Below are 144,179 nucleotides of genomic sequence, written 5' to 3'. Positions count from 1 at the left end.
GCCCAAATACATTATAGTAAAAAAACTCCTTAAAATGAACAAAACAATACGATTAGAAACAGACACATGTGGTGATAGTACTACAATACAAATTCAATGACACTTCACAAAAAATTTACTAACCATATTAAGTGGTTCATTGTTGGGAAACATCACTGTCTGGTCTACACACCACATGTATTCCTCATCTGTTTCCCCCTTCCATGCATACACAGCAGTGCCAGTGGCAGCGATGGCAGCTGCAGCATGATCTTGGGTGGAAAAGATATTGCAGGATGACCACTGAACCTGCATAGATACGATCAAGCATGCATTAACTAGTAACTTTGGTACTGTTTAATAAAATATATTCGATCTTAACTATGTATTGGTTAACTTTCAAATAAACTAATCAATCTTGGAAAAGCAAGCAATGACAACTTGTCATGTGTGCCACAAAACTTCTGTTTACAATTTATAACCTGGATCAAATTTAAGATAAGTCATAATGTGCTTCTCATTAACTAGTTAAATGTACTGCTGTTTTAAACGGATGCGTTCAAATAACTAACTCAGGGTTCCCACACATTTTTTATAAACAAATCCCCTACTTTTTCAATACTAAACTCTAAAAATTCCCTACTTTTTCAATACTAAATTAAAAAAATTCCCAACCTGATTTTGATCTAAATTGCGCATTAACAGTGCTTAATCATTGAAAATTTCTGTGCTGTATTATTTCCAAACACGATCATGAACAGGAATCAGTATGAAAAATAATAATAATAATAGAGTAGAAGATTCCTGTCTGAAGAAAAAACTCTTTTTTTCAAACGACCCGAACTGAAATCAGTTTGGATAAACTGTCACATTTATACTAAAATTGCAATTCAAAGCCTCGTTCCATCGGACATGGCAACCTGCCATAAGCCAAACCAAAGCAATTAAAAATCACACTACTGACAAAATGAAGTAAGTGAAAAGAACACTGAACACTGTCTTTGTGATTCTGAACAATGAATCACAAAGACATTGTACAGTAAATTAGATTTATTAATGATATTGTCTTTGTTGTTGTGTCATAATAGTAGGTTTTAGTAATGAAAGGCCACCGTGATACTGATTGAGGACTGATGTATTGGTCGCAGATATTGCCTGATTAACGATGTCTCTTACCGCTATTATCACCTAGCCAACCCGACATCATTGTTTTATGCGGCCGCTAATCGACTTCAACGATCATGGAATCAGGGGCGCGGGAAGCGGGGGAGCAGGGGGGCGTGATACCCTTAATTCCGTGCAATTGTTCTTTGTATACCGGACATTTGTACCATTACTCGATAATGAGCTAATAGATGAGCATTATCGTTATAGGTTATCTTACAACTTTAAAAAAACATTGGCCTTTCAGCAACAAAAGTGCCCTTTTTTTCATAATCCTGCCCCCCAGTCAAAAATGGTTCCGGCGCCCCTGCATGGAATGTTACGTATTAAGAACGATTATACACGCAAAAAAAAAATCGATTGCTTAAATCAGCTCTTTGGTATCGTGAGCTTTGCGTATTGCTCAACAAGTGTATATGTACAGTTTAGAATTGACAAGAAATCATTAAATTTGAAACTTAAGTTTGAATCACGGCAAATAAACGTATTCAAAACATTTACTTCGGCCGACGCTGTTTCACACTCAGTAATCTAGTTCGGCAATAATTTTGTCGCAGCAAAAATGCGTTGATTTTGAAGGCTGCCTAGCTGGAAACAGCTTGTCCCGTGTATAAGTCGAACCTGGCTTTTTGAGGTGAAAACCACTTGCGAAAATCTCGAACTACACTCGAGTACATACAGTAGGCTAATATAAGCAAAATTTTGAATGTTAGGCTACAGAACAAAAATCGCCCGAGGCTAAATTTTCATGTCAAGTTAAATATTTCTGCTTCTGGAGAGCCCCACAATTAAATAAGTCACGCCATGGTTACGCTACGCCACTGTCTGTACAGTATAACTCCTGTTGCAAGTAGGCTAATCACAGTTCACCTAAACTGCTTAGTGGATAAACAACGGAGAATGACTGGTATTTAAAGCGCAGATGAACAAGAAAAAAACAGTTCCCGAAATTCATTAAAAAGCTGCATGTTGCGCCACAACATTGTTCTTTGTGGTACCCTTTGAAGGAGGATTACGAGGATGAACGAAAGAATAACTTTAAAACTTCATTTTGAATTCGTCGTCGTCGTCGTGTGAGCCTCTGGGGCCGAGGGTTTATCTTTTCACCACCCCAGATTCACGATGTTCCCGGACTACACTGGAAGGTTACTAGAGAGCAGCCAGTCTTTGGTTTCATCATCCATGACACGCAGACCTTCCACTCCGTTAGGTGGCTTGAAGATGGAACAGTCATTGATGATGTGGTCTGCGGTGGTCTTCCATCGGTAGTTATCATATATTTTTTCATTACATAATGTCTTGTGGGAATAAATTTAAAATCAGTATGATCACTCAAAATGAATGCAATGGGACTATGAATCCTTACTAAACCAATCAATCAATAGTCTTGTTGCACCTAAGATGATTGATAACCTTATATTTTACTGATCTCCGGAGCTGACGTAAACCTTAAAAGTCATGTCAATTTATTCTTGATGCTCCCCTTATCGAAAATTGTTCTTTGTAGTACCGCTTTGAAGGTGGATTACGACTATGAATAAAAGAATAAATTTTAAACTTCAATTTGTATTGAAAATACATGACGTAATGTCTTCCAATCTTATCACATATTTTTTCATTACGTAATGTCTTATAAGAATGAATTGAAAACGAGTCTATTCACTAAAAATGAGAGCAACGGGACCACGAATCCTCACTGAACCAATCAGTAAAAGGTCTTGTTGTGCCTACTGATCTCTGGAGCTGACATAAACCTGAAAAAATATGGACTTATTCTTGATATGGAAGTTGAGTACATATATTACATATCGATTAATGGATATTTTGTTCCACTGAACTTCAAAGTCAAAACGTATTCGTTTACCACAACCAAACCACTTGTGACGATCGAATTTGTTAATTTATTATTCGATAAAATGTTTAGGTGATGTCACGTCATTACGCCGATTTGAGATATAATTTCATTCATGACGTCGTATGGATGAAAAACTTTTACAAGTTTTATACTCTGCTGAGATAAAAAAAGAAACACAAATGATAAAGATTGGAGAAATTGAGTCTCCTTTACAACTTAAGAATTATCAAACAACGCAAAACTGCTGAAACAAAACGTTTTGTTTGAGTGAAAGAATCACTGCAAGCAACCAATGCCAAAATGCGCGCTCAAGAAGTCATGGGAGTGTGAGATATCAAAAATTTAACAGGTCGTTATTTTTCTACATCAATGTGACGTTAGTTACTACTTTAAAAAATCTATATCTTTGTTTCTGTAGAAAATCCGCAGCAAGCGCCTTTTTTACATGTTTAGTATCGGCCAAAGTTTGCCGATACCGATACTCAAACAATGGCCGATATCACCGATACCGACATATCAGATTTTTTATCTACAATTTAGTCATCAAGGTTTTCCATACTTTTTCAATACCACGAGGGAGGTTCCACAAAATTCCCGACCTTTTCCCGGTCTGGAAAACGGATTTTCAAATTCCCTACTTTTTCCCTACTTTCCCGACTGCGTGGGAACCCTGCTAACTAGTTTGTTTAAGCTTAGAGTGAAACAAATCCTGTAAAGGTTTTTAGAGACTAATAACTGCATTTGATACAACATAATTAATGTACAATTGTACATCTAACTGTAATAATAATGACTAGGCCTATTAATGCTATAAAAAGTGCTTTACACCAAGCAGAACAAACTGCATTAAATGAAGTTACTACTCACTAAAAATCTCTACAGCATGTTTCACCCTTACTTGGGAACATCAGAAAGTTATTATTAGAATATAATAAATATTGTTAAATTTAGAATAATTAAATAAATATTCTGTTAAGGATCTTAGGGTGGCTGCTTGACTCGAAGACCTCCCAGGTCACTGTACACAGGCCTCATTTTAGTAACCATGCATTCTACAGGACGGTTCATTTTACTTAATGCTATTTTGTGATTGTGATTTTTTTTATTATGTACTGTTTTCTTTTTTTAACCTTTGTGTGATTATACCCGCAACATAATAAACCAATCAATCCATTTACTGATAAAACTGAATTTGATCTAAATCTAATATATTGTTTCAAATAAAATAAAAAAATCCGATACATTTAATTGAAGCTGAGATGCTAGATTCAACATCAAAAGATGGTTTAAACACACAAAAATAACAAAAAAATTGGTCTTGTATAATTAATTCAAGCTATTTAAGCACAGCAAAAATATAGAGATATTTGATGAGCTGCAAGCTTTTTCAGTACTTACTTTTGCCCCCAAAGCTTGTAGCGTCTCAATAAGCACAGCAGTTTGAATAGTCATGTGAAGACAACCAGCAATTCTAGCACCCTTCAATGGTTTGGATTCTCCATATTGACGCCTTAATGCCATCAAACCGGGCATTTCATTTTCTGCCAGTTCAATTTCTTTTCTTCCAAATTCAGCAAGGCTGATATCAGCTGTAAAAAAAATGCAATGGTAAATCTAATTAATTTGAACCATTCTGTTTAGTTCTCTTCAGATGGGTTTAAACAAGTTGAAACATGAGAAGTATTAAGTTTTACAAATCATGTACCGGTAGGTTCAATCTGATTAAAATTGCTGTAGTGATATAAATGTGTTTTGTCTGCACCTATTAGATTGAATGCTTTTCTAAAGTTTTGCTCCACTATACAATTTTGATTTGAAACTTTGGTAATAGAAACAACAAGTAACTTACAAAACGTGATGAAGAGACTATGAACACCCTACATCAGGTTGCATATGCAACATAAACTTAATATCAATAATGCTAGAACCAAATTTGACTCATTGAACTGAAGCCAACACAGTAGCAAAAATTCCAAGCAAAGGAATTATGCTTGCAGACATTAAAGATGAATTGCCTAAGTTAATGCATAAAACGACAAGTGATTTATTAAAGGCAGTGGCTATTTGACCGGCTCCGGTCTTTGACTCTGAAACACTATTTGACCGGTCATGACGTCACTACATAAGCACTTTTTTCTTTCAAAGCAAAAGACGATAAGCGCCTTAAGTTTTAAATTCAACACATTTACTTCAACTGAGTCCGTGGCGCATACGTAACGTCTCGGGCTGCCATTCTAGAGTGAATGAGTTCGAAACTATCCGGAAGCGTTCTTTTTTTTTTTTTTTTAACTAAATTTTGACCCAAAGTGCATTTTTGTGGTCAATTTTTAATTTGAGTAGCCTACAGCCCATTTTTTTAAATCTTTCCAAATGTGAGTAATAAAGTTAAGTTTTTTTAATTTGTGAATAAAAGAATAACAGTTAACCTCTCAAGTACATGTAGCTCCACACAGAGTGAAATTTACATGCCTTTTGACTCCTTTTTATTTCTTTAAAAGTAATATCTAAAAAGACAGTATTGACCCAAAAAGAATGTCTAAAAAGACATTATGAAAAGCAACTACGGACAAAGGCCAGTGTTTCGATCTCCCGACCTCTTCAGCGTAGCGTAGTAAAGTGAAAGTGGAAAGTTGTCTTGAAGGGTTGGTTGAGATGATGATTTGAAACTTGACTGATTGTTGTGCGACAATGAGACTGGATTTAATTTTTAACTTCGGACTTCAGCGAAACGTAATCTTACAGCCTATTAGAAGGTGTGATTTTTTCAGAGAATTTGTGCTAAGAAATGAAAGGAATTTGTTAAAAATAAAGACTAGAAAAAACTTTTTTAATTCGTTTTGAAACTTTTTTATTCACTTGTTGATTCATTCATATCAGTTTGTATCCTTTTGTAGTTAAAAAAAAAAGAAAAAAGAATGCTTCCGGATAGTATCGAACTCATTCCCTCTAGAATGGCAGCCCGAGACGTTACGTATGCGCCACGGACTCAGTTGAAGTAAAAGTGTTGAATTTAAAAGTTAAGGCGCTTATCGTCTTTTGCTTTGAAAGAAAAAAGTGCTTATGTAGTGACGTCATGACCGGTCAAATAGTGTTTCAGATTCAAAGACCGGAGCCGGTCAAATAGCCACTGCCTTTATTAAAATATATACTTTCTTGGTAGTCATTGAATAACTTAGTCGTAAACTAAGTTTTTGGATTAGTACAATTAGCTTAATTTTAGCTACCGGCATGGTTTACTTTAATTTAGTTACAATCAGTTTACCTACAATGCAGATTGGGAACAACAGGAAATTTAAACAAAAGAATGATCTTGTAAAAAAACAGATAGATCAAGTCAAACAAAAATATTACAAAGAATGCATAAAAAACGTACTTACCAACTTTATAAGGTGCTTTGGTTGATGGTGTCATTGTGCTGGTAAGTGTTCAACGCTAAATCAAAAGTATTTTAGAAGGAATTGAAGATAGACTGAATGTGCCGTGCTTCACAATGCTAACAACTTATGCTAAGCTGCAAACTGAATGAGAGGGAAACACATGTCGTGCTGATTTTTTATACTCGAGAGACTCATTCATGTGGAACGATATTTTTGCATCAAGAATTCTTGAACCGTAAACTCCATTTTATATTTTTGTTAAATTCGGGTTTGCTCTCAAAAATAAATAATTCAGTCAAAACCTTGTTTTTTTTCATCACTTCGCAGATTTGATAATTAATTTTTACATGATAATTTGAGGAAACGATAAGAAAGCTACGATTGACTGACAACAACATCAACATGACTTGACGACGACATCGACAGCGGTTCTTTGTGATCTTTATGCATTTGCAGTTTGTATTATTTTGTTGTTTTGAATGTGGACAGCTTTGTCTGATGCAAATAAATATAATCATTATAAATAATCGTAACGTTTAATTACCCTCGTAGGGATTCAGTTTTCTGTTTCATTTTCGATAATCAAAGCAAAAAAACTTGCCAGAACATGGCAGAAGTCTAGAAAAAGAAGAAGCGAGAAGACGCAAACGAGTTAATTGTTCTCACATTTTTCGGCTTGGGGTCCAGCACCGTATAGGGCTAAGCCCAACTTCCGGCAAAGAATTCACAGCCGTTTTGAGGCTCACTCATGTTTTGCCTGCCAAGCGTTTTTTGTGACTACTTGAAATAAAAGGAGAAAATGCCAATCCAAAATCGATATTTATTATTTCATAGCTTTCGTCTCATTATGGAATTTTATATTGTCGAATACCATGTGATATCACTCATTTAAATGAAGAATCCCAGTGAATCTTTGCTATTTTGTTTGAGTTTATAGAAGAAATAATACTCAATTGTAGCATTTCTTGAAAAAGTTATTTCAATAGTGAATAAAATTTGTATCTTGCATTTTAAGGCACTCATAAAATGACAAATATGTTGCATAAGCTATCGACAGCCAGTGGTATTGACAGAGCCTGGCTAAGTATAACGTTTTCCCCAAATGGATGTCAGGAGTCCAATTTATCATCTTTTTATTGTTATTGTCAGTGTTGTACGCGTCAATGAAATAAATTGACGGCGTCAGCGTCAGCGCAAATTGTCTAAAAAGTTCACAGCGTAAAGTATTGCGTAAGCTCTTAAACAAATTGACGGCGCCAGCGCTAATTTCTAGCGCTATTTTAGCCAGGGTCTCACAAAACAGAAGTATTTTAACCAAGTTTAGGCTAACAATATCGCTATGAATAAAGAGCAGGTATTATGTTTTGAGACTGTATTGTAATTAGCTGCTTAGCCGATTAATTATTTCCTTGTAGAAACACAAGCATTTTAAAAGGTTTGTCTGACAATCTGCTGCGTTTGGGACGTATAATGTCCTTTCCAAGTGAAAACATGCGTTCCACAGCAGCGCTGGATAGTAGCCTATTGGTGTGTTGTATGTCAAAAACAAGCCTTGAAAACGTTTACTCGGACAGGTATCACTGTTCTAAGCGTGCTGTGATGGTTTGGTATGCAAATCTTTTAGCGAGGTCCACTGCACTAACATCGCTCTTTTCAGGGGCATAGCCTAAAGCTCTTGAAATAAAGTATCCAACCTCCACGATGACATTCATTGATTTTTCGCTTTTTTTCTCTGATCCCTCGTTCTCGATACTGCTCACGATATGAGTGATCACCATTTGACGAACTTCTTCCACTTGTATTCCAGGTAGCCATTATAACTAGACCTACCATACGTCCCGGTGGCCGGAACAGTCCCGGTTTAAACGTCTGTCCCGGTGTCCCGTTTAGCAAAATGTCCCGGAATTTTACTTTAGTAAAATGTTCAAAATTAACTCCAACCTGATGCAAAATTATGAAATAATTCCGTCCCAAAAGGCATAACTTTGCTTTAACTCGATGCTTATTTTAATATCTTAATTTTTTTTAACTTATTAGGTTGAGTAAAATATCGCGCATAGCTTGAGAACTCCTTTAGTTAGGGAATAATGAGTGACGTTTATTGCGTCATTATTCTATTGACTTCAATGAAACGATGAAGTCAATGGTTTCTGAATGCATCCCCCTATAAATGTTTGATTGTGAGTTAAACTGCTAGTGTTATTTCTTTGTTCTCAGTGTTTGTTCTTTTTTTTTCTTATAAATGTCTGATTTGTGACTTAGTGTTGCTTAAATTAACATGTATTTTCCTTTATATAAAGTAATAAAAATTTTTATTCAATCTAAGTAGAATACTTTATTATGCAATATTAAAGCTTATAAATATAAACATAGAATAAAAAATTTGCTAAGCTCAGGCCTTCGGCCTTTTGTCCAGTTATTTCATTCATAGTTTTGAGTTTGTCCCGGATTATGCCCAAGAAATTATGGTAGCCTAAGTCTAATTATAACAAATCTGGTGACGTAAGAGACAAGTCAAGTCAAGTCAAGTCCATTTATTTTGTTTTAACAGCGCCATATATTAACAAACAATCAGGGTAAAATGTAGTTGTCAAAACAATGCATTGTACAACTGTTGGTTAGATTATGGCGCAATCAGGATGGTAGCGAAAGACCATAAGCAGTCATCTAGTCAGCCACCACCCCATCACAGTAAATCTAACTACACATTCATACACAATAATGTGCAGAGGCAGGCACACTACTTCATTGAATAAAAAGGTTCGCCACTGAGATTGAAAAACAACTGCTGTTGGTTTGAATCTGCATCCTCAAACTGAGTAAGCCGAGGATGAAGATTCAAACCAGCGACCAAGAATTAACCAACGACCAATAAGTGATTGTGTGCTATAATAGGCTACAGCACTTGCGAAAGTTTTCTTGAAATAACGGGGAAAAACGTGAATACCACCACCGAATTGCAACAATTTTTATGTAAAGCATACAAAAACAGGGCAATTTGATACTAACTATAGAGAATCAACTATCGCAACCTACAGACCTATTGCTCTTGCTACTGTCATTTCTAAACTATTTGAGCATGTTGTAACTTACTTTTTTTATTAATGATTATCTCACAACAAATGATAATCAATTTGGCTTTAAACCTAAGCAATGTAAGCATAGCACAGATATGTGCATTTTTGTACTTAAGCAAGCTGTGTCTTACTACAGAAAATGTGGAAGTCCTGTTTTTTCTGTATTTTTAGATGCTTCGGAAGCATTTGATAGGGTAAACCACTGTTCCCGACAATGGTTCACCAAATCAAACGTCATATAAAACCGTTCAGGTCTACTGAATCATAGCGTATTACGTCATGGAATTTTTCCTAAAAAATGAGCCAAGATTGCACCATCGTTCGTAAGAATTGTATCACACCTGTTGAGAATTGCTTCACAATGATTCACTATGACGGCACAGTAACTGCGTACGTGAGTTTAAGATATAGCAATGTATTCTAGTCATTCGTAAAATGGTTGCTTGAAAGTTAGTCGCATATTTAATTGTTTGCTTAGTGCTTGCCAGCTGGACGAAAGTTCCGTCTTTATCTAAGTAGTTTGTATCGTAGTGACAAGTTTTTAGTGGTGTATCGTGTTGCATCCCAATTTCCACAGCCAGGTGGCTAATTTTACAGAAATACAATTTTGAATAGACGTTTTCAAAGGAATGTTTCTTTCGGTCATTACATACAGACGAACGGATTCGGGAATCTTATGTTACAATTTTCCCACGAAGAGATTATGGTTTAGTGCTGTGACCAACCACAACTTCCTATTCAAGAAACTAATTGAACGAGGAGTGCCGATATGCCTTTTTCGTCTAATTGTTCATTGGTATACCCATCAGCGGATGTAGCCAACGTACGCTGGGGTTGTCATTACTCACAGTCTTTTTCTGTCAGCAATGGTGTCAAACAGGGTGGTGTCCTCAGTCCTTACTTATTTGCCGTGTATATGGATGATCTATCGACTGTGCTAAGCAAAACCAAGGCAAGCTGTTACATAGGTAATACACTTGTCAATCATCTCATGTTTGCTGATGATATTTGTTGTATCTCTCCAAGTGTTCATGGTCTGCAGAGTATCTTGAATGTGTGTGAAGATTATGCGTTTTTTAACGATGTCATTTTTAACTGCAAAAAGTCATTTGCTATGTAGCCTACTTGTCGGCAGCAGTGGCCGAGTGGTTAGCGCGTTGGGCTCGCAGTCGAGAGCCTGCATGTTCGACTCCAGCCACCCGCACTTGCTGTTGTTTCTCTGGGCAAGAAACTTTACGATAATTGCCTCTACCCAGTGATCGATTTCGAGTAATGGGTAGTACCAAATTTAAGTCATAAGTAGAGTAGACTAGACAACCGAAAACAGACATTGCCGTCGGCTGCAGCGTAGGTCAGGTGTACGTCCAAAGGCGTACAGCGATGCATAGCGCTCATGTCCGCTTTCCCGCAATGCAGGATAAAGATATAACAAACCAACAAACAAACTTCCAAACCAATCACTTAAAGTTAAATTTGAATCCAATTGTACGGCTCAATGGAAGTGAGATCAAATTCGTAGACAGTGTCAAATATTTGGGTGTTTTTCTTGACACGGCAATGTGTGACGACAAGGATATAAATCGACAAGTGCGATCAATCTACTGCTCTGCCAACAAATTAAAATCAAAATTTTACAAGTGCTCCAGTGATAGGCTATTAAAAATGTTCTATTCCGTTCATATTGTACTCCAATGTAGGCTATGCATGTCATCTGTGGGAAAATTATCACCAACGTGACATTAATCGCCTGCGTGTTGCCTTCAATAATGCATTTACAATTATACACAATTTGCCTAAACACTATAGCGTACGTGAACATCAAGTCTTGTGCAACATCATAACATTTGATACATTACTTCGGAAATATGTTTTTTCTTTTGTTGGAAGATGCGAAGTATCGTCTAACTCTATAGTTGCCTCCCTGATGAAGTCTGATTCTGATTGCCATCGTATATCAAATTACCGTCTTCATTATAACAATTCTATGTATGCTCTTATCTAGTTTTGATGCCTGCCATGTCATCTGATTGTTTTTATCGTTCTGAATACTTTCAGTTCTTCTAACTAACTTGTAACACTACCGTACCATTGTCTGCAAACTTGTAACAGTAGATAGCCTATTTAGTGAGATTTTGTGCATTTGCAGTTTGTGTATTATTTCGTTGTTTTTCATTGTTAGCCTATTTCGTTGTTGTTGTTCGTTATTTGTGCATTTGCAGTTTGCGTATTATATCGTTGTTTTGGATATGGACAGCTTTGTCTGATGCAAATAAATATTATTATTATTATAACCAACGCGAAAACCGGTAATTCGGATGAGTCGCGCTGGCCAGAATACATTGTGAAACGAGATTTTCCATGAAAACAAAAAATGACGCATAGCGCGTTACGATTAAAATCGGTAAAATAATTGACGGCGCTATCACTTCCGTCAACTAAAAAATAAACTGACGGCGCTAGCCTCAGCGTCAACAAAAACTTGACGCCGTCAAATGAAGCCGTCAATTTGACGGCGTCAACGTACAACACTGGTTATTGTATTGTTTTCATCACTGTTTTATCGATGTGTATTTTAAACCTTTGCGTTTTGCCATCATTTCTTTTTGTTGGTATCAAATTTTTATGTTTATTTGGCCGTTATTTTTTTCAATTTAATGTGAAGATCAGTTATTTATTTCAATGTAGATGTAACATGAGTTATTTTTTCTTTAGGCTACTTGAAAAGGGCTAACATGTGTATGGCCGAAAACGTTCGTAGAAAGTTTATGTTCAGTTTAATATATTATGTTAAATGCCGTGTGGTTGCTTGGTTTCATCTGTTTTTTGGTCGTTTTGTAGCTACATGTTTGCGCCAGCCGCAAAAAATAAAATTGAATTTTTGGAGGGCTTCCAAGATTTTTCTACTCTGTTTTTCATAGCAGAACCGTTGTTTGAGAGATGACATTTTTCTGCAAAAATTAGTCAAAATAATTTTTTTTTTGAATAATGCTGACCAACCAACCGACTGTATTTCGTATTGTATGGCACGAAACGGATCACTCCCATCAAAGGAGATCTCGCTGAAATCTGATATGATTACTCAGCAATCACATGACATCATTGATGAGTCAGCAATTTTCAGTAGCATAAAGCTGTTCTGTGTTCACTTTGTTTTTGGAGTTTTTTTTAGATTGGTTTTGGCATACTGTTTTCCAACTTTATAAGGTAGCCCTAATCTCCCTTGGTGTCAGAAAAACTGCGTGCTGTTTATATTTGAAGGTTATTCAGTGTTACTCATGTTTGAGTACCGAAAAATGATTATCATAATCTCTGACTCTGATAATAATCTTTTTACATTTTTTGTTTAGGCTGTGGCTATATTTACACTATATAGTGTAAGAATAGCCTCAATAGTGTTGCCAGATAAGGAATTCTGCCCTAATTTGAGCAAAGTTTAAAGTTGTTGAAAACAAAAACTTGTATTTGGATTTTTTTTTAGTCCTGGGCAAAGATCAAAACCATAAACTTATTCCTAACTCTAGCCCTTACCTTAACCCTTCCTGACTTTAATCCTAACTCTGGCAACACTTCATTGTGTAAAAATAGCCACTTCCTTTTGTTTAAGACCTTTGAAATTGTTATTGTACATCACACTAAAAAGTAATATTTTAAGACATTTTCTCTTAGTCTTTTCAATAAACGAGGACAGTAGGCCAAATATAAAATTGTTATAGGACATAACTAATAAAACAAGACAGCATACGGTAGTTCCAACCGCAAAATGTTTGGGCTTTACCAGTTTAGGTTCACAGATGCTTTGCTATGAGAAGTCCATATATTTCTTTGAGAAAATTGCCCAGAATAGATTCAACTGTCAATCAATCATTTTTTCAATCAATCATTTTATTTTTTGTCTTTAACGCGTCCGGGATGAAAAAGATACTAACTACAAAAATCGATATACAGTAGACCTATCAGCACGTTAACGAACGGAAAAGGTGGTAAAACCTTGAAAGGTTTAAAACGTGCCTAAATGAAAAATTATGTAGTAGGCTATATATCAGTAGTTAGCACGGCCACAAAAATTCAAAAAACAAATAGCAAAAAATAAAACAAAAACAGAGAGAAGCACACATGTAGTAATGAATGACAGCCTAATGAAAAGTGTTGTGGATTGAATTTGCCAGTTCCAATATTGATGTGGATGAGCAGTAGGGTGATTCAAAAAAAAATAAATTTTTTTTTCATCACTCTCACCCCTTAGATATGTAATGCATCATGCAAAAACATGTATTCCAAAAGATTTTTGAAATCAGATATCATTTAGAGGTGGCACAACCCATGCAAAATTTTCGTGGTTTTTCTATATGCGATACACTACAGTCGTCTTGACCAAAACCACAGAAATTTTTAGTCAAGATGCTAAGTGTAGAATATGTCAAAAACTGGATAAATATTACAAGTACATGGTAATAATTTCGTAAACCAGAAGAAAGAGTGCCTAAAAAAGTCATCACTTAGTCTTGCAGCTGCGTTAGATCGCATAGGGGTCACTAACTGGAAAGCCGTGTATATATCAGCAGAAACAGTGGCGGGGGTAGGTGGAGACCCTGCTCAATTCAGGCTAAGTTCTTCTACCATAAGACGCCTTTAACAAAAGTATCGACTAAACATTGTGAATGAAATAAAAGATCAGTTCCATTCTAAAATCCTAATGAATCATTAGCAGTGCATGGGATGGCAAGTTCCTTGAAGATCTGGTAGGCAATCAGCAGTGTGGACCGTTTCCCAATTACCAGTTTCCGGCCACAGCATTTCCAAGCTTCACGGGGTATCAAAACTTGCTTCAGGAACTGGAGACATGATGGCAACTGCTGTTTTTAATGCACTTAAAGAATGGGAAGTTAGTGGGAAAGTGAGGGCCCTGTGCTTTGACACAAACTGCCTCCAACACCGGCCAACACGCTGGTGCTAGCACTCTTTTGGAGCAGAAACTTGGAAAAACTTTGCTTCACTTTGCTTACAGACATCACATTACGGAACTTATTTTAAAAAGTGCATTTGAAACAAAGTTTGGTATGTCCTCTGTTCCAGACATCAGCCTTTTTAAGCGGTTTCACGAAAAATGGAACTTTATTGATCAATCCAATTACCAGCCAGACCCAACTGATGCACATGTCAATAACTTCATCTAGCCAGTTTGTGCAGATCTGTTGACATTTGCAAATGAACTATTGTCTGCAAGACATCCACGGGATGATTACCGAGACCTGCTGCCCTGCTGGAATTGCTTATAACTTTTTTAAGAGAACAACCTCACAATGGGGTTGCATTCCGCTGTCCAGGTGCATTCTACCACTCTGGATGTCCAAGCCCAAGGTATTGTACTGTTACAAGATTTGGCTTTTTTGCAGCCAATTTAAGCCAAGAAAGAAGAGACTGGACTTCGAGATCTATATATGCCTCTTTGCTTCATTAGTATATGTGAAAGCATAGATTACTTGCATTTTGCCAAGTGAGGCTCCATGACAAGATCTTAATTTAATGAAAGAGCTCTTAGGATATAAACATATCTGCTCAGGTCTTTCAAAAGCTACTTTAAATAAACTTTCACACCACATATGGTACGTGTCAGAAGAATTAGTGGCTCTGGCTTTTTTGATACCTTGGTGAGCTTGGAAACTTAGAGGAAAATGATGAGCTCTCTCAGAATGGAACAAAACCTGGAGGGCAAGAAACAACCTTCGTCCAGAATCGTTGAAAAAGAGCTGCGGGACTTTGTGTCAAAAGACATTCTTAAACTTTTCCATAAGCTTGACATTCCACATGAGCTCCTTTCATTAGATTCGACTACTTGAGATGACAGAGATGATTATGCCAATGCTAAAACACAGGTGCTGGCTCTAAAAATGTTTCATGATCATGCCGAACAAGGTGTGACCCTGGTACAGCGGTTTAACAAGCTGCTTTCGAAGACTGAAGAGCAATTTCAGTTTCTTCTTCAAGAGGTGACTAAGCAACAAAAAAAATTTCCAGACAGTGTAAGAATACCATTGTGAGCCAGATTGAAAAACAATAATGTGCATAAACTTTATGATAATGACTGAACACATCTACATTACAAAATAACATTTCTGCATTCATTAAATCTTTGTAAATATTTGATGACTTTTAAAGACAGTGTTTTTGATATTTATCAAGTATTATTGATGCAACAAAAATGCGAATTTTTTGTTGTTTGTTTTGTGCGTGTTAATTTGTCAGGCTATATTCTAGCTTTACATAGTTTTTTTAGCATGTATTTGTGTTTTAGGTATTGTTCTTCCTTTGTGGAATATTGTGAATCAGTAAATCCACCATTTCAATGGTACAATAATAAATATGTTATTTTTTAACAAATTCATCCGATTTGCAAAAGTTGAAACTGGATGTGCCACCACTAATCCTTTGAGTAGGACAAAATTTTTTTTATGTATCATGTTATTGCTTTACTCATCACACTTTTAGGGGGTGAGAGTTAAAAATTTCAAAAAAATTTTTTTTTTCCTCAATTTTGAATCACCCTAATGAGCAGTCATAATAAAGTTAAGTAATCATGGTGCTATTTTTTTCCACCGTATTCATTTGTGAGTTACGTAAAAATGCTGTGTAAGTTAGCATTAATAAATTATAATTATAATACGGTGCCTAACTGCCTATTGTATCATTGTTCCATTATCTTTTGATTTAAAGCTATGATTTTAATAATATATATCAAGTTCTTTCAAAGCAAAAGACGACAAAAAAGTGCCTATATAACTTTTAAATTTGGGTCATTCCATGCCAAATGAACAAATTTTTTGGAAAAATTACAACGCATGTCATAGTTTTTATTAAAATTTGGCATACTTGTAGATGTTAAAGAAATATTAAGCGGTGCGATCGTTTCTGATACAGCTGGACGAGATAAAGGAAGGCGAAGCGCCATAAGGAGTAAATGCTTACAATAATTTGACGTCTACTGGCGTTGAATCAATGCAAACAGGGTAATATTTCTATAAAAGATTCAATTCTCCCAGCTGGGCACGTGTCTAAACGCAGGCGAAGTGGAAAGTAGCCCAAATAAAAACATCAAGCAATAGTAAGATTGAATCAACCTCCTAGTCTGGTGTGGTCTAAGAAAATTAGGGTTATTTTTTTAATCTTGTAGTCCTTACAAGCGCTCGTGTGGCCTCGGCATTTTTATTGCCGAGGCTAATGTGCCATTCATGCATCTGCCTCGGCAATTGCCGAGGCTAATTTCGAAGACTGACTATATGCAAATTAAAAAATCATAAATCGATGAGATGGGTACAACTGCTTAGCTGTTACCGGTTCTTCTATGTTTTGCACGACGCCACCTTTACACGATACATCACATCCAACTTATTTTGGACTTTTGTTTGGATAGCGAGTAGGCTCGGAATGGATCGTTTCGGTAAGTCCGATTCGGTGAGTCCGATCCCTATTTGGTGATTTTTTCAATGTTTTTTTTAAAACTATTGGCTACCGTACCGTAGCCTAATTATCATTGCCGTTTTAGGGTTAGGGGTTAGAGGTTAGGAACTCACCGAATAGTAGCAAACCCGAGTAGGCTACCATTGGTAAAAATTCTGTTTTACATTTGTAAGTTGTTGGGAATGGAATCAGCACTTTTTGCGATTTTAGGATAAGACTGCGCCAGTTCTACTCAAAAGTCACTGCAATAAAAATCACATCAACATCATTCGTTTAATCAATAAACTGTCCTAGAATTAAGTTGTTTTTCAAATGTGCATTGCTAATGTAAGATTGGAGGGATGCCACCGATGTCGTCCCCTGAACACGTCGCCCCCCCGATGACGTCCCATGCTGATGTTGTCCCACGTCGATGTCGTACCTTGAAAGAAGTGTTGCCAGATGTTCAACTTTTTTCCCACTTAAGTGTAGGTAAAAATTAGGGTTGTTTGAAACGATCTTTTTCACATCGAAATGAAATTTTTGCCACCTTTTTCTTTTTTTAACGAACATCTGAAAAAACACTTCCAAAGCCTACAAATTGATTTTTATTTTTCAACTGTAATCGAATAAAATCAGAGATTATTAAAAATGGTAGCCTACCAAATTGATTGTTTTTTTTTTGTCCATCAACTAATCCCACAAGTTGTACCAAACTGAAAGAATAGCGTAACAAACACCACAATAAATATTGAAAATGTAACTTTAAAAACTTTAAACTAACTTTAAACTACATTAAAAATGTAATAGCAATTCTGCTTTTGTGGCCTATGCTTCAGCAAAAAAAAGCGTATTCTCAGCAAATATCAAGTCTTTTCGGCAGCGTTATTCATAATCACTCACTGGGAAAGATATGGACATTGGGGTACAACATTGTCGCCACCCGGGTGGGATTGCATTGCAATGTATCAGTCCTCGAAATTAGCGGCGGCACACGGCAATTGCCGTGGTAAATGCCACCGCAAACGTCATAATGCCCATTATGCTACGGCAATAAAAATGCCGTTGCAAAATGAGCATTTAATTCGGACAAAAATTGTTCAAAATTTCTTCCTGTTTGATTTACTCGCAGCGGGAGTTTAATCAGCAGAAACATCACACCAAGACCTCACCTCGGACTATTTTACTTGCTGTGAACACTCACACAGTCTTCGAAATTAGCATATTTTTACTTCGCAAAAATGTTGACGAGGCCAAACGGCAAAAGTTAAAATTGCCTTGGCAATTGCTGTGAACGTTTTATTACAAAAAAATTGCACCAAAACATGTAAAACGAAAAGAGAAAAAAAATAATTAAATAGTCTGTCACGACCGCACTGTTTGATTTGTTGTGATGTAATAATACCAAAAGTAGCGATAAAGCGAGCAATGCGATACGCACGCTATTACGGTGATTCACGTTAAATAAGTCATTGGGTGGGGAAAAGTAAGTTAATTTTGGGTTGAATCAACGTACGAGTCAGCACAAATCGATTTAATTTTCCAGGCGGGTTATGTCGCGTAACAACAATGCCCAATAAGAAGTTAACGTTTTTTTTACATTAATGCGACATCTAGCGACGTTAAATTATCATAAAATAACGTTAATTGCTCAATCAGGTACCGGTAACAAATCAATAGCTCCCTGCGAGAAGATTGCCCCGATTTACGTATACACTCACATAATTTCGGCACAATTAGGATACTGCGAGCAACACAAAGTCTGTTCAATAAAGAACTAGTCAGAATCAGAATCATCGGATGCTGTATCGGAGGATGAGGTTGTCGCGTCGTCACTGGAATACTTGAAGACGCAAAACTGCCAGTTCATGAACGCGCGATGCCATATGATCGGAAGCATTACTTTTCTTTACTGCCGAAGAACCTCAATTTTGTACCACTTTTTATATTCGCAACGACACCGGTAAAAAAATAAGCATTTGATGAAAGAATAACTTTTGCATAACAATTAAGCCAGTATTTGTAAGGTTGCAAACTTTTTACAGTTCACAAGAGCATTGTCAGCGCAAAAAATAGCTGTCTGATGCTCTGGGCTACCGCCGTGTGACACACGATGAAGAAGCGCATACAATTTTGTTTGATTAAAGCATATGGCAATTGCCGCCGTAATCCAAGGTTTGGCGACAGCAATGTTTTTGCCGTCGTAGATGGAAGCTAATTTCGAGGGCTGTTGTATTGCTTATTTCCACATAAGGTGGAAACATAGCCACAGCCATTTTATTAACTAATTTGGTGTTGCTAGCAAAACTTTGGATGCTGATATATAATTCCATCCTGGTTTGAAAGAAAGCAAAATCACAAAATTACACTTGGATCGGAAAACATTTACAATATCCTAGAATGAATCATAACGTTACCAAACAAAAAAAAATTACTGATATATATTACCTTTGAAATTTTGCAAAGAAATCACTTTTTTGCACCTCCTGAACAATTTATTTTGGAGTGCTTAGACACTTGGACGAAACTGTCTACAGCAGTGGTTCCAACCCCAAAGGGGTTGCAGAGCATTTTATGGGGGGTCGCGAAGCTGTTGCTCATGCAACAACAAAAGTGAATGTAAGTAGGACGAGGTACCGGTCCGCTAGTAGTATGTGCCAGGCTACGTTTACATGACGTTTCATTGCGCCCGAAATGAAATTTTTCCGTTTCGGTTAATCTGCCAGACTCGTAGTCTGTTTGCATGCGATGACCGAAATGAGATTCATGGCGGTCTGGATTTCATGTCGGAAGTTTCAACAGAAATGAAACCAAAATGAAGCAGTTGCGGATGATGTAAATACACCGCAATGAGATCCTAGCAACAAGATTAGCCCTAGTGCTAGTAGTTTGTGGTCTGTTTAAGTATTTATTGGTAGTGTAGGAGGAAGAGAGAACTTGAACATTACATCAGTGCAATAGCTTTGTGTTTTTGAAATCATAATGATAGATGTTTTCAACTGGGACTGGAATGCTGGTTGTTTAATTTAAATGAGCAATTAGCAATTGCGAACCAGCAATACATAGTCACTTTCTCAATTTTGGTGTGAAATGTATGATTCATACCCACAGATTTTTAAGCTGGCTTTTCAAGTATTACTGCCCTTCGCTACGACGTATCTAAGTGAGAGTGGTTTTTTAGCTCTTCTGCATATGAAAACGAAGAAAAGAAATAGATTGGATGTGGAAGACGACATGAGACTGGCTCTGTCCAGCATGCAATCTCGAATTTTACGGTTAGCTGCAGACCTACAAGGTCAACCATCCCATTGATTTGTCAATAAATGCAAGAAAAACATTTTTAGTGCTGCCTTTTGTTGTATTATTTGTTAATAGTATACTTGCATTTAGGAAAGAATATAAGTGGGGGTCGCGGTATCTACAAAATTTTTTAAAGGGGGTCACCAAGACAAAGAGGTTGGGAACCACTGGTCTACAGGAAAGCTGCAAACAAAGTGTTTTCCCTGCGAGAAAAGATCCTTCAATTCAAATTAGTCAACAGTCAAGCTTGAAGGCGGAATGGCCCGTTTCGGCGAGTCCGATTCGGCGAGTCCGATTCGACTAGTCCGATTCGGCGAGTTCCCTATTCGGCGAGAGCCCTTTTCGGCGAGTGCCCTATTCGGCAAGTTTTTGAAATTTTTAAAATGAAATTATCGGGTACCGTAGCCTAATTGCAATTGCCATTTTTACATCGTTTTAATGTCGCTAAACGTTGAAATCGTGCAGAAAGGAATAAAAATAAAATGTTTGAACTATTAAATTAAAATTCGTCATGTCAGTTCAGTTGTTTTTATTTCTGACCATCATATGAAAAACAATACACGTCAACATAGCAAAGGTAGAAGCGACAATTCACGTCAACATAGCAAAGGTGTAGAAAAAGGTAGAAGCGACAAAACGCGAACGTTAAAACGTGCTTGTGACCGAAGTAAGTTATTGAGTTGAAAGAAATTTAGCAAGGTTGCATCACCTTCAAAAAAATTTAAGATATGAAGGAAAAATAAAACAAAGAAAATGTTACAAAAAAAAATAATGTTTATGTCTACAAGTTAGTACTTTTGAATAGTTAAAATCATAGGCGCCTAACTTTTTTTGGCTGTGGGGGCGAAAGCGTGTTTCATCAGCAGCAACGTAAATTCAGCGAAATGTCACGCAGATGGATGACGTAATTATGTCGTCACACTAGGATTGCTTTTATTGCCACACTCGGAGTTATCGCTACGTTCGACCTACCGTTAATTATTATAAACAAAGCTCGACCAAAACACATGCGTCTGCGTTGACTAGCGGTTGATGGACTGCGACTCTTTAAGCCAGTGGTTCTCAAACTTTTTTAGCTTGTGGCACATTAGAAAAAAGATAAAACGCACGCGGCACACTTACAAAAGAAGAAAAGTTGCTTTAAAAAGAATTATTTTCACGTGTCAATGCGATGGATGTCAATGTCAATGCGTGTCAATGCTTGTTTATACCAATATAAGCTTCGACTGAAACGAGGTTGCATGGTTGACAAAGATATACCCGAATTTCATCGTCAATTCCAAGCAGTCTCTCTCGTTTACAGCTTTTAATTTCAGTCAAAACAGGAAAGCCATATTCACATAGCCATGAAGATGCAAATGGTAATATAATTTTGATTGCTTTTGCACGGATCATAAAATAGAATTTCGAAGCAGACAGCCAAAACGCATCCAAGTTTTTTGTGGCAACAGCGTTTGAAAAAATGAGTCGTTTCGTAAATCAATGAGCTGTTCTTCTTCTGCAGAAAGATTGCTTGATTCATTGCTTCCAAATGGTGGGAAGTAATGTTAGCAATAGCAATAGCTAACATAGCAGCCCAATAATGACGTGGCAATTCCCTGCTGTATCGGCAATGCCATAATTGGTTTCATCGTCACATATGCTTATTCATCATCTATTGAAGGAGTTAAAGCGCTTTTAAGTCGCATTATGCTTGTCTGAATTGCTTATTTTAAATATTTATACAGTACTTTTCCAAAATTTCAAAAAGATTCGCGGCACACAGTTTGAGAATCACTGCTTTAAGCTAAGCGCAACATAAAGTTTAGCAACGAACTAGATTTATTAGCATGAAACAAGAGACGAAAAGGTTTACTAAAAGGTATACTGTAAATGGAATGAAAATACTAGCTTGATCATATGCTTGAAAATATACCTGTTGAAAGCAAAATCATTCATGTTTACATCAATTCAACAGCACGTCACCTTTAATAAATTTAAAAGTTGCTGACATTCGTAAACAGCCCTTGAAAAATAGTTACAGAGAGACGTTTGATTAAGTTTTCGACTTGACATTGCTCCCTTTTCACTACAATATCGCAACTTATGGCTGACCTGCTTTCAAGTTCCAATTCGCTGTAATACGCTCGTTTTCGTGTTGCAGATGAAACAAAAGATGCGCATATTCCCCGCCTTTGATCGGGTTTCCATGGCAACGGACGTGTGTGCGCCATGCAGTTTGCGCGAGTCCGTTGTTGCGTTGATTATGCCGCTTGTGCGACTGTGGGCAATGCGGTTTGTACCAGCCCTTGTTACGTTGGTTAGTGGTAACCTCGGGCCGAGACTTCAAGTTCAGTTTCACAGCAATCGATTCACTGCGGCGACAATTCTCTGCAGAGGTTTCGACTTCGAAAGCGAGGCTGTTTGCAAGCGCATTAAGTTAAATGCACGCTGCGTCAACGTAGCAAATTATGTTGTTTTTGGGTGCATTCAACATCTGATGACATTGAATCGACGCAAAATGGTAGATTTTTGCTATGTCACAGGCAGCAAAATCAGTCATTTATTCAACGTCTGCAGACATTAAATCAACGTAAAAATGACAGATTTTTTTGTCTGGGGTGGGATTGTAGCATTGCTACTCGTTCTAGTGATTATTTACTGCGAAGCTGTTGCGGTTTGTATTTAAAAATGTTTTCCTGCTGCCGATCGCTAGTTCATCTATTGTTTTATGTATCAATGCCACATAAAAAGTTGCTCCCACGCGGAAATATGCGTGGGGGCCTGGCCCCTACGGCTTAGGCGCCTATGGTTAAAATGATTAGTTTGGATCAACAAATGTGTGACCTACACTCCTACAGCTTAGATTGAAAGGAAATTATCGGGTAGGCTACCGTAGCCTAGTTATACCGACCAGCAAAAATTTGTTCCAAGAACCCAGTTAGCCTAGCAGTTCATTTTTACATTGTAGTAACAGAATGAAAAGGCTAACCAAATGTGTGGCCTATCATTTTAACGTCGCTAAACGTTGAAATCGTGTAGACAAGGGTGCTTTTGCTGACTAGGATACGTTGAAACTGAGAAACATTCACAGAAGCCCTACGATACGTTGCATTTTTAAGATAATGTATTCAGACTTAGAATCAATGTACAAATGAAATGTTATGCTAAATGGGTTCTTGGAACAAATCGTAGGGCTTCTGTGAATGTTTCTCAGTTTCAAAGTATCCTAGTCAGCAAAAGCTTCCTTTTCTACACGATTTCAACGTTTAGCGACGTTAACTTGATAGGCCACACATTTGTTTAGCCTTTTCATTCTGTTACTACAATGTAAAAATGAACTGTGTTCTTGGAACAATTTTTTGCTGGTCGGGATAACTAGGCTACGGTACCCGATAATTTCCTTTCAATCCAAGCTGTAGGCCACACATTTGTTGGTCCAAACTAATCATTTCAACTATTCAAAAGTACTAACTTATAGACATAAACATGATCTATTTTATTTTTTTTTGTAACATTTTCTTTGTTTTATTTTTCCTTCATATCTTAAATTTTTCTGAAAGTGTTGCGACCATGCCAAATTTCTTTCAACTCAATAATTTACTTCGGTCACAAGCACGTTTTAACGATCGCGTTTTGTCGCTTCTACCTTTTTCTACACCTTTGCTATGTTGACGTATTGTTATTGATATCATGATCAGAAAGAAAAACAACTGAACTGACATGACGAATTCAAGCACGTTTTAACGTTCGCGTTTTGTCGCTTCTACCTTTGCTATGTTGACGTGTATTGTTTTTCATATGATGGTCAGACATAAAAACAACTGAACTGACATGATGAATTTTAATTTAATAGTTCAAACATTTTCTTTTTATTCCTTTCTGCACGATTTCAACGTTTAGCGACGTTAAAACGATGTAAAAACGGCAATTATAGTTAGGCTACGGTACCCGATAATTTCCTTTCAAAAATTTCAAAACCTCGCCGAATAGGGCACTCGCCGAAAAGGGCTCTCGCCGAATAGGGAACTCGCCGAATCGGACTAGTCGAATCGGACTCGCCGAATAGTAGCAGACCCGCTTGAAGGAGGGTTTCTGGAACTCGAAGATTAAGGCAGAGCCAAAAGGCAGCACTGTTGAAAAACATGTCGAATTTGTAACTGAGGCATCCATTTGTTGCAATATTTGAAAAAACTTTGTCTTGAAATCTACAGTTGGATTGTGATAAGGATGTTTCAGTTTCAATGGACTTTGTCTGATTTTTTCAATTTCACTAGGCCTATCACTGAAAGTTCTTGCAGGCCTGTTAAGTTCAGGTTCACCATCTTTTTTAATTGCCTTTGCTTTCGCCTTCATCATCATCATCCAATTCGGTTTTGTCCCCACTAGTGGGGGTAGCGCTTTTCTCGCAACGATTTTCTTCACTCCTATACTCCATATCATTCTATCCATCGCATTTTCTTCAATCCGACTTTGACTGCTTCATTTGTCAATAAAAAACAAAAAATGAAAAGTTTTGGTTGAAAATGGAAGGAAAGGTGAAATACGTACCTCTATCAGATTGCCTGGCTTAGTCATACGTGGACTCTTTGTTATTTGCCATTTTGTATAGAATCGATCACCCTTGAGCTGTAACCGTCACAGAGCATAAATTAGAAGCATAAATTAATACAATGGACTTTGCTGCAGAACTAATATCACTTTATAATTCATCATTTGTGTGATTTTGACCTCTTGATTTAGCATAAAAGTGTTTTTTTTAATAACCAAAGTGTTGCTGTGTTTTTGGTATACTTTCTCTGACATCACTCGTTATTGCTTCTCAAATCTGTGTAATCCTGCAGCAGGGATATCTAAAGAAGGGGATAGGAAGGCTTTTATTACGTCTGACAATAGAAGGGCTTTTGTTTATCGTAAATAATCTCTGCTTATCGTCAAATAACAACTGGCACCGATAGTAGTTTAATGAATCTTGTTATAATAACCTGCATTGCGCTATTAGCATCAGGCCTGGATATTCACTGCATGCTCATGTACTTATGCTTTTATACTTGTAAATTCAACTACCAAATACTTGCTTTACATTTAGCCTACTGCAAAGGCTTTGTTAAGAAAAACAGCTTACTGGTAACTTTTCAACTGTCTTTCCAAACAAGTATTTTTTAAATATGCTCCACACGACATTTGATAACTGTCTTCTGTAGCTGACTGTACCAGTTGCATTACAAAACTTTCTGCAAGTTTAAAAAGAGCCTCATGTTTAACGAGTTACAAACTACCGCCCAGGTAGTGTCATGAGAATAAAATAATAGCTGCAAGCTTTCGTATCCCCTTCTTTAGATATCCCTGTCCTACAGGCCCATAGTTCATTTCTGCATTTCTCACTGCATCTTCACTTTATTTTAATAAGTTTGGTAAAAACATTATGCTTAGGTTTATTGTTTTGTGTCATTTTAACAAAAGTTTCTGTCGACTGCATTGCTGAGTGGTGAGAGCCCCGGAACGACGTTCGAAAGGATGCCAGTTTGACACCGTTCAAGGGCATGTAGCTGTGTCTTTGGTAAGACACTTAAAGGCATGCCTGAAGGTGGTCAAAAAGATTGGCTTCCTTGCCTTCCCGTCCACTTAATCTAAATCTTCAATCACCAGGCGTAAGCCTGGATATGACAAACAAAACCAAAAGTTTATGCGTGCATTGTGACATCATAGAAATCGCTAAATATAACAAGATGTTCGATTGCTGGAGCTTGCAAAAAATGATCGTAAATGCTCTTGGACGAATGCTGACAATGCACTGTGTTGTATAGCACAGCTCTAGTAAACTCTTCCAATTTTAACAAAAATTGCAAACAACTGAAGGCATTGAAACTGTGTCAGAAAGCCATGTATTGTACGGTACCTGATAAAGTATTATATATAAGCAACTATGCTTAATTAACCTATCATTACAATTGTTTATAAAAATAGTTTTTTTGTTTCTAAATATGCTGTTCTTTTGGTAATAGAGATGTGGCACTTTATATATGTTGAAGACTTCAAAAATGTGTAGAGCGATATGAAAACTAAAATTTATATTAATTAAAGATAAATGAAAGTAAAATTTAATACTTAAGACGGCAGCCATGTTTAAAGTGCCAATAGTCAAGAGCTAAACGCTGCTGCAAAAACTTGTTATTTTGTCATATATTATAAATAGCTTTGAATTTAAGTTAGGAACTTTCTACAGTAGGCCACACTTAATTTTTTAAAAAATAATGTATTTTGGGGAAACTCAAATCAGCAACTTGGTGCTGCTGCATTTTTCCTGATACAAATTTGTTGTATTATGTTTAAGATTTTATTAACACACTTTTGACATTATGAGTTCATTTGATCTATCTGAGCTTCTTTTCAATACTGACAACGGATATTTAGAAGGACTTGTTCGTGGATTTAAAAATGGAATTTTGAAAAATGAGGATTATCGTCACCTCACTCAATGTGATTCATTAGATGGTAATTTTTGAAAAAAATATTATTAGTTATTACAAGTAATAGAGTATTCAGTTCTCTAAAATTTATAAATGTCACCAAATTCACTCTTTTTTGCATTTCATTTGGTAATTTTTGACATTCAGCAAAGCTTTGTGTTAATTGGATGTGTAGATGTCAAATTGAACTTTTACTGTGACAGACAATACAAGGATGCCACGTATTTTCTAAGACTTGGCAATTTGCTGAGCTGTTTGGCATTAAAATGAGATTTGGTCAAGCAGGTTAAATAGCCGTTTTTGATTTATTTCCAGATACATCCATTGTTGTATTCTTCTATATTTACTTATTACTAGAAGAATGATAGGCCTATCTAACTAAATATTGGAGATAGGCCTCTGATAAATTTTAAATGTATGCCGTACGGTAGGGTGCATCATCTCCCGCTTTTTTTTAAAATTGGTTTCGTAACATTGAGAAGTGTGTTCCACTTCAGGAAAAACTCAGCCAAAAAAAAAATTTTTGTTCAGGGACCCCCCCTTCCACTCGCGCATGCCCCCCCAAATTTCGGACAGAAAAATCGCCATAACTCCAAAACTAAAATACTTAGACATGAAGTGTTTGGTATTAGATTTATTGTAACTATATGATTTGATTCAAATTTGGTGAATAAAACATATTTTACAAAGAAACAACTTTTTTGCTCTTCAGGAGACATTGTTCCCTCGAATACATCTAAAAAGAAATAGCTACGAAATGATAATGCACTGTTCGTTTTATGCATGTTCCCTTGTAAATATTATAATAATGTCACTGAATGAACTGAAAATATGAATAAGCCTAAAGTGATTTCTGTTTCATTACTGATAATATAATATTGAATAAAGCTTTAAAGAAATACAGATTCATAACTCTATATCTCATACAGCAGCCTTGAAAACGGCTTTAAAAGGGGAGTCCAACTCGAACGTTTTCGTCTAGCTCGGTAGAATAGATTCTTCAGGCAAACGGGGTGGTATTTGTAGTAAAGCTGTTGTAAATAATTACATTTCATGAGCACCTGGAAATTATGTGACGATATAGTTACGCACAGAACTCCACTTTGGTCCCATTTCTAATAATTAAAGGCTACTTTTGTAAGTGGAGCTGCCGGTTTGTTAGATGGATGCAACAGTCTATGATTTTTTCCGCAAATTTGGTCTCTTAGATCTGCTTTGTTCAACTACCTGAAGAATGCTTTCAAAGTTTTGGATATTTTGAGCAGATGATCGAAAATCTGTGGCCAGCTTGACACCACGTCAGCTTGACAGCAGTCATTTACAACTGTTAACCTTTCTGCTTTTGATTTGGCCAGTTCATACTGACTATCTTCTTCCCACTCCCTAACATTTTTTTCAAAAAACGTTGGGCATACTTTTAAGAGCTTAAAGAGATACCAGGAATCTTTACCAATCAAATCAATCAGTGAAGTGTTGGCATCAATTGTGTCTGGAAAAACTGGCTTTCCTTTACCTTTTCTTTTCAGAGGTTCCTGAATTGAACCATCTGCTGCTTGCATTTTTAACAATGCATCAACAATTCCTCTTTTCGTTTCATCTGGAACATGGTAATCAAACAGAGAAAGAGGAATCATTTCCTCAGTTAAGTACCAGAGGTGGAGATTCAGCTTTTTCAAGCCACTAGTAGCTACAATGGGATCAATTTTCTCAAACAAATGTAAAGTTTTCATTAACTTCAGGTCTGCCCATGGTGCAGAAACTCCTGAACTGCAACGAAACTACCATGGCACATACACATATAGGAGGAACATTGCAAACCTTTTCAACTTCTCAGTTTGCTTTGGTTGCAGAATCAAGTGCTTCTTGGGATTAGCAGGATCCATTACTTCTTCAGTCCTTCTAGACAATAGTATTAACTTTATGGCATAAATAACTTTAGCCATCCACCAAGCTTTGTGAATAGCTTCTGGTTGTTTAAATTTAAATGGCTTCTTGCATGGCAATGGATAGTTGAAACTAACACAGCTCCAATAGTTCTCTGTAGTCTTCTCGAAGTAAATATCTTTTATCATTTTTTGTAAGCAACTGGGTTGCAAGAGCTACAGTATCTTCTTTCAAGGTTTCAAGGAAATTCATTTCACTGATTGACAAGCACTTGTATGTACCGGTATCTAAATAAGGTGGGAAAGAGATGAGGTCTTGAGAAATACTGTTGAAGTGAGTACGAAAGTGAACAAACATAGTTATTTCAGGCGATCGAGATGTTTCAATACTCAGTGCTTCAAACACATTACCTACGATTAGTTCTCCAACATGTTTTCTGCATGCACACCATAGCAATGATTTCTTCAATTTCTGTTGCAATTCAACACAACCTCCAGACCAAAGGCCAGTGTTTGTTGATGTAGTGTCAAATACCATGCTGATAGCACCATCAACAGAACAGTTCCATTTGGTATGAGTGGCATGTCTTATAGTTACTGCATTATCATTCCATCGCTATTTCTCTTTTAGATTATTATATACATACTATTATATTATAATAGTTGATTGATGATATTGATAGGCTACTAAACTTGAACAAAGCTTTTAAAAGAGACGGATCCATAACTCTTTATCTCATAGAGTAGCCTTGAATAAGGCTTTAAAAGGGGAGTCCAACTTGAACGTTTTCAACAAACGTAGCAAAAAATTTTTGTTTCTTTGTAAAATATGTTTTATTCACCAAATTTGAATCAAATCATATAGTTACAATAAATGTAATACCAAACACTTTATGTCTAAGTATTTTAGTTTTGGAGTTATGGCGATTTTTCTGTCCGAAATTTGGGGGGGCATGCGCGAGTGGAAGGGGGGGTCCCTGAACAAAAAAAATTTTTTTGGCTGAGTTTTTCCTGAAGTGGAACACACTTCTCAATGTTACGAAACCAATTTCAAAAAAAAGCGGGAGACGATGCACCCTACCGTACGGTGCTTAAATTATAATGTGTAGGTTTTCTCTTGTAGTATTGTGCCTTCCTCAAGCAGGAGACAAATAAATTTAGCCATTGCATGAGTATTTGCACAAGATTTTCAAGTAATCGTTATATTTTGAACATTTTCAGACTTGAAGCTCCATCTTCAAGGAACTGATTATGGACATTTTCTGGCAAATGAACCATCACCTCTGACAGTTTCTGTTATTGATGACAAACTTCGAGAAAAGCTTGTGATAGAGTTCGAATACATTCGAAATCATTCTTACAAAGACTTAGCTCTTTTTTTGGATTATGTGAAGTAACTGTCAGCTTTGAATTTTCATTATTTTAATGTTGATAAGTTTTATTGTAGAAAACTTGATCTTTTCTCTATAGTTGCATTGAATATAACAAATAGTTTAGCTGTTCTGCAGGTTCGTATAAGGCTTGCTTGTTCAGTCATAGAAAACACATGCAGCAGTAGCTCTTTGATAAAGACACTTTCAGCTTGAAAAAGCTATGATTGAATCATACTGCTGAATATTATATCTTCTCTGAGTAGTTGCACTTTAAGTATTTGATGTTTGGTAGTCCAAGCAGCTGGTGTTTGTTACTTACATACACGTACTTAAATAAGCGGAACACGTCTTTTAGGTGCAGACAATTAGGTGTCTGCCAAATAGGTGCGCACACTGTGGCGTCAGGATATTTAGGAATAGGTGCTATTCCCAGTAAATGCGCTTGTCCGGCATTTATTTGTTGTTAGTCCGGGTTTGCGTACACAAAAGCTTTGTCAATAAATTGTTCAAGTTTCCGCACATGACTGAGTTGTTGTTAACTCATATAATAACTACACTAAACATCAGTAATAAACATACCGTAGATTCAAGTGGGTGATAACCTTGTGAAGAAGAGTAACTTATTTTTTTCGTCAAAAACCCTGACTAAGTTGCAAACGATAAAACCTAGCCGACCTCAACGCCGCTGAAAATTTTGGGGAGAACTGTCGCATAATTAAGCATTTCTGATAAATGATTACGAGTGTATTTGACACACCGAATAGCATCTAAATGACCGGGCGCCGCACCTAAATATTGTAACACCACGATGCACGCATCTATTTGGTAAGTACTTAATTGTCTGCACTTAAAAGATGTGGATCCTAAATAAGTGAGGTATTATTGCTGTTGGTGGGGTACAGTATCGTTTCAATTTTTGCTTGTATCGCTCACAACCTTTATTTTTTATTTTTAAATCTTACAGGTACAGTTACATGATAGACAACATCATTTTGCTCATCACTGGCACTCTTCATCAGAGACAACTTTCAGAATTGCTCACCAAATGTCATCCTCTTGGCACTTTTGATCAAATGGAAACCGTCACCATCGCAAACACCACCGCTGATCTTTACAATGCGATTCTTGTCGATTCTCCTCTAGGTGCGTTATATTTGCAGGAAGATTCACAGAAAAATTTCTTATTTAGAGTTTCTGAAGCTTTCGTTCAACAATATTTACTCGAAATTGACGAAATATCTAAATTGTAAATGCCTAATTGTTATGTCTTACCATTATCACCGTACTTACCCAGAGTTACACATAAATGTCATCGTGTGCTACTGTGCATAATGCACATGGTCGTCGTCGTCGTCTGAGCTTCTGGGGCCGAGGGTCTATCCTTTTACCACCCCAGATTCACGATGTTCCCGGACTACACTGGAAGGCTGCTAGAGAGCAGCCAGTCTTTAATTTCATCATCCATGACGCGCAGACCTTCCACTCCGTTAGGTGGCTTGAAGATGGTACAGTCATTGATGATGTGGTCTGCGGTCTGTTCCTCGGCACCACATTCACAGGAGGAGGAAGAAGCCATTCCCCATTGGTGCATGGTTGAGCGGAAAAGCCCGACGCCCGTACGGAGACGGTTGAGGCGCACCCATGCCTGTCTCTGTAGTGTCAGGCCGATGGGGCGTGTGTCGGCGTCGGGGATGAATGAATGGAGTCTAGTGGTGCTCGACCTCCATTCAGAATGCCATTTATGGTCCGCCCAAGTAGCCGCAGAGATGTCTTGTTCGTCAGCTTCGTTGATCAGAAGCCGAGCGGCTGGCACGAATGGGTGTCTTGATTTCAGTCGGCGGGGGTGCCCGTTTGGGAAGGCAGAGATCTTGTGGTGGAGAAGATGATTAGGCTCCAGTGCCCGTCGACCGAGGGACAGAGATTTTCCTTTGTCATGTCCCATTATAAATTTTCGGTATTACTTACTTGACCATCAATGTGATTGTTATTTATTGCACTGCAGTGATCTGGTTATTCTTCTGACTCTTAACAGATTCAAAATACGTGCGTACAATCTTAACAATACCTGTGTGTTGTTTTACAGCTCCCTTTTTCAAGGAATGCATTTCCGAAGAAGATCTTAACGAAATGAACATAGAAATCATTCGAAACACTTTGTACAAAGCCTACCTCGAATCATTTTATGATTTGTGCAAAGAAATCGGTGGAGCCACTGCTGATGCAATGTGTGAAATATTGGCTGTAAGAATACTAACAGTGGAATTTTTGTCATTAAGTTTATTGTTATGGTTTTCATGGTGTAACTTGCTTTGTTTTTTGTTTCAGTTTGAAGCGGACCGCCGTTCTATCATCATCACCATCAACTCATTTGGAACTGAACTTTCCAAAGAGGATCGCGCCAAACTCTATCCAAGACGTGGAAAACTTTTCCCGGATGGATTGATCGATCTCGCCAAGGCAGATGACTATGACGCTGTCAAGAGAATTGCTGAAAATTATGTGGTACGTTTGCTTTGTAGTTATCGCAAAGTGCTAAATTATAAACAAATGGGACCTTTTGTATTCAATGCCAGTTTTAAATATTTAGTATTTCAAATGACCGTTTTTGCGACTTCTTGCTTACTGCTTAGTAACAGAAAGCCATCAAGTTGTTTCCAGTTGGAAGCTCTGAATGGGTTTTTGTTTTTCATTTAGGAATACAGACCCTTGTTTGATGGAACTGGAAATAATCCCGGAGACAAAACTTTGGAAGACAAATTCTTTGAACATGAGGTAGGTGTAGCACTGGCGAGTTTCAATGCTATTAAAAAAAATGAACGTTTTGAAAGTGGATGCGCCTAGTAACTGTAATTTTTTTTCTTTTTTATGAATTGTCTCATTCAGACATTTCACTCAGTTAAATATCAAACCAAATCGGGTTTTGAAAATTGATTTGAAAGCCTCGTCCGATTTAAGTGAATTGCTCATTAATATCAGTATGCTTTACTTTAACAGTGATAAAAGTGTGCAGGCAAATCATGTATAATTTTTTATGTATCTTTCCTTTGCAGGTCTTGCTCAACGTGAACAGCTTCATGCAGCAATTTCAATATGGCGTCTTTTATTCCTACATTAAACTGAAGGAGCAAGAATGCCGGAACATCATCTGGATCGCAGAGTGCATTGCGCAGCGACATAGAGCCAAGATCGAGAGCTACATTCCGATCATGTGAAAAATTCTTGTCAAGTTTGCCGTTGTTTTTACACGTTTCTGTTGTCATGAAAAACTCTCATACAAGGCACTTGCAAGCTAGTGGCGGTGCTTGTCATCATGATTGAAATTCTCTTTTCTAGCTGCGAAAGAGAGATGCGGTAAATCTAGCAGCAAGTCTTCATTTATAATATTGTTTTTTGAATCGTTTGGTTCAAAGGAGTTTGTACCGCCATAGTTATGTTGTTTTTCTTTTCATTTTCGCAAAATTATTTCTATCAAAGCTTTCCTCTTTGTTAAAGCTTTAAGTTGGAGCAAGACTTAGTTTGATGCTCATACGACTTGTTAACAACATCACTTGTGTTACTATTTTTCGCTCATTTGTTCCGCTGCATGAAAGTAAGGAGCTTACGGGTGTTGCATTGTGTGCTTTGCAACTTTCATTCCACTGGACGTCAGCTTTTTCTACGGCATACCAACCAACGGAATGTCCGATTCCGTGCTCTTGTCAAAGAAAATGTTACCAACGCTTATCGATGGTTCGACAAAAAGGTTTGCGTGTATTCAACTACGTTTTACGCAGCATTTTACTATAACACATTGCTACAGTAATGCGATTGGTCACTTGTTGAGCTATTCTCACCCTCTAATAACCCTTGGTTGTCAAGCGCATGTAATCAGACATTCCGGTTACCTGGTATCCCCGTTTTTACTTAAAACAATTCTTTATTTTAGTAAGGTTGCACAATCTAATGTTGTTGTAATCACGTTAATTGGGTGAGTCGTGTTGGCGTGTCGTTTCTAAGCAGTAGACGATATATCGAGTTTTCATTTTCGTATGTGTCAAGATGTATATTGTATAATATATGGTTTGACAATATAAATGACATAACGTGATTGCATAATGTTTGAATATCGATTCCTATGAAACTCTTTTGACATAGCAATTTATTTCAAGTAATCGATGGAAAGCAAATATCAGTAGCTACGAAATGGGGACAAGATTATTCATTAGCCTCACAAAACATTGATATTATAATAGTTATGCTGTTATATACAATGAAACGTTAACTTGATAATTACTTGAAATATTCGTAGTATTTGAAAATTTCTTCTCGAAACCATCTCTATTCTCTAGTCACATCTGCAACGTGACCTGACAGCGGACCTGAGAAAGCAAACTGTAAATATTCACGATAAACTAAGGTATTATAGATTATTTGTGTTTTTGTGATAGTTTTGTGCAATATTTTGTGAAATTTTAGTACAAAGCAACCAAGTTAGCATTTCCGATTGTTGTCAAAATTGAGTTGAGGCATTTTAATGGTTTTTGCATTTGTCTTTAGAGTTATCGTTGTTTGAAAAAGAAAGGCTAGGCTGCCGTGTATCTAATAATAATTCGTACCAAGTGGATCAATCAAGTCTGTGAATTATAAATGTGATGATATCAGTTACACTCTTAACAATATGCCTGATAGAGCATTGTAGAACATCTCTCGAGATTTTCTTTTTTAACCATGTGATTCTGATCCTTTGTCGAATTATTTAGTCAACCAGAAAGGCTTATGTTACAGAAACCAGCGGAACAAACTCTTCAACAACATCAAAATCTTTGATTAGGCTACTTCTCGCACAAATACTGCCAGCTGAGCTGTAGCCTATTTGTCGTGTCTGCTCTTATCTGTCGTTATTAACAACTGTAGATCTTCAAAGTTCTTTTTTTATTAGATTTTATGTTCTCAGACATCTCTTCTATTCGTCAGGTTACCGTTCTACCTGAAAGACTGATGTGATATCTGAAAAATGTTTTTTTTTTCTGAACATGGTTTCAATAACATCCATATTTTTACAAATTTGCCACGAGGAAACGGTCTCTTTTGCTATTGATTGTGCTACCTTGTAGCTAGCAAAAGTACCATTATTTTCTGATTCATTGATTTTCTTTTCAGTTGGAATAGCTTACTGAACTTTTGCTGTTTTAAGCTATTTTGAGTACCGGTACCGTAGGTTAAGTTTATCTTTGCTTGCTTGACCCATTAACTTAGCTTGTAGCCTTGATTATTGTAAAGGACTTGACAGTATACCGGACTTGTTTCAACTGTAGGCAATCATACCCTACTAGACAGGAACACCCTAAATTAACCTCAACTAGAGACTCAGAGTCTTTGAACGAGCAAATGCCTATAACATGCCTACCAAAATAATTTAATGGAAAGGTGCTTGTTCTTCATTCGATTGTAATATACCACTAGCTGGACCATGTAATACTATAGTTTGTAAAGGGGTTGCGGGTCGGAGGTTGATTATGGCTATCCACTATAGGGTGGTTCTTGTTTTTGAATTTTGCTTGGAATAGCCTACCCTTTCAAATGGTGAGGTTGTCGGAAAAAACAACTCCTGCAATTTTTTTTTTAATTTGAAGTTGATTTAGGGGTGGCCCTCCCTCCCTAAAGTTCTGTAAGCATGATTTTCTATCTGCTTTCTGAACATTGAATGCATCTAGAGTAGAAAAGCAGTTATTTATAAAAAAAAATACACATTTTAACACAAAAGGTGCGGTAGCTCTCTAAAAAAATATGTGACAATCAGTGTTCCTTCTAAGAATTAGGACTCGTGAAATCTGTCCTACAATCTTTTTTTTGACCACGAAACCGTCTACAAAACTTCGTTTTTTCTCAATTTTTGCACCTTTGGAACACCAGTGACGATATTCATTTCACAATGTAATGCTGGTCAGTAGGCTACTGCGAGAAGCGATATTATCGACAATATTTTACATATTGCCTTGCGTATCGTCACAGGATGCCTGCGACCTACTGTTACAGACAATTTTCACCAAATCAAACGTCATATAAAAACCGTTATGGTCTACTTAACCTAGCTGGCATCTTACGTCATGGAAATTGCTAGAAAATGTCCAAATATTGCACCATCGTTCGTAAGACCTGATGAAACATTGCATCACCAGTCACCACCTTTGAACACTTGTTTGAATTGCGTGACAATGTCTTTCATTATTGCGTCACAGTTACTGTTTACGTGAGTTTGAGATATCGCAAATTATTCTAGTCATTCGTAAAATGGTTGCTTGAAAGTTGGAGGCATATTTAACTGTTTGCTTAGTGCTTGCCAGCTGGATAAAATTTCCGTCTTTTATCCAAGTAATCTGTTCTGTAGTGACAAGTTTTAGTGGCGTACGGTGTTGCGTCCCAATTTCGACAGCCAGGTGGCTAATTTTACAGAAATACAATTTTGAATAGACGGTTTCAAAAGAGTGTTTCTTCGGTCATTACATACAGACGAACGGATCCGAGAATCTTATGTTACAATTTTCCCACGAAGAGATTATGGTTTACCGCTGTGACCACCTACACCATCGGACAATTTCTCTGTCCTTGCAGGCATCCAACCAACTGAGCTTCGTTACGAAGAAGCCATCATGTCTCTTTCTCGCCGCACTACGAACCTCAACAACTTGCTCAACTCAAGTCTCCAGAAGTCTGTGAACGAGCATCCTCGGCGACTAAAGTCGAGACACCCATTTGTATGTGCCGCACAACTCCTGAAGAAAACCGCTGAAGACCAATCTATCAGTGCGGCTACCTGGGCGGACCACCAATGGAGCTCGGAGTGGAAGAAGAACTCATCAAGACTCCAAAGTTTCATCTCTGACACCAGCCCCCACCCAACCGGAATGCATTTGCCAAGGCAGGCCTGGGTGCGGCTCAACCGCCTGCTTAGTGGGCTGGCGTCGGACTATTCCGCTCCAGCATACAAAAATGGGAGATGGCTCCATCCGCTATCTGTGAGCGTGGCAAGGAGGAACCGCAGATCACTCCATCTGTAACTGCGCCATCTACCATGCGCTAAATGGTGTGCGTGGTCTGTGTGAACTGGATGACAAATCAATTCAATGGCTGCTAGATAGTGGGGATATGTCCCCACCTGGCCAAGCATCTAAACCATGTCGCCACCACTGCCTAAGGGTGGTAAAGGCAGAGCCCCTCGACTCCTGGAGTTGTTGCGGAATACGTTCCATGCTATACTCATTCGTTGAAGTTGGTATATGCGCTGCACAATCGTGCCCAGAAACAGCTCAGTTCTTTGACTACGTTGAAAATATCTATGTATTCTTTGCTGCTTCAACACACTGGTGGTCTGTTCTGGAGTGTTCAGGTGGTGGAGTGCTAAAGGGGCTCTCTGCAACACGCTGGTCCGCAAGAGCTAATGCCATTAAAGTTATTTAAAAATGGAACATTTTCTTATCATAAAGGAGGCACTGGAGAAACTTGCGAATGACCAAAAGTAAAAGGTAGAATGTCGACAGCAAGCAAGTGGACTCCTCGAGAAAATGGAGCTGCTAGAAAGTGGAATCCTAGTGTTTTTTTGAAATAGCTTACTCGATCGCTTCCAGGCAACTCAAGCCTTTCTTCAAGTAAAGCAACAGAATCTCAACATTGCTTCAGCGTTGTGTGCCTCTTCGGCAGGATCCCGCTCCGTTAGCTCAGTGGTTAGGCGCCCGGCTTAAGATCACGCGGCGCTGGTGCGACTCTCGGGGTGTGCGCTTGAGCAACGCATTCAGGACTGCTCTCCATTCAGCAGCACCCAGTGAATGGAATAATTCCCCAATAACAACACTTCAACAATCGGAAAACTTCACTCTGCCTCTACAAGTATGCGAAACAAGCAGGAATAACCAATCAAGGCTTTGTCAGTCCTACGATAAAGATTCAAAACCAACCAACCATCAGGTTGCGTTGCATGCTTGTAAAGTTGTAAATATCACCCATAGACTTTTCCGTCGGCTTTGTTTGCTGAAACTTTGGTTTTCCGCATTTCCGTCTTTTGTTGTTTGTCATTCCAGCCAGGTAGTTGATTGAACGTGTACAGACGTGGAAAAGGTTGTAGGGCAAAGTGGGGCGTGTTGTCACAATTTTTACAAATCAGCATATATTTCGTTCTGTACCAATGGTATCGAAATGCTAGATAGTGCAATTGAAAGAGGTATCATTCGGCTTCTTTTAGCTACAGTTAAAGTTTTTCTGGATTATTTCGTTTTTACATAAATGCATGTTTAATGCAAGTGAATGGACTGTGACAACACGCCCCACCCCGGGGCGTGTTGTCACAGAGCATGGGGCGTGTTGTCACAAAATTTCTGCACATGCTTTGTGACTAAAATATGACAGAAACCAACAAAAAATGGTTTTAATACAGGCTGAACGAATAAAAAATATGCGAAATGCAAAAAAATTTAATTTACAACATATTGGTAAAAATTTTATGCCCATTATCAAAAACAATAAAAATGTCATCTTGAGAATTATGTGTAACTATCGAATATATGTGTGTATCATTATCTAATATTAATTTTTATTTCCTAAAAAAGTGTTGTATTTTAACAAATACGCATATTACCTCGTTGTATAAGCACAAATAATTTTTTATGTTTCTTAATATTAAAAATGCACACCTCGGGCCGTGTAGTCACAGCTGTGACAACACGCCCCGTGGTATGAAATCAGGTGGTTTCAACAACCATGTGTACATCTCTACTTGCATGTCTTATCTGTTTGGTATGATGAAAAGAGCAGGCTTAAAGCTAACGAATGATATCTTTTCTGATCAGTTATGATCATACCTTAGTTTTCCAGACCATTTTTAGTTTAGTTATAAAACCTGATTTTGCCCAAAATTCAATGGCACTCCTCATAATTTCTGCTGTGGTGACAAATTTATTAATCTTCACTGCTTGTAGGAAAGAGAACTGAAAACTATGCCTTCCATTGAAAACTCGTGGTTGTACGCTTGCGTTATCACATGGAAATCGTGCTGTGACAACACGCCCCTGTGACAACACGCCCCACTTTGCCCTACTTTGGGGCAACACTAAAAGGCGCAAATGCTGAAGGCGGAAATAAGCCGGGCGTGAAATGGCGTATTGTCCGTAGAAGTAGCGATTTAATGCCGATGTAGCAAACGCGGAAATACGATCTTGGCGTCCATATTGTTTAACATAGCGATAACTTCATCGGTAGGCACTTTAACATTACCCATTGGTCGAAGAGGTACGCAATCATGCGTGACATGTTCATTTGCGATTCAGCTGATTTCAGTCATGTGACTCGTGACGTGATATTCTGATCGAAAAATTTTGATGCAAAGAAATTTAACTGAATGCTTCACCACAACCACCGTTGCCTAATGGTTAGGGCAGAGGAGTATAGTAATTTCGATTTCGTGGGTTCGATTCCCACCCTCTGCTAATACTATTTTTTCTTCTGCAATTGAACTGAGTGCAAGAAGGATCTTAAAGGTAGCCACTTTAACAGGTCGAAATTGTGACTAAAACACAAATATTGATTGAACATGTCACGCATGATTGCGTACCTCTTCGACCAGTGGGTAATGTTAAAGTGCCTACCAACTTCATCATGAAAGAATGAAATGTTGCAACATGGAAAAAGGCGGATATGCGATTTTTAACAACAACTCACCACCGAACCTACTTTTATGTTGGAATATCATTGAAAGGTATTGTTTAGAAGCTATTGTGAGGTCGTTAAATACTTTGACTGTTTTAATTCCACAGTTGTTGGTGTAAATTTCGAAAAATGAAAGGAATTTATTTAAACAGGAAAAAGGCGGAAATGCGATTTTTAACAACAACTCACCACCGAACCTACTTTTATGTTGAAATATCATTGAAAGATATTGTTTAGAAGCAATTGTGAGGTCATTAAATACTTTGACTGTTTTAATTCCACAGTTGTTGGAGTAAATTTCGAAATTTAATGGAATTTATTGAAATAGGAAAAAGGCGGAAATGCGATTTTTAGCCACAACTCAATACCGAACATTTTCTTATGTTGAAATATCATTGAAAGATATTATTTAGAAGCAATTGTGAGATCATTAAATACTATTGTAGCGATCAATTATTTCATCATAAAGTTTCCCTTTTTTTTACTAAAGTGAACTACTTTAACTTAAATTTATCTCTTAGTGTTTCTGAAATTTTCCATATAAACTGCTCCCGAAGTACGGTAAATAGAAAAAAGGGAACAGAAAATAAAATGATTTGTTGGCATTTGGCGAGAGGCCAATCAGACAAAGAGCTCACATCAAACCAGCTCACATAAAACGAGCTCAGTTTGACCAGTTCAGCTCTCAGAAAACATTAAATTGATTGTTTAGTTAAAAATGTAATAATTCGTAATAATGTTTCCCTGTTCTGTAATTTTACTATTCTGTAATGTATAAATTCAATTTGTGTTAGAGACCTACAATATTATATGAAGACCTTCTGATAACTTAAAATTATAATTCGAATAACAATTGTGTGGAAGTTAGTTCGTGGAGTCAGATAGCCAAATTAGATAGATAGAACTTTCATCAAGCAGTTAGACAGCCTTAATATTAGGTCAAATATCAACAAACATTAGACCTTAAATAATAATAGACCTCAAATAAACTAATAATTGTTACCACATTTTTATAAGTTAGCCAACGTAAAATAAATATTACCACACTATGACTGTTTTAATTCTAAAGTTATTTCGGCTTATTTCCGTGTTTCCGCATTTCCGCCTTTTAGTGTTGCCCTGTACTTTGCGAGCAGGGTTGTTGATAGATGCTTGAATTCTTTTTCTGGAACGAAAATTGTAACTTGCCAGCTCCGTACTTCTGTGGATATCCCACCCGCGGAATAGTGTGGTTGTGATTTGAAGTTGAGCACTTTAGCTGCAGCAAAATTGCCAGATATTGTAGTGTAATGAATAATGACCTGATATTTAAAAACCTTGTAAAATTTGAAACATTTAGTGCCAACAAAAGTAAACTTGGAACCAGAAAAAAATGTGGGGAATTTGAAACAATTTGGTGCCCACAAAAATAAGCTTGGAGCTAGAAACAATCTAGTGTAATCAAGAGTCAGGACTACAGTTTAATGCAAAACAAGTCTTAAAATCAAAAGAATCTGGTGTAATGTGGCTAACAGGTGATGTTGCCTAGTTACTTTTCCACTAGGTACGGTACTTTAGACATTACACCATGCAACAAAATATTGCAAAAGTTTTAGTTGCATAGGCCTGTGTTTTGCTATTCCAAACTAATCACCAAAGTGCAAAAAAAATTCTGAAGTATCCTTTTGAAGAAATGTCACTTTTTCTGATTTCTGGTTTTACTCAAAACTTGTTCTGTATTAATCAGCATAATTCTGTATATATTAGACGTACAAACACTCTAACAAAAAAAAGTATTATGCACAAATATAGCCACCGGGACTCATACATAATGTAAAGATGCAAACACTTTAAAAAAACTTCATAAGTGGTTTTGTTTGCGTGACTTGCGTCTGTGAACTGAGAAATCTTCTCGTACTATGGACCACAAATAATCCCCATCATGTTGCAACTCCACCTCTCTTGGTATCTTCTTTCCTTTATCAGAAATGTCCTGGTGAAACCTTTCACCATGTTCTTTGCTTGCATCACCCATATTTGACCACAGTCATTCTGGCAGAATAATTTTTCAGCTTTCCGCCTAAAAAAGTTATCCGTGAATAAGTGCGAGGCATAAAATGCGACCAGACATACATTCGAAAATTCTTAAATAAAACTATAATCCGCAACACGTGTCACTTAAATTTTACATGCATCGGATTCAGTATTAAATTACCTTTCCAGGGATGTGCACCAATAGGTGCGCATTTGGAAGGAACTCCCAGCAGAACGCTTCAAAGATGGAGGATATATTTACGATAAACATTAAAATAATAGCCTACGATTTTTGCATAATAAACACCACTCAAACATCTTGGAATAAAACTATAATCCGCAACACGTGCCACTTAAATTTTACATGCATCGAATTCAGTATTGAAGATGCACACGGGCTTGAATATAATTATAAACTCGTAAGTGTCATTGCACATTTAGGTGAGGAAAAGAAGAATGGCCATTATATCTGCTATTGCATCGAAAAATACAATGCGGTTTGGAAATTTGATGACAAATTAATTCGATCAATTTCATACAGTGATATGGTAAAAACAATGCAAGATTGCGGATACATGTATTTTTACGTACAAACTAAAAGCGTAAACGATACAAAGCGTGAATAATGAATAGACACAAACACATTTATAGAAATTTTAAACAAAAGTGGTGAGGGGACTATTTGTGACACATGAGTTAAAAACATTTACTATTTTTGCGTTTAACTGATGTCAATGATAATTCAGTAAACTAATCTGACAGCATCGTCTTGTGCTCTCAATTTCTGTTGTCACCATGTTACGCCAACATGTGTAGTTATCATTATTATTTGTGTCTTTATCGCGTCACAGACTTAGTTCTGCATTTTAGATCAGCTAACTTGTTTATCAACATTTACACGTTTTAGTAGCGTATACTTTGGTTCTTAGGCTATGCAAATTGAAACTTTCAAGAGGTAGGCCTAGCTTAAGTACTCAACTTTTAAACAATAAGGGTTCCATGTAACAACAGCGAGTTAAAGGTGCACTGCAACGAAAATACATGGCTTTTGTATTTGTAGATCTTTCTGAAATAAAACGTTTTTCAACAATTTTTTTATTTTTTGTGTTACCATTAATTAAAAAACCTAAAATAACCTTTTTTGAATTGAATGATTTTGATTGGTCAAAATTTTTGATGACGTCATTGGCTAGCAAAGCCGCATCCAAGGTCTACTGTTTTGCATGCAAACACAAGGAACAAATCGCGTAGGCTACCGAAACAGCGAACAATTTTGTGCTAAGGGAGTTTTTACGCCCTTAAAATGGTGGCTTCTTGTATGGATCCCGGTTGTACTAACCGGGGAATCGTCAAAGGGGTATCCTTTTATCGTTTACCTCTGAATAATGACAAGCTGAAGAAATAGATCTCAGCAATGAAACTAAAAAATCCACCTGTAAACAAGCCCTACCGTGTGTGCAGCAATCATTTTCTGGCCAGCGATTACCAACGTGATCTACAGGCAGAGCAACAAGGCACCAAGTCCAGACACCTGCTCATCCCTGAAGCTGTTTCTTCTGTCTTTGATTTCTCAAGATATGTGAAAGACACTGTCAATACAGTACCCACAAAACTCGATCGACCTAGGTACAGGTCTGTGAGTACGATCGGACATTTGGATCGAATAGCAACTTAGCGAGAAAACAACAAGACTTTGAAACAGGTCAGTAGGACAGTAAAACATTGGCAGGGTAGGCAATTAGGCATAGTAGGCAACTCTGAATGCATTGGCTACTTTTAGTTGATATAAACCACTTGGTTCAAGCAAATTATTTTCCTGCATTTTTTTCAATGCAAATTTTTCATCCGACTGCTGTCCGAACTGGTGTTGTCAGAGCACGAATCAGAATGATGTTCTTCGCTGTCAAGTCGCCGTCTTTTTGGTTCAAAGAAAAATCCTTGTCTTGTTTCAGACATCTTGTTTATGCTGATCTTCTATTACTCAATATACAATGACCAATGCGACGTTTCTAAGGCAAATGCATCAAGCTGTTTACTTGGTTGCCAGCCGATGACGTCATAAGACACATAGCGCCATCACGTGCCCAATTTTCATTTGGTTATATCTCCCAAACAAAAAGGCATATCAAAAAAACTTTTTGAAAAATGTAATACTTAAACACTAAAGAATCACCAAAAAAATTTTAATTTTTCATTTCAGGTCCCCTTTAAGTTTGATGTAAAAATAGTAATTATCGAAATATGTTATTATTCACCAATTTAGCAATTGTGCTGATTAACTAACTTATTTCGAGAATTATTATTTTTGCACCAAACTTAACCCACTGTTATGAATAGCCTACAGATCTACCAAAAAACCTCGATCCAACTAATTCTCCATGGTCTAATTTGGTGGTTCTCAACCTGGGTGCCATTTAGGCTACAACAGCCTAGGCTACTCTGGGGTGCCGCGAGCTATTTCTCATATTCATTTTTATCTGTTTTCACATAATTAATTAGCTAGAATCATTGTTGCTGATAAGAATTTGGAAGCACGTTTGCTTTTGTTACATCATTAATCAAGGGCGATTTTTCATCATACTGTGTATGATGTTTCGTGGTCACAAATCTTGTATTGTTGTCGTGGTCACAAATCTGTGGCTCCCTTGTATTGTTGTGGCTTTGTGATGTCACATGAAATGTTTGTACAAGTTACGCTAATTGTCGATTGTAGTTTATCGGGTGAATGCTGTACAAATGAGAGCGATGTGGGATCATTAGTAGAAAGCACACTTGCATACAACCTCGCCAACATCAAGTTTAATGTAAATCCTGACACAATTAGTTGTCACATATCTATGGATGTCGTCATTGTTCTGTCAGATTCACTCCAGGCAGGTAGAATATGGCTACTGGCGATAGGTCCTGCCTCAACAAAAAACCTAGCGACCGCATGAGGTTGCCTCAATGGCGCGGTAGGAAAACCTTGTATATCACACCAATTTAATACTGAATCCGATGCATGTAAAATTTAAGTGGCACGTGTTGCGGATTATAGTTTTATTCCAAGATGTTTGAAGAGGTGTCAATTATGTAAAAATCGTATTATTTTAATGTTTATCGTAAATATATCCTCCATCTTTGAAGCGTTCTGCTGGGAGTTCCTTCCAAATGCGCACCTATTGGTGCACATCCCTGGAAAGGTAATTTAATACTGAATCCAATGCATGTAAAATTTAAGTGGTACGTGTTGCGGATTATAGTTTTTATTCCAAGATGTTTGAGTGGTGTTTATTATGCAAAAATCGTATTATTTTAACGTTTATCGTAAATATATCCTCCATCTTTGAAGCGTTCTGTTGGGAGTTCCTTTCAAATGCGCACCTATTGGTGCACATCCCTGGAAAGGTAACTTAATACTGAATCCGATGCATGTAAAATTTAAGTGGCACGTGTTTTGGATTATAGTTTTATTCTAAGATATTTGAAGAGGTGTCAACTATGCAAAAATTGTATTATTTTAATGTTTATCGTAAATATATCCTCCATCTTTGAAGCGTTCTGCTGGGAGTTCCTTCCAAATGCGCACCTATTGGTGCACATCCCTGGAAAGGTAATTTAATACTGAATCCGATGCATGTAAAATTTAAGTGACACGTGTTGCGGATTATAGTTTTATTTAAGAATTTTCGAATGTATGTCTGGTCGCATTTTATGCCTCGCACTTATTCACGGATAACTTTTTTAGGCGGAAAGCTGAAAAATTATTCTGCCAGAATGACTGTGGTCATATTTGGACACATTGTTCAAGTAAGAAAACACAATGGATAACTACTACGGTAAGTGACCATGTCGGATTGTTGGTCTTCAAGTCATGCAGCCATACTTAGGCAAGTGGATAAGAAACATTTAATATGTACCGTATACTAATCTATCTCCTACACTAGCAACAAGAAACAAACTTGCATTCATATTGTGTCAAAATTACCAAGTTCTTATGTTAGGTGCTGATAGTTAAAAATAAAAAAAGCTCAAAGAGTATCAGTCTACATTAGCATCTTCTTCTCTTCTTCTTCTCTCGTTTGACTTGCAGTAGCTTAGATTGGCAATGCCTCCTCGTGCAGCCAAGATACGGTAGTTGGGTCCAGTTGTCGAATACCAGTGATTCCACTTGGGGGTCGTAAGATGGGACATTCGTGGAGTATGTGTTGCATTGTTTGTTCTACCGCTCCGCAGACACATATCGGCGAATTATGCAACCCCCACCTAAACAAATTAGCTCCAGTACAGCCAACGTCACATCTGATCCTGTTCAATGTGACCCATGCCTTTCTTGAGAGGTCTGCTCCAGGAGGGATGGAGAGTGCTGGCATAACTGAAAACTGGGGAGGGATATGTGGCAGCTCGTTCCATTCTTGGGTCCATGTTTCCATGCAGCTGAAGTTCTTATCCACAAGTTGTGTAGCATATCGATGGAATGGGCGCCTTGATGATAGGCGTTGAGGTCTGACTGGTCCATTTGTTTGGGAGTGACTGTAGAGAAGGTGTTGAGGATCGAGTCTCGCATGTAGAGCCAGTTTGTGAGAGGCTTCTTCCCTACGGACATGAGCAGGAGCAATGCCAGCCAAAGTTGGCAGATAAGCAGTAGGTGTGGGGCGGAGACAGCCAGTGATGATGCGCAAGGTGTCGTTAATGCACACATCCATCTTTTTTGTGTGTCTGCTGCGGTTCCATACAGCTGAGGCATATTCGGCTGAGCTGTAGACCAAGGCTAGTGCACTTGTACGCAAGGTTGATGCTCGGGCTCCCCATCCTGTTCCTGCTAGGCTTCTCAAGAGGTTATTTCGCGAGGTAACCTTGGCACGGAGTGACTCGATGTGGGGTCTGTAGGTCAACTGCCGGTCAAGTTTTACTCCAAGGTAAGTTGGGTTTGCAGTGTATGGTAAAGGATTTCCTTTTAGCGAGACAGACAGTTGACGCTGAGATTCCCGATTATTTAGATGGAAAGCAGAGATTGTTGTTTTCGACGCATTCAGTTTGAGCCTCCACTTGTCCAGATAGTCAGCCACCAGTTTCAGGTCAGTTTCAAGTTTTCTTTCCACCTCATGCCAGTTCCTGTGAGCATATAGAAGAGCTAGATCATCCGCATAGCCATACTGTTGCGATGTAGTGCATGGGAGGTCACTTATATAGATATTAAATAGGAGTGGCGATAGTGTTGACCCTTGGGGGACGCCATTTTTCAGGCGGCGTGGTCTGCTGGGTTTTCCCTCGTTGGTATGCAGTATGAAGGTACGGTTCGAGATGGTCTCTACCAGAAACTTAACCATGTGTCGGTCAGGAATGAGTTGTAATAGTTTCATAGTAAGACCACGGTGCCACACAGTGTCATAGGCTGCTGTAAGATCCACTAGGACAACACCCACCTTCTCACGGGCTTCAAAGCCACTTTCGATGTCATCAGTAAGCTTGACAACCTGGTCAGTTGTGCATCGGCCGCGTCGGAATCCAGCTTGTTCTTCTGGCAGTTTTGGGTCAACGATTGGTTCGAGTCTGCTCAGTAAGAGACGCTCAAGTAACTTGTATGGCACACAGAGCAGGGAAATGGGCCTGTAACTTTTAGGATTATCAGCTGGCTTGTTGGGCTTTCTAATGGCTATGATGTTAGCTTTCCTCCAGATCTTTGGGAGGAGCAACTTCTTTAGGCAGAATGACATGAACTGTCGCAGCCACTCTCTTGCGAGTGGTCCAATATGTTTAATTAGCTCTGGTGGGATTTTGTCTGGGCCTTGTGATTTGCCAGTTTTTAGGTGCTTGATGGCTGCGTCTAACTCAGAGATGTTAAAAGAGGTAGATAGGAAACAGCTTGAGCTGGGTACCTTCCATAGTTGGTTGATTTCATTTTTCACTGCTCTGGCATCTGGCAATTACACTGTAATCAATTCTAATAATTCGAATTAATAATTAATTTAATTAGATTTACCGTAGTGGTAATAATAAAACTGCAGTCTAGCATTGAGAGGTGAAATGTTTGCGCAACTGCGACTGGTCAATGACTTCAGCTTTTTGAAATGTTTGCGGAAACTCTGATCAGCGACTTCGGCTTTGTTCTATTTTTTCTCTCGATCTTTTCAGGGGGAAAATTTAAAAAATTTGTGGAAACTACAATCAGCGACTTCGGCTGTGTTATATATTTCTCTCAATCTTTTCAGGGTATGAAATGGGGGTATAAAGTGTTTAGGGTTCGAAATACGTTGCACCCATGCTGGTGCCATCTCATCAAACATTAGTAAGGTGATTGGAGAAAAGCCAATTGTGCAGGCCTTTTAGACAGAAGCAAGTCTTTGAGATTTGCTAGTACCAATTTATAAAGTTGTTTTATTAAATACAACACCCCATTTAAAACAAAAGCTGCGGTGAAAAGTTTTTTTTCTCCATTGGAAAAGACGTGCTGAAGCTGAAGAGTTGACATCACAAAGTGCTGTGTCAGTTTAAGTTAAGACAAAGTAGTGGGTGAAATTGGTTCTCAGGCCTTAAAAGTTGTGTTTTTTTCCGGCAGCCATTGTGGCCTACTGAGAGCTCCTTCTCGGCGGCCAAATCTACATGCTTGGAGGCCAAAATACAATAACAATAGCACAAGCAAATATAATTTTTGTTTTGTTTGTCGTATCCAGGCTTACACCCGGTGGTTGAAGATTTAGATTTAGTGGACGGGAAGGCAAGGAAGCCAATCTTCGTGTCCACCTTCAGGCATGCCTTTAAGTGTCCTGACACAGCCGCATGCTCGAGCGGTGTCGAACCGGTGCCCTTTCGATTGCCGTTCCAAGGTTCTCATCACTCGGCTATGCAGCCGACAAAGACAGACAGACAATAAATAGAATTAAACTTGCAACAATGTTAAAATGATCACTTACCGTAGTGTTGTTGAAATCTGGGCGACGTCCTGCAATAGGGGTGCAACCTAATTCGTACCATAAACAATTTGTACCGTCAGTTCGTACCTTGAAAAGATCGAGAGAAAAAATTAAAAAAAGCCGAAGTCGCTGATCGCAGTTTCCACAAACATTTTAAAAGGGTTAGGGTATCGGTTAGCGGTATCCGCAAACAAACAAACTGAAAAGATCGGGAGAAAAAATAGAACATCGCTAATTGCAGTTTCCGTTTTTCCGCAGTTTTCGCAAACATTTTAAAATTTCCGGTAATGATCCTAAGAGTTTGCCGAAGTCACTGATCGCAGTTTCCGTAAACATTTTAAAAGGGTTATGGTTGATCGGAGTTTCCGCAAACATTTTAAAAGTGTTAGGATGTTTCCGCAAACAAACAAACTGAAAAGATCGAGAGAAAAAAATTTAACAAAGCCGAAGTCGCTGATCACAGTTTCCGTTTTTCCGCAGTTTCCGCAAACATTTTTAAATTTCCGGTAATGATCCTAAGAGTTTGCCGAAGTCGCTGATCGCAGTTTCCGCAAACATTTTAAAAGGGTTAGGGTTGATCGGAGTTTCCGCAAACATTTTAAAAGGTTTAGGGGTTAGGGTTGATCGGAGATTCCGCAAACATTTAAAAATTTCTGGTAATGATCCTAAGAGTTTTTGTTTGTTTGCGGAAAATTTTAAAATGTTTGCGAAAATTGCGATCAGCAACTTTAGCTTTTTTAATTTTTTTTCTCGATCTTTTCAAGGTACGAACTGACGGTACGAATTGTTCATGGTACGAATTAGGTTGCATCCCTGCAATAGAACTGTTGTACCACGCAATAACTGCTTTATCGGGATTGTAATCCGGTATTGCGGGACCATCTAACGACCCTAAATTATTATTCCGAGACCATGTTACGACTAGGGATGCACAATACAGAATACCTGGCTATTCTAGAATATTCTAGAATACTTAATTTCGAATCCAGAATTTCGAATCTATTCTGAATTTACGCGGCAATTTTTTCCAAAGAATATTGAACCAATAATTGATGCTTGTGTTACTGTGAATCTATGGTTTTTATGAAATTTTTCAAAAAATTTTCTAACGGAAATCAAGCAATAAAAGGCGTAAACTGAACATTCAAGAATACATTTCAAAAAATAATTACCGAAAACAATTTGTTTTCAATGGCACTGGCAAGGCCCAAAGTCCAATGTTTCATTTATTTTTATTTTTTTTAACATGACCAAAACGTGAAAACATTGCTCGAGAATACATCACTATCGACAGCAATAACAAAAGCCACGTACCATGTTACTACATCTGATGTTTTGATGTTGAAATCTGATGTTTGGATGTACATACATACATAGCGTACAGTTAAATCGTCCACTGTAACAACTATTGCTCGATCAGCTGATTGCTAGTCCATAGTGACGTAGACTGTACAGTCGCACGCTTCGCTGCTCACGCCCATTCCCGTTTTGAAAGCTCTGACAAAAGCAGGCGCGGAATGCTGATCAGACCGCAATGGGGCAAAATTTTATTGGAAATCGTTTTTTGGTAGCATCCCCATGAACATTGGTCCTGAAAAACACGTAAAATTCTGAGGAAACTCGTGTAATACACGTACATTTCTCGTGTTTTTACGAGTCAATGTTTATAGGAATGTTAAACACAAAGAACGTGGGAAATCGCCAAGTCAAGTTTTTCCTTTAGTATCTCTTTAATCCTCTACAGTCTAAAGTACTGCTCACCAGTTCACGAATCTCAAGCGCGTGGTGTGAATCAATGCGCAGTACTGTACAGCACACGTAATGAATCATTCGTGGCCGCACACACAAATTATCAGGCCTCGAAATTCGTTTTTGTTGACGGCAGACAAACGTGTCTGGTCGGAGCAGCTATATCGGCGGACAATTAAGTCTCACGGCGGACACACCAGTTTTAGCCTCAATCGCTTAATTACTTCATCTTGATAATTTTTCGCCATTTAAGAACTATAGCTACGATTTAGAAGGCGTTTCAAAATTTCAGCAAAGTCACTCTGAAGGCTTTCATCAGACCAACGACGTGCGCTTGAAGAGCCAAAGCGCCGTGTAGCTGCTAAATACGTCACATAACTGGTTAACTTCCACCGAACGAGGTCGTGTGGCTTCTTGCGTCACAATGCTCTTTGTTACGCTGATTCATTGTCATCAATCGTTGAAGCAACGTAAAAATCGAAAGTTTTCCTCCTCAAATAGAAGTTAAGGGATACAGTGTTCACGTTTTCTAGAATGCGCGGAAAATTATATTCTCGCAACAATTGTTCGTGCTATGCAGTGACGATTTGTATCGTGACGGCGGACATGTCCGCCATGAATTTTGAGCAGATTTCGAGGCCTGAATTATTCACTCGTACGGGAACGCAATGCGTGTCTGCAGTTCTGATAACTGCGTGAACCCTATGAAGGAAGAAGAAAAAAGGCGCTTAGAACAAACAGTCCATGAAGAAAAAATTCGGCGCGCAAGACGGAAAATATCAACTTTACATTTGTTTAACGTCTCACACTGTTCATTTAACAAATTTATTTTCGAATCCTGATATCCGAAAAGAAACTACAAATGCGATTCGAATACATTGAGATTCGAATCTCCAAGATTCGATGTTCTGTATTGTGCATCCCTAGTTACGACCCTAATATTTATAGGACAACATAAATCAGCACATATATTACTGATTTTGATCCTGTAGTGCCAAAATATAGTTCGTAACTATGTCAATGTCATCAATCGCCATGAGTGTGTCACGTCATCGTGTGAGTTCAATAACGAGTTCAACAAATTCCAGTGTGTCGCTTCAAACCTTATGAAACATTAGTTTCCGTTGGAAAATGTTATATAGGCCCACTGAAATTTCAGATAGTAGTTTTTAAGGGCTCAGGACCGCTTTGACGGCACCAAAAGTGGTTCGCCAAAAAAAGTTTGCGAACCACTGTTCTACTTTTTGTGAGAGTGTCTTATTGTGACAATAACATATTGCAATATTTGAAAACTAGGGCTTTTTATAAATTACCTGGGGATGTTTCACAGAACTGTGGAGTTCTATCCATTACCAGTTAAAAATCACTAAAACAGTGTTTAGTGACCTATTGCAATTTTGAAACATTTCAAAATTTATTATCCTAGTTGAGGAAAATGACTTATTGTTTACAGTTTATTTGTACTGTTAACATCTTAACGAGTAGGTTTTGCAGTTGGACATTGTACAAACTAAGTTTCTGATATGTGTAGGGATGGGCATTTCAGAATACCGAATCCAGAAGGATTCGGATCCTCAATTATCCGAATCCAAATGGCAATAAAACCGGGTAATAAGATTCGGTTTTAAAGATATGCATAAGTCTTGCAACTTTGCAAGCTGTCAGCTTGAGACAGTGAACTGAAAAAAAGTGTGGTGTGCTCACTTTTTTCATTGCACTGACACCATCCGCACTTTCAAAAACATTTTGCATGCATTGTGCGTGCACGCTGCATGCATCCCTACGTCACTCGCTCGCATGAGCAATCAAAGAAACTAAGCGTGCAATTTTCTTCACGCTTTGTACACATGCACAATCGTGCAATGCTTTTTTTCAATCCAAGTGCGCATACGACTCTGTGATAGTTTAACTGGTGGCGTAACAACATTGAGCAGATACCCCTGCTAAAGGAGTTGGCTCTGAAATATCTCGGCATACTTGCCACATCAGCACAAGCCTCAAAATTTACGGCTGTGTCCGCCGTCACAGCATGTGATGTCCGCGGGAAGTACCATCTAGATCGGTCATATTTGTTCCCCGAAAAATAACACAGGAACTAGCGATACAAATCGTCATTGCATAGCACGAACAATTGTTGCGAGAATATAATTTCCCACGCATTCTAGCGCGTATCTAGAAAATGATAATACTGTATTCCTTAGCTTCTATTCAAGCAGGAAAACTTCCCATTTTTACGTTGCTTCAATGATGTATGATATTGAATCAGCGTAACAAAGGTAAATTCTTCGCTAATAATCGATGGGAGTACTGGTACTTTTACACTAATCACGTGCAACTTAGTTGAAAGTTTACGTCACAATGTCTGGCATTGATCTCCGAGTAATATTGATGGCAAGGTTGGTTACAAAATTAGATGATACCAGTAGGCTATTACAGCAAGATGCAGCAAAATTTGTTAAGTTTTGGTATTACTGTAAGAAAGAAAAGGCCCAGGGAAAATTTTGAAAGTGAGAATGAGGGCGATGAACCTTCTTGCTTTTCGACAATTTCGCTCACATGACACGCAAAAATAAACCTAAAGAAAGAAGCCTAGTGAAACTTTGCACGGCAGAAACTGGTAGCGTTAGTGTGGGAGTTTCCCACTCGTGCCCAGAGCATTGTGACACAAGAAGCCACACTACCTCGTTCGGTGGAAGTTAAACAGATATGCTGCGTATTAAGCAGCTACATGGCGCTTTGACTCTTGAAGCGCACGTCGTTGGTCTGATGAAAGCCTTTCAGAGTGACTTCGCTGAAATTTTAAAAAGCCTTCCAAACCGCAGCTATGGTTCTCAAATGGCGAAGAATTATCAAAATAAAGTGATTAAGCATAACGATCGACGTTAAAACTCGTGTGTCTGCCGTGAGACTTAATTTGTCCGCCGAGATAGCTGATCTGCTGCTCGAGATAGACGTTTATTCCGTCGTCAAAAAAAACGAATTTCGAGGCCTGTCAGCAACTTCTGCAACTAAGCTGCGCTCCCGTTTGACAGGCAGTCATTTGGAATGCCTTAATGTGTTGCACTGCAACAAACATCTACTTTGATTGTGTTGCTTTTGTGTCTAAAATTGCAAATAAACATTGCATGAAATTTTTTACTTTTTGCATTGCTGGAGCCTGGAAGTTAATAGGATTCGGTATTCTGGATTCGATTCTGGATTCGGTTTAGTATTCCGAAATAATTCTGGAATAGTGAATTATTCTAAATTGCCCATCCCTAGATAATATATGTGAAAAAAATACTATTTCTAAAATAATCCAGGATCTAAGCTAAAAATGCATATTTTACCATTTTGGTTTTGCCATTTTTTTGTTGACGCCAAATTCATGTATTTATTGTGTATATGTGCAACTTCTCATTTCACAAAAAGATACGTTTAATTGTTTATACCAAAGTTATATTACCAAAGCCTTAGAGGTTATGATTTCTATATATGGCAACTATTGTCTCTGTTCTAAGTTAAAATATTTATCAGTTTATTCCTTGAGTATGTCATAGACCTATGTATCATTATGTTTTACAAGTTCTGTTTTATGATTTAGTGAATCTTTTAACTAGTGTACTCCTACATCAGCAATATTGCAATAGTTCTTTAATAATGGCAGCTGAACGAAGAGTAATTGACATAAAAGAAATGGAAGTAAAAGAGATTAACAAGCGTAAGTCTGGAGAATCTTTTGAAGTAATCTTGAAACACCCAAGTGTAGATGGTGCTCAGGCAATATTAAAGTCTCCTCAACCAAAAAAGGAAATGTCGATTGATGACATTCAATGCAAAATGCAAGCAGCCGAAGAACGGCGAAAGGCAAAGCAAGAAGCTATTATTAATCAGGTTAAGGCAGAAGAAGAAAAAGTTCTGAAAGTGAAACAGAAAAGAGCGGAAGCTAATGATTGTTTTTCTTCGTGGGCTGAAGAACGACTCAAAAATAAGATGTCACAATATGAAGAAAATTATGGAATTGTACTTCAGGCAAAGATTGACAGGTATAAAGCTCTGAATATGAAACCAGATGAGTTGAAAGAAAAAATTCAACGTGAAATTGATGATATGTGTCAACAGCGTGAAGAGCAATTGCAAGTAAAGTTGTCAAAAACCGAGCAGTTGCGTCAGCAGCAATTGCAAAGAGTTCGTGAAAAACAGCAAGAAAAAGAAAATCATGCCCAACAAGTTCGTCAAAAGAAGCAGGAAAATGCTGCTGGTGACAACTAACTGCCTTCTTTTTATAATTGAAAACATTTTTTGATTTACAACGTTGACTGAGGTGCAAACAATTTTGTTGGTGGTGGAGTGACATTTATGTGGAAAGAAAATGTGTATCTTGCCTTTCAATATTGTGTCATGTCAGTGGACTCATTACTGTATCTGAGCATAGGTTACATTGCATGCAAGCTTTGTATTAATATGTTTAAAAATGAGCAAATACGATAAACACTTTTCAAAAAGAGTAGGAATTTGAGTATTAACTAACAGGCTTATACTTTAGCTGATCTTACAATATGCTTAATTACACAATTTACTTTTTTGGTTTCCCAGAAAATGAGACGTTTTTGCAGTGTTATGCGTACAAGGTTTTCAGCCTTTGCTGCTTTAATTTTTATTTTTTCTAAAAGCAAGTAACTATATCTGAGATTTTGGTGCTATAAAATTACTGTGATTTTGTCATATTGAAGGTTCAATGCTGCATTTAAAACATAAATTTCTTCAATTTATAGTATCAACTAAACTGAAGCTAATTTAAAGTTCCAAAAAACACTTTAATGAGTAGTGAGTAGGCTATGTTTGGTTTAGTAATGTGTAGCAATTTTCGTTCATTTTACATTTATGATAATGCTAGCAATAAAAACTTTTTCTATTTCCTTACTTTTCTTTGAAACTGTACTGGTATCAATGCTGTTTCGGCTACTGTAGTGTATAGTGCTCTGACAAGTTGTAGTGTCTGCCGACATTTATGAATGTGAGTTCTGCCTTGCCATTTTGATGTAAATGAAGCCCATTACTCGTTAATCCTAACATTTTGCATGTTCTGTACTGTTATACATCACTGCCTAAGCTTTATGTTTTAAGTCACTATAAGTCAGTTACAGTATGTTATGTTTGTTTGGATTTTCTTCAAAAAGTACTTAATATCTTCAAAGGATGTAAAGAAATGGCTCATTCAAATTCAACTTTTTCTCACTTTTAAATGATTGAAAATGTGTGTACATAATAATATACAGAAATGCTGTGCAGCTAAAATTTTCTAGTTTAAACTTGGTCTATAAAATGTCTATCATATGCTATAAGACTAAACCACACCATGTCACTTTACAGCTGCATGTGCTAAATTTTTTAATGAGCTGTTGATAAGCTGCAAGCTATAACTTTTTTTATCTTGAACTGTGTATTTGGGTTTGTTATGTTACGTATTGCTGTTGTTCACACATAAGTTGTTTGATTCTTTAGACGTTAAATTTGACTTGAACTGCAAAAAAATGTGAAATGACTGAATCTGTGTTGTTGGGAGTCGTTGATGCAAGAGTTGAAGCAAAAGATGCGTCATGGAAAATTAACAAGATTGGAGGGATTGCGGTAAGGTTGCTTAATAGCAAGCCATGTTCTATATATGTAACCCAAAACATTTTCACTGAAATTGCACCAAGAATGCATCAATCAAGTGAACAAAGCGAGATGGTGACATGACTTTTGATTAACAAACTCGTTAAAAAAACTGAGAAAACAAAATTGACAACTAACAGCTCACAACAGCAACATGATAAAGTATCAGTATATAATATGTTTCATTCTAGGTTTTCCATTTGTTGCATATATTGGTGGAAGCTACAGCAAACACGAAGAGGAATTCACCAATGACTGCATAAGCATTCACGACATAATGCTTCTAGCAGTTTTCAATACACCCATTCCAAAATTGCTGAAGCAGAGCACACTTCTTCGTCTGTCTTTGTTTTAGCCATGTGTCATGACTCGTGATCATTGAAACAATTTGTAAAATCACATAACAAAGCAGCCATTATCGACCTCTGTAGACCAGCCGTCTACTGTTATTGATAAGTATGTCATCAATGTTTACTCTCCTTGATCACACAATTTTTTGTCAAATTGTGCCAACAGAATGCTTACGGTATATTTGATTTGATACATATTTTACAAAACTATACATTTGTGGTATGTATGTCGTATATATATCCGTTATTTTTGTCAAATTAAACACCGGAAAAACTTTGTCGCACTATTACCTGACATAAGTCACTGGCGACTCTATAGGTTTTTGCAAAAAAAAACTAACTTTTTTTTTACAAGTGAACACAAAAGATCAACCTCTCAAGCATATGTACTATGTAGCTCCATGCAACATGAAAATTACATGACTTTAAAACTCTTCATGATTTGAAAGAAAATGCCTAATAACTAAAGGCATTAGTAAGTAAATTCTAACTGCAGAAAGAGGCCAACTGTTTCGACCTTATGGATCTCTTCAGTACAATGAACAAAAATTGATTCGGATTGCTTTATTTTTTCATTTTTCGGATTGGTTTGGCTTTAATTTTTTCTTCTTTGGCTTAGGTAGGTGTTTGAAGACATAAGTGATCAAACTGACAATTGAGACGAATTGTCTTTGAGACAAACTTTAATTTTAAAATTGACACTCGTTTCAATTTTGAAATTAAAATGCTAGCAAAACGTAAATTTTCGACAAAATAAGGTTTGATTTTTTTAGAAAACTTGTGCTAAGAAATAATTGGAATGTGTCAAAAATATAACATTGTAGAAAATGCAAGAATTTATCACTAGGTCTATACATTCAATCAACCAAGATGAATCCAAAATACAAGAAATAAGGTGCGGGAGGCACAAATACAAATATTACTATTTTTTTCAAATTAAAACACTTTATGAATTGAAAGCAAAGACAAATGATAGCTTGGGAAATATGCGGAGCATGGTGGTATTGGGGTGTATATTGTGGAAAGTATATTCTTGCAAATTTTTATTCAGGTCACTAGTGACGCATCTTGGCATTGAAGGGGTAACAATCTATAAATTGTGTATGATTTTGGCACAGTTAAGGATCTTTTATTTGTGTATTACTATCTTTATGATATACAAAGCTTTTCATGTTTCATGATATTGCGTGAATGTTGAAAGGAAGATTGGATTTATTTTTCATTATGGTGGCACAGGTATATACTACTTTATTGTGATGCAAGTAGCAACTATTTACAATACATTCAATGACACTGTCATTATTTTACTCCTACTGACCATTGATTTCCTTCAGGATTGGATGGGAGGGTGGTCAGGATCACCTCCATGTGAGAAATGTGGAAAAACACAAAGTCTTGTTGTTCAGTTGTATTGCCCTTTAGAAAATTCCGAATTCCATCGAATTATTTATCTTTTTTGTTGTGTAGAAAAGGATTGTTGGACCACTGCCAACGGGTAATTTATATATAAATCTTATTTTTATTTATATCTTTTCTCTAGATATCTTAATCGTCTTGTCATACACAAACTTTTACAGAAACTTCCACTTGTACAACAGTTGGAGTTAATTACTTGCTACTTTCCAATTTAAAGTATATGACTGGTTTTTGGAGATTTTTATGATAACAATGCTTGAAAAAATCAAGAAAGAAAATCATTCGAGTGTTGTGAGAAACATTAAGCCACGTTGATACTGACAAGAGTGACAACAACACGACTCAAAGATTTATTTTTTGGTGTGTTGGTGCCATCGCATGAAACATAGGTGCTGAAGGAAATGTCAATTGTGGAGACCTCGTTTTAGACAGAAGCAGGTTTTTTTTAGCTTTCTTGGTGCAGATTTAAAATGTCTCATTATTAAATACGACATCCCCATTCGCCAGTGCTCCGGTGGAGAGACTGTCGTCCGTTGGAAAAGACGGAAATGGCCCGTTTCGGCGAGTTCCCTATTCGGTGACTGCCTTTTTCAGCGAGTTCCTTATTCAGCACTTTTTTGAAAATCCAACCACGCCTTCTGTTTATTTAGAGAATTTTGTATTTTATTCCACAATATCGTTTCTTTTGCATTCTGACAAATAAAAATAAATTAAAATGAAATTTAGCGAAAAATGTTTGAACTATTAAATTAAAATGTTTGCTCACATAAAATTGACATGTATCCTACGTCATCCACCTTGTTTGTGTCATGTTTATGTCATTCGTCATGTCACTTATTTTTTAAATAAGCTATTTGTTGATTTTAAATGATATTTCAAATATATTTTACATTAAAACAACCTTTTTCACAAAACGATGCTGTAACTCAAAACAGTCAAAGAATTTTTTATGTCAACAAAACTTTTGAATATAATGTTAAGGCAATTACATCGTTTTAATGTCGCCAGACATTGAAATCGTGTACAAAAGGGAACTTTTGCTGACCAGGTATAGGTTATACTTGAAAAACATTTACAAAAGCCATTCGTGAGGTAGGTAGGTGTGTGGTACAAGTAGCACCTTTGAACCCTGGGCAGTCGCCATGGATTGTTACACCATGGGTCTCGGGGAACACTGGTCTTGATCACACACCAAACTAACAAGTGGGTCCACGTCCCACCTCATGGGCAACAACCTCGACTGGTTGGCTAAAACTTGTTAGAAATCCTGCTGCCTTGCAGGAAATACTTCTTTAAGTAAAGACTAGGCCCACCGCCAATAACTGTGGTTAGCGTCAGGAAGGGCATCCGGCTGGAAAATCTATGCTCCAAAATATTATTTAAATGCAGCAAAAGCTAAAAATGGCCCCTAGTCCCCAGCAGCCCTTAGATGGGCAAGGGGTGCGAAGAATCTCTGGGTTTCGAGAAAACAAAAAAACATTGAAAAAAGATTATGGTGTTAGAATCGGATGCTGGAATGTGGGAAGTTTGTGTGGCAAAGGAACTGAAATATGTGAAGAACTAAGAAAAAGAAGGGTGGATATATGTTGCCTAGAGGAAGTAAGATGGAGGGGACAGTCAGCGCGGTTTTTAGGTGTCAATGGGAGGAGATGTAAGTTATGGTGGTCAGGAAATAACACAGGAATCGGTGGTGTTGGTTTCTTGGTAAAAGAGGAATAATGTGAGAAAGTAATAGAAGTTAGAAGAAGGAGTGACAGAGTGATGACAATGGTACTTGCTTTTGAAGAGGAGGTAGTGAGGCTAATCTGTGCATATGCACCTCAAAGTGGTAGGGATTACTTAGAAAAGGAAACTTTTTATGATGTTTTGGCAAAGGAATGGGATTTACGGAGTTCAAAAGAGTTGGTGTTTGGATTAGGAGATTTTAATGGACATGTTGGAAAACAAGCAAATGGGTTCGAGGGCATTCATGGAGGGTATGGTTTTGGGGAGAGAAACATGGAAGGAAGAATGCTACTTGAATTTTGTGATGAAAGGAAACTTTGTATTGCCAACACATGGTTTAAAAAGAAAGAGAAAAGGAAGGTGACTTACAGCTCAGGAGGACATGAGTCGGAAATTGATTTTATTGTGGTTGGGCAGGAACAGAGAAAGTACTTGAAGAATGTGAAAGTAATTCCATGGGAGTTGCAGCATAGACTAGTAGTAGGAGACTTAAGTATGAAAAAAGTGAAGAAAATTGTGAAGAAAGAACGAGTTTTTGTGAGAAATGTGTGGAAACTGGAGGAAAAAGAAACGAGAATTAAGTTTGTGAAAAGACCAAAAGAGCTGGTAAACATGAGTGCGCAGGACTTGTGGGCTTCATTTCAGAAAGGTGTCCTAGCAGCATGTGATGAAGTATGTGGGAAAAAGAAAGTGAGGAGGGATTGTGGAGACACATGGTGGTGGGATGAAGAGGTGAAGCATGCAATTTCACAGAAAAGAGATGCATACAAGCAGTGGCGCAAAAATGGGTCAGAAGAGAATAAAAAGAAGTATAAGAGTATGAAAAAGAAGGCAAAGAGGGTTGTTGCAAGAGCTATGAAGAATGGTGCTGAGGAGGAACTTAATAAAATGGGGGAAAGCCAAAACAAAGTATTCAGACTCATAAAGCAAATGAAAAAGGATGGGAAAGATATTGTAGGGGGAAGATGTATAAGGAGTGGAGATGGGAAGTTGCATTTCAGTCCGTAAAGCAGAGGAGAAGTGTGGAAGGAACATATGGAAAATGTTATGAATAAGGAGAATGTATCTGGTGAAGGGTCCAGTGGGAAAGGTTACTCGTGATGAAGTGGTGGAGGCAATGGGGCAAATGAAACTGCATAAAGCAGCCGGTCCATCAGAAGTGAGCGTAGAGATGATAAAAGCAAGTGGAGAGTTGGGAATTGAAGTAATGCTACAACTTAGCCAAAGGGTATTACATGGAGAGGGAATGCCGGAGGAGTGGAAGCATAGTACTGTTGTTCCACTGTTCAAGAGAAAAGGGGATGTGAGAAGTTGCAGTGCATATAGAGGTGTAAAACTACTAGAGCATGGAATGAAAATTGTGGAGCGAATACTAGAAAAGAGGTTGAGAACATTGGTGAAATTAAATGATATGCAGTTTGGATTTATGCCAGGAAAAGGTACAGTGGATGCTCTGTTTATATTGAGAAGAATGCAGGAGGAATACCGAGAGAAGCAGAGAAAAGTATACGTGTGTTTCGTCGACTTAGAAAAGGCATTTGACAGAGTACCAAGGAAAGTGATGGAGTGGGCAATGAGGAAAAGAGGTATAACGGAGGTATTAGTGAGAGCTGTGATGTCTATGTATGAGGATGCAAGAACAAAAGTGAGAGTTGGATCAAGTTATTCAAACGAGTTTTTTTTGTGAAGGTTGGTGTACACCAAGGATCAGTTTTGTCACCTCTGATATTTGCTATTGTGGTTGACGTTGTAACTGAAGGAGTGAGGGAGGGCTTATTGAGTGAAATTTTGTATGCAGACGAACTGGTCTTGACAAGTAATAGTATGGAGGGACTGGAGAGGAAGTTTGAGAAATGGAAAGAAGCATTTGAAACCAAGGGTATGAAGGTGAATCTTGAAAAAACAAAAGTGATGGTGAGTGGAGCAGAAGGAACAGTTGTTGAGAGCAAAGTAGATCCCTGTGGAATATGTGGCAAGAGAGTGATGAAAAATTCAATGCAATGCAAGGATTGTGGAAAGTGGGTACATGCAAGATGTGCTAATGTCAAGAGAGCCGCAACAAGATTGGCGAAGTGTTTTGTTTATGGGAAATGCAGTAAAGGAAGGAATGAAGTGGAAAGCCATGATGATGAGTTCTGCCATGGCATCGAAACAGTGACAGACTTCTGTTATCTGGGTGATCGGATAAATGGAAGTGGTGGATGTGAAGCAGCGGTGACAACAAGGGCAAGATTGGGCTGGGCAAAGTTCAGGGAATGTGGGGAAATGTTGTATGGCAGAAAATTTTCACTAAGGATGAAAAGGAAAGTATATCGGAGCTGTGTGCGGCCTGCAATGCTATATGGTAGCGAGACATGGATATTGAGAGAGAGTGAACTGGGAATCCTGAGAAGAACGAAAAGGTCAATGGTGAGAGCAATGTGTGGGGTGAAAACGAGAAGGGAAAAAAGGACTGAAGAATTGTTGGATATGCTAGAGATGAGAGAGACCATAGACCAACTGGCAAGGGCAAATGGAGTAAGATGGTATGGACATGTGATAAGGAGGAAGGAAGTTTTCTTAGAAAGGCACTAGATCTAAAGGTGGATGGGAAGAGGAAATGCGGTCATCCAAGAAGAACGTGGAAACAAGTGAAGGATGAATTTAAAAAAGTCGGACTGAAGGAGGAAGATGCAAGGGATAGAGTGAAATGGAGAAAAGGGATTAAAACAATTGCTGCGAGGAAACAATTGGCCACCCCCACTAGTGGGGAACGAACCGACGATGGATTATGATGATAATGATTCGATTTGTTCAAAGAACCCAATTAGCCTAACAGTTCGTATTTACATTGATTGAATGTCTTAATATTGAATAATATTCAATCGTTGGATTTACAGAAGGCGTCGTTGGATTTTCAAAAAATCGCCGAATAGGGAACTCGCCGAATCGGATTTGCCGAATAGTAGCAAACCGGGAAAAGACTTGCCAAAGCGTGCAGGAGGCAGCGACTAGCGTTTTGAAATGCTCACGTTTTTGAAAGATGCGTAACAATAAATTTCAAGTAGAACGTGTTTTCTATAACGACGTTGAAATGACAGTGTTAAACAAATGATGTCATTCGTTTTGAAGGCCATTTTCAAGTCGTAGAGAAAAGTAACGGTAGCGCTACTTTAGCCCGAGTAGCGGGTAGCGCGCTACGTTTAAAGTAGCAGATGCCAGACTCTGTTTAAAAGTTAAAAGCAGTTACATAATTTTGCTCCATATTTTAATCTTTGTTCCATCGACATGTATCAGTAACACATTTAACTTCGCCATAGACCTTGCGTAAAACATCGACAAGTCAGATTTTCGGTTGACTGGACCCAATCAGCTCTATTGTATTTTGACTTGCTTCTACCCGGAGTAAAACATCGTGTATGTTTTATACGTCCACCACGTTTTGGTTTATGGCCTTGACGAAAGACTCTAGGACAGTGGTTCTCAACCTTTTTTCTTTCGTGGCCCATTTTTGTTGCACAAAAATTCTTATGACCCATTAATTGTTTATGCAAGAAAAAAACTGCAAAATAGATTTAAAAACAAAAAAACAGCAGAAAATGTTCCAAAATAGATTATACCGTGCATCAATGAGATGCGTGCTCCTGAACGTCATTGACCAACTTGTAGTTAACTTTAGTAACACAAATGAAACTAAATTTCTCCCTAACTCTGGCAAATTTTTAAATAGGTTTGTGGCCCACCTCAAAATCTTTCCATGGCCCACTAGTGAGCCATGGCCCACCGGTTGAGAACCGCTGCTCTAGGAGATACTTTACGTTTTTATTGCTTATCCGTGTGTGATCGTACCAGTATTGCGTTATTTAAAGTTTATGACTATGTATCAAAGACAATTTATAATTGGGTGTAAAATCGTATCTGTGTGGTCATTATAAAAAGTATCATTTACAACAATATAACAATAGTAAGTAATTCTGTATGAAGTGCAGCATCAAGACTGAATTGTACCATTATGCATTTACTGCGTAAGCCAACTGTTGCGCAAAGCAGATGGCTTGTCTGTGCAATTCAATTATTCAAGTGAATCCATGAATAATTGAACGGTGGAAAGTTCCTAGTTATTTTGCGGTGACCCTTGATTAAGTAATGCCACGTCTGCGGCTGCTCCGTGTTCATTTAACCATATAATTGACGAATTCGAGATGTATTTTTTTAACGCTTTCGTGGAAGTCTGCAATCATCATTCCAGAATCGTTTGTTTCAGTTGGTCAGCGCTTCGCATGCAGTGCACAGAAGCTATGGCTAAGAGGCCGCACGCAAAACTTAAAAATGTGAGTACTCCAATAAATGCTTGTCTTGTTTTTGCTACTATTTAGTCTGAAAGCATCTCTTTCTTTTTTAACAGATTAATCATGTTTGATCACTTCGGCTGTGATCTCCCATATGAACTCCCTCCATGTTGTTCTGACTTGCTTTTACTGATACTTTCGGCATGTAATACATGTATAAAATTGTATATACTACTTTCGGCATTCATTTCTGTAATTTGCTTAATATTGTCAAAATATTTCATTTAAAGAACTAACCATTGCCATGATACAGTGGACAAAGGACACCAGTTTGAACTAACTGGAACGTTTCAAAGTTGAATAGAGCTGCAACCAAACAACATTGCTGACGTGGCGTTTTCCATGCGATGAAACCATTTGTTACAGTTCGTCTTGAACCACGGAGAAAACCTAAAAAAATCACCAAGCAATAATGGTTAACATTTGTGCAAAATGTACATACGGCATACCGGAATGGCCCGTTTCGGCTAGTCCGATTCAACAAGTCCAATTCGACTAGTCCGATTCGGCGAGTGCCCTATTCGGCGAGAGCCCTTTTCGGCGAGTTCCCTATTCGGCAATTTTTTTAAATTATCGGGTACCGTAGCCTAATTATCATTGCCGTTTTAGGGTTAGAGGTTGGGGTAAGGGTTTAGGGTTGGGATTAGGAGTTAGGGTTTAGGAATTAGAGGTTGGGGTTAGGGTTAGGGTCTTATTTCAACGGTTAGCGACGTTAATACGATGTAAAAGCGGCAATGATAATTAGGCTACGGTACCCAATAATTTTTTTAAAAAATCAGGAACTCGCCGAAAAGGGCTCTCGCCGAATAGGGCAATCGCCGAATTGGACTAGCCAAATTGGACTTGCCGAATCGGACTCGCCGAATAGCAGCAGACCCACGGCATACTTATGTAAGAAAACTGTTGCTTTATGGTAGCAATTTTCACAGCCTGTATTTCTTAGTAGGAAACAAAGCATATGACATGGGGTGAGGCCGATGATGAGTGGGGTGATGCTAAAGATTCGTGGAGTGAAGATGGTTGGAAAGATGACGAGAAAACATCACTGAAGGAAAAAGAACAGGTAGAGATTGTTATCTTCATGTTGAAATCTTTCCAAGTAAAATGCATGTGGTTTCCGTTGCAATATACCAAAACTTGACAACGTACAAAGAAGTTCAAAATCGATAAATTTATTGTTTTGTTTCTTAGACTGACCTGAAGGACACAAGAAAAGCGCTAAGTGCGTTGCAACTGGATCCAACTGAACCGTCTTGTTTTGGCTATGCAGCTGCCGAGCCAGAACACGTGTTTGAGTCGTTTTATGTCGATGTTTTCGATGAACCGGAAGCCAGTCCGTATGCTGAAAATGATGAACACATTCAAGAGTTGATCGACAAGTACCACCAAACAGACGAGGTTGGTGTTTGTAGTCTTGCATACCGTTAGATGTGGACATGCAAAAGCGTGAAATCTTTTAGACTACATGATTATATGCTCCAAGCGCGCAACATTGGCTTTTAGAGTTAATCTAAAGCTCATCTATTCAACCTCGGACGTTGTTTATTGCTCAGCCTCTTCTAGGTACTTGAAAATTTGACCCCAGTTGCCTTAAACTTTATTAAGTAGCCTACGTGGTTCACATATAATGTTTTTTGTGGGTGATTTGGAAAAAATCGCTTTTGTTCAAATAGGAAAAGGTTTCATTTATGTTTCTGAGACAGTCAGTTTGGTTTAACTATGACATGCCTAGAATTTTCTCTTTTCAGTTGTGTTAAGTAAAATTGAACTTGCAAATTTGAAAATTTATTTTTCTTTCAGAAAAACGACGACTTACCTGATTTACGCATAACCGCACAGGAACATTACGAGAAACAAGATGTCACAGATCCAAAGTTTCATAAATTTTGGAAGAAGTGCAGTATCTTTCCTAGTCAAGTCATCAGGTGCGAATTTTGAATTAATGACAGAAATCCCGCTGTAGTTTTATTTCCGTCATAATTGTCATCATCATCATCATTCAAATTCAGTTTTGGCCCGATTGGTGGGGGTTGCCGATTCTCTCCATGCAACGATTGTCTTCACTCCTTTTCTCTGTCTTGTTCTATCCAGTGTCCTATATCCATCGCATCTTTTTCCGTCAGTCCGATCTCGTCTACTTCATTTTTCACATGTTTTTGTTCCATGCTCTTTTTAAACGTCCCTGTTTCCTCTTTCCATCTACTTTCAAAGTCAATGCTTTTCGAAGAAAACTTTCTTCTTCCCTCCATACCATCTTACTCCGTTTGCTCTCAGCAATAATTGATCCTCAACTAAATTAATCCCTTCCTCTATCTCGTTGTTTACAACCATGTCTTCTGCTCCACTCGCTATTCCTTTCGTTTTTTTTAGACTTACCTTCAAACTTTCTATTTCTATTGATATCTTCCCCCTACAATATCGTTTTCACCATTTTTCATTTGTTTTCTAAGCTTAAACATATTGTTTTGGCTTTTTTCCAATTCTAAGTATTTATTATTTTTACTAAAACTTCGGGCGGTGACCAAATAACCACAGCGCCTCCAAATGGGAGATAACCTGTTTCGATTCGGACGTCTAAAATCCAGTTATTGTTATTGCTACATCTACATTTGCAGAGTACCATAAATGTTTTTTAATTAACTAATCAAAAATCGAGTTGTCAGAGTTACCCGGAAGATAGAAGTTAACGTACATTCGCTACGCCACGTGAATGGTGTTTACAATTTTTTTTAAATAAATTGAAGTAGAACCGAAACGGGATTTTTGCGAACGTTCGCACTCAAACTGTCGTCTCCGAATCGGCGGCACCAAATAAGGCTATACCCTTGTCGTAGAGCAGTGACATCAGCGAAAAGTGTGGCATGTGGGTCAGCGTTGAAGCTAATGGCATCTTTCGTACATTTTAATTTTAGTTTATCGATCAGCATCTTAGCCTGTCAGGCATTTAAGGGATCTATTGATTTGGGATTTTAGAAAAACTCCCAATAGTGCCTGTTGCGTAAATTTGTTGTCTCACCTCACTACTCTTTGCGCTACTTACCACAGTACTTCTCGATCATCAGGCTGAGAAACATGTCAACAATCAACATGGAACATGAGCAATTAAATTTTCTGCTGTCTAATTAGCCACGCCCTTTATTTAATTTTAAGTTTTGCAGTCAAGTTTAGTTTTGCCATTTACCACCGCACATCTTTGTAGACGTGGTGTATTTGTCATAAAGTCGAGGGTCCCAAACAATCTTACAGTCGATAATCTAAATACTGCGTTACCTGTGAACTTTACTACTGGATCAAGAGTTCGTCTTGATTTTGATCAATACGCAAGATCAAGTTTTCCATTATAATTATATCAGTCAATTTCTGATGTAGAATATTATTGTATGTATTAGTTGTATTACTACTTTCGTGGTCAATTGTTTGTTTGGTTTTTACATGTACGTTTTTTTTCATTTCAATTTTACCTCAGTGTGCCGTCAAACAACTTGTAAGCGGAAGCCTCATGGGCGAAACACGTGTCTATCGCTGAGTTCCTGCTACACTCGACTGCCGAGAAACAGTAGGGCGTTAGCCAAACAAGGTCGGTGATACGAAAGTTTGGCTGCAATAAGAAAAGCGATTCCTGCGATATACCAATACAAAAAAGCGTACTATGTTGTATACTGCCCCGTTTAAGTTAGGTACAAAGCAAATGTTTTTTCTGATGTTCGCCTGAGGCCCACCGCATGCCCGATTCAAAACTATTTCATCATGCGCTTTTTAAGAAGGTCACTTTCTTATCAGTAAATCCCCCCAGTTTTTATATTCGATACGATGAACACATCAAAGTGCGGGGTGAATAATTGTGCATTTTTTAAGGGAAAATTAAAGAATGCTTTTGAGAGTGGGCTTATGACATCAACCCTTGTATGAACACAATTTGATTTTTCTGGCAGTCCAAAAAGACGTTCAAACATTAGCGCTTGAAAACATCACATGGAAAGTTGATTCATGAGTCATGAGTAACTGGAAATTCAAATTGAATGGAGGTATTTATTATTATTACAGATATCATTGGAATGGTCCACCCTTAGTGATCAAAGAAGATGACTCACCTGTTCCAAATTGCCAGCATTGTGGAGCGAAAAGAATATTCGAATTTCAGCTAATGCCTGCTCTAATTCCTTACTTGCAAATTGAAGGTACATTAAAAAAGATTGCACATGTGCGAAGCATTTTTATGATGTATATTTTTGCTTATCTGTCTCGGATTGCATCTCGAAGAAGCAATTGGGCAAATTCTAGGCTACTACTTTAGTTTGCAAGTGCGTATAATTGAGTTGAAATCCTTGTCAGCGTTGCGGACTTTAGAGAATTATTTCCTTTTCTTAACAGTTTTTTCTTGACACCATTTATTTATCCACCAAATTTGTACTTGCAGGGGAAGAGATCGAATTTGCATCCGTTTTAATCTATTCATGCTCTGCAAGTTGCTGGAAGACTGGAAAGCCATACCACGAATACGTCATATATTGTCAGGATCCGGATTTAAAATACTTTAAATCACAATCATGTAAAAGGAATTCTTTTGGGCGCTGATTCATTTTTCATGCATTAAATAACTGTGAAAAGCTATTAGGAATATTTAAATTGGCGTGTTATTTAAATTTCGAAAAAATTAGAAAGGAACTGTTGCAAAAACCTGTCGCTATTTAAATCAACGTTAGCTGCAGATCGTTATCGTGTTGTTGTGAAATGTTTCAGCTTTCAAGCACTTAACATTTTATGTCGCCTACCTTCCAATTTCCTCCTGTCTTCTACTCTATTGTATTTATTGCAGTCATATAAGGGTCAGAAAATAAAACAAACTGCAACGAAACATGGTGACAAGCATGATTCAGTTAAAATTCCTTGATAACGTATTGTCCTCTAGGCTCCATTTTAGGAAGGGTAAAACTTCACTTTTTCTGTTGAATAACTTATCTATGGCTTCGCATCAACTGGTCGATTATTATCTTGTAACGAAAAAACTTTCGACATGTTTCGGAGTTGAACCCATTTTGGACCCGGGTCAATTCAATTTTCAATTCAATTTATTTTTCTTTGTCGGAAAACAACAGCAATGATAAAGTTACAAATAGTGAACGGGAACAAAACCAACAAAAGGAAAAGGTGGCAAAACTACAAAAGTTTAAAACGTGCATGCGATGCAAATTTAAAGGTTACGTACACGAAAGTAAATTAAGCACGGCCACCAAACCTAACAGTTTAAAGTAGATGAATTAGTTGGAAGAACCAGTTGGCTCCACATACCTAAAGCAACTGGAGGTGTGCCAGTTGATGAAACCATGCGGGGACGACTGAACCTTACAACCAATATAAAAAAGAAAAATCAACAACACGAGCATTCAACAATAAACAATGAACATACGGCATATTATTACATATTAAACATATTACATATTATTTACATATTAAACATATTACATATACAAAATACTATGTACAGTACATCGTTTTAAGGAAAATGGAGTGTTCGCAGCAACGACAGTGGTGTGATATTGAATAGGAATTGATAACTGATGGGTACAGGATTTTAGATTAATTAACTTATTATTTGAGCATGATATTACACTGATGATCATGAATGATGAAAAATGTAGTGAAGATGATAATTATGAAAATGGTCTAGATGGCATGCGGGTGACTTCGGTATCGGAGCGGGATGGAGTTTCTTGAAATGAATTTCCAACCAAACTTCTGGAGAGTGATAGGCCTACAGCTTCATTGTTGAAGTACTCTTGCCAAATAAATCTACACAACAAAGTAACAGAGAGTTATAAGGTTCTGTGAACAAGTATATTATACGTAGTTTGGCTAATTGAAGGCGTATTGCGTTGGTAACATATTAGTATCTAATAGCAGCCTATTGGTTTTAGCGGCCTGGGAACTTAAAACAAGCTATCGTGGATCCTTTGGATACAAAGCACTTTTCATAGAAAGAATAACTTATAATAAAATGACTTTTATTAAAATACTGTTAGTGTCAGTTTAGCCACATGATTGGAAGGTTTAGACTGTAGAGAAAAAAACTATTGATTTGTTTTATTTTTCTTAGAAGCGTCTTAATTTGGAGCCCGATAATCTCATTTGCAATTGCAAGTTATCCTGCATGGATCATAGTAAAATTTACCATTACCATCTGCATTTCTAACATTGAGAGGTCAGAACGGAGGTTACGAGACATCATAATCAGTAATCACTTTATTGCTTATCCAAATTAAACGGTAGCCACTTTAACAGAACAACTTTTGTAAGAGCCAGTAAAGCTTCAAAGCAATAGGTTGTTTGAGTGAGCAGTGTTTACTTCGGAATATTGCATTATTTTGTTAGTTTTTTTTGTTTTTAAAAGAAAAACAGCTTTTTACTCCCTTAAAATCCACTTTCAAAACTATGCTTGCCGAAAGTCGCTGATTAGGTGCAGACAATGCGGTTGAACTAGCAAAGCGAGCGAGTAAATTATTCAAAAATGAAGAAAAAATCGCATATTAAATGTTACCGGTGTGTGTAACATTACAAGCCGAAAAACGCTGCACGAACGAAGTATAACTACGCGGGACCCTAATCTAATCAATAAGCATGCTAATCAAATGAAAAAAGATATCACGAGAATTCATCAAACTGTGAAAACACGAATAAAATCAGAAAGAGGATTACGTTATGCAACCGACATAGTTGATTTTGAATTTTTTCCCTCATATTGGAAGGCCTATAGCTGATAGTTTATTCCCGGTAATTTCGCATAGCCTACTTGTAGTGGCTTTGAACTACTGACACAGGCCCCGTTGCCGAGATTGGCAAACTGAAATTTCCACTTGTAGTTTTGTCTGAGTTGTTTCATCCACTAGGTGCCGTTGCATTGAGAGTTGTTCTTAAATTGCGATGCTCAATTCCCGAGAGCCGAACCAGCGTTATTGGATCTTGCTGTTTCTTGGAACAAATAAACTAGTGCAGAAAACTACCAACTATATCCAGAATTCTCAAAAACACAGAAACATACAATAACAGTCAAGAAAGTTCAAGCACAATCAGCACAGGGTTCAAGACAAGTTAAAAACTAAAAAAATTACAAAATTATATCAAATACAGTAGAACTCGGTTAATCCGGATTCGATTTGACCGGCGATTCCATCCGGATTAACCGATGATGGTTCTATCAAGCCTGACGTTACCAAGATAGAAGGGTATCGGTAAAAATCACCGAAATTGAACGCATTAGTGTGGTCATCTGTTAATTCCGAGACGCGCGATCACCATATTAGCGATAGAATTCTTTTGAAATGCAGTATGCATGTAAAACGAATGTATTTGTAGACTCTGCGTCTAACGCAAGAACACACTGGCAAAAATATCTTCAGACATGCGTGTCGGAATAATCTGTAGTCACTCAAAACTTTTGAAAACAGTTACGGAAGACGAGTTTCTTTGGAAAACTCACAAAAATTAAACAAAGTCTTCTATTGGAAAAACATCACCGACATACCGCCGAACATTTCACCGACATCTTTTCAAGTTACAGTACGAGTTTGGGCGTTTGCGCACGAATTTTGCATTAGGAGGGATTACTGTTCATGAAAAGAAGAAATCCGCAATAATTTATTGCGTCACATCAACGGAACAATAGATAAGAAATTTCTCGCAATAAGCCACGTTACGTTTTAGCATAAAATGGCAAAACTGTCGGGAAAATCCGGATAAAGCGATAGAGAAAGCGCAACTTTTGTCCGGAATAGGCGAAGATCCAGATTAAATAATCCGGATAATCCGAAGCTGTTTCTCAAGAAAAAGATTACAAATCATTTGTACTTCCAGTTTCATCCGGATTAGGCGAAGATCCGGATTAACCGAATCCGGATTAACCGAGTTCTACTGTAGCTTTAAAATGACACGGATTTAATTGTTTTTCTCAGCCAATTGAATAATGCAAACTTCGCTTACATTTTGTAACTTTGATTCTATAGCTACTCAAATGCTCAGATTGCAGACAAACGCTTTCAACTTCCAGATGCACTCGGTTACGAATTGGTTTGGTTAGTCCCTTGTAAAGAAAAAATGTCCTTTAAGTTGTAACAAATTCGTTGTTTCTTAACTTTTTGAAAATGATGATTCTTTTCCCTTAAAAGCTGAAGTAACTTCGTTCATCCTGCAATTTAAACAGGCGCCCTGGCGCGTCATTTTAAAATAACGTCATGAACGCTTGAAGCCCCGAATAAAAGTAAATGTGACGCAATAGTTATCATCATCTTCATCCGTTCAGTCTATTTCGACTCTCGGTCACTCTACAGTATAGCCTATAGATCTTAATAACTTACACTAAGACGACGACTTAATAACACACAAATGACCCAATGCGTGCGGTAATCTAAAAGTTCTCGTTTCAGTCTTCACGCACTTCTTAGGATTGACTTCCCAATAAAACATGCCAAACCAAACTCAAACTATTTAGACATGATTGAATATCATTTAGTTTAGTCGATCAATCGATCCATTACCATAGTGTGGACGTGTGGTGAAGTTTCATAGTATTTAAGAGTTGGAGTGGTACCACAGTCTCAAATTTTTGGCAGAAACAGGAGCCGGAGTTTCATTTCTTGCCTACTTTTAGTGTACAAATACGCTGTCATAGATTGTGATTTATGATTTGCGCTTGTAGTCGGAATGGAGTTTGGAGTCAATATCCTTGAAATAGTTGGAACAGGAGTGGAGTTTGAAGTTACAAATTTGGAGTAGAAGTCCAGTAAACCTGACTCCGTAGTCCTACACCTCTGGTGTGCATCACCAATCACGCGGAGCTACAAGTGAGACTTAGCGTTTCAGTAAAGGACCAAAAATTCTCCACTCAAATAAGAGATGTGCGACTGGAAGGAACAGAGGTGCAACCTCTCATGAAATCCAATTCATGCCATAAAGTCAATAAATCCCCTGAAATTTCATATATCCTATTGTGCAATGATACAATCAATCATGGCTGCCTAAAGATACGGCCTGATTTGTCACATTTTGTAAAAATTTCCAGATTTTGGCAACTTTGGGCGACTGTTTAAATGAATTTTTCTACAAATTATATTTTTTCGTCTTCTTTACTGTTTTCCCCAGATGACACAATAGGTTCTAACATTATCAGATGTTAAAAAACAAAGACAATTTGATTTCGAAGATTTTAGTCAGACTGTTAATTTTTGAGTAGGGGAGAACCTCCATCATTGGGACGATTCTACAATGGAACACTTGGTCTCCCACGTTTGATTGATCAAGCGAGCACAACGTATATGACGAATTTCTATTCGCCATGTAGTCTTTCGCTTGTACCAACAGTGGGATCCTTCAATTTGCATGCATGGCTGGTTTGTTAAAGAAAGTGTGTTTTTTGATACCCAAAGTAAAAAAAGATAGGTCACTTGTCTTGAAGATATTTTTGTACATACTTGGCGAAGCAGGTTGAAAAAGCATGGTAGCATAGTCTATATGTCTGGCAGTTCTTAGGACAAAACGTTGTTGTCAGTAAAGTAGTCTTTAAGAAATTAGCTGATTTTTTTTGCATTTGCGGATGGCATCTTACAATGGGACAGCAGGTCTTGCCCATCAATGGGACACTGTAAATCAACTCGACTTATTCGTAAAAAGGGAAACACAGATCCTTTAACTATGAAAACTGCTGTTGAAAAAGCAATAACTTACAAACCGGAAAAAATAGACCCGTAGCAAGAGAATTTGACATACCAAGCCAAACATTGAAAAGCTGGGTTGACACATACAAAAGAGCCCAAGCAAATAATGATCTTAAAAGCAATCTAAGTTTTCAACCTCATTATGGTGTCAAAAAGATTTTGAATGATGAAGTTGAGAAAAATTTAGAAAACTTTAATAGCCTAATGCACTACAGTAGCCTATATATAATCAACAACAAAGTGAATATCAAGTTTATAATGTGCATTTACACAGATAATAAATTGTGTCCTATTGTTAGAAATTGCCTGTCCCAATGGTGGAGCCAGATTCAACAATGGGACGTTTTGAGTAACCTTAAAAAAACTGCGCGTTATTTCTAAACCACTGGAGATAATGAAATCAAACCAAGTGTTATTTGAAAAAAAAAATGCATTGGCATTAGTGTTGTAAAAAAAAAGCACTGCATTTCGTTACAAAACTTAAAAAAATTAGCAAAACGCAAAATTTGTCCCATTGATGGAGGTTCTTCCCTAACAGTCTGATTGAGGGTTTTCAACTTATTTTTTTTCATTTGTTACTGCTTCTCCAAGGCAACAAAAAGCTTTTAGGCTATATCATTAAGACTTAAGAGACAGCAAAAAGTAAAAACATCTCAGAAAATGCAGAGATATAGGCTACGTATACGCCGCATACTTGCGGCGTAGGCTTTTTGTTTACGCTAACTCTTGAGGCCACATTTTTTTGGATAGTTTGCGCTTAAGGCTACGCCGTAAATTTTACGCAGTTTTTTAGCGCATAGCGTCAACGCATACTTTTTAATGTATTTTTTTCGCTACAACACGCCAATACCTTCCAGCGCTGCAGTTGAAGAAATGTTTTCAATGGGCAAAGACATATTGGAATTTGGAACCAAAATACAGCAAAATGTCAGATGAACACTTTCGGATGCTTGTGTATCTTCGTGGAAATTCAAAATAAAACTTGTTTGTTTCGAGTGGTTTATACCGTGTGAGTGTTTGGCACCTAGCAAACAAAATTAGTTTACGCTAGTGTATGCGCTAACGCTGACGCTGCCAACTTTTTTTACAAGTTACGTTGACGCATACGGCGTATGGTTTGTCGAACGTTTGCGTTTACGGTGACGGCGTCAATATTTTTTGTATGCACGTACATCACTGAGAAAATGTCAGTCAAACACCAGCAGTAGCGGTAATCAAAATCTACAAAATGTGACAAATCAAGCCGCATCTCCAGGTGGCCATGAATCAATAAGTTAATAAGCCCACTTGTCCGCTTCGATAGCTCAGTTGGTTAGCGCGTGACTTCGTGGACAAAGAAGCTTTAAGATCAAGCGGCGCTGGTTCGACTCTCGGGGTGTGCGCTTGAGCAACAATTAAGAACTGCTCTCCATTCAGCAGCACCAAATGGATGGAATAGTTCCCCGGCAACAACATTTCGGAAACTTCACTCTATCAATATCGGTACTCGGCAGCCTGCCATCAGTCAAAAGCCTCTAAAAGTATGCGAAACTACCAGGAATAACCTATCAAGGCTTTGTCAGTCCGAGGATAAAGATTCAAAACCAACCAACCAACCAATACAACCCCACCCATACAAAAATCACAATATGCAAGAATCACAAGGACACGCATGATTGCAATCAGCTGGTTCGTCCGGAAGCGTGTCGTACGCAGGGTTGCCAGATTGGCCTTTTTACGGCCAAATGTCAGAAATTTGGCCTTTTTGAAAAGTGTTTGGCTGGACAATTTTTGTTTGGCCGCTTGGCCTTTTTTTGGCCTTTTTTAGTTTCCCGATTGGCATTTGTTTGGCCTTTTTTTCTTTTGGTTTTCATAGTTCTTTTGGTTATCCCTAGCAACAGTGAAAAGTTTTGGTGTAGCGTTTTACATCATGCCCATTTCAAAGACCTTGCTAGCTATGCTTTAACATGTCTCTGCATCCTTGTCAGTAATGCAGTAGTAGAGAGGATTTTTTCATTACTTACTGCAGTGAAAATAAACACGAAACAAAATGCAGACTGAGCTTTTGGAAACGATTTTGCGAATACCAACGGACAGGCTGCTGAATGGAAAATGTTGCACAAACTTTGATGGCAGTGGCATAATGATAAGGCGTTTCACATCTGATATTGTTTATGGTGAAACTAGCAGTAACGAAATGGCAGAGGCGCTAGCTTTCTTATAATAAGGAGTGTTCATTGTGGAAAGATGTTGGACATAAATGCAATTGATTTCTCTGATTTTGCAGTGTTGGGTGTTTAATGTAGCCTACAAGTAATTATATTGGGTATAAATATTGTATATATATATATACTATTTCATATTGCATTAAGTGATATGCCAATATTAACTCCTTCTCACTAGTCACCTGGGTCTCACTGGTCGACGTTAATGGCTTTTTAGTCTACAAGATGACGCTTAGCCTAATGTTGTATGCATATTTCAGTTGTATTGTAATTGTTTCCATACCTATCTGTTTGTATTTTATGGATTGCATTTTTTCAGGAATTTTACTAAGCGATTCTTCTTTAACAGATAACATGTAGAACAATAGAAACTGGGTAAATATTATCTAATTTGCTGTTGAAAGTAAGTGCAAAAACACCACTGATTTCAACAAAGAGAACAAAACCTCAGGTTTGGCCTTTTTTTCTATAATTTGGCCTTTTTTGGGGATGCATTTGGCCTTTTTTGTTTTATCAATCTGGCAACCCTGGTCGTACGTTAAAGTATCTACCCTTCTTCCACCATGCTTCTTCGCAGCATAACAGAACAGCCCGGAAATATGATTTTAATCTCAACTTATGGCCAAAACACGAGTGTTCGAAATAATATAATTCTAATGTGGTTATCAGTTGTTCTTTGTACCATCGCGGTACAATGAGTGTTACGCCTTCTGGTAGGCTAAAATGGATGAGGCCTTTTTTAGATTATTCAAAACTCCAATTGAAGTGAATTAACATAGCCTAAACTGTAGCTTTGCCTAAGAAAATCAAGGCCTTTTGAGATCTAAATCTATTGCCTGAGTTAGGTGGAGTGTGAAGCACTTGCTATTGTGACGCGCACTTACTTGTCTATAGTGAATGGCATCTACAAAAGCCTATTGTCAAACCAAACCACAAATGAAATGAATAGGAGTTGCCCGTTTTTCTGTTTAGGCCTGTGTTTATTTTGAGCGTAGGGAAGGAAGACTTTGCCTTCATGTGCTTTGAGTTAGATGACGAAAAGGTTATAAAACTAAAAAAACAGTTGACGTTGAGCAAGCTTGATTATTTAATGATTTTGATTTTGTTTAATGATTTTGTTACGCGGTTGGAGTTTGATTTAATGGGACTAGAGAATAAAATTACTGCATGAAAGAACCCTGGATATTTTAATCGTGTCGGATAAATATTTTATTCACTTATTGTAAAAAAATAGTTGTAGCCTAAACTTCAACTACCTCCAGAAATTTCTTAAGACACGTTGTTGTAACGTAGTAGCCTACGATAGTTTTACTGCAGTCACCAATAAAACACTTAGGCTAAAAGTTTATAACCTAGCGTGTGTGTAGGCGATGTTTTTATAGAAACAACGCATTTTTCGAATAGTAAAAGGAAAACATAGTTAGAGTAAGGCAATCAATTAATTTGGATAAAGTAACACTGAAACTGCTTTCTTCTAAAAAGAAAAATCCGGGTTAGAGGCAGGGCCTCCGAAAGAAATCAGGACCGGTCAGGCATGGGGTCAGGAAACAATACGAAAAGTGGCCTCCCCTAAAAAAGAAAAAAAAAACAAGCAGCAAATTTGTGTCATGCGTTGCATGTCTGTCTCAAGCGGGACTTTCCTCAGCTTGAAATTGAATTTCTTTAAATTTTTAATTTTAACAACCAGCTCTTTCACTGAACAGTTTTTCACTGTATCCAGTGGCGGCTCGTGGTATTTATAGCAGGGGGTGCTGCAACCGGAGGTAGCCTATACGTGAAAGAGCGAGCGCCAAAGGCACGATGCCAAGGGGTCTAGGGACATGACCCCCATAAATTTTACCTTATTTTAGTGGTATTTCATGAATTCTGAGGCTATTTGAGCAATTAATTTCCTGATGTTCATCAAGTTTAAATAGGCTGTTTTAGCATGTGACCTTTGGCCTTAACTTATTATCGTAAGTTAACAATGAACCTAGGTTACATTTAATTTATAAAAAATCAACCAGGTTTGGTAACCACAAAAATTTATTGGTAGAGCTTTTCTTAAATTTAATTTAACAACACTAATGAAAACCTAGTCTAAGCTTTATCTTTTTGTGGAGAAAGCAAAGCACATTAGTCTAACCATGTAACAGCATCAGTCGCAGCCACCTAATATCGTGTTTGAAAACAACAGTATTTGCAACAGTAGCTAGCCTGACCACGTGACCAGCAACTGCAAAATTTGCAGTTCGAAATTGTGGGATTTGAAGCAACCTGAGCCAAAATATGACGTCACAAGTTCTCTTTGTTCTTCTTTTATAAGATCGCAACTGCAGGGCTTGCAGTTCAGAGCTGCCAAATACAAAACTTAAAAAATCATCATATTTTTTAAAACCCAGAAATTATGAAACTTCTAGTCGGTAGGATCTATAGAGAAGACGAGAAAAAACGTGAAATTAATAAAAAAAATAAAATACTGAAATGTGCAGGGGGTGCTGCAGTTTTGCAGTTTCTATGGACGAGCCGCCACTGACTGTATCTGTATGAATACTGAATAAGTTCGCTGAGCACAGCGATAGGTTGAGTGTTGAAGGTTGAGTTTAAGACTGTACTTCACACAATGCACAAAAGCATTGATTTGAAACTGCTCTAACACTTTAGCAATGGTTCAACTTCCGATCCAGTTCTTAGTTTCAAATTGCTATATTTCAGTGAGGTCTTTAGAGCTTCAATTACAAAAGGGTAATGTAGCGTCATGGGTTTGACTGCGTCAAGCTGTAACCGTCACTGCGTCAAGCTTTAACCGTCACCGGATAGGATTCTCGGAGCCCCTGCGAGGGGAATGTAGCCTCTGCTATAAATACGAGCCGCTACTGCACCCACTCATTATTTGTTCAGTGGAATCTACTGGAAAGCATGGAATCCAATTTAATAGCCTTAGTTTGAGAGAACACATACTTTCTGTCCCAAATTCTAAGAATAACGCAGCTTTTTAAATATTTTTATGTTTTCTACTGCACACCGAAAGTAGTAACCTTTCCTGGCGCATTGACCCAAAAAATAGTTACGAACAATGAACTAAACAACAACCTCAAGAATAAGCGATGAAACTCAAACCAAACCATAGGTCTCATCCCCAAACAATAACCGTGACACGAAGTAAGGTGGTGCAACATTTCTGTTCACCACTTGTACAATACAGTAGCATAGTTACTATATAGTGCATCAGCCTACAACTTTTTCGCCCCCTTTGGAGACTCTTCACCCCCATCGGGAAGGCACATCCCCAGATTAAGAAGTTAGAACCCTTGCCTTAGAGAGAAGTGGGTCCCTGTCGTGGGTGGTAAGCGATAAACCATGGATAAACACAGCCTTACTTGATGTGAGATCTTGAATTTCGAGCTTCTGTCGCAGTAGGCTATTTACATTTTTTTCTTTAACCACCAAAAAACGTAAGGATACAGTATGTCGAAAAGCTGGTTTTGCAGATATAAAGCGATCAAAACAATTAATTGAAAGAGGAAATGTCAATTTGATACATTTGTAACGACTACTGTATCGGTAATTTAACTAAAATATAAGTTTTCCCCATGTTGGGTACCACTGTGGTAACTTAACAGGCGGCACCTATCCTACAATCACTCTGCTGTTTCTTGTACTAGCCTACATTGCATCAATAAGGTTACTATTTCAAATTGATTTTATCTGTATGTTCCTGTTGTGGCCCACATATTTTCTTTGTTCTTTGTATGTTTTCCTGTTTGTCTTGACATATCGCTGGCATGATCAAGCAGTTACTGACAGTCAACAGTTTGTTTGGTAGCCGGTGTTGTAGGCCTAAAAGCGTGGCATATTGGTCAGACTGAGGTTTACTGGTATGTCAAACGGTTTTCAGCAAACAGAATCTGCGAAGTTTTGCATTGTCTGTCATAAACTTCGAATTTCACTTTGCATGTTTGCATACAATATTATTCAAATCCCCTTAACAGGAGGGGGGATCTAAACTATTATAAGCTAACTTACGTCGTTGCATAGGTTGAAGAGAAATGTCCTAATTTGGATCATATTCTATGGCATATTTTATGACATGATGTATAAGCCTATGACATATTTTAGGACTAGGTTATATGTACAAGAATTGTTTAGATTGCGCAAGCCTTTCGTGCCTTTTCCATCCCTACTTTACAAAACTGCTTTACGATGTAACATCAATAGCATGCCTACCTATTCATGTTTAGTCTAGCTTTATGAAAACGATCTGCTGCTTTGGTTCTCCATCAGCCTAATTGTATGAAATGTCATGCATTTAAAAAGTATGGAGTGGATTTTTTTTGTATGACATCGTCTAAGGAAGTGTTTGCAACTGTAGCCTATGTTACTAGAGTACCGTCTAAAAAGTACTTGTTCTTGAATCAGGTATCAACAAATATCGTAGAAAATTTTGTGTAATGGTGAAGTTGCTTCGACTTTTACGCAAAAACAAGAAAGTAGTTTTCCTTCTAGCTTACGTTTTTCTTACTATTTTTACAAGTGAATTTCTTCTGTATTATATCGCTCTCTGGAAGTGTAATTGGCCTGAAGTTAATTTAAAAAAAGAGAAAGGAAAAGTCAAATCAACATTTGAGGACACTTCTCTACTGAAGTAAGTGCATAGGCTTGTTTGAAAATTACTGTTTTGTAAAACAAAAAATGTGGCAGGGACATGCTGCAGAATGGCATAAAAGAGTTTCGGCACAGATATTTGAGTGTGGAATGAAGTAGGTGTTGGCATTGAAGAAAACCATTAAAAGGAGTAATCTGTTTGGCCCACGGTGTATATTTTTGTTGTGAGCAGTGAGTACGCTTGTCTGGGTCTGCGTGTAAAGAAATTGTAAAATGTCGCCTGTTAAAATTTCTTTGGGGCCCGCACATTTGTTTATACTCATTTATATTTTGTATTATCCATTAGTTTATACATTTTCTAATGAAAAACATTTGATAATGTTTCCATTTCGAATGAAAGCGTTTATGACATAGAATGTGTTAAACTACTGATCTTCCTCAAAGTGTAGGGTTGCGGAAATTGCTTCATTTGCAACTACCTAAATCTTCCACTGACTTCTAGATGATATACTGTGGTAGAAAAAGTTGCCAAGATTCAGTTTAATCAGAAAGAAAATGTTATTGTAAATATGATTGTTATAAACTTAAATACAGTATGTTAAATTTGATTACGTTGTTGGGCTTCGTGTGCCTATGGCTCAACAAGACAAACTCTCCACCAAAGCTCTATGACTTTATCAGATAAATTTAGCATTTTTTTAGCGCACTGACATGAAAATTTCGTTTTGGTAAATTGTTTTTTGACTCAAGTAAGCTATCTGTTAAAATTGTTTTTGAAAGAAAAATTTCTTCATCCAGAATAGCCTAAGCCCTAAATGCTTGTGAAATTTAAAGCTCCTAAACTGGCTGGGAGTGGTAGGCAGTTACGTAGAGGCAAATGCCTCATTCACCACTACCTAATTCCATCACCGGAGACACGACAGCTTACATGCTTGTTATTTACAGACTTCTTGTTCTCTCTGACCCACATCTTTTGGGAGAAAGAAATGGACATTGGTTCGACAAATTGAGACGGTGCGTCCCTGTTGCGCATGTTGGTAATTTGTGACCACAAAGCATGGTTAAAGATTTTTGATTCTCTGCATTTCCAAATAGATATAATGCTACTCTTGATACCAACTTCGAGTTGGTGTTTCGAAACCTTTTTTCGGAGCATAGACCCAAACTCAACAACACATTATATTTCGCCCATTTTTTTTGCGATTGTAGTAGTATTTTCGACACACATCATATCAAAAACTATAATTTTTTTAGGTTTTGTTTTCTATGTTATGCTGCTTAGACCCTGCGAAAATATATAAATCAAAGCTTGAGATAACCATGAACTACTATTGCATGTGTAGAGAATGGCAGATGTACCGGTCATATCAGACTGCATTGGGCTTGCTTGATCCAACTGCAGTTTTCATTCTTGGTGATATTTTTGACGAAGGAAAATGGGCAACTACAAGGCAATGGAACAAATACGTTACCAGAGCTAGAGAAGTGTTTGCGACTCCTGCCCGTATTGCCTTGCATGTCATAGTTGGCAACCACGATGTGGGGTTTCACTCCCATATTTCAGCAATTAAATTGAAAAGGTATGTTGCATGTTATCGCACAGTTTATCAACAAAATATCACCACTTAAGCGTGGTTTTGTGGGTATAAAAAGTCGTTTACTGATATTTTGCTGAAATGTTTGCGATAGCTTTTGTAAGTTTTAGTAAATTGTGTAGGCAACTGCTTGTGATCTCTCAGTTTCAAAATGCCACAGCAATAATTGCGTCACATCGCGACAACGCAGGTTCTTTGAAGCCTTCCATACAAAAAATGTTCAGATCGTGACAATGAAAGGAAATGCTTTCATTCTATTGAATAGCATGGGCTTTGATGGAGATGGTTGCGCGATGTGTAGCGATGTTGAAAACAGGTTAAATGAACTGGCAAAAGATTTTGCCTGTGAACAGGTAGGAAGTTCTTCATATCTTATTGCTCAACTATCGTATTGGCATATACCAGTACAGCAGACAGTTAGGCTCGCGACCAACATAAATGTAACTTATTTATTGATTTGTGAAAAATTTCCTTGAATGTTTCTGCATTGATAACGTATCTTCGAGTGGATTTTGTTTCTTAGGATAATGATTACGACGAATGCTTCCCAAAATACAACAACGTAAGACCGATTATACTACAGGTAATTACTTACAAAGCAAAACCATTATTGTTTTGAAATATTTTAATTGCAGGCTCCATAATTAAAAATTGCACCAACATTTCATCAACAATCGCACTATTTTTTGTTCACCAAGTAAAACATAAGCTCTTTGTGCATTGAAGAGAGAAGATTGTAAAAGGGTGGATAGGAAACTCTGCCTCACAACGCAACGAGCAGAAGCTCAAGCCACTAAAAATATTTCCAACTGCGAAAATATTCAGAATACACATCTCATTCGATACAGAAATATGTTTAAAACTGAAGAATGTTAACATCATGAATAACTTTAATTTCACAATGAATGAAATGAGCTGTAAGTGAAACGTATTTGAGCTCACCCATGTTAGCCTGTGACGTAAACATTGTCATGTCATTTATATAGATTTGACCCTAGACTACTACAAAAACAAAGCTTGGGCCAAAGCTCTTACCTTTGGCCCTTCACGAACCGCTCGTTTACATTGGCACCAGCTTGAAGGTGTTAGTTTGATTTCCTAATTTTGCAATCTTGAGAGTTTTAAAGTTGTCAAACACGAGACAAATCAGCAGCTTTATATTTACTGAGGCTGTGCTGTACATTCGCAGCACTTTCCGTTGTATCGAAGTTCGGACGAAACATGTGATGAGGTGGATTCTGTTCCAAAAAACGAAGTGAAGCAATTTATACCTAAACATGACACGCTTACGGAAGAGGCGTCTCACCGGGTAAGCATCCTTACTATAAGCCTTGTGGCTGCATATATTTTAAATTTACTGAAGCTACGTTCTTAAAACATAGCTCCTACGTGAGCAAAAGGATTTATCATCATGCCAAGCAGTCAAAGCATTCCCACACACTTTTCAATTTTATATTGTGCATAAAAACAGGGATGTAGCCAAGGCTTGGGAGAGCCTTTGCCACACCAAAATCGTATCTTGCCCCACAAAATGTTTTTTTTACTATTACAACGTTTCAATGAGAATGTATAGCCTACATACTAAATGACGTTTCATAAATTAGCTGCATTGTGCAGCTACATTTGTAAATAAAATCTTTATTAAAATTGTTTTTCTAGCGCCTACGTCACTGCATAAAATGCCTACAAAAGCTGAAAAATGTAACTATTCCGCAAGATATACAAAGTGTGTAGGCTCATCCTGCTCGCGTACACATTTTACTACTTAGGGCTTAGGCTATGTGCATTTTTAAATATTATGTCCCTGATATCTACCTGTATAAACGTTTCATACTCATCCACTCGCTACAATTTAAAGATCCTTCAACTGTTCAAGCCACGGTTGATATTGAGCGGTCACACTCACGACGCTTGCCGGTTTCGTCATTCAAGAAAAACCTTGGAAGTCTCCGTCCCGTCTTTTAGTTGGAGAAACAGAAAAAATCCAAGTTTTTTACTGGTAGGCTAACTAAAATTTTTTCGAAGTAGCCTACATTTTATACTTAAAGTATTGGCTAATGGTTTATTTGAGCTTGTCTCTATATGCAATAAAAAATGGTTTAGCCTAAACTATTGGCTATTGATCTTTTATGTACTGTGGATGATCAAGCAATAAATGAATGAAGTAGGCTATTGTGACTTAGCCAATTTCATTTTGACATCCACGTGCTTGCTGTATTTCTGTGTTTAACCATCTTCGTACACAAAATGTTGCTTTATTATTTGAGCTGCTCAGATTTGTGTTTTCCAGGTCACAATTTCCAACGACGACTTTGCTTTATCGAAGTGTTTTCTTCCCCGCGAATCGACCATAATTTATATCTATGCCTTTTATTCTTTTCTTCTGGTTTGTATTGTTTTTAAATATTTTACACCAATAAAAATTGAATAGTTGTGTTAGTTGCCTTCTCATTGGTTGATTTGTCTTCTACGTAGCTATCCACTGAAGCAGGACTTGAGGGGTAGGACTAGCTCAGGGGAAGAGAATGTCAAAAATAATTCCACGTCACATTCTGAAGTAAGAAAATACTATCTTTTATATCGAATTCTATGTCATCTCACGCTTGTACAGTGTACACACAAGAACGGGGATATTTTGTCAAAGTTTGTTTCAACTCAACGAAGAATACAAATCGCTTTTTGATGCTGAAAACTCAGAAAGTTTAATTGAATACAAAAAAAAACTAAATAAATATATAAATGAAAATAACTACTTGCAGACCTTGTAATTTAGGTAATTTAATCAAAGAATAAAGAGCCCAAAATGTAGATACTAAACTCATGCTCAGAAAACAAACGTTTCGAAAACTATACTGTTTTCATTTTCAGTGTTATAAATGTATAGCCTATATTTCTGTTTTTTATAAATGTATACATTTACATATTTTATACATACATTTCTATAAACGTGCATTTATAGCACTGAAGATTGAAGACAGTATATTTTTTGAAACGTTTGTTTGCTAAACATGAGTTAGTAGCCTATGTACATTTTGAGTTATTTATTTTTTAATTAGAGCAACCAAGCGTTCCAACCATTTTGCTCCTTAATTAATATACTTATCAATTATTGATTGTGGAAATATTTCTCAAACTGAGAAAGCCGTTTTGCAAGTTTAATCCTGGCAAGGTTGTTTTAACTTTTTTAACCACTGATGCAGACCCGGTTACCGAAATTGACAAAGTAAAGTTTACACTTGATGAGTGCCATTACCCGAAATTGAAAATTAATTCATTCACTCAGTGCCGCGTAGTAGAAACCTGTCCTTGATATACGTTGGTCAAGCTCACACCCCGAGAGTATGGAACCATCGCTTTTTAATCTTGTACGCTAAACCGGAAAAATCGCTAAACCTTTAAAATCGGACGCTAAACCAGTGCTCAGCAACCTTTATTCACTCACGGCACACTTAAAAACTCTTTAAAACTCTGCGGCACAATTCGGCCGACACATTTTCAAAATGTAAAAAAAAATGTTTCAATGAGCACAGTCGCTGTAGGCTATGTTCGGCGCAATATTTGAAAGAATAACTCGAAGTTCACCATCAATTTCTTGCAGGATCTTTTATCGTTTTTGATCAATACCAAAGTAGAAAAACTTTGTTCATACAAATAAGTGGTGCAAAACTGGAGCAGAATTTTAATAGCAGCCTGCGAAATTTGCTTGTATTCTTCTTCAATAGAAATCCAAAACTCATCAAGTGGAACATCGCTGAATTTTAATATCAAAGTTCTGTCATTTCGTACTTCAAGAAAGTTTTCTCTAACAGGCAAAGTCAAGTCTTGCGTTGATATTTCAACATTAGCCGCAAAAGGATTTCGGATCCAATCGTATTGTTCCGTGTTAATTGTGAAAAAGTAATGGTCATATTTCTCATGTAACAAAGTTAAGTGCTCTTTGACCAAATCAAACATCAATTTTTTATCAATACTATTTAGGTGTTTCTCGGCAGCCGATTTGTAGCAAGAATTGACAGCGATAGACACCTGCTCGCTGTACTAGTGAGTGCTCAGCCTTGTGCTGATAGCCGGGAAGAACGCCCCTTTCTTCACAATGTCCTCTGCCCTGGCGCCTGCTGGTTTTGTTGGCTCTTTTCTTTCCACAAAGATAAGAGTTAAACTGACTGGTAAACCGGTCGAATACCTTTGTGGCAGAATTAGTGGTGCGATACTGACGAGCCCAGCCTCATGGGCGAAACACGGTGTCTATCGCTGCCAATTCTAGCTACAAATCGGCTGCCGAGGAACATATTGTTGATTGGATGGTCTGAATGGCTAGCGTGGAAGCTACACCGTTATGGTTAGCGAATCGCAACTGCTCGCTGTACTAGTGAGTGCTCAGCCTTGTGCTGATAGCCGGGAAGAACGCCCCTTTCTTCACAATACTATTTAGGTTGCTTTTGGGAAACATTTTCAGTGATCCTCTTCTTAACTCGTTTTTCCAGAGAACTATTTTCTCTTTAAATCTTATATTGTCAGAACATGTCAGTATGTTTCACCTTTGCCTTTCATTTTGATATTGAGTTCATTCGAGAGTTCATATATGTCGGTCATACATGCAAGTTTGGCAATTCAATGATTATCTGCAAGATGTTTATACAAATCATGGTTGTTCTGATTTAATAAGAATTCATTTATTACATGCCTTAGCTCGAAAAGTCTTGCGAGGTCTTTTCCCCAAGAAAGCCAACGCACAGAAGTGTAAAATAGCTGTGATTGATGTTCTGATCCAATTTCTTTGCATAGCAATGAAAAAATGCTTGAATTCAAAGCTCTTGCTTTTATGAAGTTAACAATTTGGATACATTCGTTCATTGTTTCCGTCAGCTTCGTTGGCAAATTTTTGATCATCAAGGCTTCCCTGTGTAAGCAGCACTGCGTAAGTTGAATTGCTGGATTTTGACGTTTTACCCATGCAGCAAAACCTATTCCTTCGCCCACAATTGCTGAAGCACCATCTGTGCAAACGTTGATCCAGTTATTCCAATGGATACCATGGGTTATGAAAAACTCGTTGGTTTCTCTAAAAATTTCCTGGCCAGTCGTTCGTTCTGAAAGTTCTGTGCAAAATAAATACTCGTTTGTTATGGAGTCGCCATTGACAAAACGTACTACACTTAACAGCTATGCTTTTAATATTACGACATTTTTTATTAAACACTGCTGACTGACAATTCCAAATGACCTAGCCTGACTTCTAAAAATACACTAACCACGTTAACCTGCCTTTTTTTAAACTAGGGCACCCACTGCGAAAACTTCAAATGTGAGGCAAAAACATCATAAGTGCACTGTGGGAAGTCTAACTAGAGTTTAAGTTGTCTTGCAGTGGTAAAGCGCGAATTTTTAAAACATAAAAACTCCTTTCTTTTCAAAAAGTATTTTCTGATGATAGTTATCTCGCGGCACACCTAGCATCGCCTCGCGGCACAGTGGTGTGCCGCGGCACACCGGTTGCGGAGCACTGCCGCTAAACCGACTGCGCTTTCTAGCGGACCCGTCAGTCAAGTTCGACCGTCAATCCAATGAATCTGGAACTTTATATCGAATAACCATTGAAGTATTGCGATTTTACAATATGTTCAATGCTTTGTTATCTTTTTAAATCTTAGCAATTTTGGCATGATTACAACAGCTTTAGTTGTTGCGACCAATCAGTTACTATGACCAATAAGTTTGCAATTCACATACGCTTCTACAAATCTAGCCTAGGTTTTATGAGAAGTTTGGAAACTCTGTTGGTTAAAAAGCGTCATGTTTACATTAATTTTATGCATCAGGTCACTTGAACCAGCATGAATTTGTTAGTTTGGGCCTTGGTTTGATTACGATTGTTATCAAACCAGTGTACAGCAGGCCTAAGTCTAGTGCAGGGGTGACCATGTAGTCAGCGGTCAAGAGACTCATTTATCACTTGTAAACCGCAAAGAGTCACATTTGCATTAATACAATGTCTTTTTCTTACTCAAACATATAACACTGGGCAACATCAAATTTATTCCTCAAATGAAAATATATGACTTATACTAACTGTGGGATGCTGATTCCACATCTGACCTCAGATTTGTCCTATCACGTCAGGTTTGTGAGAAACGATAACAGCAAATTGTTACTTTTGCCAAAAATGTAAGGTTTGACGTTACGTTTATTACACATACATATTGTGCTACGTCCAGAAATCCAGGCCATGGAGTGCATAAATAGCTGAAATACATCTACAAACTACAATTTTGATACTAATTTGTTTTGGAAACAACATTATTAACAAAACAATAATATCAAGCTAAAAGTGACGCTAAAAGTATAATTGACCCCCCCCCCCCCCCTGTCAATGTTTTGCATAAAATAACAAAGATTTAAGAAGGCTTATGGCAATGCTTGTCCAGTAACCTTATTTAAGCTATTTTGGCCTGTCTAACACTAACCTTTCACTATGGCACTGCATAGGTTGGTGGTAAACGGTACGCCAAATCTTCCACTTTTAGCAAAAATAAGTTATTTTTATTATCATATCTCATAAACGTGATGTGTTAAAAAAAAATCTAACACCAGATTTGGATTCAGCATGGCCACATTAGTCTAAGTAAACTTGAAACGAGCAAGAAATAAAAAATAAGTTGGAAAATGTTGCCCAGTGATAATCTATCTTAGCTCAACTGGACTTAATGTAAATGTTACACACAAACATGAAAATGACAGAAATTAACAAGCCACCTTTTGTTGTGCGTGTTAGACTACAATCTTTAGTGAGAGTTTTAGCAATTCTTGTCTTGAACAATCCTCTTCCAATCTGGCTTGTGTTTCGTTGTTGGCAATCGAAGTAATTCGGTCACATGAGTGTCTCGATGGTTTGATTGTCCATTTTCTTAAAACAGTTTTCAGCTGATCTGTCAAAGATCAATCATGTCCAATTCAGCCGTAGCCTCATTTGAGACCAGCAGAGTTTACAAACAGTCCGTCGCAGAATAAAACGGGTCGATAAGGAACGAAATTTGTGGCCGTTTCTGATGTAGATTACCGAGCCGGAGCATAAAGCGTTCTTAAGAGGTTTCTAGTGGTGTTGCATGTGCAGTTGTGCATATAGGCTATGCAACACTTTGCTTGTTCAGGGCGATGTCAGTGGCTTTCTCGCTGGTTTTCAACAAAGTGATAAAATGTGATATACTGTATCTCCATTTTGCGTATTATGCGTCTTAAATAGCTTCAGTTTATTGATAAACGCAAACACGCCTTAAATTAGGTCAAGTAGGATTTCTAATTTATCCTGAATTTCAGATCGACATAGTCCTAGGTCAGTCCTAGGTTAACCAGAAGGACCAGCAGATCCTTAATCCACCAAGGATCTCGAGTGCTCAGGATAGTTCTTGTTCTTTTCTGCAATGAACAGATTTACGACATCTCAAAGCTGAAAGAAGCGAGAGAGTAGGTTATAACCGTTATATGACTTTTTGATTGCCATCTCAGAGCACACTGCAGCGGTAGGTCACCTGACAGCCTTGGTCCAACTCAGTGATGAAATTCTTAAATTGCTGGTGTTCGAGTGCGAAAGCACAGTAGTTGACGATTTCCATCACAGGCTTCATGTCGTTTGTCTCAATTCAATATTTTAAATACGAGTTGGGTCTACTTCTTGTGGAGTTTTAGGAAGTCGACTTAGGCAAGTTGTGCTGTGCTGAAGAGCCGCGGGTTGGCCAGGCCTGGTCTAGTGAAACAAATGACAGAACACTTTCTTGTTCCTGGAACGAGCGCCCGTTCTGGCCTTGACGTCTTGCCCGTTTAGGCCTAAGTTTTGAAGTTTACAAAATTTGGAGAGTGATTCATATTTAAACGCTTGAAAAAGTCGCATGTGTTTATTGTGAAGTGCCAGAAAAGTCAAAAGAAGGTAATTCTTTGTCAGTTTGCATTAAAATATATTACATTTAGGCCTGTAAAAGTTTTTACAGACTTCGCGAAAAAACAAGAATTATGCTGTTGACTGTTGAGGTTAAATAGGCCATAGGGATGCTTTTAGAATATTCCATTAAATTTTAGAAACTTTTAATTTTTTCAAATTTCTATCATGGTTTGTTGACGAATTAAATGATTGTGCATTTCCTAATTGCGTAGCTTTTAACGGTCTCTTTGATATTTCATTTCTATCGGTACCATTTAAAATGTTAAACGTATTTGATTGATTAGCCATGACGACAGACTCATACATGATCGTATTGTCAACCAACACACCTTTCACGTTTAGGCAATACCTGCAATTCAGATAACTTTGAGATAACTTTTTCTTACGGACGACTAACGAAATGTAACATGTTTCTCATAAAATTTGACGAGATGTTGTTATGTAACATCCATCGTACAAGCAGCTTGCCAGGCCAAAACATAATTGCTTGTTAATCGCAAGTGTAACCTATTATTTTAACCAGGCGTGACCAACTTGCACAGTGTATTCTGTAATTAACTAGTATGATTTTTGGCGAAAATGATCACACGACTCATCCTCAATAATATAAACGTCATTTATATTGGTTTTTCAAAAAATTAATGAAAATTGTGTGTGACAGAACACTAGTAAATTAACTTATAGGTTACGTAAGCAATCAAGCATAAACGAAAAAGTGAACGCTTTATGAGGTTTTTTTTGGGAAAAAGGTTTTTGACGTCAAACTTTAATTTTTAAGTTGATTGAAATAAAGCATCCGATGAAAAACACGTCATATTGTGAAACTCCTCCAAGACTGCCCATTCTTAGGTTAAAACGCATTCAAGCAAGGTAAGTGGAACAACTAGTTGATTGTAACGGTAAGGCTACTGGTAAAAAGTAATGTTACTTAGGCTAGGATTATAGTTATATACAACTTATACACTTGCTACTCTTTGGCAGTCTTTCTGTGTAGTCCGGATAACATCGGCAATTTGAAGTGGTAAAAGAATAGACTTTAGCAATAGCGGCTCATACGAAAAAGATAGATTCTGTATCACGGCTGTACAAATGAGAATATTATTTTAGTTATTTAGGGCTATTGGAATTTCAGGAATTCCAAGGTTAATGATTTGCATATTAGTGTTTGAGTATTCTCTATTTATGCAGGCAAAATTTTTGAAAAGGTTATCTTGGTCCTTTCAATAATTTTCAAGTTGCAATAGGCTACGAACAAAGGAAGACAGTAAAACGATTTAAATTTTATCTGATCCATCCATTTACTTGTAGAAAAAAAATGTAAGACTGCTGCAATACATCCACAATGCCAACTGAAAGATGTTTTACGATTGCAGGTTTACTACAGCAAGTTTCGAAAGAAAAAACTAAAACTCTACAATATGAAGGTAAGCTTTCATCATTGTGTTTACCTTGTAACCTATAGTTATAGGTTAGTAGTTGATTGCACATCAGCATTAAATTGAAATTGCATTGTTTTAATAACTTTTAAAAGCACGTTTTGTCTCTACTAGAGCGCATTTTAGTTTGAAATTTCAAGAGATTTCAAGTTTTCTATATGATTTAGCACAATTCTTTATACTTAAAAACACTGGCAGCTAAAGTAACGAAAAATAGGCTACACAAATGATATTTTGAAATATGAGAAATGTAGGCTACTTCCTGACAGGGTTTCATGAGTTGTTCAGACGTTTGAATGTAATTGATTTCACGAGAGACGACTATGTAAATAAAATGTAACTTAACAACGAGGTGGCATAACAAGTTGCTTATTGTAGCAGAAAGATAGGGCAATAGACTATGGTTTACCCCATACGCAATTACTACACTTAATGTCAATAACAAAGCTAAAAACGTAAAGCAGAAAAATGCGAAACTGTCACCTTGAACGATTATAACCCTGACTTGTAATATTTTTCTATAACGTTCACATTCCTTCTAGCTTGCTTGTCTACTTGTCCTCGTTATTGGTTTCTTCAGTGTACGCTCAGCATCAGCACAAACAGCGCAGCCTCTTCAACAAGTCCAACAAAGATATTATTACCCACCAAATACTCAACAGTTTTCTGGCTTTACCAGCACGAACGTGATGCAGTATTCGTACAAGATTAACCAGGAGCAGGATAGAGTGGTAAGAAAGTTGCTGATGTTTCTTACATAACCTAAGGTTGAAGCAAGTTTTAGGAAATAGAAACAAAAGTTTACTCTGTTGTAATGTTTCTTAAGTACCTTTTTTAAGCGGCCAAAACTTTACTTAAATTTAGTAAAATGACTTTCTTTGCCCACTTGCAATTTCGCCTCGTAATAAATAAATACATGGGTATGCTGATTCCAAAATATTCAATTCATTTTCAGTAAAATGTAATGTTTTTAAATGTTTCAAAATTATTTTAAGAGTGTCCCTCCACATAACTCAAAATTCAAATCTGATTACAATGACTGCTGTTTCCTACATTGATGTTTTATTTCATAATATCTTCTAAACACTTTCTTTAGGACAAACCCTTCACTGCAGAAGACTGTGCTTCCAATCCTCGTTTTAAATTGAACCGCTCCTGCTATCTGTCCCAAAACGACAAACCTATGCTTAAAGCTTATTCTCAACAATACATGAAAGAATCCATCAACAAATGGACAAAAGTTGAAAGCGCGGACAATTTAAACAGCGATCCTTGTAAGTCCCTCAACAGTATATAGTCGAAGGCTATGATTGTGTTTCCTTTATTTCATGCGTTCAAATGTCTGCATTGATCAATAATTCACCTTTGGCCGTAAAATGACTGAATAGTGGTTTGTAATTTTGATTCCCTTGTGTTTAAATGTGTGCCTTCTCTACTCTTCTCTTCAAGAAAGGATTCTAATGCAGCAACGGATCCAGGGGGGCTCTTAGTCACGATTAATTTTTCTCCGTTTTTGCAAAATCATGCTCGCTTTGTTTGTCCAATCCAATTTCATTAATTTACCGGCGGCAAAGGGCACGTGTGTTTTCGGTAGTAGATGGAGTAACGCAAATGTTATGTTGCTTCAAGAACAAAGAAAATAATGCAATATTCTAAAGTAAACATGATATTAGTCACTCTCACTCAACTTGATTGCAATTGCATTCTGCGATGAAAAGCAGCGCATTCTGCGATGGATACAGCGCTATATAAAAACAAGCATTATTATCATTATTGTACAATTGATCACATTGCATTGTTATGAGACGTATGAGATGAAATTTCTCTTGCACATTACAGGGAAGTTGGGGACAACGAGAAACTTTAGATAGACTTTCAAGACCTCACTAAAACACAACACCCAACACCATACAAACATTTGTCAACAAATAGATTATGGAATTTTTTTGTGGTCGTAAAAAACAAATTATTTGAAATTTCACTTCTACTGTATTTTACCACACTTTGCTATTCAAACTTGCACAAAAATCTAGTTCTAATTTAATGATTTTGGTTAAGTAAAAAGCGTAGGCTTAAGTCTTGGACAAAAAATCATTTGAAAATCTAAAAATACAAACAAAAAACGACCAAAACACTATGCCGTTTATCAAAGTCTGCAAGACCCTTTACTAAACCAATCGCTTTTTACAATAAACCTCAACTTTTACATTGCCCATTTTTTCTTAGAATTTTTGCGTTGTGGAAACTCCGGTGCCCACCCAAAAGTTTTTATAGAACGATACTGCTCTTATCATATTTTTTTTATGCATGACACTATTCGATAATTAACATGTAGCCTACGTATAAAATTTTCACCAGTGGCGTACGGTGACCATTTTTTGGGTGTTTGCATTTTTTAAAAAGTATCAAACACATGCTTGAGTTACACTGTGATTATTTACATCATATCACATCAGTTTATTTGACATGATCTGAACAGCTATTGAGCAAACTGCAGACCTAATGTCTGTTTAAAGCCTGCTGAAAAAAGTAAACAGCCAAAAAATGGTCACGTACGCCACTGACTTTCACTGATGCAAAACAATTCCTGTAAATATGTTTACTTTGACAGATACAGACTCAATTATAAGTAGAATCCATGTTTTTTCAACGAATCCTCGAAAAAGGAAAGCTATTCAGAAATACAATATGAATAATGATAATGAAAATACTCTCCTAACCCGATCAAAACGAGACATACCTGGCAACCCTTGTACGAGAGGTCCCGCCAAAAGAACAATAATAACAGAAGCAATTCATGCCGTCACTGGGAAACCAGTGGAATTATTCCAAAATCCAGGTTAGTTGTTAACTGTGTTTGTTTCTGTCAAAAATACCGGTAATTGAAAACACTTGAATATGACCAAATAGCAACTGTTAACTGACAAGGATAGCATACAGTGCCTGTAGTTTGGCGATTTAAGTACGTACGAAAGAATTAGCGGGACAACCCTACCTGCAGCTTCGGATAGAAAAAAGGACACAATGAGTGTGACCACTAAGCATGTCTATAGAGCCATGATCTCTTTGCACATTGAATGGTTTCTCAGAAAACATTTACCGTAAATAAATACCCCAATATAGGGTTCCGGTTTCGTCACCGTGCAGGTGGCTTATATAGTAGGCTAGTTTTGTTTGTATAAATCATTCTAATAAAAATAGATGGATATGTCTGAATAAAAAAATTGCAACTACTGTAGCCTATATATTTTTTAAATTAGATTTTATCATTCTCCACAATGTTGAGGAACCATAACAAACTTTAGTCTAAGATGCGTCAGCTTCTACTTTGTCATTTGCATTATCGTAGGATTGTTTTTGTGTGCGTCAAGTGGCAAATAAATAAGATGGTCTTGAAGTATTACTTTTAACGCACACCTTCTACTTGCAGATGAAAGTCTATTTCAAACCTTCTTCGTCCGGTCTTGTCACATATCAAAGTTCTATTCATTATTTTGTGAAATCACTTATGTAGATTACGTTGCCGCCGCATACGAAGGGAAAGGACTCACAGTCAAGTCAGTTCCAGTTAGAATCCCAACAAGTTGCGCTCTGTCAGTGGGCCGATACTTTTGAACTTTAACCGCATTGTATGTGCGATACAAATTTAATTTCAAGTCTTAAAAAGTGCTTCATGGAGTCTTGTTGACCACCAGATGGCATCCAAGAGCATTTAAATATGCTGGAGTCAAGTGGAGTCTTGTTTGTCACCAGCAGGTGATGTCCAAGAGCTTGGAATACAGTTTCAAAAAGAACTTACAAATGTCTGTTCATGAATATAATTGACACAGCGTTTTAATTGACAAAACTTATGCACGCCCATCTCGACAGTGCTACTGAAGCAAAACGTCAAAACAAGCGTCATCGATATTTTTATCTAGAGCTGTAAGGAAACACACTCATGACACGTACTCTGAGCATACACAGTGGCATCTATTTCGTAAAAAAACACCTGATGAATCATTTTTTATGTTTGAATGCAGACGACTGCACATCTAATTTTTATACAAATTTGAGTAGTTAAATGTTTTTTTTTGTATTTGTTTTCTTATACCCTGATCCTAAACCATCGCAGACACTGACCAAGTGAAAAACCACTTAAAAATACAAAATTAGAAAAATATGACAAGATTTAGAGTTAAAACATGTTATACACTAGCATCGACGATAAAAGCACTATGGTTTTCACAAACATATCTTAAGACACATGAAATTGTTGGGTTGCGGTTATTCAAACTGCTTGATTCTATAACATTTGTTAATTAACTAATTATTACTATAGGTTAGTGTGGTTGTTTATTTCTAAATAAGTATATCCTGCTATTTGTTACTGTATATTTCTGGTTTGACAACGGTTATCCGGCTACAGTATTTGATAATTTTTGTATCATTGATATCGGAATTATTTGCCCGCATAAGTATTGTTACAATATTGCCAGATGAAACAATTAACCACTGAAGATGAGCATGAAACCTATCCTAATTTTTTCTACTCTGTGTGTAATACGTTGCAGTTGTAAAAAGCGTTTGTCATGCATGTGAAAAAATATTTTATTATTTTTCTTGTAAAGCTTATGTCCAATGCAATGAACGGATTACGTTTAGTGCTTCTACCGTTCCACAACAAAAATCATGATTTTTAATGTCAGTTTTCACAAGCATTACACATTTAATTTTTTTATAAAATTAGTTTTGTATCATAAAGTTATACTTCAAAACAAGGTTATCTAGCGGGATAATAAGGATCTGAATACGAGAAATGTGACATTTGGTGTAGTTGTTTACAGGCCCGGATTTAGGGGGGGGAAGAGGGTGCAGGTGCCCCGGGCCCCCTGATTTTTAAAGGGCCCCCTACTTAGAAAAAATGTGATTTTGTGTTGTTTTTTTTTCTTTCAGCCTTTGAAGTTTCTACAAAATGCTGTGCAGTGCTGGATTAATGCTACTGTAGACGTAGGCCTAGGGGTAGTTTTTAGGGTAGGGGTAGTTTCGTGCAAAATTTGTTTTTGCACGGGGCCCCCCGATCTAAAAGTGCCCCGGCCCCCCTCAGCTAAATCCGGTCCTGGTTGTTCATCTACATTTTCGACCAATAATTTGGTTTGTTTCCAAGATAAATGTATTGTATCTCAGTTGTTGCATTCTGCTGAGACCGCAAACATTATTAGGCTACTTACGGTCCGGGTCCAACCCGAGGCCCGTAGTTTGGTAACTCCTGACTAAATCCTTCCACCAAAAATCTCTAGAAGTCCTCTTAATTTACTTGACTTTAAAAGATGAAAACTAACGCTTGAAATGTAGTAGGTAGTAAAACATGCACAATCACTCGACGGTTTCAAACGTTTTTGAAATACACTCATATGTTTTTGTGAAAACTTTGTGCATGTTATGTTGTTGTAGCTTCATTGTTTAATTGCCTGGCCTTGCATCTTGCAATGTTTTTATTTTTACCAAGATAAAGCCTATATTTAAATCAACGAAATCGATGTGTCTTTCAACAACCTCGAGGTGATGAATATACGTTCTCTTAATACAAATGTTCTCATTAAAGTGGATTGTTTGTCGAACGTTTGTTGTTACAGATTCAGAAAGAATTTACTATAAAGCAAGTAGGCCTACTAAAAAAGCACCACACGCCAATTTGTGTTTCATCGGAGCTTTCATAGCTTACATTGATTTCAACGACAGTATTGCAGAGTGGTAAGAGCGCTTGCACTGCACTCGAAAGATTATATTGGTTCGACACCGCCCGCACAACGCGCTGTAATTTTGGCAAGGCAAACTATGAAATGCTTTATTTTTAAGGCAATTGGAGACGCAACAACAATTTTTTGTGCCAACAGAAGTATGTATACATTGTATAGGCTACCCATCTTCTCAAGCAGCTTAAGTTTACACAGTTATTTTTAAAATAGCACATTTGTTGCGGGAAGTGATTAACGTCCTTTATATCATTAAAAAAATAATTCATATTAATTGCCAGAAAATCATAGCAATGCACTTAAATTACACACTTCTATTATTTATACAGAGGTAGCCACTAGCCTACATTTATTTTTAATCAATAAAGTTTTGAAAATGAACACTTCGGAATTTATTTCATTGCTGGTAACAACGTGAACTAAACTTTTTGTCCAAAACACGTCACGTCATGATATCAGAGAAGGTTGAAATTATAAAATAAACAATGATAGTACATGAATGAATTGGTTTGATGTATGTTGAAACCATTCATTATTTAAGATTCTGGTAGGGTGTTGGTAGCAATTAGCGTGCGCGTGCGTGGAATTCTTTTTTTCTTTCCATGCTTATCAAGTGTAAAAGATTATAGACTATGAGCCAAAAAGTTCGTAGAAAAATAAAAGTTATGCTGTGGAGGTTCATCAACCCAATATTTTAAGGTTTACACAAGTTTGCAAATATATATTATTAATATTAACTGCAGACAGTGCACACCGTTTCGGCCTTCCGGCCTTCTCAGTGCAGTAGGTACACTGACGTTTTCCCATTTGTGGAACATAAGCTCCAAAAATGGTACTACCTACCCAACCTTGCCAGTGCTCAAACTGCAAGCAGTGAGCTTGGCGCAATGCACAGCAAGATGCTTCCTAATATATAATTAGGCCACGAAATACGCAAAAAAAGAACAAAACAATGCTAAAAGTTGTCAAAAATTTTTGGGAAGCAAGCACTCGGCCTCCCTACCAAGCTATTCGTTTCTTCCAATCTCAATTGTTACATTGTTAATTTTTATTAAGAAATTTTGCTTCATTGAAACTCTGATGCCTCTCATTGTTTTGTAGTTCCGCAACTGCAATAACGGTGCATCTATTGTATTTGTCGACCAAAGTGTGTAGCCCAGTGGCAGTTATATAGCCAACATCGCCTTACTAAAAGATTTAACTCATATAATTATAGGTTATGATTTTGTTTAGTTAGGAAACCAAAGCTTTGTGCAATGTCTTTTAAAGTTTCAACGACACACCAGTGCGTTGCGACGTACAGTTTGAGAATCACTGTAATACACAAATCAAGCACGATCAATTTTCAAATTTCTTAATTTATCCATCATGCTGCAAACTCGGAAACCTTCACAGAACGCTTGAAATTGCTTTGCAAACTACTTGGGGTCCGCGGATCCCCGGTGGAGAACCACTGATCTAATAATAATAATGTTATGGTTTTATTTATTGTCGCTCTGCAACAGCTAAGGTCTTTTAGCGACAGGGCTCATTTTTAATTTGTATCAGGTTTACGATGTTGTCACATTATTACCCGACTCATTCTCACTGCGCCATGCAGGATAGAACACAATCGGTATCGTTTTTAAAGTCTTCGGTTTGACCCGACCAGTAATCGATCTCAGATCTACCAGCACCAGAGCCGAAGGCGAAACCACTCGGCCACTGAGCTGGTTGAACCACTGATCTAATACAAAGGTTTCAAACACGCGGCCCACGACAATGTTTTGGTGCCGCCGGCGATACATTTTCAAACATTCAAATAATTACGCCTACAGTAACTGTTCAAGTAAAGGTCTCATACTCAGATACTGAGCTTTGGGGAATGAGAAGATAAGGTTCTCATTATACTAAGCCTTCGGCACTAAGGAGAGTAGGGTGGCCAGTTCCTTTTTCTCGGTCGCCTTTGCTTCGGCAACTATGCCCACCCAATTTATTACACCCTTGGTAGAGGTGAGCGGTGTTTTTCAACAACCAGCTGAAGCCGGGAGTCGAACCAGGTTTGCATGATTGGAATGGGTTTGCATCCCACCAGCGCAGGACTATCCCACCAGCGCAGGACTGTTCAAGTAGTGTACCGCATATTTTTTCTGTTGATTCAAAAAAGTAAAATTTACTCTACAATTGCTCGCAAATCTAAAAATACATACCAAACCTCACACGATTTTTCAGCGTTACGTGCGGTGCGAGAAGCAGCTGTTACATCACAACAGTGCCGGTCTTGGGGTATTTTGGGCCCTGTGCGGAATATGCTTTGCGGGCCCCCATGACAATGATCCAATTTGTTTTACGAAAATCGGTTTACTTTTACTTGGTTGCGTAAAGATGCATATAGAAAGCATGAATGAAAATTCCTGAAAAATCCAATGCTCAACTTTCAAGAAATATGTACATATTGTCTTATGGGAATACTTAGGCATGAAATATAACAATACAAAGGAAACAAACCCAACCAAATGTACCTGTGCAGCAAGGACTCCTTATGTGTAAAAATAATTTGCTGAAATGTTAAACATTTCCAAGCTTCTAATTGATTTTTCCCAAAGCCAAGTTGCGTTTTGCTAAATACTGAGCAATTGAAACAAGTCGGTGCAAAATATAGCTCCAATATCTTACTTCAGACTGAAGTAGCCTATGGTAAATACACAGATATAGAAGCACTAAAAATCATTCTGGCCTTCACACAGGATAAATGTAATCAGGCCCCTAGCCAGCCGGGGGCCAGGGGGGGCCTCGCCCCCCCTGAAAAAAATTTCGCCCCCCCCCCTGGCAAAATCCCAACATTCTTGAGCAACAGCTGCAATTATAATGATTTTGCCCATTCTCCCATTGCAGAGCTCCAACTGGCCCAATTAACTACAATTGTTTTGTTTAGTTAACAGCTATGATGATTAAACAATTTCGCCCCCCCCCCTAACTCCTCCTTTGGCAACCTCAACAGGTTCAATTCAACCAAGGCCAACACGTGTTAGGTTGGTAAAAAAATTGTCAGAAACTGTGTAAAATAAAAATGTTTTGGGAAAGAATGATAACCTAACAAAGAGGGAATGGATTTCCAGCAGGCCTACAAACCGGTACAAATTAGGCTATACTTAATTCTTACCATTCTTAAATACTTACCATAGCCTACTTAATTCATACTTAATTCATACCCATTACTTACCACACTTAATTCTAAGGGTCAGTGATAACCAATTTGTGCAGTGATAAACCAAATTTGTGCAGTTAAGCAGTGTTTATTTTTTTTCTTCAATCCAATCAGTGCAAATAAATTTTGTTTCTAGTTTTCTGATCTGTGAAGTGTTCAACCTTGCAGCAGATATTGTTACATTTGAATCTAGCACTGCCGTTTGTGAGTGTGGATTCTCAGTGTTAACAAGGGCTGACGCTCCCACTAGACGGAGCATGTTACAACCAAGACAGGCAAACTTAGTGCTTATGACCTTTGAACATTCTGTATCGAAATCTATCGATTTAGACTTGTTTGTGAGACGGCTTGCATCCAAACATCCGCGACTGCAATTGCAATAGACTAGCTCACGTTTGTATAGGCGGAATGTAACCAGTGTTGGGCGCGATAACTCATTTTTCAGTTAAGCGATAACGATAATCGATAAACGAAAAATGCCTAAAGCGATAACGATAAACGATAAATCAAAAAAAAGTTAAGCGATAACGATAAACGATAAATTATCGCCGATAATGTCCGATAACGATAATTTTTTTTTCGATTAGCGCTGCCCCATCCCATGCAGCACGAACTGTTTTCATCAACATGACGAAAAATCGAACATAATATACTGTAAAGGGACAAAACTTTTTGTAAGTTATGCATGAGTAGAATCGCAACAGCGGCAGTAGGTATCAATCTTCAACCTCTTGATCCAGAATCAAACCACTGAGGTAACCGCCGTGCTTATAATTATACCTTCAGATACCAGTTGGATGCTTTTCTCAATTGAGTTACACTGCCGCTTACGTGCAGTAGGCAAAATAATTAAATCAAATGAAAATACCATAAAAAATTCCAAACTTTGTATTTTGCTTTCTACGGGCTGTTTACAGCAAAGTCAGCAATAATTGAAAAAATTCCAAAAAACGCAAAATGCTTGAAAATTTATCAGTAATTTTAAGCGTTATTGGTAGCCTAGTAAAAATATGCATACTGTGAAATCCATCAAGCTTGTCAAATTAGTCGTGTTTGTTCAAGAGCAATAACATAATTATCGTAATTTACTGATAATTTCAGATAAATTTTTCTGTTTTCTTTGTGAACACCATCAAGCAACGGCAGAACGCTGAGTTGTTGAGATAAGAATTACAATATAGGCACTGTATTATCAGTGGGAATAAAAATATTTGATTGAGCGTTGGCTATGTCGCATAGGTAAATCATCGTCGTATTCAGGCTTACGCCCGGTGGTTGAAGATTTAGATTAAGTGGACGGGAAGGCAAGGAAGCCAATCTTCATGTCCACCTTCAGGCATGCCTTTAAGTGTCCTGCCCTTTCGATTGCCGTTCCAGCGCTCTCACCACTCGGCTATGCAGCATAGGTAAATGAGAAAGGTTATACTGTATTTAGCATAATTTTACCACGCAACTCGAACTCGATGCGCCTATTGTCATGCAAAACTACTACAAGATGCAAAAAGTGTGATGTCGGTCTGCATGTCAAATGCTTCAAGCAATATCATAATTTTATATTGTTATTATATTGCTTTTTATAATTTTACCACGCAACTCGATACGCAACTGTATGCTCATGAACGGTGTCGAACCGGCGCCCTTTCGATTGCCGTTCCAGCGCTCTCACCACTCGTCTATGCAGCATGGGTAAATAAGAAAAGTTATACTGTATTTAGCATAATTTTACCACGAAACTCGAACTCGATGCGCCTATTGTCATGCAAAACTACTACAAGATGCAAAAAGTGTGATGTCGGTCTGCATGTCAAATGCTTCAAGCAATATCATATTCTGCAATGACTTGTTTCAGTGATGGTGGCGCGAAAGACCATGTTTCCGATGAAAAAGTGGCCTCGTATTGCGACACTTTCATAAACCACTTGCCAATTTTTCTCGCTTCGCTTCAAAGGAATCTGTACCGCCTGTGCGCTTACATTTTAATTGTAAAATTTACTCGCGATTGCCGATTGCAGCAAAACAACAAGAGACTTGTTGCATGCATTTCATTGCATTGCAATTTGCAACTCTAAAAATTATTGTGTTGTCAGGGCCGTCGCTGCAGGGGGCGTGCCCCTCCCATGACAACGACCTGTGCACACACACTTCAGGCACTGAAGAAGAACTGGTTTTAATTTTAGTTTCATGAACTAGGTGGCTAGTAAAAATATTACTTTTCATTGTCTTTCCACTTGTGTGTTGATCCGAAATAAAATTTATCGGCGATTAATTATCGGCGATAATCAAATATTGCCTTTGGCGATAACGATAAACGATAACTGAAAAAATAATTAAGCGATAACGATAAACGATAAAAATTTATCGCCGATAATTATCGCCGATAAATTATCGGCGATAATGCCCATCACTGAATGTAACCATATATATCAAAATCCTCGGCACTAGCTTCTTCGAGCCAGTTAAAGTTTTTGCTCGTAACAATTAAGTACCGCTATTTATACAACAAGTCAACAATTGCTTTGTTATGTTGGTCATTGTAATATGGTTGCCGTGATAAGAGACCAGTGTTGGTCTTAACCTGTGGCGTAGCCAAAGGGGGGGGGGGGGTTACAACCCCCCCCTTTGGCACGCGTGTGACGTCACGATATTGAGAATGATGCTTTCAGTCTCTTTATGCTTGAGCATGATGCTTTCAGTCTAAAAAAAATTGCCTAATTTTAAACAAAACTGCATTAAAAGAGCGAGTTGTGCCAATACCAAACATTCAAACATCTCAGCCAGGAATTAGCAACAAGAAAACATAGAGACTTAGCTTTATTTCCGAAAAATGCTGAAGAAAACATGATCTTATCCTTTTGCTATGCCACCTGACAGCACCATTTTACAGGAATATTCATACCCACATTTTTGTTGAAAATGCTCTCAGAATGCACCAAATTCAAAGTAATTTTTCAAAATTTTCTGGGGGAGGCCCCCCAGACCCCCCGTCGCTGGGTGTCGTCTTAGGCGAACACGCCGTCGGGCTTCGCCCGCCGGTCGTCAAAACCTCTCCTTTCAAAATTCCTGGCTACGCTACTGGTCTTAACACTAAACTGACATATTGCAATTTTTGTGGATACCGGTGTTTAAGAGGTTAAAATGCCAAAATCATTCAAATTTTTTCGGCCCCCCCTAACGAAAAGTTGGCTCCCTTGCTCTGCGGTCTGGCTACGGCCCTGAATGTAATACACCTAGAAATACCTAACGCTACAAAATGAATGTGAAACGGCGTGTGTATCCCAAAAGCACGTAAATTTGTAAAGGGAGCCCGAGGCGACAACCTCAGCACTTGCCTCAAACTAAAACTGCAACTGACTTTAAAGATACCGGTATAGGCGTATTTACTTGCGAACTGAATTAAATTTGTTTTTGGAAATGACAAAGATTAATGCATTTTTTCAGTAAATTGCGGCCTTGTGCGATCGCACGGTTCGCACACCCCAAAGACCGGCACTGATCAGTGATCACAATCGCATTACTTATTCAATTCTGGTGCGGTTATCGCAATATAGTAACCTTAGTATTAATTTGCGGCAGTCAGTTCTTTGAGGACTTAGCTTTTTTCCTGCGCGTTTTGACATTGGTAATTAATTAATTATTGAATTCCTTTTTTGGCCACAAAACAAAGAAACGTTACTTCATATTTTAAGCCGAATTTTGTAACTCCAACCCACAGAAATAGTCTTTAATCTGCCGAATTAGGTCGAATACAAAGTAGGCTATGACTCTTCTAAGTTACAACACTGCAGTTTATTGGGTTACCAAATACAAAAAAAGTAACCACAAGAAGGTGCAAGTTATCAACATTTTTTTATGGGAAAGCGGAACCTCATAGATCCCCTATTAAATCGTTTACTTTTATAGACTTCAAGTTTTACATTGTTTTTTTTTTCGTGGAACGTTTTCGTTGTTAAAAATCTGGTTTCTCCAAATAATTTTTCCAGATCCGCTGCTCTTGCCATGCATATTGAATGTGAGTAAATTATAGGCCTCTTCGACAACCAGCGACAATCAAATCTACTGAAATCTTTATCAGTCCTGATTACAAAAGCATGACTTTAGCATGATTCAGAACTAAAGAAAATCGCTCATTTAAAGTTTCGGTTAACAAAACTAAATAGGCCTATGTAAGTTATTCATTTGCTTTAGATATGCATATATGTTACACATCCATATGGAATTACATGAATAACAGAAATAAAAAGCTCGTTACTTATTTCGGTCTCAAGCACGTTTTAACGTTCGCGTTTTGTCGCTTCTACCGTTTTCTAGACCCTTGCTATGTTGACGTGTATTGTTTTCGCTGTGATGGTCAGATATAAAAAAACAACTGAACTGAACTGAACAAGTATATTTCAACCTTCGTTGTACAACAATTTACCAGTAGCTAAGATCAGAATATTTTCATCCTGGATAAACATCAGCATTTTGCAGGGAACAAATTAAATAAATACCATAGGCTACGGTAGCCTACTGTAGATGTTTGTTCGAAGTGGACTTAGATTTATAAATGACATTTATGCGTTAAAGGTGAAAGATATACGCTTTCTATGAGTTTCTCGGAAAATATTTTATTGTTTGTCGTCGTCGTGTGAGCCTCTGGGGCCGAGGACCTAGCCTTTTACCACTCCAGACTCACGATGTTCCCGGATTACACTGGAAAGCTACTAGAGAGAACAGCCAGTCTTTGGTTTCATAATCCATGACCCGCAGACCTTCCAGCACTCCGTTAGGTGAATTTTTTATTTTGATTGATTTTATTGTTATGGTGACCTCTTAAAATAATAGATTATTTAAAAGTTTGACGTCTCGCGTACCAACACGTTGAAAGGACAATTGTTACGTTTCCAGACTAAAAGTTTAAGGAGTGGAACAGAAAGTAAACATTCTTGCTTTTGCGGTTTACATTTCCTTGCACAGATGTTACCGCAACACTCGGTTGATTTAAAGACTATTAAAACTACCCTCACACCTACAAATTTAGTTTTTCCAGCTCATAATTAAGTTTTTTTCAGAAATATAAAATCTTATTAAAGAACTTAACAACATTACCGTATTGTTCAAAAACAATAATGAAACTGGCTTGTTCGTGTCTCAATTAAAACCTTCTCAGTCTACTCAAAATAGATTGCAGCTTTCGTATTACATTTAGCTATATTTACAGAAAAGTAACACTTGAGTTGTTGATATTTGTTGAATGTAAGCTAAAATAAAGGAGTGTTTTTCTTGCTTACAATACCTTAAATATAGACTACGTATCAATATATAAAGACACAAAAGATAAAGATTGGTCAGAACAAAATAAAATAAGACTGAAAACAAATGGGTAAAAATATTATTTAAAGTCCTTCAACACTTTCAGAAAATTTGAGTTTAGCATATCTTTCATAGAATATTGGGTGTAGAAAGTACCTGAAAGAGTTTTAATTAGTAGTTTATTTTAACTGTAACTTATTGAAAGGCATGGGCTGTTAGCAAAAAGAGTCGCTGGCAAGTGGGCTACAGCAGCAGTCAGGGGCGTTGACAGAAGGGTCTAGGTGGTACTTTTGGATCCGGGCCCGGAATATTTAAGGGGCCCGGATTTAAAAGATTTGCCGCGACTTCAAACATTATTAAGATCTTAATATAATCAGATCTAAAGGAATTGCAATCAGAGGTTAAAGCAGCCCCTTCAGCCGTCATATAGTAAAGTACCGGGCCCCCTTCTGGGTACCGGGTCCACTTCAGCTCTGTGGTGCTAATAATAATAATAATAAATATTTGATGTTGTAAGCACCGAGGTGCTTTTTCATCATTCTGATATACATAACGCATTTGCTGTTAATTAGGTTAACAGCTAGTTTCATAACTAATAATTCTAACCGTCAATAACATCTGATAACATATATAAACTTTTAGAAGACATATTAGTGGGAGCAGAAAATGAAAAAAATACGATCATATGTACATGAAAAATACATACACAATAGTACTATCACTTAATACATAACATTAATAGCCACTTCAGCCACTACATATAGCCACTTCAGCCACCAAACAGTAAAATAAGAATTTAGTTTAGTCTAGTACTGTATAGTGATTTCCCTAACCACAAATATTTCACTAACCACGAATAATATTAACCCAAAACACGAATTTCAAAATATACAAGCTAATGTTTGTTTAAACTCAAAAACTGAAATGGCACAGGTAAGAAGATTGCTATCCCTATTTCTGGACTAAAAATTAGACCAAAACCGCTTTTCAGATTGCAGCAATCACCGAGGCCCAAAAACCTTTCCCAAATCAAATTGAAAACTTTCTGACCATCTGCACTAACTTTGCTGTAAATTCTGTTCTGGTGAGCCTAAAATGACCAGTGAAACATCAGTGAAATCGGGAAGTAATAATCTAGCGCCATGTGACAAATAAAAGTTCAAAAAAACAATCGCTAAATAGAGATAGTAAGTTTCGCGGTTAGGGAAATTTTAAGTTTGCTCAAGATCGATTAAACAACCATAATTTTGGCATATCAGGTTTGATCTATTCCTCTTAATTTTTTTTACTTTGAACGGCATGTGTCATACCCATTTTAAGAGCAACATTTATATTCATAACATTGTTGATGAAAGGGGCCCGAAAATAAATTGGTACCGGGCCCGAGAAATCCTGTCAACGGCCCTGGCAGCAGTTGCGTATCAACGGTATTTGCAAGCGAATTTCCAGTAGCAATTGCAATCTCAGCCGAAAACGGGTAGCTTTGACATTCACGATAAATCTAAGGCAGAGACACTAACACAAGGACTGAACTAGCAAAGGAAAAAACATGGGCCTACTTCCTGAAAAGCTAGATGTGGAAATGCGAACGTAAAAAACGGGACTGAAGTATATAAACTACAAAGAAATTCTTGAAATTTTTTCAAAAACAATTTTCAAAGGTTTTTAAAAAGGCAAAATCTTAGTAAAAAAGCTGTTAAACATGTAGCCTAAGCTTATTTAAAATACGCAGCCACAATTATAGATTTGTTGTTGTATTTTTCAGAAATAAGTTAATAACATTTGCTATTCTGTAGCTGCTTAAAATTTTAAATAAATTAAAGCTTTCAAGCTACGGCAAAACAAAAGTGAGTAATGGAGTTATTTAGTTTGTTTTGCATACGGGGACCTATAACTACCGTAAAAAGTTTAGTTGGCCTGTTGAGAATTGAGGCAACGATGACAAACAGTAGGCTATTATTGGGATTTAATTCAACATCTTGTTACTGTAGCCAATGCACTTATTATTAGAATTTGGTATATTTTAACTATTTGGGTGAAAGCCTGAAAGGACTTTTAAACTTGTTTTAGGACGTGAAAGCCTGAAAGGACTTTTAGACTTTCAATCTTTTAAACTTGTATATTTTCAGTTTAATGCAGCCTACAATGGCTGTGAAAAACAGTTGACAGCATCTTATTGCATTGCTAAAAAGAAATTCCCTACCGTGCTATATTTATTTTTATGGAACTTCGCCGAGCGTGCTTACATAATTATGTGCGACTGTTTAGGTGATGTTAAAGTTACTGGTGGTGATTCTGTTGGACATTCTGTTCCTACATCTGATAAACGCTATCGGGATACGAGAGTATGCAGAGAGAGTGAACAAGGAAACTGAAAGAAAGGTAGAAATTGCAAACAGCGTATTGGCCTACGATCAGTAGGCTACTTAGCCAAATTATCAAATATACTGTGTACGGTACTCCGAAGTAGCAATAGCATAATTTCTCGAGCAGTAGTCAGTCATGGATTGGCGTAGCGTGAAGATGTTGCGACCAGGCCCAGTTGTTTAATTTTAGACTATATGCTATTCAGTGTTGGGCGCGATAACTCATTTTTCAGTTAAGCGATAACGATAATCGATAAACGAAAAATGCCTAAAGCGATAACGATAAACGATAAATCAAAAAAAAGTTAAGCGATAACGATAAACGATAAATTATCGCCGATAATGTCCGATAACGATAAATTTTTTTTTCTTGATTAGCGCTGCCTCACCCCATGCAGCACGAACTGTTTTCATCAACATGACGAAAAATCGAACATAATGTACTGTAAAGGGACAAAACTTTTTGTAAGTTATGCATGAATAGAATAGTAACAGCGGCAGTAGGTATCGAATCTTCAACCTCTTGATCCAGAATCAAACCACTGAGGTAATCGCCGTGCTTATAATTATACCTTCAGATACCAGTTGGATGCTTTTATCAATTGAGTTACACTGCCGCTTACTTGCAGTAGGCAAAATAATGAAATCAAATGAAAATACCATAAACAATTCCAAACTTTGTATTTTGCTTTCTACGGGCTGTTTACAGCAAAGTCAGCAATAATTGAAAAAATTCCATAAAACGCAAAATGCTTGAAAATTTATCGGTAATCTTAAGCGTTATTGGTAGTAAAAATGTGCATACTGTGAAATCCATCAAGCTTGTCAAATTAGTCGTGTTTGTTCAAGAACAATAACATAATTATCGTAATTTAGCCTACTGATAATTTCAGATAAATTTTTCTGTTTTCTTTGGAACACCATCATTAAAGCAATGGCAGAATGCTGAGGTGTTGAGATAAGAATTACAATATAGGCACTGTATTAGGCTATTAGTGGGAATAAAAATTTTTGTTTGAGCGTTGGCTATATCGCATAGGTAAATCGTCGTCGTATCCAGGCTTACGCCCGGTGGTTGAAGATTTAGATTAAGTGGACGGGAAGGCAAGGAAGCCAATCTTCATGTCCACCTTCAGGCATGCCTTTAAGTGTCCTGCGAAAGACAGTGTCCTGCCCTTTTGATTGCCGTTCCAGCGCTCTCACCACTCGGCTATGCAGCATAGGTAAATGAGAAAGGTTATACTGTATTTAGCATAATTTTACCACGCAACTTGATGCGCCTATTGTCATGCAAAAACTACTACAAGATGCAAAAAGTGTGATGTCGGTCTGCATGTCAAATGCTTCAAGCAATATCATATTCTGCAATGACTTGTTTCAGTGATGGTGGCGCGAAAGACCATGTTTCCGATGTAAAAGCGGTCTCGTATTGCGACACTTTCATAAACCACTTGCCAATTTCTTTCGCTTCGCTTCAAAGGAATCTGTACCGCCTGTGCGCTTACATTTTAATTGCAAAATTCACTCGCGATTGCCGATTGCAGCAAAACAACAAGAGACTTGTTGCATGCATTTCATTGCATTGCAATTTGCAACTCTAAAAATTATTGTGTTGTCAGGGCCGTCGCTGCAGGGGGCGTGCCTCTCCCATGACAACGACCTGTGCACACACACTTCAGGCACTGAAAAAGAACTGGTTTTAATTTTAGTTTCATGAACTAGGTGGCTAGTAAAAATATTACTTTTCATGTTCTTTTCACTCGTGTACGTTGATCCGACATAAAATTTATCGGCGATTAATTATCGGCGATAATGAAATATTGCCTTTGGCGATAACGATAAACGATAACTGAAAAAATAATTAAGCGATAACGATAAGCGATAAAAATTTATCGCCGATAATGCCCATCACTGATGCTATTTCAGTTTCAAGCACGTCTTGAAACCGAAATAGACGTGACGGTTCGAAATAAAAACCAACTGAACTAAACTTCCTTAGTTTCCTCTGCCATCCTCAAAACAGCACGATAATCTTTTTAGAATTCATGGTAAATTCGAGTTTATAATCGATATCGCTTGATATTAGAAAATTCTAAACACTTTTATCGACTGGTGATCGCCATTCACTTGCGTTACATTGTTACAGTATGAACCTATTCTTCATCGGCATTGTCGAGAAGCTAAATTTCGTAAGCTGAAGTTTTGCAAGCTCCTTCACATTCATCCACGGCTATTAGTTGCTTATTCTCGTTTCTACCTCCAACGGTCAAAGAATCACTGGCAAGAATATAATCACTCTGTCGACGAGATAGCACCTATCGACCCAAGTAAGCTTAATGTCAAGTTTCGATACAGTGGAGTTGGCAGCCTATTGGCTATAGCAATATAGGCTACAGTTTATACAAACGCCTTATCAGCGTGGAAAGCTAGGCTATAATAATTACTGGAGGCCGATGTAATTTTGAAGTATGGTTAAATGCAGTTTAAATTTCTTTGAAATGATAGTTTTATAAACCAAATTGGCGAAGTGTTTTGGAATCCTTATGCTCGGAATGACATAGCCTTGATAGAATTATTCCTGGTAGTTTTGCATAGCCTACTTGCAGAGGCTCTTGACGCAGGGCTAGTTACCGAGATTGACAAAGTGAAGTTTCCGATTCTTGTTGCTGGAGAATGATTCCATCCACTAGGTGCCGCTGAATGGAAAGCAGTCCTGAAATGCGTTGCTCAAGCGCTGAACCAGCGCCTTGTGATGTTCAGTCGAGCGCGTTATCACTGAGCTAACGAGGTGAAAGCTCAATTTGCTGGAAAACTCAGTTTCACGTTTAAAAAAACGACAAATATTTTCCTGTTGAGAAGGAGCGATCGTCCTGGCGTCAGCACCACCTGACTACTTACTAGGGTAAAGTAGTGGATTCAATTGACTGACAAAAGCAGCAGTTGAGAACTATGTGGCATGAATTAGTGGTGCGATACTGATCAGCCAGCCTCATGAGCGAAACGCGTGTCTATCGTTGTCAATTCTTGCTACACTCGACTGCCGAGAAAAATACTTTTCCAATACCTAAATTTAGTCTATTTGTATGGTAACAATACCACAAAGTTCAAAATCACACAAAAATCAATGAATTTACCTGCTACAGCTGGGTAGGCTACTGGTGATTTTTAATGCTGTCAAGCGTAGCAGATCTGCCTCCAGACCAACTTAATAGCTTCCACGTTGGCAAGGCCTATTTATATAGGCTATAGGCCTAAGTAGCCATAGCAGTCTACAGCTTTGCCATTTAAATGGTTCAAAATTTGACTTTTTATAATTTATTGGTGAAGTTTTGACTTTAGCTCTTTTCAGAAATACACACATTGCACGTTGCAGTAAGGCTAATAGGCTAAGATAAGCCTCCCTGGTAGAGCTGCTGCAGAATAAGCCGACTAAGAACATTCACAGTTGAAATTATAGCTGCACGGAACCGATTAGGCTTCTTTACGTATAAATAGCTTACTGCACTGTACTTTAAATTGTTGCCTGTTTTTCAGCTTTGGCTTCAGTAATCAGTAAAATTCACAAAAACAATGACGCAAAAGCGCGACACCGCGGAAAACGATCAAGAGAGTACGACCCTGAAGCTACTCTACGTCGGTCGAAGCGCGAAATCCCAGGGAATCCTTGTGTGAAAGGGCCAGCCAAACGAACAGCAATTGTTTTGGCGGTTGATGCTTGGACAAAAAAACCAGTGGAATTATTTCAAAATCCAGGTGAAGTTTTGTGATAAGTTATATCGGCGGTCGAGTGTGCAAACAGGTTTTTGGGACAATCCAAGTAGGCTACCAGTGTGTTGATAGCCAAGTCGGTCTTACCTTTATGTTTTTTTTTATTTGCTTCCAGAATATGTTTTAACAGAGTTATTTTTGTGTGCTCAATTCATTTGTTAGTGGCTAGCTATATGCAAAGAAGTTTCAAACTTAGGACGAAAACGGTTTGAACGCCTTGTCAGTCTCATAAAAAAAGGGCGTATAATATACTCAACTCATGAAGAAGATGTTCTTTTATTTTGCAGAACTTCTTCTTCATGAGTTTAGTATATGTAAGTCATGTTCATTGAACGTTTCGAAAACAGAGTTTAGCGGGTAGGCTATCTTCATTTTGGGCTTCTACTTTTGTTAACAGTGAATTTTTGCAGTTACCAAAATGTACCAGACGTTTTACGTCAAGAATTGCCACAAGAAACGCTACAACTACTTCCGATGTCGACCGGTGTTCACCGAGTTCATGTCAGCTGTGTTTGATGACAACTCGTATCACGTGACCATGAAAACTGTAAAAGTGCCCACTGGGTGCGCCATGGCGGTATGAGGAAAGAATCCGTGAGCAGTCCCAATCTATACCAGTTCGTTGCAAACGAAACGTGATCCCATATATGTCTTTAACTGAGGCTTAGCCTGACAGTTAACACGCAGTGTGTTCTGTGCAACCAATGATAGGCCTATCGCATACAACTGTGGTGCAGAGAAACATACCACATACTTTACTACTGCCCGAATTTTACTTCACCAAGGGAAGTTGGTCTATCAACGCTGGAGGACTCTACCATCAAGTGGCTGCTCGAAGAATGCCAAAACATTTTACCCCGATAAAATGCAGTCTAAACTCTAACAACTTCTTATACGAAAGAAGCCGACATTGTATAATTCTGCAACAGAAACGGTTGAAACTAAATCTTTTACATGTGATTCACTGTCGTAGCCAACAAAAACTATTCCCTCACATCGTTAAACTTTAATGAATGTGTTGGTGAGTATTAAAGATGCAATTTCATAATGCAAAGCCAACATTTTGGATAGTTTAACATTATTCGTTTTTTCAACATATTTTGGTAGTTCACAGATTTTTATGTCTGCGGTTTTGTAATAAAACTCTGAACACATGTATACCAGGGTCTCTACAATTGTCAAATATGAGCCTCAGCTTACGCCTATAATTTGTGTGCCATTCAGTGGGAAGCGAGAGGCCAACTGGGTACGGTGAAGCAAGAACGTTTTGAATACACGTGGTGGTTGTTGTAGCCGAGACAGTAGCTTCATGATGGGTCGCTACACAAATTTTGAAGTGCTCATTGTAGCAATGCTGCTGAAATGTTAGAATTTGTTTTGTGTTTCGTTTCACCAGTCTTGAAATGTATCTTAGGGGAAAAAAACACACGGACAAGGTGTGGATGGAAAATGGAAATAAGTGTTAAGGAAAGCTCTGAAATTCAGTCAAGTCACCGCGGCAAAGTCGACAGCTCCAAGCCTTATAAAGTTCCAATGCGTTGAGAGTTGGTGCAAGCGTAAAAATCACAAGCGAGAATATTTCGAATTTGTTTAGTTCAGGATAAACTCAAAAGCGTTGACTGCGTAGTTTTATATAGAAAAAAAACATACGGTATTGATGGTTATACAATAGAAACTATAACAAATAAGCATTTGAACAAAAGCACACCGATCGCACAGTAACAACAAAAAAACGCAAATAAAGCTTCAATGCAACTAAGGAGTAATTCGGTGAAGAACCAGGTTGTTTTTAATTAACACGCAACGCTCGACAAAAACAAAAACAAAAACCAAGAATTTGAAGCAGTAGCACAATGTGTAGATTGAATATAACAACACGCTGATAGGCCGCAAAGCACAAAAGTAACGCTGCACTCACATCAGTTGGCGTACAATATTTAAAGAAATAATAGGCTGATTATAAATGTAAATGAGGGTAAATTGATGAGAAAAAGTGAGCGCGGCGTTGCGAAATATCAGTCGGGGAACGACACAAACTGCGCTTTTGTTAACCAAGAGGTTAATACAGTAGTAGCATTGTTTAAAAAATCAAATGCCCTTTGGGAAACTTACAAGACTATAACTAAAACGAAACAAATGTACCAGTAACAGAAAGAAATGAAAATAGTAACAAAACACTTCATTTCGTCATGGCACACCAGGCTTTAATCTGGCGGTTTTGTCAACATTTCAGCAAATTAAAGGTCGCAGGCATTCCTGAATTTGAAAACAAAGGCAACTCAACAGGATTCAAACTTCCTCTCCACCAACGTAAAATACGTCACAATTGAAATGCTCGGGTTGAAATAACACAAGTACCAACAATTGCTGAGAACCAAGAACAGGCAAGTTTTGAAGATAACGTATCCATGAAAAAATTCTTGCGGTTGCCTCCCATCAACGAAACATCGGTTCATTTCCTGGAAGTAATGAAAGGTTCCATGAAATGTTCTATTAAAGTAGATTGTAAAAGTAACATGACTTAGTAACGACAGAAGAGCTGATTTTAACAAGTGATGTACAGACTTAGAAAGCAGCCTCCTTTGAAATCACATAATAACGTCCATTGATGTCAAACCTAAACCAATTTAAGACGCGAGTTTCGCTAAAAGGAGACCCAAGTCGATAACGAGCGTCAACAGCAAGCTATACCACAACAACTTGCAAGAACACACAAACTCAACGCGTCTGCATTGAGCATGATGCTTTCAACAAACGACAAAAAGGTTACAAATCCCAACAAGCACACGGATGTTGAAAAGGCGACTTTACGAAACATAAAAGCAAACGCAATGACACAACGAAAGTTGAGTTTTCTTTTTGCCGACTCTTTACGTGGTCGTTTCGTGTTCGGTGGCCCATCCTTTTACAAACGAGTGCAAAGGTGATACACAACTTCTTAAACGAGTTAAAAATGTGACAACCAGTTAATTACGTTTTAGTTGTTGTGCTTTAAAAGGAATACAGTATCACGCGTGGTACAGCGACGGACCACAGCCAAACGTGTTAAGCTGAAGTTGGTAATCTAACTTGAACATGCAGTAAACCGACTGTTGTGACTAACATTTAAAAAGTAAAAATCACCGTCAAGATAAAACAGAAATCTGTTCAACAGTTCTTTTTTTAAGAAAAGTATTCCAGTCTGGAAGTATTTACTGTACTGTTCTTGGGGTTTCAATGAAACAATACAAAAAATATTTTCGCCCCTTCCTCATGCCGACTCAATTTTATCCACAAACCGATGAGACAACAGTTTGCACTGTAATGAGGATTTTAATAATACTGTAGGCCAAATTTCGACAACTCGAATTTAGTTTCACTATTATCAAATCTCACTTACACGTCCAAAATCCAGCCGCACACAACCTATGCCACCATGAATGGTGTTGACCAATGAGCAATAGGTTGAGTGCGGGTGAAGAAATTACAAGCTGTTCACGTCAGGGAAGGCGCGAGCAAACTCTATCCTCATTGTTGTTCTGTCGCTCAAGCGAGTTCCTTGCAAGCTCGTCAAGGCGTAATTGGCTGTCCCAATATCCTGAAACGCAATGATTACTTGTTTGTCTTGAAACTTCAAATAAAATCAACACCGCAAGGTGGCAGCAGAGATTATTTTCCGGTTGTTGCGTCGTGCAGCCAATCAAAAGTGAAGGTTGACTTTGACACGCAACAAGAATAAAGTACACAGAAATATTTTGATAAAGGCAAACAAGGAGATAGGTTTGGTTTAATAGTTGGATGTTGTCATAATAAATTATTTGGTATCCACAATATCAAGATATTTGGAGGTATCGTCGAACTTTAAGTTTATAAAAGACTAGGAGCGATAAATAAGAGGTTTGATATATTTTAGACTCGAGGAAATGCGTCATCGATGGGTGGAATATCGCAAAAGATAACGTCACTAAAATTAGTCCAAAATTGAAAACTTGTCAAGATGGCTTTTGTTGAAATAGTGCAGCCGGGTAGGCGATCGCCCATAAAAGTCTGATTTCATGCTATTATTACATCATATAATATACTGCGTACGGAAGTAGATGATGCATATGCATACCATTACCCCTCCAAGACAGCATATGACCTTTTTAAAATGATTTCACGTCTGCAAACGTTTAATTAAAGAAGGATATTTGCTGGCTGGGATTGCATAAATATTATAGAGCGTATAGCATAGGCCCACTTTTGATTTTCGACCAGAAGAATTCTCAATATTCTTAAATGTTTTACACGTTGATGAAGATGCAAATGTTACAAAATTTCATTACGTAAAAATAGTTTCGAAAAATTGCATCTACCCACTCAATGGAAAATTGTATGTCATAAACATGAAAGTAAAGCCATACCGTAAATTCTACTACAGCGCACGGAATTCCAGCACGGTTCAGTAATTTGGCCCTAACGAAGCCATGGAACCTGTTGAAATAAAGATGAAGATTGCAGCAAAAAAGAGATGAGGTACTGGCGGGGCAAAACAATCAAAGGCTACTCGGCAAACACGGTGAAGAATTTATGAGCTTGGAAATGGTTGGATGATTGACACAAACCTACGGAACACTCCCTAGAAGCAGAAGCTAGTTGATCTTTGAATTGCTGTAACGTCTTTGGTAACTGGGAGTCCGCATTTCTCGTTGATAATAATGGTTTAATAAAAACAAGAAAAATTTACAGATGTTTTAGCAAGTTTTTTACATGAACCAAAAACTCGTTAAAATAATAACCTTGAAAATATGTCTTTAATTTCTTTTTCTACGGTGGTTGGTCCAAAGTTGGATATCAAAAGGCAAGAGCCGGCAGCCGGAGCCTGCGGTGCGGTGCCAGCGACAGCTATGTTCATCAATGGGGTACCTTAAATAGAAATAAAAAGCAGTGACGCAAGGGCAGGGTTGTGTACCTCGATAACGAGGTCACGTTTTTAAATTCTTTAACTTTACTAAGCTTTTTTGCTAAGTGTTATTAACATGAATTATTAATATCATATGTTACAAAAGTTACTCAAGCGAATTCGAAATTTCATACCGTTGTACTGTAATTTACAACAAAAGAACAAGAAACCTTAACAGATAGAAGCTATGCAAACAACAAGGCGTCTTTCACATAAATAGATACATAAACTATGAAAAGTAGAGAATGACAAAATTTCTATACACTCGTGTCGAGAGCACATCGATTGAAATACAACTACGACAACGTGATTTACCAGTTATGGGTGCACCAATCAGCAAATCAGTTCTTTTATATATCGTGCAACGTCTATGAACGTAGATGCTGAACCAATACAAAAGAATGGATTTTCTGACAAGGTCACAAAGTAATCAGTTGGTAGTTTTCTTTGATCAAGAGTTTATCGTAACCCACACAACTAGGTGAACACAGTCGTATCCCATGGCGTGTGGCAAAAGGCTTGCGACCCATTTTACGTACAAGTTGCTACTCACAACAATTAAACACAGTGCTACTTAAGTTGGCTTGAATATCATCACAACGACATGAGATCAATTCTGAATTTCATAAATCTCATGAATTGACCGTTCATCGTTCTGGTGACATGGTTCTATCTGAGAGCAATCAATCAAGGAATCAAATTGAATGAAAACTGCTTCATCGGCGGTGTGATCAAAATACCTGCGAGATGAGTGAATATAGCACCGTGCTGTGGTGTGGGGTGATAAGGTGCAAGGTGATGAAGAGTGGGTGCAACCTAGAAAATATTCCCACAAATTAACTTTGAAACCGGTGTGGCCGAAAATTATAAAAAAAAACTCCAGGTTGCAAGCGGCAGCAACGTCACTTTACGTTGAAATAACGTTAAAAAGCTAACTACAGTAATTCCAAATCAAATGGCATTTGCCGATTTGACACCGTAAGCTGGTCAAATGATTTTTTAAGACACTCCAACAGTTGGTCCAAAACCTAACAGGAGGGTATTCGATATGACGCAGTTTCAAACGACAACAGCAACCACAACCGAGGATTGCGCAATCAGACATTTGAGCATTTTGAAAAGTGAAAATCGAATCAAAGGTGGCTCAGGTGGGTGTGATGAACTTCGAGAAAGGAAATGTGGTAAGAAAATTAAGAGCATCTTCAATACTTTCAATTACTTAAAAGAAATGCACTTTTAACTTAAGAAATACCTTTAAGACAACAAAATTAAGTGTAGCCATGTGTAGCGCAAAAAACTACGAAGATCATCAATCCTGTACAGTGTGAAAGTGATGACTGCTATCTGAGAATCAAGTGCAGTAAATTAAAGTTTGAGATTAACTCGTCCTCTCGTAATTAGCTCATTCATTGGGTGACGAGGGGAAAAACAGGTAGATTACGACAAACCTGCATTTGAGTTTGTAAGTGTGTGGAGTGAGCTGGCACGAGCTCCGGATACGATGTCAATCTGGAAGTGCAAGTGCAAGCGAAGTTACAGCCTGTGATGGAGTTACACGAAAATACAAAAAGTTTCAACATTGTGTTTTACAGCCAAGAAACTGGACACCAGAAAATGCACAACCCACAATCTTAACCTACTGCGCTGCGGAGATATCGTTTATTTTCATTTATTTCGATCTGCAGTTAAATGCTTTTATCCGTCTCTAATTAGTTCAACCATGTCCTTGTGGATACGGCCTGCCTAACTCTAACTGAATTGCTTGTGAGAATATTTATCCTCGGCCTGAGAAAGCGTCTTTTAGAGTAAAGTGTTGTCTATTAATGGACAGACGCTGATTGGAGAGCTGTTCTTGAAATGCATTGCTTAAGCGCAACCCCCGAGAGTCGCACCAGCGCCGCTTGATTTTGAAGTTTCTTCGTTCATGAAGTGAGGCGCTTAACCAGTAACCAACGAAGCTGTTCGGGTGGACAATCATCTTTCATGCTCACTATTTCATCAACTTTTACTGCCTCTCTCAGACGACACAACCGGTCACATTGTTTAGGAGTAAAAACTGGATAAATTTTGATTACACATTCACAATCAGATTTTGTTATCTTTCACTTGCACCTCCAGGAGATGTGACCTGCTAGAATATTATAACATCTGGGTAAAAGATAGCTGTGGTTTAACGTATGCAATATGGCGTTGCAATTAAATCGTATAGGATAAAATCGACTTTGTAAAACTTACTGCTGATTCCACAACTCTGTTGGCAGAATATTTGAACCGAACTCTGAAAAAAAAATGAACATAAATCTACACCAGTGGTTCTCAACTGCTTTTTGGTCAAGGATCCCTTTAAAAAAATTAATAATATTAAGCATGCCGACTCCTAAACTTCCAAGAGTAACAATATATAAGTGACAATTTTGCAAACTTGCTCTTAGTTACACGAATCACAGTGCTTAAGTTTAGCACATTTTTAAAGTAAGAAATTCGTTTCCAGCAACCATTCAAGGCTTAAAACATAAAGAATCCTATCGACAATGAAACGGAAAACAATAAGGTGTGAAAAACAAAATTTTTATGCTGCGATTACGATCAAATCTGCATGGGGCAATGAAGCGGCGTGCATAGAAATAACAAAGTAAAATTATTTAAAACATAAAATTGTTGTCTTTGCTCACGTGGTGGCAAGTAACCAATAATTTGATTGGACAAATCCTGCTGAGGTGATGACGATCGGAGCTTAACCTTGGTGTTGGCTTTCGCAAATTCAAGACGAAGGGTGTGAGGTAGATCTTGGTCAAATTTTATGCCCTAGATGAGACAGAATGGGTTGAAACAAAGAAAATTATTTTCAACTGTCAACAAAGTTAAAAAACTTCCACCGTTGAACGATATAGGTTGTAATTATTGACCAACTGGTCCACCTATCAATCCCCTTCACGATGCATCAAGTAGCAGGCGCAACTATTAGAAAAATAACAATAAATTAATTAATTGAGACGATGAATAAGCAGCAGAAAATCAGCCATTTGAATAAAGCCTGACTAAGTTTGTAGGAACCGGCATTGTCAAGGTGGGAGATAGAAGTGGTTTTCCAACTTCTTCAGAGGTTGATATGACGCACATGTTTTAACGACTCTTTTCACAATGCGAAAAACAAATTGCCTTGACTACAATAGCTGCAGCTGCAGATTCATCAGAAAATCACTGTGAGGCGTAGGCGCATTTAGGAGTTAAACAATAGTATATACAGCAGGCCATTAAGTTTTTACAAGCAAGAGCAAAATATAGTCAGTGACGTGAGATACCTGCAGCTGGTTTTTGGCCGCATCTGCTTCATTTCGAGAATCAAACGTCACAAACCCAACTGGCTGCAAAAATAACAATTGGCTGATGAAAACGCAACAATGCTTTCCATTTTAAGTAAAAACATCAGCAATCAGCTTGCTTTAAGTTTAAGTTTCAGCAAAAGCAACGATTCAGCAACAATCACCTGGACAAAAACGGCCAATTGTAGCATGTAATTGTAATCCAGTTGTAGAGATGTACCGATATATCGGTATCGGCATCGGTATCGGTGATATCGGCCATTTTTTGAGTATCGGTATCGGCATCGGTATCGGCAAAAGTTGGCCGATACTGTGGCCGATACTAAACATGTAAAAAAAAGGAGTTTGCTGGGGATTTTCTGCAGAAGCACAGATATAGATTTTTTAAAGTTGTAACTAACGTCACATTGATGTAGAAAAATAAAAACCTGTTCAAATTTTTGATACCTCACACTCCCATGACTTCATGCGCGCACCTTTTGGCATTGTCTGCTTACAGTGATTCTTTCACTCAAACAAAACGTTTTGTTTCAGCAGTTTTGCGTTGTTTGATTCTTAAGTTGTGAAGGAGACTCAATTTCTCCAATATTTATCATTTGTGTTTCTCTTTTACTCTTATCAGAGGATAAAACCAGGCCAGGACTGCCCAGGTGGCGGAAATGTGTAATTTTGCATCGTTCTAGCGTTGCTGGACGTTTGGGGGACCCGTGTAACTTGGTTGTTTTTGGTGGTCTGGTTCTGTCGGTTTGTGATTTGGTTTCCACTTTTCGTTGTGGTGGACTCGCCAAGCTTGGGCAATGTCGTGGCGGAGTGAGTGGGAGCGGTGGACTGCGGGTCCTCGCTGGGCTGGTCAATAAGTGGCCTTGTTGCGTCTGGGATGGCGGCCTCGTTGTGGGTGGAGTGTTCTTCCGGGCTGTCGGCGCGGGGCGCTCACTGGTGCGGCGGGCTTTTGCGGTTCGCTGGCCATAGCGGTGTGGCTTCCACACTAGCCATTTAGACCATCCAATCAACTATATGTTTCTCGGCAGCCATTTTGTAGCAAGAATTGACATCGACAAGAATTGAAATGGCTAGTGTGGAAGCTGCACCGTTGTGGTTGGCGGGTCGCGGCTGCTCGCTGTGCTGGTGGGTGCTCGGTCTTGTGCTGGTGGCCGGGAGGGGCGCTCCTTTCTTTGCGGTGGGGTTGTCGTATTGGGCGCGGCAGGACCGTTTTGATCGGTTTGGTGAGGATTCGTGGTCCCATTGCTTTCGTTTTGGGCCTGCTTGTTCTGCCGTGGCATTGTTTGAGCTTGGTTGGTTTGTTGCAGCGAGGGGTGGAAGTTGGGTCGCGGACTGGTGGTGCCGGCTTGCTGGGGGTTGCAAGAGTTTTTGGACCTTTAGCAGTGTGCGGGCAATGCGGGATTGTGCATTTTTGCTGCCTGGGTGGTCTTGGCCTGGCAAAAGCTTTTCAACCAAACGACAAGCGCCCTTAGGTTGCACATTACTTGTCGAATAGTTTTTGTACGACTACACAAATCACTTGGTTTACATTTTACATCTTATTATCAATTATGATTGCCTATATGGAGAGTTTGCGCAAACACTTTATTTAATTTTTCAGAAACCCCAATTATGATGTAATGTTTCTTCCCTTATACCCCAGTTCTCAATTATGGTGGCCTTTCGTTACTAAAACCTACTATTATGACACAACAATGCGGTTGAGATTGGATTCTTGAATCTTTAATAAATAATGCCAATTGAAAGCTTTTTTTAATAGTTTTATGCAAATAAGGTAAAACTTAGCATTTGATATAATTCCTTGCAAATACCAAAATTGCTTCTTTTTGTAACACCAAAGTATCGGCCAAAATATCGGTATCAGTATCGGTATCGGCCTAAAAAAGTGATATCGGTATCGGGATCGGTATCGGCCAAAATATTGGTATCGGTACATCTCTATCCAGTTGTTACACACAAAACCTCGCAAACTACTTTCGATCACATAAGTAGTGGACCTACTTTTTCTGCGATTTATTTTGCTTTAAAATTGTTACCCCATTCACCTGGACTCCACAGTGAATACTGCAAACCGCAGATTTGCAAGAACGGATATTGAATAAACGCAAGAACATTTAAGCAATTAAACTAGATAAGAGCAAGCCAATAATATCCTGCACTCCTGTAGGAAACCTACCACTGGTGCTTTTCCTGGTTTGGCGGTCGTTCGGAGAACAGAGTCTTCATAACCCTGAAAAGACAAGAACTGAAATCAATCCAAATTAACGAGGTCAGGTGGCATAACAAAAAATTAAACTCAGACAGCACACATGGCATTGATGACAGACAAAAAAAAACGATAAAAAACGCCAATGGCTGCGAACCTTCTCAATGCTCTCATGGCAAGGATGTAATTTTGTGAATGAAAATAACGAACACACCAACGAAAGTAACTATCATGTAAGCCGACAATATTGCCTCAACACTACAATCAGACTCATCATTACAAGACAGCAACCAAGTAGAACGTTGAGGAAAGATTATTACTTTAAATTAAATAATGGATGGGAATTAATGGAAAAATTGATTTATTAGAAGAAATTGAACGCGAGCATACACATATGTAATCTTGTTTTCTCATTTGCAGTGTTATTATAAATAATTAGCCATAGAACATGAATACACGTTACAATCTATTTAAACTCATTGTGTAGCTTACAAAATGGCAAAATAAATGAAGTGTCCTTAATACTCACTGAATAATTGCGAAAGAGTAAATATAACTCTCGCTTTTTGGCATCTGCTGGTAATCCACTTACGAATAAGGTGCGAACCTGAGTAAATAGTAATGCAATAAAACTTTTTTCTTCATACAATAATATTGTATAATGGCGTCAATAAACTATTTCAATAATAATTAGCGACTTCCAGCAAACTGTCAGTTCTCGAGCATTATGTTCGGATAAGGATTATGATTTATCAATTTTGTTTGCAGTTGCGCAGGTCGCCCACGACAAGCGGGCAGAAGGCAGCCATTTTCAAACGAGGATGCCAAGAACAAAATTGGGACCTTTTCAACAGAACGACACCGTTCGCTCTTAACACTTCGATATTCATCCCTGTATAGGAAAAAAGCAAATTGTTTAGGCAAGTGGCCTCAACACTAAAACTTTTGATCTCACTGTGGACCATTGGCGCAATGGTATGATCGTGGGACCCAGGGGACATCCTGGTTATAGGCTTGTTACAGGTAGTGAAGCAAATAAAAGCGTAGCTTAATTGGATGTAAAATGCAGAATAAATGTCTCTTGCAACAATTTTTTCATAAATTTCGAATAAAGATCCAAGTTTCAGCTGAAATGCTACGGTAGCCACTCCAGAATGCGATGAAGATACGGTAGAGTTAGACCGTCCTTTTAAGTAAACGAGTCCATTACTCGATGAGTGCAGGCCCACGGATGAGCTGCCCATTGTCAATCCCGCAAGGTTCATGTCAAGATTAAAAAACATAAAAATAATTCGCAAAGCACTCCGAGCTTTAGTTTGTTCGACACAAGCATTTTGAAATTTTAAAATACATTATATTTCAACTGATAAGTTTCAATTAAATACGTTTCAAATTAAGTTTTTAAAATAATTTCGCTTGTTTCGACGAACAAAACGCTCTGAGGCAGCCTTAAGGCATACACTACAAAAGTGTCATTAACTTTTAAAAGCAAACATATCCACACTTTAATTTAGCGGTATGCATGATTGCATGGCCACCTGGATGTCACTTTAGGTGGCCATGCGGTATGTAAAAAAAATAACTTTCCTAGTAACCAAAGCAACTGCTTGCAGCTACACTTTAGGCTGGTGTGAAAATTACAATTGGCAACTACTCGAAGACTGTGATTTTTCGCACCCAAGGCAACAAAAACCATGTGAATAAAAATAATGCAAATTGCAAAACGTACAAGTCTATTTAATTTAAGGCAAAAACCTTGGTGATTTCTGCAATCCGTGACACAAATAAACAAGCAAAAATGGCAACATAAAACCCAAAGTAGCAAGTAGGCTACACTAGGTGTGAATGCTTATTTCGTTATCACGTGTAATATTAAAATCAGCCGTTGATAATGATACGCTGAAGCCAACCGGTCATGGTTTGCTGCTCCTGGATTAGCGTTGAAAAGAAACAGCCAAGCCGATTCAAACAGCGAAAGTTGTCTGGCGTCGTTGCAGCGAAGTAAAAATGGCAACTTCGCTGGCTAGGGACTCGTTCTCTGCAGGTGATTATTGTCACAAACAAAAGACTCCTCCGAAACCTTCCGCTACTTAAGCGCAACAAAACATGGACAATTGAACAATCACAAACCGCATTTGACATGGAGCACGCATCTCATAACGTTGCTGAAACGTAGCTATCATTCAATTGCACCAGAAGCGTCAATTTGGAGATTTTTTTGTTCGTTTCAAACTACTAAGTCTTGACAACTATGAAAAAATAGCAACTCTTCCCAAATGGCTGCTAAAGACAATAATAATAATGTTAGTTTTTGTATAACGCTGTATCCATCGCAGAATGCGTTGTTTACAAAGCAGACAGTGTCAATGCAGCCGTATAGAGGCGCAACTGAGTGCATTGATGAAATTCAAGCTATCTTATTTTTTGTCACTAGCATGTGTGCGGTTCTATATGACCAATTCATTTGCTTTCTACATTATTTTTAAGTAGCAGCATAAGAATTCAGTTTAAAAATTATAAAAATAAAAGGAGTGGTGCAAAGTTTAGTCGAGCATGGGATAAAACCACGGCTATGGAATCGGACAACACTCCACTATGCAGTTTTATAAGGAGTTAAAGACTGACTGCTTCCAGAATCCCACAAACTTCCTTCAAAACGAAGCAAAAGCTATTCCACAGCTTTGGTTTACTGGTAACTTTTCTTAATTTTTAATTACGCTAAAGTTGCATATCAACCTCTCAAACCACCAAATACAATTTTCTTTGCATCATAGCCAAGAACTTTGTCTCATCATTTGATATGTTGAGATCTTTGCAATGCCGTCATTTTTGCTTGAAACGTGAAGGAAAAATTCTATTCTCTCACAACTGGGTGAGTAGGAAAAAAACGAGTACGAAATAAAACATTTTCAGTCTTGAATCTGCTGAAAGGGCGCATCCAAAGTGATCGAAAAGCAAGAATACACAAAGTCAATTTAGTTGCGATCTCTTAACCTGCTATGAACTGATGAATAGAGTCTAACACAACGTAAAAAGATGATGAACCTGCTATGAACTGATGAATAGAGTTTAACACAACGTAAAAAGTACCTGATGAGTTTACCCAAGCTACAAGTTGGTTTTGGGGAGCCATATGGCTTTCGTATCGCCTGTATCAACTTATCGTAGGGAGGACAGACCAGCGTGAGCCACAAAATGCTAGAGTGCTCAGAAATTATAAATTGAATCGTAAATTTCATTCTCGTTCGAGCTCTAAAAAGCCAAAGCGTAGAATGAAATATTTCGACAGAAAACCAGCTCGATACATTCGGCACTTCAAACAAAAAGTATTTTCAGCAAACACAGTGGCGTTGTTTGGTTATATTGCGATCATTAAGGTTGGTCCTGGACAAACAATTTAAATTCTTGCAACGAAAATTATCCCATGGTGGTCTTTGAAAATAGCGAAACATTCATGATACCAGTCGACACGATCGATCTGATTGAATTCAATGTTAGACAACGCTTGATCACCAAATTATAAACCAAGAATTGGAATCAAGACTTACATGGATGACTAATGTTCAATGTTGAGTTTGTGCAAAAAACAATATTAGAGAGGTTGAATCAATGTTAACAAGGTTGGATTGATGACTGGGCAGTGAGAGTGATGGAATGCTTTGTGAGAATACATAACCAACAAAGGCAAAACAACGTAAGACAACATTGCATAAACGTATTCCAACAAAACTGAAGTCAACCACAGTTTTGGGAATGCCAATAAAACTGGCATGTGGGCTACTTATCTTTTGTGCGAACATATTAAGTCAGAAAAATGTACATTGAATAGTAGTAGTACCAAATTATCACCTTCTGCAGAACTTTGATCAAAAGAATTGAACACCTATGCGTGCTTTTACAAACATATTCAATAATTTTGAAGTGTGCAAATATCCTACGTGAAATGCAATTGCAATGTCTTATGTTTTTCAAACCAAACTCCGCATTGCAATACTAGTGCTACAGTATTGCAATAGCAATGTCAGCTGACTTTAATATAAGTGCATTTTGTTTGAAATGGGTGTGACAATCAGGGTTGAGAAAAACCCGTTTTTTTTTAAAAAAGCCCAACCCGCATGTTTTTTTTTAAAAAAACCCGGGTTTTATTTAAAAAAGATGCAAATAAGGTAGATTCATGCGTATTTCACCTCAAATACTACTTTTTACCAATGAAGTGCCTCTCACTCATAGTACATGCTGGCATAACTCAATAAAATAATGCACTAGGGCTGTTTAACTATGAGGCCTTCTTGCATAAATGAGTTTTAGTGTAGTACAAAGTGGCATTACTTGATTTTTGTGTACAGAAATATCCACTGTGTTTTCAATTTATCCTTGGAAATTTCCTTCACAATCACATCCTTAAGTCCTAATTTGAAGTTTGTTTTAAGTACCTTATAGTACTTTGGTTCATTTTTTCAATTTTCTAATAAAAAATTGGCCAAATATGATGCTCTAGGTTTTTTATGTTTTTTTTTTGTTTTTTTTAAGTGGGTTTTTAATAAAAAAAACTACCCGGTTTTTTTGGGTTGGGTAAAATGCCGACAACCCTGGTGACAATTCACTTCAACGTTGGATAGGTTAAAACCAAGAAAAGTGGTGAAGGTGACTCAATGAGTATCAAACTATCCATGATACTAAAATTTTTTACTCACAACCGGAGATAGCCATGACTTGTGTTGTTGAGATAAGCAGATACTACGCTGACAAATGCGTCAGTATCAGGATATTTTTAGGTGCCCAGAATGAGCCTAATTGCTCAAGCACTAGATTGTCGTTTTAAGTTATCTGATGTCAAGACATTGACGAAAACCATTCGTAACAAGACAACAGGATGTCTGAATGCGAGCTTGTTGGCAATGTTTATCAAGGTGAGTAAAACTTAACGCTAATTCAAAAGTCATGTAAAAAACAATTTAGTTAAATATGAAATAAAGTGTTTACCGCAATAATACGTTGGTGGTTCGTATTCTGTCGCTTGGTAATACTGTATTTGCCACCTCTTAGTGGCTGCTTGTTTTTATGTGCATGTTCTTGTTAAAGGTCTCCTCATCAAAAGTCTCCTCTCATCATCGCTATCATCCTCAATTTACCCTCTTCCGACCACAAAAGGCGGCTAGCAAAAGTTCTCACTTTTTTTTTATCTAATTTCACTGTCTGGCGCCGTTGAAACGATGTGAAAATGGTAACTTTGGCCAAGTGAAAAGAAACTACCAGACCCGTGTTTTTAGATTGAATTAAAGCTCTTGCTGCGTTTAAGCTTCGCAGGGTTCCGAAATATTGCGCCTAAAGCTGCATTGCAGTGTTGAATATAAAAAATGGATGGCAAAGGTCAAATTGTCGCCTTATTAGCAATTGAAGTCAGAAGTTAAATACTGCGTTCCAAATGAGTATCAATGTTTTGGGCTGAGTAAGACAAGATGCCATCAAGATAGACGAAGATTTCTTTAATCTGCTAATATGTAACCAGAACTAACAGAAGACACCTTTGGCAAATAAGCAAAACAAATACTTTACGCCGTTGGACGTCCTTTATCATAGGTCGCTCAGAGATAAGACATCTTTTATGACAGAAAACAGATTCGTATAAAATCACAAAAGCAAACGCATCTAAAATGGTTAAATTACAGAGGATTTTATTTTAGTGACGCACGAAAAATTGTTGAAAATGCCGTAATTATCCGAGCTATTTCTGTTGATTCGCTAACATCTACAATCGATTGGCCTTTTTGTAATTGAATGCTTTATCAAATTTGCGAAGACGATTGATTGGACCAACCAAGCAGAGACTTTTCTTTCGATAAGACAACAAGATGGTCGAAGATACCAAGGCAGCTCATGACAAATGCTGATAAAACACAACGTGTTTAAGTGCTGCCCCACAACGGTTGTGATATACAACTATTATGTGCAACCAAGTCAGCAAATAAGTTTTTTTTCACTTGTTTCAGTTTAAACTGAACTTTTTAAATTTCTCCAGGCGTTGATTCTATGCCAAACAACCAGGGCGTGATGCAGATATACAGTATACGTCTGTACAGTTTTAAATCACTGTCACTGTTATGACTGATCGAAACAAAAAATTATATTTCGGATCACTTTTTGATAAACTTGCAAATTTTGTTTGTCTCGTTTCGCTACGATTTCTCGAATTCTCGTGTTGAATTTTGTTTCATTTTGATCAAGAAATGTCTTTTGAACATCCCTAGTTGCCATGCTGTGAACCATGAATAAGTCAAAATTCCAATCACAAAAAAGGTGGCCAGGTAAGATCACAACATGTTACTTTTAACATCTACTCTAAAAGATGCCAATAGGAAAAATTATCCTCGTTCATTGAAAGTGAAGTGAGCTATAGGCTACTTTTGATAGCGAAAAATAGCCAACTATCACCAGGCTTTGCGCTTTCAGGCACACAATTACTTCATGTCACTCCATCCCATCAATGATCAAGCCGCGTAAGGTGAAGGTGGTCCTACACGTGATTCAGGTGTCGGTATGAGAAGACAAGGTTCTCATTGTACTAAGCATTCGGCACTGACAGTAGGATGGCCAGTTCCTTTTCTCTCGGCCGCCTTTCCTGCAGCAATTATGCCCATCCAATTCATTACATCTTAGGTAGAGGTGAGCGGTATTTTCAACAACTGTATTAAGTTGTAAATCGTGGAATTTCACGCAAAGAAATTCATGAAGTCACCACCTGGCTTTGTGGAGGATTCAGAAGACACGCGTGATACGTAATGGACATGGTAACAAGCGTAAAAGCGGTCATTGGTAATCAGGAGCAAACGATGCAACATCTCAAATGTCTTGTCCTAAAGCAAGATGCTCTGCACAAGATTTAGCCGAGTTCAAGGATAGAGCAAGAGCGTACGTGATGCTCTGGACTACAGCGGTGTGGCACACGACGACGAAGAATAATCAAGAAAGAATATTGAGAAAATTCTTTTTTGGGATCTAAGTAGCAGAGTTGAGTGTCAGTTTACTGATATTGAAGTTATCGTGTTTTTAATTTTAACAATCGCCTTATTAAAGAGTCACGTGGACTACAGCGGTGTGGCACACGACGACGAAGAATAATCAAGAAAGAATATTGAGAAAATTCTTTTTTGGGATCTAAGTAGCAGAGTTGAGTGTCAGTTTACTGATATTGAAGTTATCGTGTTTTTAATTTTAACAATCGCCTTATTAAAGAGTCACGTCCTCTGGTGAATGCAAATGTCTGAACCCAGACAGAAAACTAACTTATTGACAACCCATGTCAAAAAGGACTGGTTTTCTCGCTGCGAAATCGCAAGGAAGAGACTTTCTGAAAGGACTAAGTTAGAAGATTCTTTCTTCGTTTATCGTCAATGACATCATCTTGCACCTGACGCCACTCCTCTGTTCTGAAGAAATCGAACTAGCGAATCAGCACAACATAAAACCCAGTTCCTGACCATCTTGAATGGAAAAAATGGCAACAAGATAAAAAAATCACTTGTTAAATTCAGATATAACTAAATGCTACAATTGGATTTCGATGTCAAATCCGTCAAAAGATTTTAGTTTTCGGTTGTTTTTTTTTGTTTCCAGTTATTGATCAGTTTCCTAACACAACGATGAAGCTAACAAAACCACTGTGAGCATGTGTCCATTTCTCACACTAAATATACGGCTACGGTAGGCTACGTATGTATTTGTGTGATTTCAGCTCTTTTCATTGCTTATACGTAATAACAAATTGATCCAGATTCAGAGCATTAGTCAATACAGAGATCATAATTTGCAAAATGTTTTTGGAAGTTTAGCATCTGGACACGACAACAGTTCAGCTTGAGAAACGTTTGCTGAACCATGTGCACTGTGTGGTGGTCTTGGGCACTACACCTTTTTTAAGTTTTTATACAGCATTGTCGCACTCGTACGGTACGGTACTTTTTCCCCAGGTGGCCGATATGCTTCTCATCGTCAGTTTAACTGACTGTAGTGTTTTTTCTTGCGTAGATTGACCACGATATTCTACCATTTCTTACTGTCACATTTCACACATAACGCATTCAAACTGTCATCAGCTTTTTTTTATCAAATTTTTGCTGGAAGCTTTCGTTTGGGAAACTTTTCAAGTCTTGGTTACTTTTTTGCCAAACTGTTATCTTACTTGGAGATAAGAGGAAAATTTCATAAACACAACAGGAAAGGCGGATGTAGTAAAAATTATAGGAACCGCTGACGTACTGCATTATAGCAACACAACTTTAAAATATTAAATTTCCAATAGTTTGCACTACGAAAAACAAAACTCTTATTTTGGAAAATAATATCGGAGATATCAAACATTACAGTTGGTGGGGTTCGATGTCATGAGCGAGAACCACGGATTTAGTGGGGTTCGATGTCATGAGCGAGAAACGTTCCGTGTTCTGAGAAATGCTTGTTTCATCACTCAATGCAAGCGCGAAACACAAGTAATTAAATTGAAACGATGAAATCACAATCGGTCGCATGTCTTAGTTTGTAGTAAAGTAATAAAGCTCCACAATACAATGATAGGCTATTATTTCATTCCAGCGCAAACCTTAGTCTTTGTTGTGTTTCAAATTGCCTCTTATAGAATAAAATTTCGTATTGTTTCGCCGAAACAAATTTCGTTCTAATATCCCTAGATCAGTTTCTGATCGTACAAGTATAGTTGATCGTAAAAAAAAACGCTTCGTTGGTATTGTGCAAAACAAACATAAATCGAGGACAGAATTGGTAATTCCTACTCGCGATCAATACAATGATAGACAATCGATCGAAAATCAACATCAAATCGTAAAATATTCCACTCTCAACACTGCAGATCACTTCTTGAAAATAATCAACATACAACCACATTTGAGTCAAAAACCCTTTAAACATAAATTAATACATCGGTTTAACTTATTTATTGATTTTAGAGTAATACTATACATGCGATTAAGCTAATCTACATCCACGAGGGATGAAGTGACCCTGACTGATTACTTGGCTGAGATGGCCCACACCGTTGTGACAAATGAGTACATTATGAAGGTCTGAAATGGTGGAACACATTAACATGGCAAAAAAAAAACTTAAATTATATAAAAACTTCAATGACGAAAAATTTTACCGCTCATTGTAGTATTGCCAATACGGGGGTTATTGGAAGAGATATTAAAAGTATTTTTGACTGCTGTCTAATGTCTAGTTAAGAATTAGATTGCTGTGTATCGGTGTAAATCAAAAAACTGTCGTCGCTTCAGCAAGAATCAACAACTAGCCAAACTACACACGGACAAAAGAAAGGCAAGACCACTGGTTCAAGTCAAACCTAGTGCAATTGAGCTGAATGATTCCAAGAACGCTTTACCCTACGTGAAGAAACTGACGGCGAAACTTCAAACTCAATGTGGGATCTTGATATCTGGTTTTATTGGTAGTTTTAAATTTCTGAACAAAAATGAACAAGTATTACGTTCCTAAAAGACTTATCCAGCCGAAAGAATAAATATTTACCCATTAATTAAGACATGCGATATGCCAAGAAACCTAAATGTAAGCTCCAGTATGAAAAACTTAGCACCGTGTAAATAAGCAAATCTATATTGCACAGCACAGTTACTTGTATTTAGAAAGAAAAGCGTTTAGTTTTTCTTGCATACCATACGTAATAACTTGGGCTGTTGGTAACAAAAACACTCACACCTTCCGTTTCATTGTGAGCTCAAAACGAAAACGACAGGTTCAACTACAAGAATCTCAAAACGTACCATATGATTTCAGTTTAAGAATTTGCTTAAACTAACATTCAATTAAAATAAATAATCTGACATCATGTTCTTCGAGCATTTACTAATTGTTCAGTGACATGGAAATACATTTCGAATTTCTTTCGAAACAAAAAGATCTTTTTCTTTTTGAAAAAGATCTTTCTGTCGACTTCATTTTGTTTCGAATTACATTGGAAATTTTATTTCGTTTTGGCGAATCAAAGCGCTTGAAATAACCCTTTCATTACTAGACCTACTGTCCTATTCAGTTGTTCAAATATCTTCCAAGATTTACAGAGACTCACAAAAAATCTTTCTCATACAGATGAATTTGTTAGTTTTGTTATATAATTGCAAAGACATCGATTCGATTAGACGCAAAATTACAAAACTTCAATGCAAATTTGCTGAATACTGATTGTGTCACAAGCCTATAAAAGCGTTTGATTTGTAGAAGTTTGTGTTGTATTTGCGCAGTAGGCCTATAGCGGAGACAAACAAAAGGATGCTGGTTGAACATAATGACATAGCGCATCAAGGCAACGAAGCAAGAAAACCAAGCAGTATAAATCATAATTTGCCACTGCAAATTGTTTTTGCTTCACTAACCTTAAAGCTATTTGCGCAAATATTCCTGGATTATTTCACATAATTCGATGTTGAACTTCAGTTGAGTGAACTAACAACAGTTTCATTTTTTTGTTTGCTGAATGAACTATCAGCCTAGTCTGGACACTTGAAATACTTCAAAGACAAGCCGCTACAGTATCTTCAGATTTCACGCCCATTCTCTTGTCGGTAACTTGATTGAAGACATGTGCAATGTGCATTTAATACAAACTCAAAAAATAGAATGTACAAGGATTAAGAAAACAAAAATACTTTCATATCATACCTCTTCCTCTTTACAGCCATGATTATTATTTGGATCTCCGTTCATTCTAAAAATTTTCGAGTTTTCAGGTTGTGATTGAATGTTAGCAGAAGAAATTGAAGTTGAACTTCGTGTCACTGCTGTTGGGATCTTCGATGTCCAAAGAAGGGATTGAGATATATTATCGTTCCAATCCTCCAAAGCAGTGGAAGCGCTGCGCTTTCGGCTTATTTTCAGATCTTCCTTTTCGTTTGTCGTCTTCATATACACAACCTACCGTGCTGTAATTATAAAAGCGCTTTGAATCCTGTAAAAAATACCCAACGCGTTGGTCAATAAAACGTCTACATCAGAGGAAAAACAATGTTACAACATTCTCCATTTGAGTAAACACTACCAGAAAAATAGTACTCAGACTTCCCTTCGTTCCTGTCCTAACTTTTGCTACAATAACTTGCTCGTCTCTGCTTTCGGGGCACGCGCTTGCTATTTGTTCAATGTTCCAGACGCACTGCTTTTTTCTGTTGCAAAAATTTGGAATTCGCCGTCACGGTTGGATGCGCCGAAAACAGATGTGCCGTTGTATAACGCAAAAGCCATGTGGTAAGACAGTTGCATCAACACAAGATTCTGTGACTTCACATTGCTATAGGCAAGAAAGGAATCAAGAGGTTAGTGTAGTATTAGTTCCATGGGAGCTAAACTGCTTTCTAGCACAAACCTGTTCTGACACTTCTGAACAAGGCAAACTTAATTTGCATGAAATGTGGGCTACTGCCGATTAATTGCATTTTATTCAACTGCAATCAAAGCAGTAGCCAGTAGTGCTCAAGGCCGCCAAAACTTTTGAATTCCCTTTAACGAGGGCTTGCCGGAACTACAAATCCATAGAAGTTAGGCCTCCACATAGTGGCCTACTCCACCAGTGAATGAAGAGCTGCCGTGAACGAATAAGCAAAATTCTGCAGCTAACCTGAAAGTCATGCTACAGACTGCCTATGACTAGGTTTGGAAAATATTTAGAATCTATAATAAACTAGGTTTGGCTAAACTTTCACACACAACACGCTTACATTTGCTTTCAGCAGCCCTTACCAATGCTTAGTTTCTATTCCAACCCTAAATTAGGCTTCTAGCCACACTTCTGTAGCCTTGCATGTTAAAGTACTTTGATAACATTCTGTAGCTCTTATTGCTAAAAAAGCTACTGCAGTTAATTTCTCAGTACTGTACAATAGGCTACTCTTACCAATCCCGATAAATTTTTAATTTAAAGTTTACCTGAGCTTAACATCTGGGTGTTACTTTATCGTAGCTTACCTCAGAGAACACTTCAAAGAATAAGCTATTTATTTTACATTGTAAAACACCTTTGATTTCGGTGAGGCAGCAATGCAGTTATCAGGAGAAACCGACAAATCACGAAATGTACCATGTGTTTTCAGTGATACCTGCTCGATTGCCAGTTCTGCGGAAAACAACTGATGTAATACTTTCTTAACTCCCTGCAACCCCTGATTACCCAAACATTTTTGTTGTAGCAAATTGCAGCAATGCTTGCTCTGAGCATTTAACCGCAAAGGAAAAACTTGTCCATGACAGCATTCACAAGTGAGACCAGCTCAGTGGCCGAGTGGTTTCGCCTTTGGCTCTCGTGCTGGTAGATGAAAGATCGATTCCAGGTGAGGTCAAACCGAAAACTTTAAAAACGATACCGATTGTGTTCTTTTTCGCATAACACAGTGAGAATAAGTCGGGTAATAATGTGATTACATCTTAAAACTGAAATAAAATTAAAAATAGCCCTGTCGCGAAAAGACCTCATCCTCAGCAGTTGTAGAGCGACAAGAAATAATACCGTTACATTATTATGGCAATAAGTTGTTAAAAACGAATTTTTTGCATCATCATCGGCGTATGAGCAGATCTTTCCAGGCTAGATTGGAGGGCAGGAAATCATTTTTTGCATAAAAGTCAGTATCAAAATCCATTCTATCGAAACTTGTCGAGTTTTAGCTCACATTTTTCAAACTGTTTTTATTTTAAACAGGGACATCAGGTAGCCACAGGGGCTTTGGGATGGAGCCGAATCGTCTCTCCCCAATTCATTCTGCTATCAAAAATAGTTTTGGTTGTAAATTTAGATATAGCCTAATACGTTTGCACAAATTCAAATTTGCCATCCAATCTGATTAAGTTACTTTCAGTTGCCACATTTATCGCTATCAATGATGATGTATTGTTACATTATATTTGCATACTTTATTAGTATTTTTATTATTAAACGTTTATTTCAGACATTGCAATAAAACGAAAAAAACAATTCAACAAATTCGCTTGCTGGCAACATGCTTTGTAAGACATAGACTATTCCAGTATATACAAGTAGACACATTCAAAATAAGGTTATAGGCCTAAGGGGTAGGCTACATTGTTTGTAGTGTTCATGAAACGATGATAAAAAGAATCCGATTTCATGAGCGACAAAATTAAACTATTAGCTGAGATTTCACAGGGTTTGATAAACGCAAAAAAAGCTTTTCTTATCAAGGTCTAGTTATACCACAAGAAATTTGAAGCTCACTGATGTTGATGTGACGAGGCAGTCGATATAAAATACGAAGCCACTTGAAGACGATGAATGCTAGAACAACCTAGAACACAAAAATTTACTCCATAGTTGACTAATTGGCTTCTATACATATTCATACAATACGATCGAAAGAAGGTGTTTTTGACCAGATGAAAAAACCTAAAAAATCTAGATCTTAATTGCAGAGCAATAAAACAAACGAACTTGTCTAGTGATACCAAATCATCATGCAAGTCACTTCTTAAATGCAACTTTGGACAACAAAATTGAGTTTGGAATTAAAAAGAGACAGTTTAAGCCTAGGGATTCTATTCAGTTTGAGCCCCTTGGTGAGGAAGTACTTTGCTTGAGACTTGCCACAATAAAAGACTATATCATGTGATTGAGCACATTGTTCACATAGGCTTACTCTGAGCAGTGCCGGTCTTTGGGGTGTGCAAACCGTGCGATCGCACAGGGCCCGCAAATTAAGGGGCCCGCAATTTACTCAGAAAATACAGTAATTTTATCATTTTCAATGGAAAAATTCAACAAAGAAAATAGCAACAAGAAAACATAGAGATTTAACGGGTGCAACCTATTTCGTCGCCTGAACATTTCGTACCCTGAAAAGATCGAGAAAAAACAACAACATAGAGCCGAAGTCGGAGTTGCCGCAAACTTTTCAAAAATTTTCTCGATCTTTTCAGGGGACAAAATAAGTCGAAATTTGATTTTGTTACTCCGATTTCAGGATACGAAATCGGGGTACGAATGTTTCAGGAGACGAAATAGGTTGCATCCAGACTCAACATAGAGACATAGCTTTATTTCCGAAAAATGCCAAAGAAAGCATGATCTTATCCTTTTGCTATGCCATCGGACAGCACCATTTTACCGTAATATTCATACCCAAATTTTTGTTGAACATGCTTTCAGAATGCCCCAAATTCAAAGTAAATTTTCTAGGAGAGGCCCCCAGACCCCCCGCCGCTGGGTGTCGCCTTCGGCGATCACGCCGTCCGACCGTCAAATCACCACCCTCCCCTTTCAACGTGCCTAGCTACGCTACTGAATTGGATCATTGTCATTGGGGCCCGCAAAGCATATTCCGCACAGGGCCCGAAATACCCTAAGACTGGCACTGCTCTGAGGATACTTTTCGTGCCACTAACACTTGTGATAGACCGATAATCCAAATTGACTAGGCTATACATTATTCACATTCCATTTAAAGACTTTTGTTTTTAGCCTATCTCACGGTGCAGGCAAACTTTTTGAAGCAAGTATTTTTGATGATTTACAGGTGCTAAAAAGCTTGCATTGATTAAGATGCAATGCCATTATTACATTAGGCTACGTACTCAGATTGACCACCAGTGGTGGGTGTGCCCCATCCGTCTTGGGATGGGCGTCAGGCTTTTCCGCTCAACTATGCACCATTGTGGAATGGCCAGCAATTCCTCTTTTTGTAAATGTGGTGCTGAGAAACAGACCGCAGAGCACATCATCAACGATTGTACCATCTCAAGTCACCCAACGGAGTCTGAAGGTTTGCGCGTCTTGGCTGATGTATTTAATCTTACAGAAATTTCAAACTGGCTCAAGCCCTTTTCTACTTTATTCACAAACCTTTGTCTAAGATGAGCGTGAATTGTTCTTTTCGTCGTTTGAGTCTTTGAAACTGGGGATAGGCCTGCGACAGTTTCGTTCTAAGTTGTCGTTATTTTCTCGGACAACACCGAGCAGCAGTCAGAAGTAACTAGCCAATCTTTGTTCAGCTCCATTTTGTGTACGGTGAGCGTCATAGTCATTGACGATATTGTCTGTGGTCAGTGCCGGTCTTTGGGGTGTGCGAACCGTGCGATCGCACAGGGCCCGCAAATTAGGGGGCCCGCAATTTACTCAGAAAATGCGGTAATATTTGTCATGTCCAATGGAAAAAATTCAATTCGATTCCCAAGCAAGTACCGGTATCCTTGAAGTCAGTTGCGGCTTTAGGGTGAGGCAAGTGCTGAAATTGTCGCGTCGGGCCACCTTTGCATGCTTTTAGGCCCCCCACGACATTTCACCATGTGCCAAATAGTTAACATGGCAGTGTGACAACAGAATTTCGTTTTGTGACAATTGCATTTAAATAGAATACATGTTAGTTTCTATACAAAACCATTGTTATTATGCCATATATATGATATGTAGTTTTAAAACTAATCATTTAAAGGGCCCGGATTTTTAAAACACCATGTATCAAATCACTTAATATTCTATGAATTCAGAAAACTTCACTCTTGTGAAAATTTAAATGCATGTTACTTCCAGTATTAAACTATCATTATTATGCCCTATGCATGTAATTTTTAAAATCTAATATTGAAGGGCCCAGGTTTTTTCAAAACGCTATGTAGGCTACCAAATGTTTAACATTGCTCAGTGACAACAGAAACCAAAATTTTCAATCTCGTGGCAACTGTGTTTAGATACATGTTACTTCCAATACAGTACGGTACTAAAATGTCATTGTTATGCCATGGGTTGAAAAATAACATTTAAGGGGCCCGGATCTTTTCAAATTGTTTCAAGTTGATTGCTCTGTAGTACCCAACCTAAACAATTTTTAAATCTTAATATAGGCTACTTGTTATTGTATTTAGATATGTATAATACAGTTTGTGCAGTAGGGGAAGGGAAGGTAATTTGATACACTTTTAACATTTTTGCCTGTTAACTGAAAATTACGTGACACAAACTATTGATTTTAAGCTGAAATGAAAGTCTGATCCCTTACACACTTTTTAAAAACATTTTCACTTTTCTATTTTTGTTACTTTTTTTTTAATTGAAATTTTAAAAACGTCACTCAAATGTATCAATTTACCTTCCACGGAAGGTAAATTGATACACCCGGAAGGTAATTTGATACAGTAAAACTAATACAGAAATCCCTTTAGACAACAAAGCAATAAATGAAAATTTAATATGTGGTTGGCGTGCTTGGGTGCAAGGATGACTGTTGAGGACCATGTGTGCGGCGAAGCTTCTGCAGCGGGATGGACATGGAAAAGATCATTGGCTGGAGTTCTTATTCAAGGGGGGTGCTTTGCGCTGTTCTCATTTTTTGAAAGCAGATAGCGTGTAAGCCTACGAAAGCCCATATAATTGTTGTTTTCCAAAGTAGCAGGTCTTGTTAATAAAGAATAACTTATTTAAATCAACTAGATCAATGACAACATTTATTACAGTCACAAAAAAGAGTTTAATATACTGTATCAATTTACCTTCTCCACATGTATCAATTTACCTTTTTCAAAAAAAGTTATAAAGTTCTGATTTTTGTATGCTTGGATGCACATTGCAGAAAAAACGTGACAAGCCCTTGAAGCCTTATCAATGAACTGTCAAATGAGTTTGGTTTCATCTTTCAGGAGCTTTTCTTTAATTTTCCAGACGAAAATAATCATGAGTTAAAAATTTTACGAAAATACTCAAAAAACAGACTTTTACAATTTTATGCCATAAAAGCACGAGTTAGCTGAATGGTGCAATTTTTTGTAGGCATTATTTTCACAGATCTTCCACCTAATGACAATATTTTTGTCTAATATTTTTTGTACATTTCTGTAGGGGGAGTGTATCAAATTACCTTCCGTATCAAATTACCTTCCCTTCCCCTAGGCTACATTGTACACTTATTCATTGCTTGGATTTTTTTCACTGAATAGTAATATAATCCTGTGATGGATTGATGATATATGAAGACACTGCTCTGGTTGCAACAATTGGGAGATGTTACCCGAATTGCTGCCTCATAAGCAAGAAGAAGAAGATTGATGATATACCAATGTCATTTTTGTACCAGCAAAGGTTGTTGAACTCAATAATAGAGTACCATTAGTGATTTATCCATTAGCTATACCTAATCATTGTAAAAGTGAAGCAAAGAAAAAAAGGATTTAAAAAAAGAGTTGTTGAGCAATTATAATATACAAAGCATTCTTCAATTTCTAAGTTTTTAAAATATACTAGTTGCAGTAAATGCAGTAATGACACCAGTGAATCTACTTCTTTGACAACATCTTAAATGATGTCACTACTGGTGGTAACAGATTAATTCCACTAAATTCTGAGGTCAGCTTTGCCTTATTCAAACTCCAGCTGCTTGCAATGATGTTAGATCAATAGCAGAAATGCTCGATTTCCTCTAAATGTGATGTGCTGGCTAATTTTTACCCAAATTACCTAAACGCCAAGTCTTTGCTCGAAGAGCTAGTGTGCGTACAAAATGTCTATTCAGTTAAATTTGGTGTTGATGATAAGAAATCCCAGATAAATATTTTCTCAAACGGCCCTGGCCATAGCATTTTTGCATGTATTTTACATCATTCACTATATAGCCCTAATGAACTACATGGCATGCTTAGTGTGCGCTATACCATAACCTTAAAATTGTTTTACAACATGTCTTTACTCTGAGCTACTAGATGTGGCATGCAAATAGCAAGTGCAGTGGTTTTCATTTTTTTATTATGTTATATATGATACTTCATATTTAACTTATTGAGATATACATCTCAATGTGCTTTTTTCCTTGGATTGAGTAGCTGTATTTATTTTTCAATATGTTTGTATAATATGAGGTATTTCACCGCAAAGTATTAAGATGCATGATTGCATGGTTTACGTACTTGATGCATGATGTCTTCAATAATAACACCTTCACTCGTCTTCAAAATTTCCCCTTGTTGTCTTGCCTGTTGTGGCTTAGTTTCATGTACGAATCCATTTCTAGCCTGCTTGATTATGTTTTAACTTGCATTTGCAGGAATGAGGCAAACAATTTAATTAAATGCTGCTCTGCCACTGTATAGAAACTGACTCTGACAGAGAATATTGCCCATCTTCAGTTGCAGGGTTACTTTGAGTTTGGCAGCCAGCAGTTTTAGTAAAAACTTTTTCTGAAGTGAACCTGCTGGACATTTTGCAAGCATTTCAAACAACTTCAATCTAGGTAGCCTACCTACTTCTGAGTTCAGATGGATTCCGACCAATTTAAGCATAATAAGGAGTCCTTGCTGGTTGCTGCACAGGTACATTTGGTTGGGTTTGTTTCTTTTGCATTGTTATATTTCATGCTTAAATATTCCCATAAAACAATATGCACACATTTCATGAAAGTTGAGCATTGTGTTTTTGATGTATTTTCATTCATGCTTTGTATGCATATTTATGCAACCAAGTAAAAGTAAACCGATTTTCTTAAATCAAATTGGATCAGTAGCATAGCCAAGTGAGAGTTTGGGAGTTACACCCTCCCCCCCCCCCTTGGAACGCGTGTGATGTCATGATATTGAAAATTATGCTTTCATTGTTTTGTGCTTTCTAATCAACACTAAATTAGTATGGTATAGGATCTATAATGCTCTACAGCTGTTTAGTATCCATAGTAGTCTGCAGCTAACTCGTACTGTCCATGGAAACATTGCAATATCCACAGCTGTCAAAAATTGCACTGATCTTTTATATATAGGAATATAGCTGATTACAGTGGTTCGTTATACAAAACTTGAATATATCAGAAATGAAGTAAGTTCACTGTCTTAAAGCTTTTTGTCTGATACTCATCGAGATGTATAACGTCTGTTTACATTTTCTAAACTTTGGGTTAACTTTAAAGCATAAAACTTGGTGGCTTACCGGAATAAGATCGTTTTTTGATCAACCAAGGACAAAATTAATCAATAATAAAACTGTAATAATCTGGCAAAAAAGCGATCAACCTATGTCTCTAAAACAAAGTTTGCCTAATTTTAAATGAAACTACATTAAAAGAGCTAGTTACCAAACATTCAAATATCTCAGCCAGGAATTAGCAACAAGAAAACATAGAGACTTAGTTTTATTTCTGAAAAATGCCCAAGAAAACATGATCTTATCCTTTTGCTATGCCACCGGACAGCACCATTTTACAGTAATATTCATACCCAAATTTTTGTTGAACATGCTCTCAGAATGCACCAAATTCAAAGTAATTTTTCAAAATTTTCTGGGGGAGGCCCCCCAGCCGTTAAGTGTCGCCTTCAGCGAGCACGCCGTCAGGCTTCGCCTGCCGGCCGTCAACACCCCCCTCCCGTTTCTAAATACGTTACTGAATTAGATCATTGTCCTTGGGGCCCGCAGAACATATTCCGCACAGGGCCCGCAATACCCTAAGACCGGCACTGCTGTGGTCTACTCCACAACCATATAAAAAAAACAAAAACAATAATGATATAAAATGAATCCTACTAAACAAGTTTCAAAAGAATTAATTTGCAGTTTAGTCAAAGTCTCTAAACTTCAAACTCCTACAAATTTAAATTGTTACAGTATCCAACCACCTCAGGTGGATTCAATTTCTATGCAACTTTTGCGTAAGTGTAAAAAATTCATCTGATAATTTAATTAAATAAAAAATTTGTGACGGACGTACAGGGCCCCCAGGTCGAAGTCCTACATGCTATAAGACAAGTCCATTGTCACATCTTGTTAAAAAAATGTTTTTTTAGAGATTACTCTTACACTCACTTCTGATTGTAGCTACAACTACAGTATTGACGAAGTTTCTTGAAATATCAATCAGAATTCAGTAGGCTATATGAGTATTTTTTATAATTTTTTTGACATTTGAAATGATGTTCGCTTACAGAAGCATAGGCTAACTTCCAACCATTTTGGGTGAGGGTCAAATATTTTTATTTTCTGAAAACTAGAAAGAATAAGCTTTCCAGGGATACCATTTTTATTGTTATCAGACAAAAAATATGTTTTGATGGGTTGGTTGTCCTTATTATGGAACTGTCCCACTGTCAACGCTGCTGTGCGATGTTCTAAGTTACAGTAGGCAATAACGCTGCTGATATTCCCTTTCTCTTCCTATAGGAAACATTAAAACGGTACAGTAAATCTTTTCTCCAAAAGCACCATATGATATCAAAGGCCTTTACCACATGTGTTTAGATAACCTACTTTCAGAAACCTCTTTCAAAATTTATTAATAAGCATGTAGTTTTTAACATCTCTGAGGAATTTTATTTCCTGACTTAAGACTAGATAGCACTTCTGAGTGCTCATAAGACAGGTTTGCGATTACAATTTCCTGTAGTTGTCGAATGGTTGATTCCATTACCAGTAAAGCAGGCTACACCATTCGTCGATTCCATTCTCCAAGTTACGTTTAACAGAAAGATGACAGTTTCGATTGTGTGACAAAGATCATATTTTTTCATAATTTACGGACTAACAAATAATACATTGAGCAGCCTCAGGTAGGCCTACCAATATAATTTATAGACATGCAGCCATCTACAAATGCACAACATTTCACGTCATAGTAGCAAACATGAAAACGAATCTGGTCTGACGACATTTAGTAAAAGGTTCATGCTGACAAACTCTCCGCGGTGAATCCCAGAAGCAGATCAACCTCAGCAGCATGTCAACCGAGTAACAATGATGATGAAGCCACTTATCAATCGCGAAGTGCCATACTGAACCAGAGAAAACAAATTATTCAATGCAGAAAAACATCAAGATTCTTTGACACCTGGTAAAAACTAGGGACATTGTATTATTTAGACCAAAAATCCAAAGTAAAACCTTATGACGTCACTGTTGATGCTCCAATAAAACAACAACTCGATGAAATTTGCGCTGGGGGTACCGACCGGAACTGAATTACTGATCACAGTCGAACTTTAAAACTTGCGCCCTCAAAAGACATGTTTTTCTTCCGTCAAGAAAGAATTGTCTATTCGATTGTGTAATCTCTTCCACCTGAAACTAGGTAAGAATGCTGTGAATCGCGAACAAGTTTCCACAAGCGGACATAACTTACAAAGCAAATATCGGTGAATTGGGCAACATTTCAACAGTTCAGTGAGTTAAGATGCGAAAAAACAGAGTCTAAGTTTGTGCTTCGAAAAATTTCTTGTAATTAAAACAGCAGAAATCAGTTTAAAGCAAAAAAAAAATTGAATCATTTATCATCAGCATTCCAAAATAAACTTATCTGTACCATGCATTTTTCTGAACGTTTCTCGAAGAACAGCAATTCTAATTGGTAAACACAATTCACAACGCAACAATGTTCACATGCAGTAGACATGCATTCATCTTGGTCACTTGTTTACCAGTTGTGCCATCTTCCACCTACCTTAAAAGAAGTCTTATTTGTTAAGTTTATTAATGACTTGTGGCTTTAAAAATATAGTACCAAAACAAGTAAAATTAATATTCGAGTCCATTACAATGACCGCTGAAACGTCTGATTGATCAACAAACTGATGGAAACTGATGCAGAGTTTTACTCCATTCTTTCCAAAACGGAAAGTCTCTACCGCCATGTATGGACAAGGTCGCTTCTTTCAAGACGCGGGTTTGCTTTTGACGAGAAAGTGATAATTTGGCAAGATTTTCTTCAAAAAGTCCAACTGCTGCGATTGATACTGAAAACAAAAATGTTTATGACAAAATGTATGCCGGTAGGTCGATTTAACGGGGTTTCAGTTTCGTTGATTCTAAATTATATAGGGCAATACACACTTTTAACGCAGCGCCAGAAAAGTAAAAAACTTTTTTTATAAAAGAAAAAAACTTCAAATTTACAACTCTGCCTGCCAACGTTCAATCAATGCAGAAAGAGTGTTTTCTAGCTGAGCACCTATTTCTCGAGTGCAGGGCTGCCGAAAGGTTTTGTTTTACTTTATTCTTTTTAAATAAACTACAAGAAATGGAGTCATATTTAACAAGCTGTTTAAGAATTCACCTGTGGCTTTTCGTGACTAGTTCTTCGTAGATATTGATCGCCGCAAATAACTGTGTTCTCCGGTAAAGTTTCGTCGATGTTCACGTGGCACATTGCTCCAATGACGCACCCGTTTGTCAGCTTCGTGCAAACACCAACAGAAGCTACAACAAGAATCAACATTTTCGGCAATCCTAACGTATATGCAACTTAAAAGTAATTCTATCAG

At 37.6% G+C, this 144,179-nt stretch overlaps 8 protein-coding genes across 10 annotated transcripts in view; 5 read left to right on the top strand and 3 right to left on the bottom strand.

Moving 5' to 3' along the window:
- Nucleotides 1-6,513, bottom strand: part of LOC145775100 (adenosylhomocysteinase-like) — a 10,100-nt gene extending 3,587 nt beyond the window's left edge. Inside the window, exons 1-3 of the mRNA XM_082586299.1 lie at nucleotides 6,376-6,513; nucleotides 4,397-4,587; nucleotides 124-288 (exon numbers count right to left, since the gene is read on the bottom strand). Coding sequence (XP_082442425.1) covers nucleotides 124-288; nucleotides 4,397-4,587; nucleotides 6,376-6,409 — 390 coding nt within the window. The 5' untranslated portion in view covers nucleotides 6,410-6,513. The remainder of the gene's footprint in view (nucleotides 1-123; nucleotides 289-4,396; nucleotides 4,588-6,375) is intronic.
- Nucleotides 6,514-24,393: 17,880 nt separating this feature from the next.
- Nucleotides 24,394-34,508, top strand: LOC145775350 (V-type proton ATPase subunit d-like). Of its 2 annotated transcripts, none has more exons than XM_082586638.1 (7): nucleotides 24,394-26,645; nucleotides 29,740-29,911; nucleotides 30,856-31,034; nucleotides 31,975-32,132; nucleotides 32,217-32,393; nucleotides 32,586-32,663; nucleotides 32,942-34,508. In XM_082586638.1, the coding sequence occupies exons 1-7, from the start codon at nucleotides 26,525-26,527 to the stop codon at nucleotides 33,101-33,103; spliced, it is 1,047 nt and encodes a 348-aa protein (XP_082442764.1). In that variant the 5' UTR covers nucleotides 24,394-26,524; the 3' UTR covers nucleotides 33,104-34,508. The 2 variants fall into 2 exon arrangements, with proteins under 2 accessions (XP_082442764.1, XP_082442763.1); XM_082586637.1 differs by having other exon boundaries at nucleotides 24,399-26,660.
- Nucleotides 34,509-53,784: 19,276 nt separating this feature from the next.
- On the top strand, nucleotides 53,785-55,706 carry LOC145775319 (stathmin-1-A-like). Its single transcript, XM_082586592.1, has one exon. It carries the CDS (start codon nucleotides 53,861-53,863, stop codon nucleotides 54,470-54,472), a length of 612 nt encoding a protein of 203 aa, XP_082442718.1. The 5' UTR covers nucleotides 53,785-53,860; the 3' UTR covers nucleotides 54,473-55,706.
- On the top strand, nucleotides 55,704-68,526 carry LOC145775318 (uS5 assembly chaperone PDCD2L-like). The gene is made up of 8 exons (XM_082586591.1): nucleotides 55,704-55,831; nucleotides 57,543-57,703; nucleotides 63,593-63,659; nucleotides 64,624-64,740; nucleotides 64,869-65,075; nucleotides 65,478-65,602; nucleotides 67,722-67,855; nucleotides 68,095-68,526. The coding sequence occupies exons 1-8, from the start codon at nucleotides 55,742-55,744 to the stop codon at nucleotides 68,250-68,252; spliced, it is 1,059 nt and encodes a 352-aa protein (XP_082442717.1). The 5' UTR covers nucleotides 55,704-55,741; the 3' UTR covers nucleotides 68,253-68,526.
- Nucleotides 68,527-79,989: 11,463 nt separating this feature from the next.
- Nucleotides 79,990-84,207, top strand: LOC145775874 (metallophosphoesterase 1-like). The gene is made up of 8 exons (XM_082587261.1): nucleotides 79,990-80,209; nucleotides 81,115-81,183; nucleotides 81,513-81,749; nucleotides 81,955-82,117; nucleotides 82,288-82,347; nucleotides 82,954-83,073; nucleotides 83,623-83,763; nucleotides 84,055-84,207. The coding sequence occupies exons 1-8, from the start codon at nucleotides 80,016-80,018 to the stop codon at nucleotides 84,193-84,195; spliced, it is 1,125 nt and encodes a 374-aa protein (XP_082443387.1). The 5' UTR covers nucleotides 79,990-80,015; the 3' UTR covers nucleotides 84,196-84,207.
- A 23,411-nt stretch (nucleotides 84,208-107,618) lies between these two features.
- LOC145776330 (uncharacterized) lies at nucleotides 107,619-112,606 on the top strand. The gene is made up of 4 exons (XM_082587731.1): nucleotides 107,619-107,729; nucleotides 109,860-110,040; nucleotides 111,248-111,466; nucleotides 111,892-112,606. Exons 1-4 carry the CDS (start codon nucleotides 107,619-107,621, stop codon nucleotides 112,062-112,064), a joined length of 684 nt encoding a protein of 227 aa, XP_082443857.1. The 3' UTR covers nucleotides 112,065-112,606.
- A 325-nt stretch (nucleotides 112,607-112,931) lies between these two features.
- LOC145775627 (uncharacterized) lies at nucleotides 112,932-132,901 on the bottom strand. The gene is made up of 12 exons (XM_082586951.1): nucleotides 132,621-132,901; nucleotides 122,461-122,538; nucleotides 121,902-121,955; nucleotides 119,705-119,767; nucleotides 119,075-119,207; nucleotides 118,638-118,680; nucleotides 117,851-117,911; nucleotides 117,143-117,218; nucleotides 116,239-116,365; nucleotides 115,864-115,933; nucleotides 114,861-115,058; nucleotides 112,932-113,940 (listed from the first exon to the last, which is right to left on the bottom strand). The coding sequence occupies exons 1-11, from the start codon at nucleotides 132,861-132,863 to the stop codon at nucleotides 114,945-114,947; spliced, it is 1,062 nt and encodes a 353-aa protein (XP_082443077.1). The 5' UTR covers nucleotides 132,864-132,901; the 3' UTR covers nucleotides 112,932-113,940; nucleotides 114,861-114,944.
- A 9,326-nt stretch (nucleotides 132,902-142,227) lies between these two features.
- The window catches only part of LOC145775419 (dynactin subunit 6-like), an 8,741-nt gene continuing 6,789 nt past the window's right edge, over nucleotides 142,228-144,179 (bottom strand). For both annotated transcript variants that reach the window (XM_082586712.1, XM_082586713.1), the window contains exons 6-7: nucleotides 143,972-144,114; nucleotides 142,228-143,651 (exon numbers count right to left, since the gene is read on the bottom strand). In XM_082586712.1, the coding sequence (XP_082442838.1) occupies nucleotides 143,571-143,651; nucleotides 143,972-144,114 (224 nt within the window). In that variant the 3' untranslated portion in view covers nucleotides 142,228-143,570. The remainder of the gene's footprint in view (nucleotides 143,652-143,971; nucleotides 144,115-144,179) is intronic.

This window comes from Aplidium turbinatum, chromosome 8, assembly GCF_918807975.1.
Source record: "Aplidium turbinatum chromosome 8, kaAplTurb1.1, whole genome shotgun sequence".
Lineage (NCBI taxonomy): Eukaryota > Metazoa > Chordata > Ascidiacea > Aplousobranchia > Polyclinidae > Aplidium > Aplidium turbinatum.
Note: the sequence above shows the minus strand (reverse complement) of the source record. Positions and strands in the feature narration are given on the sequence as shown.

Coding starts and splice junctions, on each gene's coding strand:
- LOC145775350 (XM_082586637.1), top strand. CDS start 26,525: ATGAGTTCATTTGATCTATCTGAGCTTCTTTTCAATACTGACAACGGA. Junction 32,133..32,216: donor CAATGTGTGAAATATTGGCT/GTAAGAATACTA, acceptor TTTTTGTTTCAG/TTTGAAGCGGACCGCCGTTC. Junction 32,664..32,941: donor ACAAATTCTTTGAACATGAG/GTAGGTGTAGCA, acceptor TTTCCTTTGCAG/GTCTTGCTCAACGTGAACAG.
- LOC145775319 (XM_082586592.1), top strand. CDS start 53,861: ATGGCAGCTGAACGAAGAGTAATTGACATAAAAGAAATGGAAGTAAAA.
- LOC145775318 (XM_082586591.1), top strand. CDS start 55,742: ATGACTGAATCTGTGTTGTTGGGAGTCGTTGATGCAAGAGTTGAAGCA. Junction 55,832..57,542: donor ACAAGATTGGAGGGATTGCG/GTAAGGTTGCTT, acceptor GATTTCCTTCAG/GATTGGATGGGAGGGTGGTC. Junction 65,076..65,477: donor AGTACCACCAAACAGACGAG/GTTGGTGTTTGT, acceptor TTTTTCTTTCAG/AAAAACGACGACTTACCTGA.
- LOC145775874 (XM_082587261.1), top strand. CDS start 80,016: ATGGTGAAGTTGCTTCGACTTTTACGCAAAAACAAGAAAGTAGTTTTC. Junction 80,210..81,114: donor GAGGACACTTCTCTACTGAA/GTAAGTGCATAG, acceptor TGTTATTTACAG/ACTTCTTGTTCTCTCTGACC. Junction 81,184..81,512: donor TGGTTCGACAAATTGAGACG/GTGCGTCCCTGT, acceptor TTGCATGTGTAG/AGAATGGCAGATGTACCGGT.
- LOC145776330 (XM_082587731.1), top strand. CDS start 107,619: ATGTTAAAGTTACTGGTGGTGATTCTGTTGGACATTCTGTTCCTACAT. Junction 107,730..109,859: donor ACAAGGAAACTGAAAGAAAG/GTAGAAATTGCA, acceptor ACATTGTTACAG/TATGAACCTATTCTTCATCG. Junction 111,467..111,891: donor GGAATTATTTCAAAATCCAG/GTGAAGTTTTGT, acceptor GAATTTTTGCAG/TTACCAAAATGTACCAGACG.
- LOC145775627 (XM_082586951.1), bottom strand. CDS start 132,863: ATGAAGACGACAAACGAAAAGGAAGATCTGAAAATAAGCCGAAAGCGC. Junction 122,539..132,620: donor ATGGCTGTAAAGAGGAAGAG/GTATGATATGAA, acceptor CTATTTACTCAG/GTTCGCACCTTATTCGTAAG. Junction 115,059..115,863: donor GCGCTGTAGTAGAATTTACG/GTATGGCTTTAC, acceptor ATTGCGTTTCAG/GATATTGGGACAGCCAATTA.